This window comes from Zalophus californianus, chromosome 11 (genome assembly GCF_009762305.2).
Source record: "Zalophus californianus isolate mZalCal1 chromosome 11, mZalCal1.pri.v2, whole genome shotgun sequence".
Lineage (NCBI taxonomy): Eukaryota > Metazoa > Chordata > Mammalia > Carnivora > Otariidae > Zalophus > Zalophus californianus.
In genome coordinates, this window is record NC_045605.1 from 103,136,841 (window position 1) to 103,258,736 (window position 121,896).

The 121,896-nt window shown below is 52.1% G+C and overlaps 5 protein-coding genes and 1 long non-coding RNA gene across 15 annotated transcripts; 4 read left to right on the forward strand and 2 right to left on the reverse strand.

The window, feature by feature from the left end:
* The first annotated feature begins 6,328 nt into the window (after nucleotides 1-6,328).
* LOC113915145 (pepsin F-like) lies at nucleotides 6,329-15,950 on the forward strand. The gene is made up of 9 exons (XM_027580942.1): nucleotides 6,329-6,381; nucleotides 7,448-7,610; nucleotides 10,667-10,784; nucleotides 10,877-10,995; nucleotides 12,146-12,345; nucleotides 13,985-14,101; nucleotides 15,018-15,162; nucleotides 15,253-15,351; nucleotides 15,798-15,950. The coding sequence occupies exons 1-9, from the start codon at nucleotides 6,329-6,331 to the stop codon at nucleotides 15,948-15,950; spliced, it is 1,167 nt and encodes a 388-aa protein (XP_027436743.1).
* Nucleotides 15,951-34,283: 18,333 nt separating this feature from the next.
* Nucleotides 34,284-43,040, forward strand: LOC113914470 (pepsin A). Its single transcript, XM_027579712.2, has 9 exons — nucleotides 34,284-34,479; nucleotides 34,922-35,078; nucleotides 36,963-37,080; nucleotides 37,618-37,736; nucleotides 38,445-38,644; nucleotides 40,125-40,241; nucleotides 41,281-41,425; nucleotides 41,516-41,614; nucleotides 42,726-43,040. The coding sequence occupies exons 1-9, from the start codon at nucleotides 34,424-34,426 to the stop codon at nucleotides 42,873-42,875; spliced, it is 1,161 nt and encodes a 386-aa protein (XP_027435513.1). The 5' UTR covers nucleotides 34,284-34,423; the 3' UTR covers nucleotides 42,876-43,040.
* A 3,618-nt stretch (nucleotides 43,041-46,658) lies between these two features.
* VWCE (von Willebrand factor C and EGF domains) lies at nucleotides 46,659-74,611 on the reverse strand. Of its 3 annotated transcripts, none has more exons than XM_027581470.1 (21): nucleotides 74,267-74,609; nucleotides 71,677-71,771; nucleotides 71,481-71,570; nucleotides 71,030-71,158; nucleotides 68,718-68,834; nucleotides 66,258-66,374; nucleotides 65,021-65,149; nucleotides 63,790-64,223; nucleotides 63,614-63,707; nucleotides 62,109-62,191; nucleotides 60,593-60,680; nucleotides 58,807-58,892; nucleotides 57,353-57,470; nucleotides 56,806-56,871; nucleotides 55,364-55,456; nucleotides 54,251-54,333; nucleotides 53,071-53,161; nucleotides 52,905-52,987; nucleotides 52,528-52,618; nucleotides 49,825-50,425; nucleotides 46,659-47,478 (listed from the first exon to the last, which is right to left on the reverse strand). In XM_027581470.1, the coding sequence occupies exons 1-21, from the start codon at nucleotides 74,374-74,376 to the stop codon at nucleotides 47,256-47,258; spliced, it is 3,021 nt and encodes a 1,006-aa protein (XP_027437271.1). In that variant the 5' UTR covers nucleotides 74,377-74,609; the 3' UTR covers nucleotides 46,659-47,255. The 3 variants fall into 3 exon arrangements, with proteins under 3 accessions (XP_027437271.1, XP_027437270.1, XP_027437272.1); XM_027581469.1 differs by having other exon boundaries at nucleotides 55,364-55,460; nucleotides 56,786-56,871; XM_027581471.2 differs by lacking the exons at nucleotides 60,593-60,680; nucleotides 62,109-62,191 and having other exon boundaries at nucleotides 55,364-55,460; nucleotides 56,786-56,871; nucleotides 74,267-74,611.
* A 156-nt stretch (nucleotides 74,612-74,767) lies between these two features.
* On the forward strand, nucleotides 74,768-81,245 carry LOC113913498. The gene is made up of 3 exons (XR_003517236.1): nucleotides 74,768-74,883; nucleotides 77,146-77,256; nucleotides 80,931-81,245. It is a non-coding gene; the product is annotated as an uncharacterized LOC113913498 (long non-coding RNA).
* Nucleotides 78,628-108,751, reverse strand: DDB1 (damage specific DNA binding protein 1). Of its 2 annotated transcripts, none has more exons than XM_027577741.2 (27): nucleotides 108,544-108,751; nucleotides 107,197-107,345; nucleotides 105,837-105,953; nucleotides 105,268-105,489; nucleotides 103,110-103,224; nucleotides 102,085-102,182; nucleotides 101,155-101,313; nucleotides 100,464-100,547; nucleotides 99,762-99,878; nucleotides 99,053-99,155; nucleotides 95,645-95,720; nucleotides 95,440-95,548; nucleotides 93,509-93,687; nucleotides 93,248-93,411; nucleotides 93,057-93,164; nucleotides 92,697-92,904; nucleotides 91,831-91,926; nucleotides 91,610-91,721; nucleotides 90,312-90,435; nucleotides 89,800-89,964; nucleotides 88,990-89,084; nucleotides 82,782-82,952; nucleotides 82,297-82,406; nucleotides 81,859-82,028; nucleotides 81,526-81,628; nucleotides 80,009-80,132; nucleotides 78,628-79,436 (listed from the first exon to the last, which is right to left on the reverse strand). In XM_027577741.2, the coding sequence occupies exons 1-27, from the start codon at nucleotides 108,602-108,604 to the stop codon at nucleotides 79,353-79,355; spliced, it is 3,423 nt and encodes a 1,140-aa protein (XP_027433542.1). In that variant the 5' UTR covers nucleotides 108,605-108,751; the 3' UTR covers nucleotides 78,628-79,352. The 2 variants fall into 2 exon arrangements, with proteins under 2 accessions (XP_027433542.1, XP_027433543.1); XM_027577742.2 differs by lacking the exon at nucleotides 108,544-108,751 and adding an exon at nucleotides 108,265-108,412.
* Nucleotides 108,752-108,817: 66 nt separating this feature from the next.
* TKFC (triokinase and FMN cyclase) lies at nucleotides 108,818-121,551 on the forward strand. Of its 7 annotated transcripts, none has more exons than XM_027577751.1 (19): nucleotides 108,818-108,937; nucleotides 110,290-110,406; nucleotides 110,977-111,104; nucleotides 113,053-113,242; nucleotides 114,179-114,289; nucleotides 114,364-114,545; nucleotides 115,844-115,922; nucleotides 116,230-116,319; nucleotides 117,084-117,118; nucleotides 117,197-117,281; nucleotides 117,373-117,462; nucleotides 118,018-118,134; nucleotides 118,452-118,571; nucleotides 118,732-118,869; nucleotides 119,992-120,098; nucleotides 120,203-120,306; nucleotides 120,448-120,481; nucleotides 120,586-120,675; nucleotides 120,982-121,551. In XM_027577751.1, exons 5-19 carry the CDS (start codon nucleotides 114,196-114,198, stop codon nucleotides 121,141-121,143), a joined length of 1,527 nt encoding a protein of 508 aa, XP_027433552.1. In that variant the 5' UTR covers nucleotides 108,818-108,937; nucleotides 110,290-110,406; nucleotides 110,977-111,104; nucleotides 113,053-113,242; nucleotides 114,179-114,195; the 3' UTR covers nucleotides 121,144-121,551. The 7 variants fall into 7 exon arrangements, with proteins under 7 accessions (XP_027433552.1, XP_027433544.1, XP_027433545.1 ...); XM_027577744.1 differs by lacking the exon at nucleotides 110,977-111,104 and adding an exon at nucleotides 109,304-109,560 and having other exon boundaries at nucleotides 108,874-108,937; XM_027577749.1 differs by lacking the exons at nucleotides 108,818-108,937; nucleotides 110,977-111,104 and adding exons at nucleotides 109,134-109,154; nucleotides 109,304-109,560.
* Nucleotides 121,552-121,896: the final 345 nt, after the last annotated feature.

Below are 121,896 nucleotides of genomic sequence, written 5' to 3' on the forward strand. Positions count from 1 at the left end.
CTGTCCCTCTTCCCCATGATCCACTAGCAGTGAGGATGGCTCTTACCACCTCTGTTCCAGCAGGGCACGATGCCACCTCCAGCATTCCTGGGAGACCCAGGGGGGCTGGACCCTTGGTTGGTACCATTCCTTCTTCCGCGGCCCAGTCCCTCCTGCGTCCTGCACCAGCCGACCTCTTCTCCTTCCTTTCCAAGTCTCCCCCACCCCCCGCCTCACCCCTTGGCTCCCTCCCTACCCAGGCCTTTCCCTCACCCTGCAGATGGCACCAAAGAAGAGGGGTCCAAGGAGGGGGGGTGCCCAGCTGGGTTTTTCCTAAAAATGTCTACATCCCTTCCACGTCCAGGGCCTGGCATGGCTCCTCAAAGTCTCAGACTGGATGGTCAAGCAGCCCTGGGTGGGAGGGAAGGGGGCAGTTCTCAGGTGAAGAGCAGGAGGGATGAGCAGCGGAGGCTCCCAGTGACTCAGTCACCAAGGTCCCATCCACATCGGCTCTTCTTGGGCCCCTTGGGGTAACCCTACAGGCAGAAACTTCAAAATGCAAGTTTTTCAAACTTCTGATTACACAAAATCTTACAAACCTAACAAAAGTAAAAAAGGATAGTGTCATGAACCCCGCAATACCATCACTCAGCGTCAAGAATTACAACACTACTCCTTAGCCCAAGCCGCCATAATGAAAGACCATATAAACTGGAGGCTGGAAGTCCCAGATCAAGGTGCCGGCCAGTTCCGTTCCTGGTGAGAGCCCCCTTCTCACTGTGCCCTCACATGGTGGGGGTTATTGAGGAAAGCTCTCTGGGGTCTCTTCTTTAAAGGCCGTCAGGAGGGCCCGCTTTCATGGCCTCAGCTAAACCCAACTCCCTCCCAACCAGCCCACTTCCAAATACCATCGTATTGGGAGTTAAGCTTCAACATATGAATGTGGGGGGCAGGGAGGGAGACACAACTCAGTCCGTAGAAATTACACAAATCTTTGTTTTATCTAGACCCTCATGTTTAAAAATGTTGTTATTCATTCATTTTTGCCGGTGCACTTTAAGGCATAGATTACCATTTCACTTTAAGACTTTATTGTACATCTCCAAGAGGTAAGGATTTTTAAAATGTATGTAATCACAATGCTATTGTACCCCAAACAGAATTACCAATAGCTTTAATATCATCTAATATCCAGTCCATGTTCAAATTTCCCTCATTCCCTCAAAATGCCTTTAATGGTTTATTGATTTGAATTAGGGATCCGGATCTAAAGAATATATACATGGGTTGCATTTGGTTGTGGTCTAAGACTTTGAATAAATAATAGTCTTTCCCCTTTTTATGCTCTTTTCTTCAAAAAGTGAGGGAGCGAGGGGCGCCTGGGTGGCTCAGTACATTGAGCATCTGACTCTTGATTTTGGCTCAGGTCATGATCCCAGGGTTGTGAGATCAAGCCCCATGCTGGGCTCCGCACTCAACGGGGAGTCGGCTTCTCACCCTCTGCCCCTCCCCCTGCTCTCTCTCCTTCTCTCTCTAAAATAAATAAATAAATCTTTAAAAAGTGGGAGTGGGTGGGGGTCACTTATCTTCTAGAATGTCCCAAGTATTGGGTTTAGATGATTGCTTCCTTGTTCCTTTATCTACATCCTTCCTGAAGACTGCTAGTTAGATTCGGACTTAAGTTAAAAAATAATTATTGGAATACTTCATAGACAGTTCCGTAGATCTCTTACTACATCATTTCAATAGGTACGTAATTGATAGACGCTAGGGTTGATCAGTGGGTCCTGATGTGATCAACATCTGTTGGACTTCCCCCTTCGACCTCTCATCCTATGGGTCCGATATCCACTGATGCTCTTCCCCTAGATCCATTGTTTTATTAGGAATTGCAAAACAGTGATTTCTTCATTCTACCATTCCTTCTGAGTTTAATTTCTAGAATTCTTCAATAAAGATTTTTCCTTCAGCATTATGTGTAGTTACCTGAAATACACCTGAAATATTCGCTCAGACAAAAACAGCATGCATATTGATGATTATTTCCCTTTCTCTATCAATGATCAGAACAATGAGTCGGTGCCCTAGCAATGCCCTCATGGTGATGAAGTAGCTGCTGTATAATATCATATGGAACTCATGGCTTTTTGTATGTTCAGTTTGTTTCGATTGAGTTGATGTGATGCTCAAATTGTCCCACTTTAGGCCACTGGAAGCCTCTTCCTACTGATTCCCGAGCCCTTGGACAGGACTCCAGTGATCTTTGGAGGCTCCCAACTTTCTGGACTTTCGAGATGTCCTCAGCTCCTTCTGTGCGTTTCTTGGCCCGGCCCTGGAATCAGCCATCTCTTCAAGAATCCCTGATCCTCTAGTGGTAAATGATATCGGTATCTAGAGGCCACAAGCTGGGCCTCAGGGTACTCCATGCTATCACATTATCATGGCTTCTAGGTTTTTCGGCTGCCAGAGCCAAGAGATAGTCAACTCGAGAACAACACGGGTCTGAGCTGCGCGGGTCCGTTTACACACAGAATCTTTGCAGTACATGGGGTGCAGTGCTATAAACATATTTTTCCCTTCCTCATGAACTTCTTAATAACATTTTCTTTTCTCTAGCTCACTTTGTTGTAAGAATATAGGTCATAATACACATAACATACAAAATATCGTATAACGTAACATACAAAAGTGTTAATCGATTTTTTATGTCATTGGTTAGTCTCCTGGCCAATGGCAGGCTGTTAGTAATGAAGTTTTAGGGGAGTTAAAAGTTGTATGTGGATTTTCGGCAGCCTGGGGAGAGGGGGTCAGTGCCCCTAAACCCCACATTATTCTCAGGTCAACTCCACATATTTTGTTAGAAAGAGAAAAATATTTAATTAGTACAAACTTAGACTTCCAATTCAAGTTTTAAGATGGCAGGGTTTTACTCTTTTAACTTTTTTGTTGTGGACTTACATCTCTTTTCTTCCACTGGAGGTCTTGGTTCAGGACAACATTTGCATAATTAATTACTGACTGGCTTTAACCTCTAACTTCAGGGTGTCAAAATAACAGTGGCAACATCACCAATAATAAGGTTACTAGAGGAAGTTCCAGATTTCGTTGTTTTTTTCCTTGTTGTCATTGTTGTTTATCCTTGGAAAGGACCCCCCCCTCCCCCCCCCCCCCCCCCCCCCCCCCCCCCCCCCCCCCGCCCTGTGAATGTAGAGTCAAAATTCTGCATTTTAAAGACACTTGAAGGGCACCTGGGTGGCTCAGTGGGTTAAGCCCTTGCCTTGGGCTCAGATCATGATCTCAGAGTCCTGGGATCCAGCCCCACATCGGGCTCTCTGCTCAGTGGGGAGCCTGCTTCTCCCTCTCCCTCTGCCTGCTTGTGCCTCTCTCTCTGTGTGTCAAACAAATAAACAAAATCTTAAAAATAAATAAATAAAGCCACTCGAAGTAATGTTTTGCTCTCCGGCTTGATAACCGCTGGGTTCATTTGTTTTATTTTATTATTATTATTTTTTTTTTAATGAGCAGAGAGCCCAATGACGGGCTCGATCCCAGGACCCTGGGATCATGACCCAAGCTGAAGGCAGACGCTTAAACAACTGAGCCATCCAGGCGCCCCAGGCTTCATTTGTTTTAGTTCTCAATTTTGAGGGATGCCTTTCTGATCAATGGATTCCGTAAAACATTTACCTGGTGGCAGAGTCAAACTAGAAAACAAGAAAAATCTCACCTCTATCCCTGCCTTTCCCCATTAATACCTAGTCTTATTAGTTTTGGGTTTCTCCTTGCGCTGAATCTTATTAAAAACATGCGTGTCTGTGTATGCAAAAGCAGCAAGCTATAAATGCTGTTCTGTTCTGCCCCCCCCTTTTTTTAAACAAAAAATATACCCTGGAGATCTCGACCACCCCCTTCTTTTTTCCATCTGCGTTGTACCCAGTTGTGCGGCCCGCACTGTAGCTTATCTGACTGATGTTCCCAGTTGATGGTCACTTCAGGCACCCTGTTAATGTTTTGCTTTTGCAAATAACATTGCAGTGCAGAGCTGGTGCGTTCGTCTTTAAAAAAAAAAAAAAAAAACCACCACAGGCCCAAAATGGTGTCACTTAGGCCAAGTCCCCAGTGGAAGCTTAATACAGAATCTAACTGCAGTTTCAACCTCCCCCAGAAAGGTAATCTTAACTGATCAGTCAGGAATTTTTCCGATGCGCGCCAATGAGTCGGCCAGATGGGCCCTCTCCACCCCCTAAAGGAAGATGAGATGATCTGTCTGATAAGACGGCTTGGTTTTCCCCCAAGGGAAAGCAGCCTCACCTGGAAAATCTTTTTCTTTTGCTGGTAACTTTCTTGCTCCACCCTCCCTCCATGAATACTTTCCATGTTGTACAAACGCCTCAGGAGTTCCCCTCTATTTGCTAGAAAGGATGCTGCCCGGTCCGTGAATTGTCTACTAAAGCCAATTAGACCTTTAAAATGACTTGGTTGGCTTAGATTAGCAGTAGTTTTCTATTTTGGTCAAAATGTGTCTTTGGATTCGAATCCTAGAGGTAAAATCGCTACATTTAAAAAGGGCATGCGTGTGTGTCATTTGCTAGATGCTGTCAAATCCCTTCCATGAGGTTGGACCACCAAAACGAAATTTTAACAATGTGAAGGACTGAGGGGTAAGAAGCAGCACCCCCCACTCCATCGGCCACCCAGGCCTGGGGACCAGGCCAGCCTCCTACTCAACGTTCAGGCCTGGACAGGTCTTACAGAGGAACACTAGGGTCCCCAGGAGTCCTGGAAGGAGCCATAAAATTCCATTCTCCTTACTTTGGCTGGAATGATACCAGTTTAATAGGTAGCCCTGTTCATCTCAGGCTGAGCAGAAGCTCTGGATACTCCTTTTTTTTTTTTACCTTCTTTGATTGACAAACTTAAAAATTATTCCTCTGTGCATTTGGTTTGGCAGACAAAATGGTTCGAGGTATGGATCCCATGGGGGAGCTATGCCAGGTGCTCAGCAAATGGAGATTACTGGTAAGTTTGTTGGTTGATCGGACCTTGGTGGTCTTTACAAATGCAAGGAAAACTCGCATGGCTAGGATGCATTCAGTCTCTTCTTTATCCAATTGAACACCCCCTCAGTCTGCGCTCTACTCCCGCCTCTAGGCTAGAAATAAAACCCTATACAGCCTACATGTTGAATCCAGCCCATAGTTGCTTGAGGTTTGGCTTACCCTATGTTTGTGGGTTTGTTTCTTGTTTTTGTGTTTGTTTTAAGAAAGTAGTTGCTTACATCTGAAGATGAGGATTTCACATAAATATCCAGACTTCTGGTATCTCTTGAAAACATGGCCAGTCTGGCATCGCCAGCCAGACATGGCAACTGCTGGTGGGAACAGGACAGAAGCTGCCTCCCTGTCATGGGGTATGTGCTGCCCCGTGCCCACGATGCCCGTCCAGGCCTTCCGTTCATCTCCCTCACCTCCTGCATCGTGAGTTTGTGAGCCCCGCCCTTGACTGCAAGCTTCCTGAAGGCAAGGACCACTAGTGTCTTTTTTTTTTTTTTTGGTAATCTCTACACCCAAAGTGGGGATTGAACTTACAACCCCCCAAGATCAAGCGTTGCATGCTCTTCCAACTGAGCCAGCCAGGCACACCAAGGACCACTTGTGTCTTATTTGACTTCCCAGCATCTAGCCCAGGCTCCAGCACACAGTGGGGCCCCAGTAAGTGTCTGTTGTATGAGTAACAGGTCCCTTGGATGCCTGCATCACATTTCTTCTTACATTAAAATTATGCAATTGTAATGTGCAGAGCGGCATCATGAGTGCCCCTGGTCTGTGCCATCCCACCACCTAAAGTCACTTACATGCCCGTGTGCTGTACTTGGTGTCCTCATGGTGACATTTGACCACCCCCCCTTCCTCCTAGCAATCTCCTCTCCAAATGAGGATAGCAATGCACACCTCACTGGCCCTGGGGAGACTGCACGAGATCAGAAAAGGCAAGCATAGCACCTGCCACTTATTTTTAGCACATTATTAGCAGCACCTTTATCTCCAAGATAGGAAGAGTCTCCCCATTCTTTGTTAGGATTTACGGTTTAGGATTGTTTGTTTGTTTGTTTGTTTGTTTGTTTCAGCCAAGCCCCAAGGAAGAGATCACAATAGAAATCTCTGTATTCTGTGAATTTTCTAAATCCCCTCCTCATAAACACTGATGGGGATAGAGATCTTATCAGAGAGGGTCATATGTCTTATCAGGTCCATTTAGCAGCCCTCAGGGGCACGACTAAGGCAGGTCAGAGCACATATAACAAGCAACTCAGGCTGGCCATTGCTTGCTCAGAACCCAAGAAAAAAGCATGAAGTGGTTTGGGGTCCTCGGGCTGGTGGCCCTCTCAGAGTGCTTAGTCACGTAAGTACAGGGCGTGCAGGTGGCATCAGCTCTCTTTCTGGGCTCTTTCTTGCCCTCTTATTCTCCTGCCCCTCCATGGATAGAGAAGAGAATATAATCACTCCCAGACTGTCTTAAAGTTCAAGGCTCCATTTATTGGTCAGTAGCTTACCACGTGCACTGTGGGGTCCAGGTGACTTGAGACGGGCCTGCAGGGTTGTACAACTCCAGGAGTGCCAGTCATATCATGAGCTGTATGAAACGGCATCCCTTGGAATTGTTCAGTGCACAACCTGTGCAACGGTAGGCGAGGTCCTGTCTAGGAACAGCATTTTTCCTGCCTTTGTTTCTAGGTCTTCTCTCTGCTCTCACTCCATTTTCATATGTATATGTCTCTGTCTCTTTGGATGTCTCTCTCCCTGCAAAACTGTGTTTTTCCTAGTTTGAGTCCTTCTTGTTTCTCTATCCTCTTAATTTCTCTAATTTATTCCCCAGCGCCTCACTTCCTTCATAACCCCTCTCTTTAGGCTGAGTCCTGGAAAAAGATCAAGAGGGCTACTGGTAGGCCCAGTTTTGCCTCTAACAAGCAGTGTGACAATAGCCAAGTCACCAGCTCCCTATAAAAAGAGGATGATAATTTCCATTCTACCTCCTTCCCAGGGTTTCTTTGAGAAAGACACAGAAAGATGACAGTAGCAATGGTGACGACTGCCACTGTCAAGAGTTCCTATCCGTCAGGTGCATCATAGCCATCATTTTGCTTAACACCCCAAACATTCTATGTGAGGGGGTTATTATCATTTCCACCTTTCTGCAGGTAGGAAAACTGAGGCACAGAAAGTCCACATGGCTTACCCAAGATTACACAACAGAACCTAAGTAATCTTGTATTCTTGTATTCAAACCTAAGTTTACTGCCATAGTCTTTCCATGGTCTTGGGTGGCCTGTCCCGATGATAAGATGACATCATAAAAATATTTGGAAAATATGGCAGGATCACAGCACGAGATGTAATAGTTATATTAACACGGGGCAGGCGAGATCGCTGTCTCTCATTTGTTTCTCTTTCCCAATGCTGGCTTAAAGAATCCCTCTGACAAGGATCAAGTCCATGCGAGAAAACCTCAGGGAGAAAGACAGGCTGAGAGATTACCTGGAGAAGCATCCTTACAACCTGGCCTACAAGTTTGTTGAATCTGTAGATCCGGACCTGGGGGTATATTATGAACCCATGAGGAACTATCTGGATGTAAGTGCGGTGGGAGGGGGGAGGAACGGGGGGGGGGGGGGAAGGGGGTGGGGATGACTCTCCAGAGCACACCCTAGGGCTCCGGCCAAGTGCTGGGGTTCATCTGGAAGCGTGAGCAGAGATGCTGGGGCTGGGGCTCCTGCAGGCAGAAACGCCAGGGAACAGGGACACCCATCCCCAGAGGAGAAGGCACCCCCCACCCTCAACTCCTGGTCTGTGGTGACCAGGTCCAGCAATGAGCAGGTGACAGGGAAACATCCATTTCAGTGCCGACAATACATCCTTGGGCACGTGTGCACCACAGCACTTGGCTTGAGGGATTTTGTTCTTTCTGAACTAAGCAAATCACTGAGTTAGAGTGGAAGGGTGAGCCATGTCTGCTCCAATGACAAAGCCCACTGCAAACCAAGTTTGACACCCCAGGCAGAAGCAGTTCAGGCTCCCCAGCCCCAAGAATGACACCAGTCAAAAAGTTATTGAGCGCCTACAATGTGTGAGCCCATAAAAAAACTAACATAGACTGCTGCCTGTGTTCTCCTTTGGGATTGCGATGGACCCCTGTCTCACATTTAGGTCTTTCAACCATTTTGAGTCTATTTTTGTGTGTGGTGTAAGAAAATGGTCCAGTTTCACTCTTCTGCATGTGGCTGTCCAATGTTCCCAACACCATTTTTTGAAGAGACTGTCTTTTTTCCATTGGACATTCTTTCCTGCTTTGTCGAAGATGAGTTGACCAGAGAGTTGAGGGTCCATTTCTGGGCTCTCTGTTCTGTTCCATTGATCTATGTGTCTGTTTTTGTGCCAGTGCCATACTGTCTTGATGATGACAGCTTTGTTATAGAGCTTGAAGTCCGGAATTGTGATGCCGCCAGCTTTGCTTTTCTTTTTCAACATTCCTCTGGCTATTCGGGGTCTTTTCTGGCTCTATACAAATTTTAGGATTATCTGTTCCATTTCTTTGAAAAAAGTGGATGGTATTTTGATAGGAATTGCATTGAATGTGTAGATTGCTCTAGGTAGCATTGACATCTTCACAATATTTGTTCTTCCAGTGCACGAGCATGGAACGTTTTTCCATTTCTTTGTGTCTTCCTCAATTTCTTTCATGAGTATTTTATAGTTTTCTGAGTACAGATCCTTTGCCTCTTTGGTTAGATTTATTCCTAGGTATTTTATGGTTTTGAGTGCAATTGTAAATGGGATTTGACCTCAGCCACAGCAACTTCTTCCCAGAAACATCGCCAAAGGGAAGGGAAGCAAGGGCAAAAATGAACTATTGGGACTTCATCAAGATAAAAATCTTTTGCACAGCAAAGGCAACAGTCAACAAAACTAAAAGACAACCGACAGAATGGGAGAAGATATTTGCAAATGACATATCAGATAAAGGGCTAGTATCCAACATCTATAAAGAACTTATCAAACTCAACACCCAAAGAACAAATGATCCAACCCAGAAATGGCCAGAAGACATGAACAGACATTTCTCCAAAGAAGACATCCAAATGGCCAACAGGCACATGAAAAAGTGCTCAACATCGCTCGGCATCAGGGAAATCCAAATCAAAACCTCAATGAGATACCACCTCACACCAGTCAGAATGGCTAAAATTAACAAGTCGGGAAACGACAGATGTTGGCGGGGATGTGGAGAAAGGGGACCCCTCCCACACTGTTGGTGGGAATGCAAGCTGGTGCAGCCACTCTGGAAAACAGTATGGAGGTTCCTCAAACCGTTGAAAATAGAGCTACCTTACGACCCAGAAATTGCACTAGTGGGTATTTACCCCAAAGATACAAATGTAGGGATCCAAGGGGGTACGTGCACCCCGATGTTTATAGCAGCAATGTCCACAATAGCCAAACTATGGAAAGAGCCAAGATGTCCATCGACAGATGAATGGATAAAGAAGAAGTGATATACACACACACACACACACACACACACACACACACACACACACACACACACACAATGGAATATTATGCAGCCATCAAAAGGAATGAAATCTTGCCATTTGCAACGACGTGGATGGAACTGGAGGGTATTATGCTCAGCGAAATAAGTCAATCAGAGAAAGACATTGTATCATATGATCTCACTGATATGAGGAATTCTTAATCTCAGGAAACAAACTGAGGGTTGCTGGAGTGGTGGGGGGTGGGAGGGATGGGGTGGCTGGGTGATAGACATTGGGGAGGGTATGTGCTATGGTGAGCGCTGTGAATTGTGCAAGACTGTTGAATCACAGATCTGTACCTCTGAAACAGATAATACATTATATATTTAAAAAAAAGAAGAAGAAGAAGAAGATAGCAGGAAGGGAAAAATGAAGGGGGGGAAATCGGAGAAGGAGACGAACCATGAGAGACTATGGACTCTGAGAAACAAACTGAGGGTTCTAAAGGGGAGAGGGGGTGGGGGGATGGGTTAGCCCGGTGATGGGTATTGAAGAGGGCACGTTCTGCATGGAGCACTGGTGTTACATGCAAATAATGAATCATGGAACACTACATCAAAAACTAATGATGTAATGTATGGTGATTAACATAACATAATAAAATAAAATTAAAAAAAGGAAAAAACTAACATAGGGTTATCATTATTGTTAACATAGGGTTATCATCATTGTTAACATAGGGTTATCGTTATTGTTAACATAGGGTTATTGTTATTGTTAACAAAAGGTCTCATCTCTTCTCCAAGAATGCATAGCCCAGCCTGAGAGACAAGCAGAAAGTAAATGAATGTCAAGGAAAAGGGCCAACTGCATGGTATTGATGTTCTATTTTGAATTCAGAGGAAGTGGTCTGGGGTGACCTAGGAGGGCTACCTGGAGGAGGAAGCACTCAAGCTGGGCCAAGAAGGGGGGAAAGGATTTAGTGAGTTGCAGGGGACACTGAAGAGCTTTTCAAATGGAGGCACTGGCCTGAGTAGAGGCTATAAGGTAGAGTGGTTGAAAGCTGATTTCAGGACACCCGACAGAGGCAGGCACCCTGGGGGTCAGGGAGGACTAGGGCAATCTGCCTTAACCATCCCTTCCCGGCCCCTGCAGCTGGCCTACGTCGGCACCATCAGCATTGGAACACCCCCGCAGGAGTTCAAGGTCATCTTTGACACGGGCTCGTCTGACTTGTGGGTGCCCTCCATCTACTGCTCCAGCCCTGCGTGCGGTGAGTGCCTGCACCCGTCTCGTGCCCCGCCCCCACCCACCCCGTCCTCTGTCCTTGGCAGGCTGACAGATGCTCATCTCCTGTGTCTGCAGCTAATCACAATATCTTCAACCCTCTGCTGTCTTCCACCTTCCGGATCTCGGGCCAGCCCATCCACCTCCAGTACGGCTCCGGGAGGATGTCAGGATTTCTGGCCTATGACACCGTTCAGGTAACTTGGAAACCAGAGGCTGAGGAAGGCTGACCCAGGGAGCAATGACGGCTTATAGGATCAAATGTAGGGTCAGCTGGGAGCACCTGTCTTTCCCCAAGTCCCCCAGCAGCTGGCTGCCTGCCCTGTGGGGCTGGCTCCCTAGGGAGACAGTAACCCTCGCTGACACACGGAATCCTAGAATAGCTAACCTAGAGGGTGGATCACTGTGCTGGCGGGGCTTGGGGGCATGGATTTGCAGCTCCTTTCCCCTTGGTTAGCTCAAGGCTGATTTGGGGGGGAACAGGGAGAGGTGTGGATAAACCACCCACTTTTATTTTTTCAAGCATGGTGCTGGGTGCTTTCATTGTAAGAACTTGTTTGATCCTGCAGCAGCCCCATGTGCCAGGCACTGTTACTGCCATCACGCAGATGGGTGAATCAAGGGAGAGCGAGTGCCTTTCCCAGGGTTATGCACCTGCTAAGTGGCAGAGCTGGGATGCGAAGCAGGACTCACACAGATGGGGGATGTTTTGGAGAAGAGGGCAGAACTGTTATGGAGCCTCTGGGTGCAGCTGAGGATCCAGGGACCTAGGCAAAAAAAGCAAGGGCCACAGAAGTGGGGGGGGGGGCTAAAAAATGGGTCCTTACCCTTGGGGGCCTCTGAGACTCCAATAAAAACTATGAGCTGCCTCCCCTAACGTGCCTGAACACTCACACGCACACAACAGCATATTTCCCAGGCAGAATTTTCCTAAGAGCTCTGATGGCTCGTGGTATAACAGGCATCTCTCTTTGGGCAGACACAGAATCCACAATTGCAATGAATTCACTCCATTTCTGTCATCAGAACTAGTCATGCCCAAAAGAAGACTATCTTACTCTCTATTCTTTCTGTCCTCGAGTGGAAACAATTCAGTCCCACTCTGAGTCTGTTTCCCCACCTGTAAAAAAAGAAGGGGGGGGGATGACGTCAGCAGGAGGAGCAGGTGTTGGTCAAAATCCACAGGGTCCACGCACACGGAACCTGTATCTCTGTTCTGGTTTGTCATAGCCAGCCAAGGTCCCCAAGACCACAGCCACACCTTGGTTCTTCTCTGCCGTTAGTGGCATCTTCCAGCCCAGCCCCACTTTCCAAGCCTTTCCCTGGTGACACCCTCTTCTCCCACAGTTCGGGGGCCTTATCGATGAGTCCCAGGCATTTGGCCTGAGCTTGAGGGAACCCGGCAAGTTCATGGAATATGCAGTCTTCGATGGCATCCTGGGCCTGGGCTACCCCAGCCTCAGCCTCGGAGGCACCCTCCCTGTCTTCGACAACCTGTGGAAACAAGGTCTCATTTCTGAGGAGCTCTTCGCCTTCTACTTGAGCAAGTAAGTCTGGGCTGGACGAGCCGTTTGTCCAAATCAGCTGTAAGATGCTTCCAGTTACATGAAAAAATTGTAGACTACTTGATCCTGAAGTTTCTTTTTTTTTTTTTAAAGATTTTATTTATTTATTTGACAGAGAGAGACACAGCAAGAGAGGGAACACAAGCAGGGGGAGTGGGAGAGGGAAAAGCAGGCCTCCCGCAGAGCGGGGAGCCCGATGTGGGGCTCGATCCCGGGACCCTGGGACCATGACCTGAGCTGAAGGCAGACGCTTAACGACTGAGCCACCCAGGCGCCCGATCCTGAAGTTTCTTGAGAGAGAGCCTCGTCCAGGGGTCAGCACACTATGGCCTGGGGGCCCTATCTGGCCCAGCCCCTGTTTTTGTAAATAAAGTTTTAGCTGCCATTGCTCTACAATCGCGGAATGGAGCAGACACGAGGGCTATCTTGCAGGCGGCAAAGCCTAAAATCATGATGATCCGGCCCTTTACAGGAAAACTTTGCTGACCCCTGTAGTCCAAGTCCCTCATTTGACCGACGGGGGAACCGAGGCTCAGAGGGGAGCTTTGCACAAGATTGCCCAGGCAGGTGGCTATAGACGGGCTGTAGCAGAGGCCCCTGTGAGCTGAGGCCTCTGTGATGGGAGAGAGCCGGGCTGCAGAGGCGAAGTCCCAGGCAGAGGGAAAACCCCGTGCAATGGTCTGAAGGAGCACCCAAGGCCCAGCGAGGGGGCCAGTGTGGCTGGAGCACTGGGGGAGGAGTGGGGAGGGAACGGAGCCTGGCAGGGAGGCAGGGGCAAGGTTCGCCTGGGGTGCTGCACCACGTGGGAGTGGAGGCCTCTGGCAGGGGTGAGGCAGGGAAGAGACATGATCCAATTTCCACTTTTGAAGGCTCACCCTGGTTGTGTGCTGGAGAATGATGCAGTGGAGTGGAGGCAGGGAGGCCAGGGAAGAGGCTACAGCAGACTCTTTAGGAGAGAGAGGGTGGCAGCTTGGCCCAGGGAGGTGGAGGGAAGAGGGAGAACAATGGAAGGAGTTGAGATATATGTTGGAAGAACGGGCAACAAGATTTGCCCATAGATTTGCTCTGGAAGGAAGGAGAGGGGTCAGCAGAGACATGTCCCCCCTCACTAACAGCGTGCTCCCAGGACCTGCTACATACAGTTCCTGCACTGCAGGAACAGTGCAAAATGAAAATAGGAGTCCCCTTGTTCTACAAGTATTAGGAATTTCAAGACAGGGACAGCAGAGAGGTGGGACCTTGCTGAGCATGGGGCCCCACAGCCCGCACCCCATGTGAGCCCGGACACTCGGCTTTTCTGAAAGAGGACAGGCCAGACCTCTCTGGCTGGCACGTCCCCCAACTACATGGCCAAGTGCTCTGATCGCCAAAAGGGACTGGCAGAGGGGGTGGTCAGAGCCAGCCCTGCAGCCAGACTGTCCAGGTTTGAACTCAGCTTCACCATCCATTAGCCAGGCCTCAATCCCTCCGGGCCCCAACCTTCCTGTCTGTAGAATGGAGAGCAGAGGAGTGCCTACTCCATGGGGCTTTGTGACGTGTGGACAAGTGAGCCATGAGAAGCGTGTCTTTAGACAATGCTTTAGACAAAGCAAATCCCCCCTCCCGGTTATTTTCCCCTCAGAAAGGAGGAGGAGGGCAGTGTGGTGATGTTCGGCGGGGTGGACCACTCCTACTATAGCGGAGAGCTCAACTGGGTGCCCGTGTCCAAGCCCCTCTACTGGCAGTTGTCCGTGGACAGGTAAGCCCGCCCCTCTGAAGGCGGCCCCAGGTGATGCCCGCACACGCACACACATGCGCACACACAGACACATGGACACACACAACCGCCCACAGGTTCTAATAGCCCCCCGCCTCCTGACAAGGTCCTGGTATCAGCAGACAAAAGCTTAAAATGTCCTTTGGAAGCTTCCATAGTCCGTGTCCTGCCCCCTGGGCTAGCTCAGGCATTGGCTAGCCCATGGCCAGGGGCCCTGGCATCTGAGCTGGGAGCTGGTTGAGAGCAGCCTGTGACTCCCTTCCTGTCATTCTGAGCACCTGCTGCCCAGGAGAACCTCCATCTTCACTGTGTGGGCCCCATAATGAGCCAGACACCAGATACAGGTCTCTCGTCCCTCCCTCACTTACTGGTTCATTCATTCATTCAACAAACATATGTTCAGCATCTGCTGTGTGCTGGACACTTGAAGGAGGAACTGAGGATAGAAATTGCTCTTACAGAGCTCACCATCTAACAGGGCAGATGTACATGAAACAAGTCACACAAATAGTGAATTACCACTTTGATACATGCCAGAAATGAGTAAAAGTATGCCGAGGTGACCAAGAGAGGAGCCTGATTGAGTCTGGTGGTAAGACTTCCCTAAAAAAGTGACAGTGAAGCTGGAACCTGGAAGGTGAGGAGAAATCAGCCAGACAAAGGGAGTGGGGATGGTTCTAGAAGGGGCTACTGGCATATGCAAAGGCCCTGAGGCACAAGAGAGCTTGGGACATTCAGGAACTGAAGGAAGTCAAGGAAGGTCAGTATGATCAGAACAAGGGGAAACAGCTGTCAGGCATGAGCTGAAGGGGTGCCCTGGGGTCAGCCAGGGAGGGGGTGGTAGTGAAGGGAGCCCCCAGTGTGATCCTGGTACCTGCTTTATCCCCCTGTCTCTCAGCATCTCCATGAACGAGATGGTCATTGCTTGTGATGGTGGCTGCGAGGCCATTATTGATACCGGAACCTCGTTGCTGATTGGCCCATCTGACGTTGTCTTCAACATACAGAAGATCATCAATGCCAAGCAGTCCTACAGTGGCGAGGTGACGGGTCATGCCGCAGGGACACTCTGGGCTCCCCAGGCATAGAAGGATCGGCTGGGCCAAACTTCTCTCCCACTCTTTCTCTGACAGTACATAATTGACTGTGACGCCGTCAGCACCCTGCCTGACATCGTCTTCACCATCAACGGCATCAACTACTCAGTGCCAGCCAGTGCCTACAGCCGGGAGGTGAGGAGCCAACCCTGGGGACCTGGTCCTCAAATCTGGGACTTGCAGGAATGCGGGGCAGAGGCCGGGAGGAGGAGGCCCCCTGGAGGCCAAGCCACACCATTGCAGATGCTGCCGGGCGGCCGCGGAGGGCCCGCCTGGGGTCGGGAAGGCTGCCAAGAGACCGGCTGAGCTCAGTCTTAGGGAGCTAGTGGGGGTGAGGAGAGAAGGAAAGGCATTTTCCGCCAGAGGGAACAGCCGGGGCCTGAGTCACAGGAAAGACACAGCAGAGTGTGAGGAGAGCGGCAGACAGTTCTGGTGCCTGGATGGGCACCCCAGTTCTGCAGCTGCTCAGAGAGCCACGTGGCTCCCGGGAAAGGAGGGAGATCCAGCAGAGAAGGGCTGGCTGTTGAAGGCGGGCTGCAAGTGAGGGCTCGGGCTGACTGGTGAGTTTCTGTCTCCTCCAGGATCATCAGGGCACCTGCTACAGCAACTTCGACGAAGGCAAAGGTGGCCTGTTCCTCTCGGACTCCTGGATTCTGGGTGATGTCTTCCTGAGGTTGTATTTTACCGTCTTCAATCGAGCGAACAACACGATTGGCCTGGCTCCGGCAGTGTAAATGCTGGAGCTGCTTCAGGAAGCAACCATTCCACCCCGCCACACACACACACACACACACACACACACACACACACACACACACACACGTCACTCGGGGCATTCCCGCCCGGGGTCCATCCTGAACTCTGTCTGGGGCTCTGTAAAGTCTGCTCTCGGTAGAGAATAAAAGACCTCATTTTCATTCCACCCCGCCACACACACACACACACACACACACACACATACACACACACACACACACACACACACACACACACACACAGTCACTCGGGGCATTCCCGCCCGGGGTCCATCCTGAACTCTGTCTGGGGCTCTGTAAAGTCTGCTCTCGGTAGAGAATAAAAGACCTCATTTTCCATGGTGCTGAAATGAACCAGCGCCTCTCTTTGGATGGGGTTGCATCAGAATCAGGCAGGACTCCCGAATCGAGTCTGGACCACCCATGAGAGGAGCCCAAGGCCAGCTGGCTTCAGTGAAGGGGGAAACTACTGGAAGGCTACTGGGGACCCAGGATGCAGGAACCAGAGCAGGTCCAGAGGGCTCGGTGACCCAAGAAATCAAAAGCCGTCAGCTCATTCTTTCTCTCCCTCCCTCTTTCCCTTCTCTCATCTTTGATCCTCTTCGCCTGGCAAGTTTCTTTCCTCAGTCTTCTACGAGGGCCGAAGGACCTGGCTGCTGCCCGCCTCGGGGCTTTCTAGCCTTAAGGGATGCAAACAGAAAGGAAGAAACCCTAGAGTGGAGCTTAGTACCAGGCAGGGCTCTGATTGGCCCAGCTCGGGTCATGTGTCCAGCCCTGGACCAACCATTGCGGCCCGGACCTGGGGTACTCTGATTGGCGCTACTTGATCACGTGGCCTCGCTGGGCGGTGGGTGTGATTGACAGTTTCCTACACAACCACTTGGCCGCGTGAGCTGAGGAGAACAGTCCCCCAAAGAAGTGGCAGAGGTGTGTTCTGGACAGATGAGCAGGTTCGTGACTGCCTCCCCAGTCACCACCACCTCCACATTCAGAGGGACGGGAAAGGATCGTAAAAATAGATTCTGTTCTTCTGACCGCAAAAGACCGGTTGGCAGTGGCCTTCTGCTGCAGAGAGTCTCTGAGTGAGGCCCTTCAAACTCGGATGGTTCCACCCTGGCCCCCTAGAGCAAAGCAGGCAAAGGACCCCGGCCACCAGCTCGCTGCCACCCACACCTACAGTGTCCTTTCCAGTCCTGCTGCCCGAGTGACAGGCCCACGTGAATGCCTGAGCTCTCCCCACCCCTCTGAGGGCCCAGCAGGACCCTACCCTTGGCCTCTGAGACTGTCCTGGGGAGACTGACCTCCTGTAAAAGGGGACCCACAGTGCACAAAGCCTTCAGCCCCCTCTGGGGCACACAGCCATGACACCCTTTGGTGTGAGCTGCCATGGTTTGGGAAGTTTGGGATGAAGGCATCACTTCCTCCCACCCGGAGACCCCAGGCGGTGGCCCACGTTGGGGCTGCAGGAGTCAGAAGGCAGAGGGTGGGAGGCGCGGACGGAAGAAGCAGTACAAAGGTGGAAAACAACGTCCTATCCGAGTGCATCATGCTGCCATTACTCCGGTAGGACAAACCGCAGTGACAGTGACACTTCTTCATCCTGCATCCTTTCATCTGCCACACATTCACTGAGCACCTACTATGTGCCAGGCACTGTGGTGGACCCCTGGGATAGAAGTCAAGGAGAAAGATAGAGACAAACGAGAACACCCACCCATGAGGGCCGGGTGGGAAAACAACAGAGGTGTTAGCAGGAGGCCAGAGGACTGATGGGCTTTCTCTTGGGGAGCCAGGGAAAGGTTGGGAGGGGGTGGGCATTGACCTCAATCTTGCCACCCCAGCCGGAAACATAGCCACAAGCCCTGCAGTTACCATCCGTGTGAGATCCGCTGTATGTCCACAGTTCCGTCCCAGTCCCTTCGATGACAGAGGATTATGATCACGTGAGGGGAAGCAAAAGAGGACTAGATGCAGGGCTGATGTAGGGTGAGGCCAGAATTGGTAATGTTTTCGAACAAATAATAAAAATCAAAAACGTCATGAAGACTCAGCTGTGTACAGTTTGTAAACTCATTTTCCAAGGGGGTCTTCATGGAACCATAGGCCCCTTCTCTCTTGGTCGGAAGCCGCCCATAAGAGCAAGAACAATAGGTCCAGGGAATTGCCCATGCTGTCTCCCCGTGACCCCCTGCGAGGCAGGAAATGTTGCCCTGGTTGTACAGATGAGGGAGGTGTCCGAGCTCCTGGCTCCGGCTCCCAGTGACAGACACATAGTAGGCCCTCAAGAAAGACACGTTAAATAAATGAATAGTTGAATTTGTTAGTGCTCCCACTGGTGCATACTGCTGCATCCATGGCGGGAGACACGTGTGGTATTAGCGTGGCTTACCGCCATCACTTCAACCATAAAAGGTCGGGCTTTGCTCCCCCTAAACGAGCCCAAGCTCAAGGCTGGAGCTGACGCCCTTTAATGAACCAAACTTTCCTCGAGGCTCTGTATGTGTAGCCTGTGCCCCCAACACGGGCATTAATTCTGATCTTCAAAGCAAAGATCCCCTCACCCCCCCCAGCCCTCCACTTTGATCCTTTACCAATCACATCCTGAAGGGATGTTTATAGCCTTTGGTGAGAGAGAATGTAGGGAAAAAGGAAAAAGATAGCTTTTGAACACTTCTTGTAAGAATGTACATTGGTACCAAGTTTTTAGAGTTGATTTGTCGTCAGAATAAGGTAGGGGGTGGGAAGCTAAGCATTATTCAATGAAAGAAAAAGGCTTCCAACAGAGAGGAGACGCTGGGGTTGCGCTGGAACAAATAAATCCATTCCCATAGACCAGCCATCCGGGAACAGACTGTGACGTGCTGACACCTGGTGGCCAAAGTTGATATTGCACACGCGCTCTTCCCGGTCACGGCGGGACCTGCCTCTGGGTTCCATCTGCTTGAATGGCTATTTGGCAACATAAAACCATTGTCACATCCACTCTTCCACCTTTAGACCTGCTGATCCCTGTTCAGACTTAGACAAATATATTCCAGATATTTATACTTAGCTGAAACTTATTTACTAGCTATACATATTTTCTCAGGGAAGCTATACTAATAAAAGTTGGAAAGTGGTACGTAAAGAAATGTGCAGCTGGAATTGTGGGTCACTCCCTCCCTCACCGCCTTCAGGTGTGTCCTGCAAAGGCCCCTCCTGGGGAGGGGGTGGCTTCACTGGCACCTGTCTCTACAAGGTCAACCCTCGCCGACACTCCCCCTCCCCTTCCCTTGTCTTTACTTCCCTCCACCGTCACCATGTCACACACAGTATAATGTATTTATTTCTCTTGTGGTTATCTGTCACCTTCCCTGGAGTGGAATTTCGTGAGGGAGCGATTTCGGTCTATCTTGTTCTTGATAGATCCCCAGTGCCTAAGTTAGGGCCTGGGCCATGAGAGATGCTCCATAAATATTCTGGGGATGAATGTTATGTGAAACCACTGTTAAGAAAACCACACCATCGGTTCACGCTGAGCACAACTCTGCAAAAGCAAGAAGTGTGGACATTGCCAACTGTTACCAGTTTGCTGCGGCTGGCGTAACAAACACCATGGACTAGGGGGGTCGGGGGGCTTACACAATGGAAATTCATTTTCTCACAGTCCTGGAGGCTGGAAGTCTGAGGTCAAGGTGTTGGTAGGGTTGTTTCTTCCGAGGCCTCTCTGCTTGGCTGGTAGGTGGCCACCGTCTTCTGATGTCTTCACGTGGTCTTTCCTCTGGGTGTGTCTGTGTCTTAATCTCCTTTTTTTTTAAGATTTATTTATTTGAGCGAGAGAGAGAGAGCATGAGCAGGGCGAGGGGCAGAGGGAGAGAGAGAGAGAGGATCCCAAGCAGACTCCCCTCTGAGCACAGAACCTCACGTGGGGCTCGATCTCACAACCCATGAGATCATGATCTGAGCCAAAACCAAGAGTCGGACGCTACACCCATTGAGCCTACCAGGCGCTCCTCATCTCCTCTTCTTATAAGGACGCTGGTCAGATCGGATGAGGGCCACCGATATGACCTGATTTCATCTTAATCATTTCTTTAAGGACCTTGTCTCCAAATACAGTCATATTCAGAGATTCTGGGGGTTAGGACTTCAACATATGTAAACGCTGGGGGAGGGAGAAATCATTCAGCCCATTACACAGATAAACACAAAAACTGCGGGGATGTGTCAAAAGAATACAGGAGTCAGCTGAAAGGGGCTCCAGGGGCCAAGCCCAGGACAATCTAGGCATGAAAAGGAAGAATAATAATACCGGATTATAACTCACTAAATAAAACAAGAATCTATGAGTACAAACAGATAAATAAACACATAGAGTGAAAGGACAGCCAGTCCTCACCATAGACTGCCAATCGGAAAATGTCAACAAAAATTGCCATCAGTTTAATGATCGATTCAGGCACAAATCCTCAAGGGATGCTTCAACTTGCGTGAAGGTCTCATGGGGAGCAGCCTGTTTGCACAGTCTCAAAGCACCTCCCCACAGAACACCTTAGTCATCCCAGCGCGAGAACTGCAATGGACAATCTGGGAAGCAGGTGCCACCTTAACCAAGTCACCAAAGTCAGCAGCACCCAGAATGGCACAGACCAGCACCTGGTGCCTCCCATGACACTCCTGCAAAAAAAAAAATAAAATAAAATAACCTGAATCAAAAAGTAAGAATACCTCAAACAAACCCAAATCCAGGTACACTCTGCAAAACCAGCCCGTATTCTTCAAAACTGTCCATGTCAAGAACAGCCAAAGGTAGGCTAAGGAGCTGTTCCAGACTGAAGGGGAGTGAAGAGACCAGGCAACCAAAAATAAGGCACGGTCCTGGATTGAATCCTGGGTCAGAAAAAAAAAAAAATCACTGAGAAGGACAATCTGAGGATAGCTGGTGAATTTGAATACATGCTGTGTATCAGATTGTGTATAGTATCGTGTCAATGTTAAATTTCCTCAATATGACCATTGTGTCGTGGTTATGTAAGCCGATGTCTTTGTTCTTTGGAGATACACACTAAAGATTTAGGAGTAAAGGGTCATGATGTCTGCAACCGACTCAAATTATTCAACCAAAATAATACTCCGTGTGTGTGTGTGTGTGTGTGTGTGTGTGTGTGTGTGTGTACATAGAGCAAAATGGCGAAATGTCAATAATGGGTGAACCTGAGGGAAGTATACATGGGAGCTTGTGGCAAATTTTTCTGGAAATTTGAAAGATTTTCAAAATAAAAAGTTTCAAAATTTAGAAATGGTTTCATGCTTGGTGCCAGGGGTGAGACAGACGGCAGGGGAAGGGATGGTGCCTTACCTGAGCCAGCCCCGGAACAGAGAGAACAGGTGGGGGTTCCACTGCCCGCCCACGCAGGCCCGCCCCTGACTGAGAAGGGCGACCCATGCTGCAGGCACACCAACAGTGTGATTTCCAAGCCTCCAGCCAGACCCCCAAAGCCTCCTCTACGGGTCCTTAGTGATCATGAGCTCCTTCCCAAGGGTCTGTTGGGGTGCTTAACCACTCGCCCAACATGGACTCTGTGCCAGTTTCAAATGCCTGTAAAAAGTTGATTCCCCCTGGGAATCTTAGGCTACTCTCATTAAGACAGTTCAAATGCCTCCTCCTCCATGATGACCTCCCAGATGGTCCCTGGAAGTGAGCTCTTTTTTCTAAATGGCCCGTAGCACCTTGACTCTTTGGTATCCTGCTCTAGTGAACTATTATGATCATTTTCTGCCCATTATTACAATGATTTAAGTCTGGGTCTTATTCCCCCCACTCAGATGTGAACCCAAGGAAGGCAAAATTCATGGCTAATTTGTCTATAGCAGGCCTATTGTCCAGGACATGGAATGAATGAATGAATGAATGAATGAGGAGATGGACCAGGCAAAGGACTCATGGGGAATCTGGGTGCTCAGGGACCAGTCCAAGATGGGTGATGCAAAGCAGTAAGAGGGTCTAGAAAGACGCCAGAGGCTTCTGCATGCATTCGTGGCCTCACCACCCACCCCTAGGCCAAGGCCAGAAGCCCTGTGCACTCCTGCAGCAGGTCCTCTGGCTGGATGCTCCAGCTCTTTCAAGAACAGCTTTTTTCATCTGGAGCCCGAGGCCCAGGTCAAGGGTTTTAAATACCCTCCGGCCACTTTCCCAGCTCCCTCCACTGTAACCAAACATGATAAAGCCACAGGTCAGAAGCCAGGACCCAGGTCACCGCCAGAAAGAACAGGGCCTCGATCAGATCAGATTGGACCAGAACAGACACAGAGGATCAGATAGGTCCAGAGGCGCACTCACCAGGGAGTGAGGTGGCATTCGGAGGATGAAAGAGCTGGTGCCCTGTGGGGTCGGACTCCTTATCAGCGACTTTGACCTCTGTCCCCAACAGGAGTTCACCCCAGGCCACCAGGCAGATCCAGCTCCAGGGAGGCACCCTGAGGAGGAGCGGGGGCTGTGAGGGGCAGAGGGGCTCTCTGAGAATCCCTTTGTCCCTGCTGTGGGACTTCAGGCCAACTCCTTGGTTATGCTCCAGTTCCCGAGAATTTTCCATACCCTGGTTAATATCTCCATCCTCTGCCAGCCCACTCCCAGGCTCCAAACATTTCCTTGTCTGCTTCCAGTTAACCCTTGTTCTGCCCACTTCCGAATGCCTGTCTCCCCCAAGTCCTTCTTGTGCGTTTTACCCAAAGCTGGGCTGGAGGCTCTGCTTACATACCTCCCGCAGGGCAGAGCTCACTACCTCTCTGTTGCCTTATCCATGGTCAACAACTCCATTTGCTCGAGCAGAACTTCTCCCCCTAGTTGGGCCCCAGGGACGACCTGTGGGAGTTCAGAAATTGGGTGTGTGTCTCGGTGTGTGTCTTGCCCAGGAAAGTGGCAGTAAATGCTTACAAGCTTGGGCTCAGGCTCCAGACAGCCTGGGTTTGAACCTCAGCTCTGCCCCAGCTGTGAACTTCGGTAACCTTGAACCAGTCACGGAGCCTCTCAGCAGCCTACCAGTAAAACCCGAGGAGGGGGCAGCCCTTACTCACAGGGCTGCCCTTACTCAACAGGGTTGCTGAGATGAGCCTTAATTCCCAGCACACACTTGCCTTTACACCTGTCAGTCATTACCATGCTCACTGGCATCTATGCCTTATTGTCACTGCCACTGACCTGCCTCCTTGTCCCAGGGGCTAGCCTGGGTGGGAGGGGCTTTATTCGACCCCCCCCCCCCCCCCCCCCCCGCCGCCAGGGAGATGGACTGGGCTGGGATGAGTGTCCTATCTCCCCTGTGCCATTTGCCAGCCCTTGGAGGTCTGGAAACCAAACCAAACCAATTAGAAATTCACTTTCCTTTTTTTTTTTTTTGAGATTTTATTTATTTATTTGTCAGAGAAAGAGAGAGAGAGCACAAGCAGGGGGAGCAAAGGCAGAGGGAGAGGGCGCCTGGGTGGCTCAGTTGGTTAAGCGACTGCCTTCGGCTCAGGTCATGATCCTGGAGTCCCGGGATCGAGTCCCGCATCGGGCTCCCTGCTCGGCGGGGAGTCTGCTTCTCCCTCTGACCCTCCCCCCCCCATGTGCTCTCTCTCTCTCACTCTCTCTCTCAAATAAATAAATAAAAAATCTTAAAAAAAAAAAAGGCAGAGGGAGAAGTGGGTTCCCCGCCAAGCGGGGAGCCTGATGCGGGACTCGATCCCAGGGCCCCGGGATCATGACCTGAGGCAGACGCTTAACCGACTGAGCCACCCAGGCATCCCGAAATTCACTTTCCTTAGTGGATAAGGAGGATCCAGAGCCAGAGTGAAGAGACTGCCTGCTTTTTCTTTTTTTTTTCAATTGTGAAGCATAACCGACATGTAAAATAGGCTTCAAGCATAAATACATGATTTAACACATTATCATGAAACGCTTAAGTGACCCCATGCAGGCCAAGAAATGGAACACACCAGCCCCCAGAAGGCTCTCACGTGTCTCCATCCAAGAGAATTTTCACCCCTACTATCCAAGAATCTCAGGCCCAGTAGGGCAGGCAAAGTCAGCAACAGACCCTCTGAGCAGAGGAATCAAGGATGCCAGCTCAGTCTTCCACTGCTCTGCACTCTAGGCAAGCTGCTAAACCTCTCTGAGCCTCAGTTGTCCAGCTATAAATCTGTGAAATGGTGCCATATAGTCCTGGACCTATCTCCCAGGGAGATCTCATGCAGGCATGTGGGCACCTGGCCCCACACAGGTGAGTGCTCGACACCTGCAGGCAATTACTTTTACTAATCTGGGTGGGGACAGCTGTCGGGGTGGGGGGAGATTTCTAGGAGGGCTCTCACCTCTGCTCCCCCAAACTCCGAATCTGCAAATGAGATAGATACCCAAGAGGTAAGGGTGAGAAGAGCCTCTATTGCATGGGTTTTTCAAACTGTGTACCTTCGATTCCCAGGGGTGCCATAGAAATATCTTGTGGGGTTGGTGGGTCTTCATCCCCTCTGTTGCCCAGGCAACTCAGCTGTTCCCCTTTTCCTATAATGGCATTGCATGCATGTAAGATTTTATAAAGATATTTTGTCCCTAGACAATTAAGTGACTGATGCAAAACTATAGGTTGCGATGAAAGACAAGCAACTTAATTGTTTTTTAAATGAGCAAAAGAGCAGGCACAAATGGCCAATAAGCACAGGAAAAGGTGCTTAGCCATTACTATTCAGGAAATGCAGATTAAAACCACAATGGGGAAAAGCTGAGAGCCTTTCCCTTAAGATCAGGAGCACATCAAGGATGCCCACTCTCGCCACTATTGTTCAGCATAGTACTAGAAGTCCTAGCAACAGCAATCAGACAACTAAAAGAATAAAAGGTACTCAAATTGGCAAAGAAGAAGTCAAACTCTCTCTCTTCGCAGACGACATGATACTTTATGTGGAAAACCCAAAAGACTCCATCCCCAACTTACTAGAACTCATACAGCAATTCAGTAATGTGGCAGGATACAAAATCAATGTACAGAAATCAGTTGCTTTCTTATACACTAACAGTGCAACTGTAGAAAGAGAAATTAGAGAAACGATTCCATTTACAATAGCACCAAAAACCATAAGATACCTCGGAATACACCTAACCAAAGAGGTAAAGGATCTATATTCTAGGAACTACAGAACACTCATGAAAGAAATTGAAGAAGGCACAAAAAGATGGAAAAACATCCCATGCTCATGGGTTGGAAGAATAAACATTGTTAAAATGTCTACGCTGCCCAGAGCAATCTATACCTTCAATGCCATCCCGATCAAAATTCCAATGACAATTTTTCAAAGTGCAGGAACAAACAATCCTAAAATTTGTATGGAATCAGAAAAGACCCCCAATCGCCAAGGAAACGTTGAAAGAGAAAAACAAAGCTCGGGGCATCACATTGCCTGATTTCAAGCTATATTACAAAGCAATGATCACCAAGACAGCATGGTACTAGCACAAAAACAGACATATAGACCAATGGAACAGAATAGACAGCCCAGACATGGACACTGAACTCTATGGTCAAATAATCTTCGACAAAGCAGGAAAAAACATGCAATGGAAAAAAGTCTCTTCAATACATGGTGCTGGGAAAATTGGACAGCTATATACAGAAGAATGAAACTCGACCATTCTCTAATACCATACAGAAAGTTAAACTCAAAATGGCTGAAAGACCTCAATGTGAGACAGGAATCCATCAAAATCCTAGAGGAGAACATAGACAGTAACCTCTTTGACATCGGCCACAGCAACTTCTTTCAAGATATGTCTCCAAAAGCTAGTGAAACAAAAGCAAAAATGAACTTTTGGGGCTTCATCAAGATAAAAAGCTTCTGCACAGCAAAGGAAACAGTCAACAAAACAAAGAGGCAACCCACCGAATGGGAGAAGATATTTACAAATGACACTACAGATAAAGGGCTGGTATCTAAGATCTATAAAGAACTTCTCAAACTCAACACCCAAAAAACAAATAATCAAGTCAAAAAATGGGCAGAAGACATGAACAGACACTTCTCCAAAGAAGACATCCAAATGGCTAACAGACACATGAAAAATTTTCATCATCATTAGCCATCAGGGAAATTCAAATCAAAACCACATTGAGATACCACCTTACACCAGTTAGAATGGCAAAAATTGACAAGGCAAGAAACAACAAGTGTTGGCGAGGTTGTGGAGAAAGGGGAACCCTCTTACACTGTTGGTGGGAATGCAAGTTGGTACAACCACTTTGGAAAACAGTGTGGAAGTTCCTCAAAAATTTAAAAATAGAGCTATCCTATGACCCAGCAATTGCACTACTGGGTATTTACCCCAAAGACACAGATGTAGTGAAAAGAAGGGCCACATGCACCCCAATGTTCATAGCAGCAATGTCCGCAATAGCCAAACTGTGGAAAGAGCCGAGATGCCCTTCAACAGACGAATGGATAAGGAAGATGTGGTCCATATATAAACTGGAATATTACTCAGCCATCAGAAAGGAGGAATACCCAACTTTTGCATCAACATGGATGGGACTGGAGGAGATTATGTTAAGTGAAATAAGTCAATATATGTGGAACATGAGGAATAGCATGGAGGACATTAGGAGAAGGAAGGGAAAAATGAAGGGGGGGAAATCGGAGGGAGAGATGAACCATGAGAGCCTATGGACTCTGAGAAACAAACTGAGGGTTTTAGAGGGGAGGGGGTGGGGGGATGGGTTAGCCTGGTGATGGGTATTAAGGAGGGCATGTACTGCATGGAGCACTGGGTGTTATACAAAAACAATGAATCGTGGATCACCACATCAAAAACTAATGACGTATTGTATGGTGACTAACATAACATAATAAAATAGAATTTAAAAATAAATAAATAAAACCACAAGAAGTCACCTCCTTACACCCACTAGAGTTGCTAAAATTAAACGGTGGACATACCAAGTGTTGACCAGAACATGGAGTAAGTGGAACTCCCATCCACGGTTGGTGGGAGCACAAAGTGGTACAACCACTTGGAAAACTGTTTAGCAGCTTCTACTAGAGCTGAGCCTACTCTATGATCCAGCAAGTCCACCCCTGGGTCTACACCCAACGGAAATGCATCCATAGGTTCACCAAAAGGCATGTACTAGAATGTTAATTGCACCACAGCTCCTAAGAATCCCCAATCTGGAAGGCACCCAAATGCCCATCGACCAGAGAAGAGGTCCAGAAAATGTATATTTACACAACGGAATGACATACAGCAATGAAAATCACCGACTTGCAGCTGCCCAATACTGAGGTGAATCTCACGAACATAATTTGGAGCCAAGAAGCTAGACCCAGAGCATGGGTGTTAGATGGTGCTGTTTCCCTAAAATACAGAAACAGGACAAATTAGTCTTTGCTGTTTGAGGTTAGAGTGGTGATTTGGTTTGCCGGGGGGCGGGGGGGAGGGCGGGTTTGGATCTGGAAGGGGGACCAAGGGGGCTCTGTGGGTCCTTGTAATGTTCTGTTCCTTGATCTGGGTAGTGGTTTATGTGGATTTGTTCCATTTGTGGAATTGCATCAAGCCATTCCCTATGGCACGCACCTTTTCGTGTGCACCTTATACATCAAGAAAAGCTTTTAAAATGACAGTAATAAACTGACAAGAAATCACCTGGAAAAATACACAAGCATTTCATTTTTCTTTTCTTTTTTTTTTTTTTTTGAAGATCTTATTTATTTATTTGCCAGAGAGAGAAAACAAGCACGGGAGCAGCAGGGCAGAGGGAAAAGCAGGGTCCCCACTGAACAAGGAGCCCGATGCAGAACTCGAACCCAGGACCCTGGAATCATGACCTGAGCCAAAGGCAGATGCTTAACCACCTGTGCCACCTAGGCGCCCCTCATTTTTCTTTTAAAAACAGGCTGCAAATTTGCAACGACGTGGATGGAACTGGAGGGTGTTATGCTGAGTGAAATAAGTCAATCAGAGAAAGACATGTATCATATGACCTCACTGATATGAGGAATTCTTAATCTCAGGAACAAACTGAGGGTTGCTGGAGTGGTCGGGGGTGGGAGGGATGGGGTGGCTGGGTGATGGACATTGGGGAAGATATGTGCTACGGTGAGCGCTGTGAATTGTGTAAGACTGTTGAATCACAGATCTGTACTTCTGAAACAAATAATGCAACATATGTTAAGAAAAAAGAAAAAGAAGAAGATAGCAGGAGAGGAAGAATGAAGGGGAGTAAGTCGGAGGGGGAGTCGAACCAGGAGAGATGATGGACTCTGAAAAGCAAACTGGGGTTTCTGGAGGGGAGGCGGGTGGGGGGATGGGTTAGCCTGGTGATGGGTATTGAGGAGGGCACGTTCTGCATGGAGCACTGGGTGTTGTGAACAAACAATGAATCATGGAACAGTACACCAGAACAAATTATGTAATATATGGTGATTAACATAACAATGAAAAATTTTTAAAAAATGAAAAAAAAAAACAGGCTGCAAAACAGTGTGTATTGGACTATCTGGCCCCATTTTTGTAAGAAATAAATATATTCCTTTGCAACATTAATGCTGGATCGTCCTGGGGTGGGGGGGCGGGTTGAGTTGCATTAAAAGTTTTATTTGCCGAGCGCCTGGGTGGCTCAGTTGGTTACGCGACTGCCTTCTGCTCAGGTCATGGTCCCGGGGTCCTGGGATTGAGTCCCATATCGGGCTCCCCCTGCTCTGCGTGACCAGAGGCTCAGGTCAGGTCAGGAGGAGCCTGCTTCTCCCTGCTTGTTGTGCGTGCGTGCTCTCTCTCTCTCTCTGTCAAATAAATAAATAAAATCTTTAGAAAAAAAGTTTTATTTGCCTATAAGTAATCTATAAGGGACATGTATTATTTGTAGATTTGGGCCCAAAAAATGTTATTATAAATTTAATGTTAAACCCTGTGCCCATCCCTAGAGCAACTCCACAGGTCAGGGACTGGGGAATGGAAGTGTGTGCTGGGGCGAGGCCTTGACTGAAAGCCCCTAGGGGACCAGCCGGCCCACTGCCTATCACACCAGTTCGATAACACTTATCGTGCTTAAATGCTCCACTTCAGTCTTGCCAGGATTGGGTTCTTTAGATCTCATTCCATTGCTTGATTTGATATGTTCACGGAACATTTCTGAACACCTGTGCCCTTGGCAGGGGGTACCCTGCCTCGGGGATGCTGTTCCCGGGGCCCCTCAGAGCTGAGTGCCAGGCAGGGCTAATGGCAAAGTACACAGTGTTGTCTAATCTTTCTGCCAGGCCAGTCTGGCACAATGAGATTACCTGGCGTCCCCCCCCCCCCACCCCTTGGCAGCCACGAAGCGGCTCTGGCTGATGATCAGACCTGCTCATGGAGGACACGTGGTCCTGGAGTCGGGGGCCCTCTTTCCCCCCCAGGAGTTCCTGTGGGCACCGGGCAGAGGGGCTTCCCTGAGTGTCCCTGGGATGGAGGCTGTGTTGGTCATGGAACGTCCACCTGATGCTCTAACCTACGGGCAGGAGCCAGGTGGGTGGGTGAGGGCACAGAGTCTGGCCCCGGGGGGAACAGTCTCCCAAGACCAGAGCCTTCTGTGACACGGGTTCTAGTCCCTAAACAGTGTCACTATCTAGTCATATGAACCTGTGTTGACCACTGAAACCTCCTGGATTGTAGGGATAATGCAGGATGACCATTTTTTAAAAGTTCATGTATCTCAGAGCACTGAGAAAAGCCTGGAGAGCCACAGAAACACAAGTCTTATTTTCTGGTTGGAGGCTTATGTGTCAACTCCCTCCTTGTCAGATCGTTCATGTTGCCTGGGCAGAAAACTGGCTTGCAGGGCTCTGGAACGGCCCCGAGTGGGGACGAGCGGAGGCGGCTATGTGGATCCTTGTGGAATTTTCAAGGGGGTTTCTACAGCAATAGAAACTGTACTAGTTTCTATTGCTGGTGACAAATTAATACAAATTTAGCAACTTGAAACAACTCACTTTTATTATCTCATGGTTTCTGTGGGTCAGGCATCCAGGCTCAGTCTAACTGGTCCTCTGTTTCAGTGTCTCTCACAAAGCTGTGGTCAGGGTGTCAGCCAGGGACATGGTCTCATCTGGGGTTCGACCGAAGAAGGGTCCACTTCCCAGCTCCCACGGTTGTTGGCAGGATTCAGCTTTGCGTGGGTTGTCAGACTGGGGGCCTCAGTTTCTTGCTGGCTATTGGCTGGAGACCACCCCCTGTTCTTCACTGTTTGGAGCTCTCCACGGGGCAGCCTGTCTCATCAGAGTGAGCGAGGGAGAACATCTATACAGAGAGACTACTGGCAAGACAGAAGTGATGATCCCACATAATGTAATCACAAAAGTGACATCCCATCTGCTCTGTCATATCCTATTGGTTAGAAGCAAGTCACAGGTCCTGCACACGTTTGGCTGGGGGGGTGGGATGGGGGTGGTACAAGGGGCATGGATACCAGAGGGCAAGAATAGTTGGGAGTCATCATAGACTGTGCCATAAGCTGAGAATTGGTGCCACCAAGCATTTCAGCCTCCCTCAGGGTGTTAAAATCTCTAATAAGGGAAGACTCAATTATCTTCACCAATTCAAGAGTTTCCCATTAGTGCAATCCAAAGAGCTAACCAGGTGGGAAGGAAAGAGCCTCCCCCACCCGCCGCAAATCATCCAACCTCTTTTTTTTTTTTTAAGATTTTATTTATTTATTTGAGAGAGAGAGAATGAGAGAGAGAGAGAGCACATGAGAGGGGGGAGGGTCAGAGGGCGAAGCAGACTCCCTGCTGACTCCCTGCTGAGCAGGGAGCCCGATGCGGGACTTGATCCAGGGACTCCAGGATCATGACCTGAGCAGAAGGCAGTCGCTCAACCAACTGAGCCACCCAGGCGCCCATCATCCACCCTCTTTTGACTTGAGCACAAACCCCTTGAAGGCTTGGCATATTTCCATTTTGCTTTTGGATGTACCCCCAGCCACTGGAACATGCCTACCAGCCAGTAGCTCCGAGGAAGGTTGTGGTCAGAGCTTCTCCTCAACGGGCCAGCTTCGTCACTGCCGCCATTCGATGTGGAGGAGAAAAGCAGACTGTGACAGACTTTACTGGGGGTTCCAAAGGACCGAAACAGAAGCAGGGATGATGAATGCGTCGTTCTTTTATTTTGCATTTCCTTTAATGGTATTGCAACATCTTATTTGAAACAAATCCTGTGTGTCCTCTCCAGGGCGCCCCCACAGGCAGAACCTAGTGCCCAATTTCCCTTCGCCCGCTCCCTCGTGTGGCTGTCACTGGCTGAACGCATCACCTGTTATAAAGTCAGGTGCATCGCTTCTGACACCCTAGAGTGAAACGTACCTTTCCAAATGTACAATCTAGAGACAGAATATTCCCATCTCCCCAAAGTCAGCATCTTCCCCTGGCCTCTCACCCGTGTTCTGTTCCCATTATTTTTGCCTTTTCCAGAATGTCACATACAATGAGATTCATCCAGCAGCTCATTTGTGTCTATTGCTGAGCACCCTTCTATCAGGTGGCCAAAGCACCATTTGCATATCCAGGGAACAGCTGAAGGACTTCCAAGTTGTTTCCAGTTTTTGACAATTATGAAAAAAAGCTGTTTGAAACATCTGTGTACAGGTCATTGTGGGGACATATGGTTTTCATTTCTTTTCAGTAAATACCCAGGAGGGGGATGGCTGGGTCAAATGGTAAGTGCGTGTTTACTTTATACAAAACTGCTAAGCCTTTTTCCAAAGGGGCTGACCTCTTGTGTGCCCACCTGCCGTGGTGGCCCGGCATCCCCACCAGCACGTGGGGTTGACGGTTGCTTCCATTTTAGCCACTGTAACTACATGGCTGATTAGGGGCGCCTGGGTGGCGCAGTCACTTAGGCGTCTGACTCTTGGTTTCGGCTCAGGTCGCGATCTCACGGTGGTAGGACGGAGTCCGAGTTGGGCTCCGCATTCAGTGTGGAATCTGCTTGAGATTCTCCCTCCCTCTCCCTCTGCTCCCCCCGCCATGCTCTCTCGCTCTCTCTCTAAAATAAATAAATTAATCTTTGAGAAGAAAAAAGTGAAAGTGTGCGGCTGGTTAGCATTCCGTATTTAATCCTCACAACGATCCCATGAAACTGGTGGGACCATTATCCCCATTCGACAGACGAGGAAACTGAGTCTCAGAGAGACTAGATCACTAGCTCCGGGTCTTTCAGACATTCAGAGGCGGGCTGGGATTCCAACCCAGACCCTGGATCCAGAGCTCTTCCTAAGATTCCTCCATGGCCTACAGGAAACTCCAGTCAGGGGACTGAGGCGGAGGAAGGCACAAGGACCCACAGAGACTGGCCTGGATTCGAGCTCCCTCAGGCACGTGGCGCAACTTCTCTGCACCTCAGTCTCCTCATCCATCAAATGGGGATCATAATATTACTTACCATAGTGAGCGAAGAGTAAGAGGTCAATAAATCTAAGCTCCTGGCTCCTCTAACTGCCAAGGGGGAGAAACACGTGGGTGATGCCGCTCCAGGTAAATTAGCAGAGTGGCTAATTAGGGAACCATGACCCCACTCAGAGCCACGCTCCCAAGCGGCTCTTAGCTAAACCCAGTTTGCCTGGGATTAATCAAAACACGGTGGTGAACACTCCCGTGCACCATATAACCCATTGAGGGAAATGAAAGATGAATAAAATACACAAAATGATCTTCATGGTTCATTCCCCACACCTCAATCCTGAGGGCTCCCTGACTCTGCCTGCTACCACCCACCCACATTTCCCTTCATTTGCAAGTTGAGAGGTAGGCACAAAAGACTCAGTCCTTCTTTCTTTCTTTTTAAAAAAAATTATGATGAATGGTTTCAGATACACATGACAGATTACATAGAGTATAAAGAATAATGATGAGCACCCAGGTACCCGCCCCCCAGCGTAAGACCCCAGTTACCTTTGAAGCCCTGATGAGCAGCCCCCCACCCCCCTGACACACACACACACCCACATTCCCTCCTGCCCCGTGGCAGCTTTGAGCCAGGGTTTTATCTGGAGCTCCCAGAACTTAGGCAAGCATCTGCAGGACCATCAGCTCTACCATATAAGGGCTGAGATCAGCCCACAGGTCAGGGTGAGAAAGGCTGGAGGGGAAAGAAAAGAGAGGAGAGGAAGCAGGTACCAAAATACGTGAAGGATCAGCATTTGGGGGTACAAAGATGTCTTAACGGGTAAGTCTGAAATGCAAATGTGCTATGTGCTAACCACACCTGGTCCCAACCTTGAACCACACTGCCCACCCCTCCACACTCACCCAGAGTGAGTGCACTGGGCAAAATTTGGAGATTTCATAGAATCTGTGTCTCCTGATGCTAGAAAAATCAGGGGTGGCCCAGGGAATCAGATTTCAAAACAAGACCCACAGATAGGGCTTGCTACTGACTGGCAACCTCCCTCCCGCCTATCTCTGTCCCCCACAATTTCTGAATCAAAGTTTTCACTCCACTTGAACGCTGAATAAAACCCACAAGGTAGAGAAAGAGGTAAGTATCCTCTTTTTTTTTTTTTAAAGAGGATCCTCATTGAAATCACTCACATGCTATTCTGAATTTGCCCAGATAGCTTTGCTCTGCGGTAGCTGATTGGGCCATGTTTTAAGCATGGAGCACCTGGGAGAGACAGACCCTGGTAGGATTGCCAAAGTGGAGGCTTCCAGCAACCTGAGAGAGTAAGACAGGAGCAATAGGGGGAGAAGGGTTGCAGAATGAGAAAGGCGCAGATTCCAATGACAAACCCAGCCTGGTTCAAGTTTGCTTCCTCCGGCAAAGGAAGGCAGTGTTCTCCCGCTTGCTCAGCTCCCTCCCCTTCCTCTGTGCTGCACGCACCACTTTCCCAAAAGTCAGCCCAACTGCCATGAGAAGCCTGCAGGCTAGTTTGACACCCAACAATCCCACAGGAGGACATTTCTGTGTGAAAATGTGTCCTGAGTCCCGAACCACCGACCTAGGAATGCGCTTTGGGGAAGCAGCTACAGGAACACGGTCATTGGCTGAGTCGGGGACTGTTCTCGCTGGCGCATCCCACAGGGGCGGGGGCGGGGTACAATGAGCCCCCTCGACATCTGTTCAGTGTTAAGAGCACTTTAGACCAATTTTATCAAAACATGCAGCTTGTCAAGTTTTAACGAATTCCGTTATTTAAGAAGTAAGCTACCACTCCGTAGCTTGCCCCTGCAGGTCCTTCCCCACTGCGGCCGGTAGGGTCATGGTGGAAATCTACTCAATTGGAAACTTCCCAGAACAGAGCTGAGGGGCGGGGACAGTCTTATCAGGAACTTTTCTGTTTGGGGTTACGAAAACGGGTGACATTTGGAGGCTGATAAAGCTGATCCCCCAGCCCTTGGACTGTATATAAGGAGCAGCTCCTGCCTGCTCTCCTGCACTTTCCAGCCTTCAACCCGTCTCTGGAGATCGGGACCCAAGAAGAACCATGAAGTGGCTGATGCTGGTCACCTTGGTGGCACTCTCTGAGTGCGCTATCATCAGGTGAGTCTGCAAGACACACAGCCCCCGGACCAGCCTCCCAGGGCTGTTTCCTTCTGCTGCCTGTCACGTTCCTTCCTTTCCCCTCACATTTTTCTTCCTTCTTCCCTCGTCCAACTCTTCTCTGCTCCACCACCTCCAGCCCCCCTTCTGGTTTCCCTCTGCCCTTTTGGGGAGGCAGCACTGATGACGTGCATCTTGTGTCCTACCCGGGGCTGGGTTCCCAGCTCCAGGACCGGGCGGGGTGACTTTACGCAAGCATTCAAGCTCTTTGCGTTCGGGTGCCAAAAAGAGAAGCGTCTCCCCTCTTGGCTTCCCCCTCCTTCTCCCTCTCTTGGGCCAGCTTCCTTTTCCTTCCGAGGCTTCCGCGGCGCCCCACGAGCAGACTCCTTGCCTAACTACGCTGCCTCCTCCAAGCCCCCTGTTTGCCAATGCTCCGTCGCAGGGTTCCCCTGGTCAAAAAGAAGTCCTTGAGAAAGAATCTGATGGAGCATGGGCTCCTAGATGACTTCCTGAAGAAGCACAGCCCCAACCCAGCCAGCAAGTACTTCCCCCAGGAGGCCACCATGATGGCCACGGAGCCCCTGGAGAACTACATGGATGTGAGTGCCCGGGCCGGCCCCGGAGGAGAGAGAGGGGCTCCCGGGGGTCTAGGATGATGGGCCGGGGCTCCCAGGCAGGAACCCAGGGGTCTGAGCCCAGGATCGCAGACGCACAGGGGGTGCAGGAAAACTCACAGTCAGAGCCGTGGTTCTCATTGGCTCTTTTGTTCAGCCATCCCGTGTTTATGCACAAAGAGCACCTCCTTCTGCGCCAGGCACTGTGCCGGGCCCAGGGGCAGCTGCTGTGGACAAAACCAAGCGCGGCCCCTGCCCTCATGCAGCTCACAATCGAGGAGGGAGAGATAGACAGCAAGCGGGGAGCCTCACAAACCATGAAAAGCACAATGGGGCCAAGGGCTGCACAGTAAAAGTCTCAGGCTCAGAGAGTGCGGCCGGGGCAAGCAGCGAAGGAAGAGCTGGGGTTTCCAGGGGACAGAAGAGTGTCCCAGGGGGTGAAAGCTCGTGCCAGATCCCATGACCGTGGGGAACAGAGTGCATTTGAGGAAAGGAGACTGGTATTCATGGAGAGCGGAGAGGGAGGGAGAGAGGCACAGTGAGGCCTGCGGGGTCAGTGAGTGGAGCCAAGTCAGAGTCTCAGGAAGGTCTGCAGCCTAATTGGCACTGAGTTGCCTTCACTGGGAGGGCTGACATGACCAGATGGGAGCTTCAGGAAGATCACTCCGACTCTCCGATTTGGGACCCCATGCAACACCCAGCCCTTCGGTAGATACTATGCGTCCCTACTGTGAATGGCCCTGGGCCAAGGGTATGAGACCAGGTTGCCTGTCCTTACAAGCTTAGCCTATTTAAAACCTCCAGCCCTGGTGCCTTGGCTCTCTTGCTTGGGAGCCACGTGACTTTGGGCAATCATTTACATTCTGACTGAGCCTCAGCTTCCTCGTCTGTAAGACAGAACCACTAATATCTACCATCAGGGTGTTGTCACAAGTAATGGATGCAGGAATGTTTTTTGGAGTGCTTAGCATGGGGCCTGGTCCTTGGTAAGAGCTTGGTAAAGTCAGCCCACCTGTTCACTTAACAAATATTTAGGAAGCGCCTACTATGTGCAAGCAGCTAAGAAAACAGTGGTGGAGAAGTAAAGTTCCTGGAGCTTATATTCTAGAGGGAAAGACGAATAGAGACAAATAAATATGTAAGATAATATCAGGAATGACAAGGGTCACAAAATAAAAATCGAGCAAGGGGGGAAGTGGGGAAGGGGCAAATGTAGGTAAAGGGGTCAGGGAGGGCCGCTTGGCAGAGGGGACGTTTGACTAGGGCTCTGAATGAGTGATGAGTAGGAGCCAGCCCAGGAAAGATATAGAATAAACATCTTTCTAGCACAAGAAATAGCAAGTGCAAAGGCCCTGGGAGGGGAAGGAGCTTATCATCATCAAAGAATCACGAGACCAGCGGGGCTGGAACAGAGCTGGCAAGGGAGAAAGTGCTGCCCATCGTTAGGTGGCTCGTTGATCTCCCCATCAACAATTTACTGAAAAAAGCATTTCAGCATATATTCTGATGAGTGCTGTCAGGTTGCACCCCTTTCCGAGAACGTGCATTCTCTAGGACAACAAGACTGAGATATACAAGACAAGAGCTGAAGAGGGGACAGCAGATTGGGTGTTCATGGTGCTTAGAAGAGAACAGTCAGAGGGTAACAGGGGAGCAATCAGGGAAGACTTCCAGGAGGAGGGGAGACCAGGCTGGGCCTTGAAGGATGGATGCATTGGACAGGGCAAGAAGGACCAGGAACACAGTGAAGGGAAAGGTGGGAGATAGGCTGAGGAGCCGACCCAGACACAGCCCCCGGGGAGGCCAGGCCGGGGAGTCCCAGGGAACGGTGCGCTTGGTGAACTGTGCCCCCCACCCGCCCCCGGACAGATGGAGTACTTCGGCACCATCGGCATCGGCACACCCCCTCAGGAGTTCACCGTCATCTTCGACACAGGCTCCTCCAACCTGTGGGTGCCCTCCGTCTACTGCTCCAGTCCTGCCTGCAGTGAGTGCTCGGCCCCGCCTGGCCCAGGCTCCCTGGCGCCAGCCCTTCGGGGAGCCCACAGCACCCAGGGCTTCAAGCCTGGGGCAGGCGCTCAGGGATTCACTCCACAGGCATTCACTGAGTACCTACCTTGTGCCAAGCATGGGGCTTAGGTGCCCAGGGATAACAGGGTGAACCACACATGGTCCCTGCCCTCAGGGACTTCAGTCCACTGGCAGAGAGAAGCGTGAAGGTGCTTAGCACCGTGGATGACCGTGAGCCTGCTCTGCTCAGAGAGCAATCAGGGAAGACTTCCAGGAGGAGGGGAGACCAGGGGGTCCTTGGGGACCTCCCATCGGGTACATGGTCCCAACTGGCCCAACTAGACAGAAGTGGAAACTGGGGATGCTTAGGCTCTAAAGTTTGGGGGAAAGGTTACTTTTCTCCTCCAAACCCGCCCCCCCCAGAACCAAGGCACCCATCTTAGGAAGACACTCTCAGCCCATGACTCTCGCTCGGCTTTTTGAGTTTGACGTCATTACTTCTTGCCCCTGGCAGGCAACCACAACCGCTTCAACCCTCAGCAGTCCTCCACCTACAAGGGCACCAGCCAGTCAGTCTCCATCGCCTATGGCACCGGCAGCATGACAGGTATCCTGGGCTACGACACCATCCAGGTGAGTACCTGCTGGCCGGCCACCTCCTCCGCCCAGCCCTGAAGCCATCTTCCCAGGACCCTGGGGACCACAGTGCACCCCCAGAGTGAGCTTATTCAAGCAATGTAGGTCTCGGTGACCACAAAAGTAAGCTGAAAGGGAACGCAGGAGGGGAAAGTGGCAAAGATGTCGCAGCCATTTCTAGGTGGAGCAGTAGTGGGTAAGGGGGTGGGGCGCCAGGAGCCTTAAGCCAACTTCAGCACCAAGTTGAATGCCAGGTAGAGGACAGGAGCAGAAGGCAAAAAGGCTCAGTTCTCTTTCAGCACCTCCTCCCCTTTTCATACCCCCACCTGCAGCCCCCCTGAGTCAGTGAACTCGACAAGCCCCACCCCCGACCCCGCAGGGTACAGCAGGGGTCAAGGGCTCTGACTTGCCTGGGGTCTGCTTTGCACCCAGTCGTCAGAAACACACACACACACACACACACACACACACACTGTGACCATCTGCTCTGCAGCAAATTCTCACTCTGCATCTCAGACCGTGGCCATCTGGAGATCAGTAACAAGCATTCCCAGGGCCAGTCCCTCCCCCTTCCTTCCAGCCTGCTGCCCTGGAAGCCAAGTCCTACTCGAAATGAAGCAGGGATGCTCTGGGCCCATGGCGGGCACCCCACAGTCCTCAGTCAACACAGGCTGACGGTGAACATCTTGGTTTCCCCCAATTCAGGTTGGAGGCATCTCAGACACCAACCAGATCTTCGGCCTGAGCAAGACTGAGCCCGGCTCCTTCCTGTACTACGCTCCCTTCGACGGCATCCTGGGTCTGGCCTACCCCCAGATTTCATCTTCCGGGGCTACCCCTGTCTTTGACAACATGTGGAACCAGGGGCTGGTTTCCCAAGACCTCTTCTCTGTCTACCTAAGCCGGTAAGTTGGGCAGGGTGGGGGGGGGGGGCAGCAGGGGGCCGTCCAGGGCTGGGTGGGGTGGACGGGGTCTCAGCAAGCAAGGGATTTGAAAGGTCAAGGTCTAAGTCTCAAGAGGTAAATCTCAGAGACAATGGTGCCAAATCCCTCCCTGACGAACCACCTTCCTTCGTCTTGTTTTACCAGTGTGACTTTTGTCACCTTGACTTACACAATCAAATGTCATTAACCATTTGCTCCCCAGCACCAGTCCCCTCATTGTTGGCCCCCGGGAGTGGATTAAGTGAATCCACTTAAAATGGAGGCCAAAATTCCATAGCAAAAAATGAAAATAGGATTTAATGTCTTGAACAAGGGAACTTTTAACTGATGAAAGCAAGTTTCTTCCATTAGTTAACAAAATCTAGATTCCGGTTGTGACTATGAGTTAGTTAATTGGAACAACGAATAAAGAATAAGCCAAGGGCTGGTTTGGTTGAGTAAAGGTTTATGCAAGAGTATCAGAGGGTGTCATCAATTTTCTTGAGACACTCAGCTTTCCTCTGACACAACCTTCTCTCTCTCAAAGTGGTTTGTTGTGCTCGATGTTTCTCTCGAGTTGCTAACTGTTCTGCTGTAATCTCATTGGGTCACATTGTACTGTCGGATGTTTTCAGGGAGGTGGGGTGGGGTTAGGGGAGCGGGGATGGTTTTTTCTGTGGCCAGTTCTTTCATGGTTAATTTCCTATCATTGCCCGCCTTTGCTTCCCTATCTGACCCGAAACTGCAAGGATGTAGAAAGTGAATGTCCCAGTAACAAGGACTCCTACAATTTACAACAGGGGGAACCATTCATCCATTTCTCCTCTTGGCCACTTAATATTCCAGTCGGCTGGTGCCCATAACCTGTCTTTATGGCTACTTCGGTATTTCTCTTATTTCTCCAACCAATCAGGGCTTTCTCCTTCACAGCACTCTGGACATTTTAGACCAGAGAATTCTTTGCTGTTGGGGGGTGGGCTGTCCTGTGCATTGCGGGATGGTTAGCACCTCCCCGGCCCTATTAGCTTTCAGTAACACCCCTTTACTCTTTCTGAATCACGACAATCAAAACTCATCCCAGATGTTGGCAAATTGGAAACCACCCCTGGCTGAGAGCCAGTGAACTACACCATCAGGTCCTTACGAGCGGCCACTGCCATGCATTTGCTTCTCTCGAGCTCCCCGCAGCAATGGGAGTGAACCTGGGGTAGAAACCACACACCTTGGAGCCAGAAGGACATGAGCCACTCCCTGGCTGCGTGACCTCGGGCGAGTTGCCTCATGTCTTTGAGCCTCACTGCAAAGTGCAAATAAAAATAGTGACCCTGTCTGTCACTCACCACAGCTCCTGGCACTGGCAAGAGCGTAATCAAGGGTAGCTCTTAGGACGGGCATAGTAGATGTTCCGGTGAATGAGTGACTGCGTGAATGAATTCCTGTCTCTCACCCCCACTTTCCATAGCAATGACCAGAGTGGCAGCGTGGTGATGTTTGGTGGCATCGATTCTTCTTACTTCACTGGAAACCTGAACTGGGTGCCTGTTTCTGTTGAGGGTTATTGGCAGATCACCGTGGACAGGTGAGAGCACTATGAAGGGCCAACACCCTGCTGTGGGCCCCCGGTCTCCTTTCCATATAGACTTGGAGGTAACTAAGCTTTCTAGAATCCCCCTGGAAGAGCCAGCGCCGGGAAATGTACCCCAGGAGGAGAAGGCAGAAGCTGGCCAAGCCAGAGAGATCCCAAGAAAGGTACCTCCCTGGAGAAGGAAAGTCACTTTCCTTCTCGTCAAACGGGCAGGACAATCTCCCAGCAGACATGTCCACACATCCCAGCACTTAGCGGACCTTGACCTAGCTCATGTCCCTCCCTCCCACCCTACGGTGAGGGCACTGACTTGTTTCAGGGCGTTCCTTTCTACTCTCCCCTTCGGGGCCTGCCCCTCCCCCAGGCAGCCTCAGTCCCCAGCTGTTCGTTGCCCAGCTGGCCTGCCAGGGTGACCAGCGGCCCAGGTTTGCCCGGGAATGCCCCATTTCCTGGAACGCCAGACTCACAGTACTGAAACCGGGATGGTGCTGACCAAACTGGCACATGCTGGTCACCTGGCATCTGCCCCAGCCCAGCTGAAACTTCATCATGTCTTCCACTTCCTGCCCCTGCTCCGTATCTCCCTCACTCTCTGCCTGTGATGCCCTCCTCCAGCTCTGCACCTCCTTAGCAACCTCGGGGGTCTGCTTGCCGGAGAAGCCTTCCGCGGCACCACCACCCTCCCCCTGGATTATGCTTCCGTTCCGCGGCCATGTGTCCTGCTTCTCCGGCTCTTGTTCCACCAAAACCCATCTTTCCAGCCAGACCGTGTGTGCACTGCAGCACCGTGTGCTCATTGCAGCCTGAAGCCATGCGGCTGTCTGGTTCTGCATCTCCCATGCCTAGCGCAGAGCCTGCACTCAGTCGATATTTGTTGAGTAACTGAATGCGTGAATGAATGAGAATGGCTGGAATTTTATGTATTGGCCAATGGATGGAAGGGGGGACCCTCTGGGGCCACCTGGTTCCTCCTTGGGGAGATATATATGTCCCCTGGGGACTCAGGGGACCCTTACTTGCATCTCGTCCTTAGTGTCACCATGAACGGACAGGCCATCGCTTGTAGTCAGGGCTGCCAGGCCATTGTTGACACAGGCACCTCTCTGCTGAGCGGCCCAAGTGATGCTATTGCCAACATCCAGAGCTACATTGGCGCCAGGCAGGACTCAAATGGCCAGGTGAGTCCAGCCCTGAGTGCCCTGATCTAGACCCAAGTGGTGGGTCTGCCATGCAGAAGAAACAAGTCTCCTAACCCTCACTCTTTCCAGATGGCGATCAGCTGCTCAGCCATCAGAAACCTGCCCGACATCGTCTTCACCATCAACGGCATCCAGTACCCTCTGCCTCCCAGCGCCTACATCCTGCAGGTAAGGGGGCTCTGGGCCAGTCACCTGCAGGTGCCTGCAGTGAATGTGGCCACGCACCACGGCACTTTGCACAAGGGAAAGTGCTCTTCCAAGGGCTGAAGCTGACATCTGTTCTGCATAGCCTCCAGAGAAAAAGGAGACATTTAAAATAAATGCAAGAATGACAATGTGGATGCAGCGCCCCCCAAGGGGAAAAGTGAGGCAGAGATTGGTGGCAGGAAAAGAGGATTTCTGGTTGGATGCCTGAGTCCAAGTCCTGGGTCTCAGTGACTAGCGCATTGATTCCGAGCCAGTTGCAAACTCTCCCAGCTCTCAGGGTCCTTGTCTAGAAACTAGAGATGTCAGCGTTCCCCACCCCCAGAGCGTGGGTAGGGTAATCGAGTGGGATCGACCACATCAAAGCTACAAGGGGTTGAGCAAATGGAAACCATACCTCCCGTAGGGTCAGGGCTTGTGATGCTCCTACTGTCTCTGCAAGTAACAAATCTTTACTTGGTAGGGTATGAGCCACAGGACAACACTTCACCGACTACTATAATGCCAGGTGGAAAACCAGTTCTGCCCTGCGGGTCGATGTTATTCAGCAAGAAGTATTGATGGCCAGGAGGTTCCCTCGCAGGGATACCAATTAATTAAGAGGGGGCGTGGCCTAGGCAATGAGGAGAGGGGTGGGTTTCAAAGCTCCCCAGGTGGTTCTAATGTGCAGCCAAGGTGGTGGCCCGGTGCCCTAGTAAGTGAAAAGGACTAACAGCTGATCTGCTTTGCCACCGGACGGGGTCAGAATGAGAAAAGGCTGTGTCACCGGGGCTTCCAAAATCCTTCACGGCAGCTGACTTCTCCCTAAACCTCTTAGCTCCGATGCTGATGTCAGGGTTTGTACATCTGCCAGAAACACTGGTTCATGTCTAGTAATCCCTGGAAACCAATAGCAGAGCTAACAGCTTATCCAGGCGACCCCCGGCCAAGAAGAGCCAAGTCCCCGGACACGAGCCAGGAAATTCTTCCCTTGCACGTGCCATGCGGTGGCCCGGGGACCTTGATGCTTCGTCCCCGGCGCCCTGTCACCGCAGAGTCTGTGCCCCGTCTCCAGCTTTCTTCTCCTTTCCTCCAGAGCCAGGAGGGCTGTGTCAGCGGATTCCAGGGCATGAACATCCCCACCGCCTCCGGAGAGCTTTGGATCCTGGGTGACGTCTTCATCCACCAATACTTCACTGTCTTCGACAGGGCCAACAACCAGGTCGGCCTGGCCCCCGTGGCCTGAGCTGGCGTCTCTCCCGCCACGTCCCAAGAAGATCTAGCCTTAGTCGCCCGCTCTAGATGTATATAATTCTCCCGAATGTTCTTCCTATGGGACTGTGGGGGTGGAATCTTGGGCCCCTCCCCTGTCATACCAATAACGTAGAATAAAAACCTACCCTCCTGGAAAGTGTGCCTTGTATTTCTCCCCACACCACCAGGGTCAGAACACCAGGGCAGGGGGACAAGATGACCATGTCCACTTGGACAACACCAAACAGTGACAGGGCTACACACCCCGTAATAGAGCCGGGAAGATGATAGGCCTTCAGCAGGTCCAGCTGGGAGAAAGACGGGCACCAGAAATACCAGGCCTTTTGCCTCCTCGTGGAATAGGGCACCTAGGTTCTTGGTGAGGGAGTCAGCTTCTTCTTCTTTTTTTTTTTTTTAAAGATTTATTTATTTATTTAAGAGAGAGCATGAGAGAGAGAGAGCATGAGAGCGGGGAGGGTCAGAGGGAGAAGCAGACTCCCCGCTGAGCAGGGAGCCCGATGTGGGACTCGATCCCGGGACTCCAGGATCATGACCTGAGCCGAAGGCAGTCGCTTAACCAACTGAGCCACCCAGGCGCCCGGGAGTCAGCTTCTTCTATCTCCCAAAGACAGTAAGAGATAGTGAGAAAAGGGAAGAGATTAGGGGGAGGTAGCATTCCACTGATGGAAATATTCCAGGCAGGGGATTGAGGGGTGACCAAAGCTGACACCCCCACATCTACTGGGCTGCTCTCTGGGATTAGCTGGTTGGTCCATACTAACACTTGAAGACCCCTTGACGCTCTGGGTGCAGGACACTGAACTGATCCGATGGTTTTCCATTGGGGAGGGGGCGTGCAGAGGTTGTGAGAAGGCAGTGGGCATGCCCTTTAGCAAATACACCCTCGCCTGCAAATGGAAAAAAACCTAGAGCAGCATTTCTCCCAGTGGGTTTGGTAGCAAAACCTCCAGTGAAAAACAAAGTTACAGAATAAGCATGCAACATGTAGCATTCTAGGCCCTGCTTGGAGGTACAGGAGGCCCGTTTCCCCAAGGCTCTGAGAAGTGCTCCCACAAAGTCATCTGTTTGACCTTGACCCAGCTCAGTCTGATGCCCAGTGCCTCTCTTGCTAGCAAACCTTTTGCAGTCCTACGCTCCTCGGCTGGACTGTTGGAAAACTCCCACGGCTGGCGAGCTGGATTCCAGGCGGAGGGCTGGCGCTGGGCCTCCCTGCGGGGAGGGAGTGACTTTGGGGTGTCCAGGATGGGATGGCTTGGGAAACTCTCTTGTCACATCCTCCTCCAGTTTGTCGTTTGTCACTCACACAAATATAAGATGTTGGGCTCTAGGATGCCCTGGGTCTCCCCAGTGTCACGGATCCTCTCCCTAGCCCATTTTCCAGAGCCGAACAGTCTTTTTGAAATAGAAATCTTGATCACATCTCGCCCTTGCTTAAAACCTTCAACTAACGCCTTGCACTTGCACTTGGAATAAGACAATACATCTTCCAGGCCCTGCATGCTCTCTGGCCCCCGAGTACCTTCCCTGCCTCACGTTGACCCCCTCCCCTCACCGTGAGCCCCCCACCCACCCACCTGGCCTTCTGCCACCTCCACAAATACCCAAACTTCTTCCCTACCTCTGGACCTCTGTACACCTTGTGCCCTTTGCCTGGGTTGCTGCTCCTTTTCTCTTGACCTGCGACCACCGAGCATCCTGCAGATCTCAGCTTACACAGCACCTCCCTGTGAAGACTTCCCTGACCACCCTCTCGTGGAGCCCGGCCCTCCTATCTGTTAGGGCACTCGGCACACCCTGCAATCATGCATTTCTACAAGTGCTCGTTTTAGATCCACGAAGGCAGGCACTGCTGAAGCCCCGGCATCAAGAGCAGGGCCTGGCACATCGCAGGTGCTCAATAAATATTTGCGGACTGAGTGATGAACTCAGGATGACTTTTTGAAAGGAAACAACAAGGAAGTGGATCTGCTTTCACTGAGGGCATGCTTAAGACAGCAGATGGGTCCGCTCCCACCCCCACCAACGTTCTGTCCCAATCTTATTTGGTCCTGAGACAAACAGGTGGACTTCTCGGGTTTCTGGGGAGGAATTTCACACTGTCCTGGCTCCTTTGCTCTGTTTATGTTTCTGGCATTTCCCGAGCACCTCCCATGAGCCAGGCAGTGTGCTAGGCTCTGGGGATGCGGGCCCGTCCTCCTGGACCCTTCCTGCTCTGCTCCTGGCCCCTGCAGCTGCAGCTCAGCCCCTCCTTCCCGCCCCTCTTCCGTTTCCTCGCCCTGGGATGCCTGGATCCAGACAGAATCTAAAAAGACTCCCCTTTAAACAGACCATTTGGACTAGGAAACCTGGAGCTGACATGTCTGATCTGACTCTTTCCGCTTTGCCTCCACGAGATAAGATAGATTCACATTCCTGTTCTACGGTCTCAGGCTTCCCTCCGTTCATCTTTCTCCATTCCCTGCAGGCCTCGAGGGTCTAAGCACAGCTCCATCCATCCTTCCGCTTCACATCTGTCCAGGAGTATATTTTCATCTCCCAGGTCTCTGCTCCACTCATCTGTGGAACCCACACCCTCCCTGGACGCGGGGTCTCGTGCAGTGCCAGTAGGAACATAAACTGGTAGGCTCTCTAAGGAGCACCATTTGGCAATATCTATCAAAATGAGAAATGTGTATACGTTCTGGCCCAGTAACTTCCCTTCTGGGAATTTATCTTTAAAACATACACTTGCACAATGATGTAAGTACGAGGTTATTCTCTGTAACATCTTTTGTAAGAGCAAGATTTGAAACAACCCAAATGTCCACCGATGGGGTCCACCCTGGTTAAGCAGGCTATGGTGTGTGCACATAAGGAGCTACTCGGCAGCTGTAAAAAGGTTAAAAATGAGTATGCTCACATGCTTGCTTCGGCAGTACATATACTAAAAATGAGTATGCTCACTAGGTGCTGGGAAAAATCTTGAAAAGAGATTGTTAGGTGAAGCACACACATGCACAAAAACAGGTGACAACCAGGCTTATACTAAGAATCTTTGGATTACAAAAAAAGAAAATAAGATTTGCTTGCACTTACACAATGGAACTGAGAAAGGACACCCAGAATCAGAAACCGTAAAAGGAAGAAGAGGGGGAGCTGGGGAGACGTCTCACTGAATACAATTTTACATATTTTTATTTCTAATGATGTGAACACATTACATGTTAGAAATAAGGGAGGGCACCTGGGTGGCTCACTTGGTTACGGCTCCGACTTGGTTTTGGCTGAGGTCACGATCTCAGGGTCGTGAGATCAAGCCCCACGTCAGGCTCTGAACTGAGCGTGGAGCCTGCTTAAGGTTCTCTCTCTCTCCCTCTGCCCCTTCCCCCACTCTCTCTCACCTCTCTAAAACACACACACACACACACACACACACAAAAAAAAAAAAAACCAGGGCACCAGGGTGGCTCAGTCGTTAAGCGTCTGCCTTTGGCTCAGGTCATGATCCCAGGTCCTGGGATCGAGCCCCGTGTTGGGCTCCCCGCTCGGCGGGAAGCCTGCTTCTCCCTCTCCCATTCCCCCTGCTTGTGTTCCCTCTCTCGCTGTGTCTCTCTGTCAAATAGATTAAATCTTAAAAAAAAAAAAAAGAAACCTTTTGAGCCACCTGGGTGGCTCAGTTGGTTTCGCATCTGCCGTCGGCTCAGGTCATGATCCCGGGGTCCTGGGATCAGGCCCCAAATCAGGCTCCCTGCTCAGTGGGGAGCCTGCTTCTCCCTCTGTCTGACGCTCCGCCTACTTGTGCTCTCTATCAAATAAAGAAATAAAGTCTTTTTAAAAAATTATTTTTAAAAAAAGTTAAGGGAAGTTACTCTTAAACCTCTGAGTTATCCTAATTTTTTTCAAAGATTTTATTTATTTGTGGTTTGTCCTACTCGGCTTGGTTTGTCCTTGAGCCTATTGATCTAAAAACCTCCAACATTAGGTCTCTTGAACTGGGTCCGATCATTGGGCCCCTTGAGAACTCCCCAGGTCCGGTGAAACTGACACCATGGACCAGGCTTCAGGCATCCCCTCTTCTGCATCCTCTACTGCTTCTCAGAAGATTCCTGAAGTGTGGAATCCAGGTAAGGGACCCTGAAGTGTGTGTTCACCCAAAACCAAACTCCCCCACTGAGTGTTGGAGTCTGAGAATTCAGACCAGCTCCTGCCATTCGTTAAAAGCAGCCCTCACCCATCTGGGGTCTTGAAGGCAGTCCCCTGGCCTGCTGGAGCCAGCCAGCCCTGGACAGGGGCCCAAGCGTTCTGAGGCTTCTCTCAGGCAGAACACGTTCTCAGAAAGTTGGATCCCACAGGGGCCTTCCAACATGTCACGTCAACAGTACCTGAAGGAGGACAGCTCTGAGCCCCCCAGGGGTCCTGGGAAGGAACTATGCTGACGACAGTGAGAGAGTGAGAATCCTGGGCAGCCCAGAAGCCCTCTGGGGACAGCTCCTTCACCTCTTCCCCAGGAGCGTGCATGTGCCCGGGGGCCAGTGGAAAGGAGGCAGGCTCCATCCTCGACCCCAGCCAGCTGGACGTGCTGGAGAACCAAGAGCCTGGGAACGAGAGAGGGACGAGAGTGGCATCCTCAGGCCCTCGGGAGGACAATGCGGAGTTGTGTGCCACACGGTCTCCCAGAGGGTCTGCAGAAGGACTGGGTGCCCATCGCCGTGACCTGCTCTGTAATGCACGGTGGTCGGTTTTCTTCCTGTCTCTGTCTCACCGCCCCCTCCCTCACTGTGCTTTCTGGGATCACGCCCCCAAGGTCAGTGACTCCCCCAAATATTTCCCTTTAGGTCTGCTCCTGGGGGAGCCCAAACCAAAATAGGGTAATCACAGCGCCCTCCACAAACTGTCTCTGAAACCAGAAGAATTGCACCAGGTGTGCTGCGTAGGGACGAAGGCGAGCCTGGTAGTCAGAGAACAGGGCTCCCCTCCCAGCTCAGACGTCACAATCCGTGCAACCTCAGGACACTTCTCTGGGCCTCTGTGGTCCCCGCTGTCAATGGGGAGAGGGAGCCCAAAGAAGCATTTTTTAGACTTGGACCACCTTGGGGAAAATGTTTACAGCTATCCTAATGCCCTTCGTTTTGTTTTTTTTCTAATGTTCAAAATAAACACGATTTACTTGAGCTCTATGGAGGAGAAAGCTGGCATGAAAACTCAAACTGCACACTTTATTGAATAGGCGATGAGCAAATTTTGGCACTGACTCTCAACCACTACCACCTTGACAGCTGGACTGTTCCAGAAGTGGCAACATGGAGGCAGCCAGCATGCTGCACGTTCATCCTGAAATTAGATCTCAGGGGGCATCGTGACGTGGGCCGGCTGCCCCGGGGCGCAAGCACAAACCACTGAGAGGTATGGAGGTATTAGCGCATGCCATGGTCACAGCTACCTGGGACATTTACAGGTGAGGGAGCTGGACCTAAGGTCCCTGGGCAAGTCACAGCTGACCAGGGCATCCCAGACCTCACTGTCCATCACATGCCTCAAGTCTTACTGGACAAGAAGGTCTCTAAGTCCTTTGCATCTCTCAAGCCTTGGGTTTGCACGCTCCCAGCTAGAAATTCATTATTCCTGCCACCGCGCTGGGATTGGGACCTCACTGCCACGCTGGTGTCTGGGTGGGTGCCTCAGATGGCCTTGCATCCAGCACCTCTGCAGATGCTCCGCCCTGGGATGTGTGCTGAGCAGCCGGGCACAGAAGAGCTGGGGGGCGAGGGGGGTGCAGCGCCCCACAAATGTGGGCGGGGTCTGTGCCCTGGGGGTTGCCAAGTAAACGGATTTCAGTGATAGCAAGCTGGTGACCAGGTGACAGCATAGCTCCCTGTCTTTCGGCTCCATCCCGCCCCCATTAACGATAGCACTGTCCTCTTTCCACCTGTCTTGTGAACTGGGCTCCACCACCCAGATCCCACCTCAGGACTGACAATGTAGTCCCACAGCTGCTGGGAAGGCTGTCCGCCCTCTTAGGGAACCGCCTGGGCTGAAAGGAGCCGCCAAGGTCACGCCCCTTTCCTGGGGCAGCCCAGTTAGAACTACTGGTCAACACGGGGCACAGAGCCCTGGCTCCTGGCACCAACTCGGGACAACCCTGAGGGGCCATCCTAGCCGCACAGGGGGTTGGCTGAGGCGTGGGACTTCTCCCTCGCTGCTGCCCTCCCCGCCTCCCGCCCATCCGCGGGTGCCACTGCTGAGAGGGTGCCCTCGGGAACTGCCCACTCCTGTTCTAGCTCTGAGGCTCCCACCAAGGGCACCCAACCCGCGGAACCGCCTCTGTCCATCTTTTCCCTTTCCACTGGAAGAGCCCCCCCACCAGCCAAAGGCAGCAGGTGCTTCCACAAGATGTCACCGCACGCCACCCCCGTTTGGGCCGGTTTTTCTCCCTTGCTGCAGGGTTGAGGTGGGGTGCTGGTTTACCACCCATGGGCTTGGAGTGACATTTCCCCACCTTTCCAAAGGCGAGAAGTGAACAAGCAGGGCAGTCTGGGGGAGACTGAGACAGCCTTTAATCAGGAAACCTCAGGGAGGGAGGCAGGACGGCTGGTGGCACAGTCCCGGGGAATCCCAGGCCCTCTCCGACTCTTCTCCTCCAGAGCAGGGAGCTCAGCAGCCCCGACCTTCCTCAAAAGACAGGCCGGCTGTGGTGTCCAAGGAGGGTACTGACCATGGAGAGTGCCGATTACCTGTTCTCACAGCACGTTCCAAATGCCTCTTGGAGACAAGGCTGCGTGGGGCCCTGGGGACTTCCCATCCCTCCAGGAGCCTTGCAGAAGTGAGCATTGGGTCTCCCCGGCCTCATTGGCCCCAGAGCCTCCCGCCAGCACCTAGGGCTGCTGGCCGTTTTCTCTGTCCGGCGCGTCCCAGGCACAGCCCTGACCTGGAGGCCTGCTTACCCGGTGGCCTCATCCTCCCGTGAGGTCCCCGTGGCGGGCCGCTGGGGGCTGGAGCTGGCCGTGGCTGCGAGGGCTGCAGAGAGTCTGGACGTGGCGGGAGAGAGTCTGCGAGGCCTGAGGAGGGTGGCAGGGGTCTCTGAGGGGCTGGAGGCCGTCATGGAATGGGCTGAAGCTTCAGTCAGGACAATGGCAGACAAAGAAGGCCTTCTGGTCACTGTCTGGGCCCCGGAGGCGGAGGCCGAAGGCTCTGGAGTAACAGGAGGAGGCCCAGGAGCCCCGGGAGGGGTTGGAGGTAGAGTGGAGGCTCCTGGAGGGATCGAACGCCCAGGTGAGGGCTGGGAGGCCCCAGGCTCCCCTGGGAACGTGCCCCCAGGCCCCAAAGGGGGTGAGGGTGAGGCCTGGGCTCCTGAGGGGCTCGTGGGTAAAGTCTGCCCATTAGAGAGGTTCGTTCTGAGATGGAGCTGGAGGACATGGAGCACCGACTTCTGAGGCAGCACTGCCGGGGGGCCTGGGCAGGAGCTACAGTTCACCGGGGCCACAGCATCTCCACGGGCACTCCGAGCTGCTTTGCCGACCTCCACCGCCTTCCTCTCTGGGCCATCTAGAGAGAGGTGGAGGAAACAAGATGCACTGGGGTTCTCCCGACAGCCGAGGCGGCCCCGGGACGAGCTGCACGGGGGAGGGACAGGGGCTGCTCACACCTGGTAAGGACCAGGGAGGCAGAGGGAGGCAGTCCGCCAAAGTCACTCTGCCAGGCCTTGGCTGCGTGACCTTGTATGAGGTGCATAACTCCGCTGGGCTTCTGCGTCCTCATCTGTAAAATGGGCATCCTAACGACTCACAGCGCCACTCTGAGCACTGACTGAATGGTGCGTGCGGGAAATCCCAGCCCAAACCCGGATGTTAACCACGGACTTGGGCTGATAATCCTGCGCCAGTGCGGGAGGCTCACAGATTGTAACAAATGTCCCATCTGGCGCAGGCTGTTGTTAGTCGGGGAGCCTCTGCCTTCGCTCACTTTCGCTGGGAACCGAAAACTGCTAAAAAAAAAATAAAGTCTATTGAAAAAAAAATTTCTTTAAAAAAAAAAAAGAAAGAAAGGAAAAAAAAATTTCTTTTAAGTCTCAGCCTGGAGCCTGGCACATCATAAGGGCTTGATACATGGGAGGACAGCAAGCAGAAGAGGCTAGGCAGAGAGAACATGGGGTGGGAAGAAGCACAGGAAGGAAGAGTGTTGGAGAAAGGTATATGATCAGGAAGAGACAGATGCTGTCAAGCCCAGAAAACCCGGAATGGACTGTATTTTAAAAATCACCCATAGGACGGTCACACAACTCTGAACCTGCCTGAAGGCACCGGATTGTATACTTTGAGCGTGTGAATTGTACGGGATGTGATCTATACCTCAGGAAAACTGTGACTTTTATGAATTATCAAAAGGAAACAACTCATATTCTACTCCAACAAAAAGTCCTTTCTCCTTCTATGGAGCTCTTGTTAGGAAGAGGCGCCTGCGAACGTAGCCGAAGCAGTGCATTCCAGGAGAAGGGGCCCGGCTCTGCACCTCACCTCCCTGGGCCTCTGTTTCCCCATCTGGAAGCAGCAGAGCACGGGGGAAGGAATCAGAGAGACCTCGGCTTGAGCCCAGCGCCACCAGCTAGAGCCCAGCCATAACACAGAAACCTAACTTCTCTGGGCCTCCGTTTGCCCATCTGCAAAAGGGAGGTATAATCACAGCTAAGGTGACATGGGTCACACGCTCCACACGTGGCCTGGCATCTTAGCTAACGATTAGTCTCTGGACTAATCAGGGGGAATAATCGCCATTGGCTTGCTGAGGAGTTTTGTGACGGGTTAAGCGAAGCAAGATCTACAAAATGCTCGACGGTTCTCAACAACAGGGCTATAGGGGCTCAGGATGCTTCCAGCCCCACCAGTCCTGACGGCAGCTCTTCGTCAGCCACGGACCTGAAGAGTGACCCTAAATATGGAGGATCCTCTTCAAAAGGCCAAAGGAGTTAAACAGGTATTTTATCCAAGAGGAAATCCAGGCCACATATCAGTAGGAAAATTCAGTGTCTTCCTGGAAGTTTAAAAAACATAAAGCAGGGGCACCTGGGTGGCTCAGTCGTTAAGCGTCTGCCTTCGGCTCAGGTCATGATCCCAGGGTCCTGGGATCGAGCCCCGCATCTCGCTCCCTGCTCAGCGGGAAGCCCGCTTCTCCCTCTCCCTCTGCCGCTCCCCCTGCTTGTGCTCACTCTCTCTCAAATAAATAAAATATTTTTTAAAAAGGCATAAAATAGCCACATTTAAGGTACTTAATGGACATGTTAAATCAGAAAAATTCAATTCAAGACACACAGCGTAGAGTTGGTGGGAGTATGGGGAGCCAGCTACATCATGGTGAGTTTCCTGTTTCTAGAGGACCCTGGTCGGGTGAGGACCCGTCTGGTGACGCGCTGTCCTGCCCGAGGAGGTCCCACACTGCTCCCAAAGCTCCACCACCCAGTACTCCACCTGCTAGCCACAGGGCCCCAACCAGGTGTCCTCGCCACATGCTGGCTATGTGACCTCGGGCAGAACACATTCCCTCTCTGAGCCCGGGCTTCGCACATCCAGCCCTTTACAAGTTCTAGGTTACTGGGAAGAAGAGTAAAGTGCAGGAAGACACGGAGAAGCTTCAGGACCCAGAGGCCCACTTACCTGGGCAGGAGGGACAGCAGTCCCCGGGGGGCCCAGGGGGGTCGGAGCAGGCCCGAGGGCAGGGGACCTTCTCACAGCTCACCTCTCCCAGCTGGGGAAGCACAAGCACACACATGAGGAAGCCCAGATTATCTCCCTTCCTGTAACAGTGCCCCCATGCTCCTCTTCCACCCACAGAAAGATCCTGGGATGGAGGCTGACACAGTAGGGCCGCTTTAAGGAACCCGCAAAGAGGGAGGATACCATCAAATCCAAAGGCATTCTAGCTGCTACTTAAAGTTGGGAAGGCAGGAGGAAGATGGGCTTCCGTGGGCTAAGGGGACTCGGAGTTTCGCAAAGGGACAAAAGGCAAGCAGCAGTCCCCAGGCCCAGCTTACCTGGCACGTGCACTGGGTACAGGGCTCATCGTCCAAGGTGAACACCTGGCCGTTCACCACCTTCCTTCCCTCATAGTTGCAATCTGCAGGGGTGGAGGAGATCAGGCCGTGAGAGCCAAGGCCTCCCTGGGAGCCTGGGACGCGGGGCAGTGGCTCCCCCACTCACCTCTGCACACCGGGCAGCACTCCCCGTCAGGGTGGAAAGGGTAGGTGCAGGTGATGGGGCAGTCCATGGGGGAGCAGGCCACGGAGCCTAGCTGCACGACACAGAAAACACACGAGGCCCTTTGTTCTGGGCCGCCGACGAGACACTCAGGAAGGACGGCCACAGAGCCACTGAGTGCCCATCGGAGCCCCTGCGGTGTGGGAACAGGTTCATTCACTCAGTCAGAGTCTGTCTTCCTGCCAGAACGCAAGTCCCACAGGGCCAGGGGCCTGGCCTTGTTCACGCAGCTCATCCGTCAAAAGGCCCCAGAGGAACAAACCCACGAATTACCCGGCAAAGGTGAGCACCAAATACCAAGGAGAGAGAAGGACCCAGAGCCTGAAGCTCCCCGAAGCACGTGAGTGAACAGGACCACTCAGAGGCCGAGACATTCGGTGCTGAGTTCCCCTGATCCTGCAGACCTGTCCCTTGCCACACTGCGTCCTGACCCACTGCAAGAAGCTCCACCAGCATCAAATGTTTCCAGCAACACAAGCAGGAAGGCCTTTCCCCCCCATTTTCCCAATCCTAAATGATACGGACGATCCCACATGCTTTTTCAGACTGAGAGGCAGTCTGGCTTCAGGGCAAAGTGCACCTCCTAGAGCACAGCGTCAGAACACCAGGATTCGATTCTTGGCACTTCAGCGGACTAGCAGCAGGATCTTGAGGGAAGAGTGACTTCTCACTGTACCTCATTTTTATGACCCACAGATGGAGAGGAGAGTGGCTCCCACCTCATAGGATTCTTGCAAAGATTAATTGAGCTCATGCAAGGAAAGGGCCGAGAGCCAGACTGGCACACGGTAAGAGCTCCATCCTGTGAGTCTATGAGACTGCAGCTCAGAGTCCTGGGCTGGAGTCCCTCACCTGTGTCCTCAGGGAGCACTCCCACGTTAAGCCCCCCAGATGCCCTCTGGTCACCCAGGAGCAGAGGACTTTTGCCAGGCAGGCTTAAAAACGATTTCTCTGGCCCTGGGTAAAGATTCACCCTGGGCAGGGCCGGAGGGAGCCAACCTTCACCGTGACCCAGAGTGACCTTTCTCATGGAGGGCTCTGGATTGTGCCTCCAAGGTCCAGGAGCTGGTGTCAGCCCCTGGGGAGTTTCCACAGACAGGGGTCAGGGTTGGGTGGGCCGTACCAGGCAGATGCAGCTCAGACACGGGTCCAGCACGGACGGGAAGGTCTGGTTGTTGTAGAAGATTCTGCCTGTGTAGGTACAGCCTGCCAGAGAGAGCACGGGGTGAGCGCCCGCTGGGCAGGTGGCCGGTGACCAGGCTCCTGCCAAGGGCGAAGGTCCGAGAGCTTTCTGGGTAGCAAAGGTCAGGCCAATTGCCTCCCCAGGCAGTCACCCCGGGGTTTGGGGAAGGGACAAAACACAGGTCTGGACTGGGTGCCACCTCTTTTTTTTGCCCTAGATTTAGCAGAGGGATCAGAATGTTTCCACCTCCGGGGAAGGGAGTGTTTCCTCCTCTGCCCCTCCCTGGGCAGGATCAGGCCAGAAGGGCTGGCCCAGGCATCACTGCCATCTTCTCTGCTCTTTCCCCCCCAACCCACTCAGCCAGTCCCCACCTTCCAGAACATTCCCCCACACCCTTCCCCTGGGCTTCCCCAAGCCCGCTGAGGTCTGATCTGAGTGTTGCCACCTTGATGACATTTATCACATCCTAGGAAGTAGAGAGCAGGTAATAGGACAACAGGGAAATGTTTTAGAACATCTATATGTTATTTGTTAGATATAGACCTGGGACATAGCGACAGAGATACTTCATGAAAAGAGATTAGAAAAACAAAACCATGAGGCTAAAAGTGATAAGGGGCCCTTTTTAATTGTTTTTATTTTTGCTTTCTGTATGTACTTCAATAAAATGTTACTTTGGAAATCATGGAAAAGCGGAACATTAATATAAAAAAAGAAAACAGCATTGTTGTGTTCTCTCACTCTTCCCTGATTGTTTCACAGGTATGGTTCCTTGGTTCCCCCCACCCAGGCTGGAAGCTCAGCGTATCTCCACATCGGCTTCTAGCACCGAGACAGGGCCGGGCCTTGGGCAGACTGCTTTCTATCTCTGAAGCCTGCGTTCCTCATCTGTACCACGGGCTGGCCCCGTGGGGCTGTGGGGATGAAGCCCGTGTGGTGCACCCTTTGCATGGAGGAGCCTGGTGCAGGGCGAGCCCAGAAGCAGGGGGAGGGGGGCAGGATCCCACCAAGGGGAGCAGGGGGTGCTGTGCAGCCCCCCAAGCAGGAAATTACCTGCAGAACAGTCTGGGCAGCACTGTCCAGGTATCCGAATTGGGTGAGGGCAGGAGTCTACGCAGTCTGTCCTCTTGCAGCTCACGGAGCCATCTGCCTGAAGGAAGGAAGAACTTCACCAAGACCCCACCTGTAACACCAGGCCCCGCCTCTGTGCCCCACTCCGCCCTCCCAGCACCCCCCACCCCCAAGGAAGGGCAGTGCTGCAAACTGGCCGAGGCTTGCCATGATGGCAGGTGGCAGGTCCCCCACAAAGAGGACCGGCTCCTGGGGAAAGGGGGTGTGAGCCTTTCATGAAAGCCTCCCTATCTAAGGAGAAGGAAGGTCAGAGGGGTTTTTGGTCTCCGTGGCTTCCTGTCCCTCTCCAGCAGCAGCCAAAGCTCACCACCACCCCATCCAAATTCTTTCACTCAGCTTTTGCCTGGAACCTTCGCTCACCCCAAACCTATGGAGTACAATAAAATCCTATTTTTATAGAAAACTATTCCACCGGAAATGTCTATTTCAGAAGACAAAAGCACCACATATGGTTTCTTTCTTTCTTTCTTTCTTTTTTTTTTTGGTCTAAGACTCTGAATGTTGATGAAGCTTTTGTGTCGCTTTCTCATACTATGAGTGCCCTGGATCAGTCGTAAAGGGGAAAGGCAGCGGATATGCCCTCCTCCCGACTGTAATTCCAATGAAACACTTCCAAGGTTTGCAAGGGTCTAAGGCTTTTTCACAAACAGTGCATCCGAGACACTCGAAGGCCATGCCTCTTACACACCAGTGTGCACATGAGTCACCCAGGGGATTAAAATGCAGATTCTGAGTGTGGAGGTCTGAGCAGCCACACCTCTGGATCTGGAGATTCTGCACGTCCGGCAAGCACCACTGGGGCACGGACCTCATTTTGAGAAAGAAAGCTCTAAGCTCCAACGGACTAAAAGCTCTTCTAAAGCAAAAAGGAAAGCCAGCGTGTACTCAAAACAATGAGCTGTAACCAGAGTGTTTCCTGGTAAGCGGCTGTACTTGCATCTGGGCCCATCTGACTCTAAGACCCGCGCACCGCACCGTCTCCTTATCCGTTTCAGATGAGCCGAGGTCACAGATTCAGGGGACCTCAGGAAAAACCCGGCAGTGTCGCAGGAAAGGCCCAAACCACGGAGCCTCAGGTCACCCCGCTCCTTCAGTTATCCGTGCCCAGGGAAATTCTGCTCTTGGGGCCACTGACTCCTCCCAAGCAGCAGGTCACACCCCCTTCTGTACAAATGGAAGCTGCCGGCATAGGAGGGGGACAGAGGGTGGGCTGAGGCGGCCCAGCTTCGGGCACAGCAGGGAGGCCCGGCCAGGAGGGCCCAGTCAGGGCCGAGGGGTCTGCTCGGGGCAAGGCAGGGACAGCCGGGGCGGGGAGCAGCTGAAGGCGTGCAGGTTGCCATTCACCTGGCAGATGCATAACTCACAGGGGTCACCGGGAGACCAGATCTGTCCAATTGGAAACTCAACCCCGTTGTCGTCCAGAGAGCAGCCTGGCCAGGGGACAGTGAGGGAGAAAGCACGGGTGGGCACAAGGGCCAAGGAGGGCCCTGAACGCCTGCCCGACCTACAGCGTGCCTGCCACCCAAGGACAGCCGCCTCCACTCACTCCCGCCACGGAGAGGGTCCCCCAGAGCGTCCATCGCCCCACCTGCTGGGCCCAGGGGCTGCCTGCAGCTGCCGGTCCAGCTCCCTCATTTAGGGAGTTTTCCTTCCAAACACGTGCCCGGTCCACATAGGCAGCCTCATGCAAACAGATGCTTACCTCGGAACCCGTAAATGCACACTTACACACAAGCGCACAAACACACACGCTCCCAGAGACATACACGAGCAGATGCTGCTCCCACACACACAGACACGCTTCCAGAAACACACACTGGGTCTCAGCAGGTGAAGCGCCGCCACCCTCCTGGAGGGCATCCAGGCCCCGGGTGGGGCAGAAGGCCAGCATGCAGGGCTGGGGGCCCTCACCTGTCATGGGTGTGGGCTCCCGGCAGGTGAAACAGCACTGTCCAGGGCCCAGCCACCAGTCCTCTCGGGGGCAGTCCAGTTCCGGACACGGTGTGAAGGAACATTCTACCTCCCCATTCTGGAAGAGAACCAAGGGCACAGGCCGGTGAGGGCAGCTCCCCAGCCTTGGGCCGCCTGAAAGCTAAAGAGGAGGCCGGCAAGCGGGTCACCCTCCTAAAAGTGACAAAGAATCTGCGGGGGACGGGGCGGGGGAGGAGTAGGAGGAGTGAGGGAGGGGTGATGTGGGGGAGGGGGGCAGGAAGTAGGGGGGAAACACTGGGAGCATGTTCTGGGATGTCCCGCCTGCTGGGCTGAGGGTCCCTGCCTGCCCAGGCTGCAGCCCCAGCCCCATTTCCCCTCACTTCAGCAACAGCCTCCTGCTCTCCCTCCAGTCCGCCCTCACTCTGCGGCCTGAGAAAGTTCTCGTGCACCAAAGTGGGATCGCATGGCTCCAAACCTAAAACCCATCAGCAGCTCTGCCAAGCCCAGAGCCCTCAGCCTGGCCGGCGAAGCCCTTCATGACTGAGTCTGAGGTAGAGGCTATGGGGCCCTCTCCTCCCCAAGACCCCTTCCCCTAAGTACTGCCCTTGGCTGACAGGGGAGGGGCCCTCCAGGTACCTGGATGGTTCCTTCACCCCCCACTCCGCTCCCCAGGAGCAGAGAGAACATATACAACTGACTGATGCCCAGCTCCCTGGCCTCTGGGCACACCCATCTCCACCATGCAACTCACTCCAGAGCTCCCTGTGGGATCAGCCTGAGACCCCGTTGTCCCCTGCCTGTCCGGCTTCTCTGGCTGGCTCCTCCTGAGAATCTTCAGAAAATCACTTACATGCCCCAGGCCCTGCTTCTCGGACCCCGACCCAAGCACCATCCCTGTCTGCAGCCTCTTCTCCTGCCTGACTCGTCTCCCACATTCCGCGCCCCAACCAGAAGGGACACCTTCAGGCCCTGACAACAGGCCACACGCTTTCACCTCCTGCCATCTGCTCATGCCAGGCATCTGCTCTGCCAGGCACACCTGCCTCGGATCCTCTTCTAATAAGTCCCTCACCCCTCAGATCTCGACTTAGCCCCTCTCCCTCCAAAAAGCATTCCGCTCCAGTCAGGAGCCCTAGTCACCTGCCCATGGCCCACCTAGGCTGTGGGCCCCCTGAAAGAGGGGACTGGGGCAGTCCTGTGCTTAGCTGTGTCCCCAGCACTCAGCATTGCTCCAGGCATACAGTAGGTGCTCTATAAATAGCTCTGCTGAAGGGTGAACTTCATGGAGACTATGGGTAGCCCTTGGTGAACGCAGGTCCCCATAATGCCTTTGCTGCCTCAGTGTCCCTTCTGCTGCATGGCAGCTCCCATTCTCCTGGTCAAGGCATGTTAGCGAAGGCCTGTGCCCGGCCCTCTCTCCTGCACCCACCTACCTGGCAGACACAGGTGGTACACTCGTCACCAACCCCACTGAACACAGCCCCGTCTGCGTACCACCGGCCGTGGAAATAGCATCTCACTGCAGAGGAGAAAGGGAGAGGCAGCTCAAGGTCTTTGGGCTGGGGCCGCTAAAGAGAAAGGGGAACAGTGGGTCGGGGGGCCCTGGGGAAGCTAACACACTCCCACCACGCTCCACAGCATGCACCACGCTCAGGGAGCCAACCACTCCCCACCAAACCCTCGACAAAAACTAAGTTGCTGCTTAAAAACTGATGGGAGAATGAAACACATGAAAACTAAGATCCTTAACCAAAAAGGGAGGGGACTCCCTGAATCACTAAAAAGTAACAGAAAAGCAGAAATGAAAAGAGACTGCCCCAGGGGTTCCTGGGTGGCTCAGTTGGTTAAGCATCTGCCTTCAGCTCAGGTCATGATCCCAGGGTCCTGGGATCAAGCCCCACCTTGGGCTCCCCACTCAGCAGGGAGACTGACTTCTTCCTCTGCCCCTCCCCCTGCTTGTGCTCTCTCTCTCTCTCTCTCTCTCAAATAAATAAATAAAATCTTAAAGAAAGAAAGAGAAAGAAAGAAAAAGAAAGAAAGAAAGAGAAAGGAAGAAAGAGAAAGGAAGAAAGAAAAAGGAAGAAAGAAAAAAGAAAAGAAACTGCCCCAGATGCCTAAGACAAGGTCTGGCACCAAAGCCATCCCCTGGAGATCAGGAGGAGTCAGTGAGAGCCTCTCATCCAAGGATTCTCAGCCCACAAGCTGGCCCAGGCCCACCCGGCTTAGTCAGACTGCCCTGGGTTCAAATCCCAGCTACGCAACTCAGTAGGGAGGCATTTGAGGCAACATCCTTAATTTCTCTAAACCTCAGTCTTCCCATCTGTAGACTGGGGTTGATAAGAGCTGATAATGGTTACTACTGCATAGGCAGTATATTACCTATTCAAAAATGTCTTAGCTAAAAATAACATTTAAAAGTTAAGAAAACATTCATTTATTTTTTTTTATTTTTTAAAGATTTTTATTTATTTATTGAGAGAGAGAGTGATAGAGAGAGAGCATGAGAGGGGGAGAGTCAGAGGGAGAAGCAGACTCCCTGCCGAGCAGGGAGCCCGATGCGGGACTCGATCCCGGGACTCCAGGATCGTGACCTGAGCCGAAGGCAGTCGCTTAAACAACAGAGCCACCCAGGCGCCCAGAAAAACATTTTTTTAAACAACACCAGCTTTGCGATCAGGTAGGCTTGATTTCAAGTTCTGTTCTCGTATTAACTGGTTGTTATGTCTCTGGGCAGTGACAACCTCGGTAAGCCTCAGTTTTGTCATCTATAAAATGGGGCTGTGAATAGTACTGCCTCAAGGCTGAGCCACACGGATTCAATGAGTTCGAGGGCTGGCAAGCAACAGCACAGAGCCGTCAGGGAACATTCGTGATGATGATGAGGTCATCCCGGGAAAAGAGAACCACATTTTTAACAAAGGACCAACTCATTAGTGGGGAAGGGGAGACGCCCTCCCAGCCTCAAGACAGAGCCATGCCAAGGGTGGACTCACACTCCTTCCTGGCTGTGTTGAAGGCGCCTCCTGGGGCGGAGAGCCCGATCTAGCATCCAAGCCACTGTGCACATTGTAGGTGCTCAATTAAACTGGCACTTTGGAATGTTCCACTTGATCTGAGTTTCTAAAGCAAAAATCAATGCCTGTCCTCTGCTCCACTCACCCTGCTCCCAAAAACACACAAAAGAGCTAAATCCCCCCCGACCCCCAAAGAGTCACTGACCTGGAACACAAGTACAGCAATCTGACTTCAGGGAGGTCTGACAGGGGCCGGGAGGACACTCGGGGGAGATGCAGGACACATTTCCGGCCTGGCAGGGGAGAGATGGTGCTGGGTGGGGGCAGAGGGAAGGAGGAGAACCAGGCCCTCCTGCCCCTCAGCTCATTCCCTATTTCAAGCCACTCCTCGGGTCTCCTGCCCAACACCAAAGCCTCCTAAAGGAAGCCATCCAAGATCTCTGAATGCCATCACGGTGACAAAGACAGTGTGCAGGGACCCAGGTCCTGGCATTTACTATGGTGTGCCGAGAACATCCTCCCACAGCATACAGAAGCTCTGGAAGGATGCCGGGGAGAAGCAAACAGAGGTCACTCCACCAGAGACACCTTCCTGTGCATCTGAGTTTTGAACCAGGTGACTCTCTTGGCTAGTCAAAGAATTAACTTTAAAACTAAATTTCAAAATTTGGAAATTAAGGCAAAAAACAAAAAACAAAAAAAAAAAAACCCACAACAAACCAAAAAACCAAAAACACTCCTCTGGAGCCAGCCAGAGCTGAGAAGCAGTGTTTGCTCCTCCACTAACGAGTCATGTGACTTTAGCCAACGTACGTCAGCCCGCTGAGCCTGTCTCCCTATCTGCGAGAGGAGCTGGAAACAGTGCCTCCATCGGGGCTTGCGGAGGAGTCGTGCCACGCACGACATGATCCATGAAAGTGCTTGGCCACTGCATGTGCGTGGCACCCGGGGGGAGCTCGGTAAAGGGTGGTGCTAGTCGTCTCCGGGCCCCCCAACCCCCGCCTTCCACGGCAGCCGCCGCCCTTCACCGCCAGGCGAGTGATGGTCAGAGGGAGGCAGTGAGGGGTGGTAGGCGGGGCCCAGGCCGTGGATGCAGACAGACCTCGCCTCAAAGCCCAGCTCATGCCTCCGTCTTTTCATCTGTAGAACAGGGACAGGAAAGCTGACCCAGACGAGCTGCCAGGAGCCACGGGTGAAGTGACAGAAGAAATGCCCCAAGCCCTGAGCCTGGTACGCATGGAGTGCTCCTAATCCAATCTGTGGGACAGCACCTGGCCGTGTCCGGAACACAGTAGGTGCTTAATAACTATTCTTAAAGAAGCGAATTGGCGTACAGCAAAATAATACTCTTAACGAGCTGAGCCTGGTAATAAGCCTCCTCCAACCCAAATGTGGATACCTTTATTGTGCTGGCAAATATTTTGCCTGGAGGGAAAAACAGCCTCCCTGGTGGGAAGTTTCCGAGGGAGTTCCATCCCCTCCCCTTCCTAGACAGATGGACCCTGTTTGCCTGCTGGCTCTTCGCTGCTCAGCACAAAGCTCCTCGACTCCACAGACCCCCACACCTTTAAATTAGACAGGTTCCGCCCAAAATCCACAACCTGGGAACTCTCTCTCCATTTGACAAGCTCACCTTTAACATCTGATCTTTCCCTCTTCCTCTAAAACCCCCAAAGGTTAGGAAAACACCCGCGAGGCTTTGGGGCTCTTGTGATGCTCACCAGGCAGACACAGACAGTGCAGTTCTCGTTGGGAGGGGAAAACACATCCCCTTCCGCTCGGATGATGCCACTGTCAAAACAGCCTTTGAAAGACAAACAGGAGTGGAGGCATCAGACCTCTTCAAAGTAGAGGAAGCTTGAGGTCTCATTACTTTTCCAGGCGTAATGTACCTGGAACCTTCTCTCACCGGTCAGGACGCCCCAGGCGTGACAGATCCAGGTACCCAGGACTGTGCGGTCCTAGGACCCCTGGAGAAGTAAGCAGGAGACACCCACGGAAGATGGCCCAGGAGGGTTCCATTCATGTCTGTAAACCCCGGACTCTATTGAGAACATGGCATTTTATTCCCATATGGCAAGAAAGGCAGCCAGGCAGCCCTGGGTTCAAAAACCTGGTCCGTCTGTTCATTTAACCTGAGTGACCTTGGACATGTCACTTAACCTCTATGGACTCAGTTGTCTTTACTGTAAAATGGGAACACTACCATGTGCCCTGCAGGGGCCTTGGAAGGATCCACAGCCTCACGTGTCAGGTGCCCAGCCATTCACATTCAGGACTCAGTATATAGTAGGAACATGGCAAAAGATCACGATTATCATTAAGAAACTACTACATCTATTCTCATTCTAACCCTTCGGAAGATGTCTTCACTGCAGCGTCTTATCCCCAGAGCTTCAGAGAACACAGAAGTTCAGGCCCCTCCCCAGATCTACGGAATGAGAAGCTGTGTTTTAACAAGGGATCCCCCTGTGGAGTGAGTTTGAGAAGCTCTGTCGAAGGACTCGTGAGGATTTAGGGTCTGTATCCTAACAGCAAGGGGAAGCAAGTGAAAAACTCTAAGCAGGTTATGGGAGTAAATTGGAAAGGGGACAGAGGGGCGCCTCGGTGGTTCATTTGTTAAGCGTCTGCCTTCAGCTCAGGTCATGATCCCGGGGTCCTGGGATCAAGCCCCGAGTCGGGCTCCCTGCTCGGCAGGAAGCCTGCTTCTCCCTCTCCCACTCCCCCTGCTTGTGTTCCCTCTCTCGCTGTCTCTCTCTCTGTCAAATAAATAAGTAAAATCTTAAAAAAAAAAAAAAAAAGGAAAGGGGACAGAATTTACAAAGGATTACTCTTCTGGCTATAGGAGGGGAGTTGGGGCAGGGTAGGGGGACTGCTGGGTAGATCTGGAGAAACTCACTGAATGAATGAATGAATGAATGAATGAAGCTTAAAAGGATCCCCAGAAGATGAAAAGTTCCCCCTGAGGGATACCACAGCATACACCACCAGTGGTTCTCAAAGTGTGGTTCCTGGACCAACAAGAGCAGCATCACCCAGGATCTTGTTAGAAATGCAAACTCCCAGGCCCTGCCCACACCGGATAAATGAGACCCAGGAGTTGCCCTTCAAGTGATTCTAATGCCCCCAAAAGTTGGAGAACAGCCTTGCAGCTGCAGAAGGGCCAGGGAAGGGAAGAAGCAGGACCACGTGGGGAACTCACAGCCTCCCCCAGACCAGCTCCCACCTGTACACGATGGGCAGCACCCCCCATCTTTGGAGGGAATCGGGTGAGAACAAGCAGCTTCACACGTCACCTTCTCACAGGTCACCTCCCCGTTCTGGAAGCAGAAGCAGGAGTTCCAGCTGTCACAAGGCCCCAGACACCAGAGCCGGGCAGCCCCCAGGATCCCTCCCACCTACCTGGCACCAGCACTGGGAACACCCAGACTCTGTCCAGCGGCTCCCTGATTCATACGTGGCTCCCAGGTGCCAGCAGGCAGAGGACCCCGGTGCCATCTGTGTGGCTGCTGGGCCCTTGGGCAAGGGCGGGGTCACCTCCTGTAGTCGTGAGGGAGGTCCGAGGGTCCCCAGGAGGGAGGCACCAGGCACGGGGGTGGCCACCAAGGTGGCCAGCAGCCGAGTTGGGGTGGAGGGCAAGGACGTGGGTGGCACAGGGGTGGGAGACGGTAGGCTGGTGGTCCTGACCCCAGGTGGGGGCCCCGGGGCCCCAGAAGGAGGGCTGTGTCCAGGGGAGAGGGCAGGCCGGCCCGCCTCTGGGGGCAGCAGTAACATCTTGGGCGGGTGCTGCAGGGGCTGCAGGATGGCCGATGGGGCCAGCACGGCTTTCGGGAAAGCTGAAACGGAAGCACAGGGGACTTAAATGCAGCTCCTCCACCACCAGTCACTGGATGTCTCTGGACCAGTTTCTTCATCAGCAAAACGGGTCTAATACCACCAGTTCGACCCAAGACCACGGGGGGCTGCAGTGACGATCGCACAAGGGGGATGGAAAAGCACCACAGGAGCAGGCCCAAGTGACAGGTTGGGAGTGGGTCCCCTGCTCCCGCCGCCCCCCCCAGATGTGGCTTCCCAGGAGGGCATGCCGAGGTCGGGATGAACAAACGGTCTGGGGAAAGCTTGCCGTGGACTAGAAAGAGCATGCTCAGTATTTAGATGACCTTGTACGCATGTTTATGGGCGCACTGCTGACGTACGGCAGAGTGAGCTGACCCCACATTGTCCAAAGTGTCCCTGGGAGCCCAGGCTCCCGGACTCCTGTCACATGCTCCTCTATCATCTCCTCTATCATATGTTTTCCCCTTTTACCATTTGCAAGAAAACAAAAGGGTTAGGGAAACAGTAAAATGACAAGGGAGGATGAGGATAAAGAAGTGGAAGGCGGAAGTGAGGAAGTGAAGAGGTGGAAATAACAAGATGAATTGAAAAAGAATGGATGCAAAAGAAAGAAGGCCCAAGGCCGGCAGGGGGCGGGGCCTGGGAGGGCCAGGGGCGGGGCCCGTGGGGGAGGGGCCCGGGCGGGGAGGGGTGGAGTCTGGGGGGCAGGGGGCGGAGGGGGTGCCCTGGGTGGACCAGGGCGGGGCCTAGCGTTGGGTCGGCGCCTGGGTCGGCGAAGGCAGGGCTGGTCGCTCACCTTCACAGGACACGCGGTCAGCTCGGAGCCTGAAGCCAGGTCGGCAGGTGCACAGGAAGCTGCCCACAGTGTTATGGCAGGAGTGGTGACAGACTCGCCTCTCCAGCGGCCTCCGACACTCGTTTACATCTGTAGGAGAGCTTCGCTGCCAACAGCTGCCTTGTTGGGGCGATCGACCCCTTCTTCCAACACCCCTAAGCCCAGAAAGCTGGGGCAGTCTCCTTGCCATGTTCTTATAAGGTCCATCCCTGCCTCAGGGTGTGGGACGTGACTCAGATGTCTAGGAGTGGGGCTGAAATCCCTTTGGAAGGTTCATACATCCAGATGGCATTTAATGGATGCACCAGTGACTCATCCCCCAGCACTACCCAGCAATGGTTACGCCCTGGCTGGTGGGGATGAGCCCCGCGGGGAATCTCATCTCCAAACCTTCCACCTTCCCATGTGGGGGTAGGGGATGGTGTGGCCCCTTCTGAAAAAGAGTCTCAAGAATCGTTGCACTGCTCGGGGCGCCTGGGTGGCTCAGTTGGTTGAGCGACTGCCTTCGGCTCAGGTCATGATCCTGGAGTCCCGGGATCGAGTCCCACATCAGGCTCTCTGCTCAGCAGGGAGTCTGCTTCTCCCTCTGACCCTCTTCCCTCTCGTGCTCTCTATCTCTCATTCTCTCTCTCTCAAATAAATAAAATCTTTAAAAAAAAAAAAAAAGAACCGTTGCACTGACTGCTCAAGGTAGGCTTCGGGACAAATACCAAACTCCGCCAGAACAAGGTCTGTTTTCAGGCCCATGGGACCCCACCTTCAACCCATGAGCCAAGCTTAAGCCAAACATGCCAATCCCTTTCTGGAAATTTCCGCTAATGGGCTGAGAAAACAGGGTTCTCCTTCTAAACCAGGGGAACCAAGACATAACATGCTTTATTTACCAAGGGGAGGAAAGGCAGCCAAGAAAATGGGTGAGCAGAGAGGAATCCTTGGGGCGTTATCTGGGAGAGGGGTGGAAGAGAAACCTAACAGGATAAAAGTGGCACGTGGCCAGGAAAAGTCCAAGACAGGGTCTTCCACGAGGAGCCACGTCAACCCCCGGGAAAGGCAGGCTCTGAGCAAAGACTCAAGTGCTTACAGTCACCAGGCGGCCAGGAGGTCCGGACCGCTGGCCCTTCCCTGTCCCTGGGCTCGCCCTGCCCATCTTCCCGATGGGCATCCTAAGTATGAAGACGACAGGGTCCCCCCACCTTACCTACACAGGAGTGCCGGTTGCCATGGAGATGGAAGCCGGGTCTACAGGAACACCGGTAGCTGCCTATGCTGTTTTTGCATCTCTGCTGACAGGGGGTCCCGAGGCATTCATCAGTGTCTGCAAGGGACCAGGGCAAGGCTGCAGCTCATTTCCCCATGGAGTGTCAGAACCGTGTGCTCCCCTCTTCTCTCCCGTTGCCATCCCCTCCCCCACCCAGGGCCGTGGGAGACCCTCCTGACCCCTCTCTTTCTCACCACCCACATTCAGCCTATCAACGAAGTCCTCTCTGGGTCAGCCCTCTTTCTCTCCATCCTCACTGCCCTACCCCAGCCTGGGCCACCTTTGCTCTGGTCTGGAGAAGAGCGACGGCCTGATACATCTCCCCGTGCTCCTCCCAAGCCTTGCGCTACAGTGTCCCGGATATTCTGACCAAACATCCGGGCCACTCTCTCCTCCCACAGGCACCGATGCCGCACCACAGCTCATAAGCCCTGGAGGGCCTTTCCCACCTCCTTCCCTGTCCCTCACCTTTGTTCTGCCATCTTCCAAATGCACCTTCCTTGTGGGCCTCCCTCTTTGCCCATGGTCTTTCGTCTGCCTGGGATCCCTGTCCATCTTGTCTGGGGGGAAACTCCTACTCATACCTCAAAACTCAGCTTCTATAGTACCTCCTGTGTCAAAGCTTCCCCATGCCATTGTTTGAAATTGTGAAAAACTGGAAATAATGTCTATGTCCACCAATAAGAGAAGAGTTAGTCCACTGTGGGATAGGTGCCCCGCAGAGCCCCAGGGAGCAGTTAAAAAAAGCAAGGCCGGTCCATTTACCCTGATGTGGAGAGATCTTCAAGACAGATTGCTGAGAGGAACAAGCGAGCAGAGGCTCAAATCCCAGCTCTAACATGATCTTGGGCAAATTACTTAATTTCTTTAAGCCTCAGTGTTCCTATCAGGAAAATGGAAATAAACAGTACCAGCCTCACAGGGTCATTACGAGAAAGAAATGAGAAAATGCATGTAAAGCGCTTAGCATGATGCTGGAACCCAGCTCTGCACCTGTTAGCTGCTCATCCTATCACTGTGAGTGTGTGTATGTGTGTGTACACGTCGTGGGGAAAGGCAGGGAGGACATGCATCAGAGCAATGACCAGGTACGAGGGTGAGCTGTGTTCCCCCAGATGCACATGTTCAAATCCTAACCCCTCATGTGATGGGATTTGGAGGTGAGGCCTTCGGGCAGTGATTGGGCTTCGATGAGGTCTTGAAGGGGGCTCCCTCATGATGGGAGTAGTGCCCTTATAAGAACAGCCCTCAGAGCTTGCTCTCTCTCCCTGTGGGCACACAGCATGGAGACTGTCTGCAAGCCAGGAAGGGCCGTCACCCGAAAGTGAACGGGCTGGCACCATGACCTCGGGCTTCCCAGCCTCCAGAACCGTGAGAATAAATTCTGTTGTGTAAATGGTCCAGTCCGTGGGATTTTGTTATAGCACCCCAAGCAGACTAAGACATCAGGGTTATTCCCGTGGGAGTGCAGAGCGCAGGAGTAGCAGAGAAGGTCTGGAGGTAGCCATTTTTAAAACTTATTTTACAATTTATGACGATTTCAAACAATAGAAAATAATACCACACTTTCACGGGGGATCTTTTGCCTTATCTGCGTTGCTTCCTTCTGGAAGTAAAAGGCTCCATCTTGGGCGCCTGGGTGGCTCAGTTGGTTAAGCGACTGCCTTCGGCTCAGGTCATGATCCTGGAGTCCCGGGATCGAGTCCCGCATCGGGCTCCCTGCTCAGCGGGGAGCCTGCTTCTCCCTCTGACCCTCCCCGCTCTCATGTGCTCTCTCTCTCTCCCTCTCATTCTCACTCTCTCAAAATAAATAAATAAATCTTAAAAAAAAAAAAAAAAGGCTCCATCTTCAAGGAAGGGGTAATTACGTTACAAGAGCTCCCTCATCCTGCTCACTCAGGAGCAGAATCGTCTCCCTGGGGCTCCCTCAGCACTTACCCCTCACCCCAAGCTCCTCCTGCCCCTCCCCACCAGATGGGGCAGCCAGGCCGCCGGCGGGGCAGGTGGAGCTAATGAAGGCAGTGGGTGAAGGAGCTCTCCCACGGCCCGCCCTCATCTCAGCGGCCCCCTCCGTCCTGCCCCTGGCCCTCCTGCAGGCCTCTCCAGCCTTACCCCTCCGCCCTGCAGAGCCAGCTCAGAGCAGGGGCCCTAGAGTTGGACATGCCAGGAGTCAAGCTGACCCCAGCGCTTCCTGCCGGAATGGCCTTGGGTGACCCTCAGTTTCCCCATCAGTAAAGCACGGAATGATAACAGGATCTGCCTCAGGGGACTGGGAAATGCAGTAATGCATGGAGCGCACACACGTTGGGCTGGGCGGGGCCGCATGCCTTTGACTCCGAGCCCAACCGCCCAACCGCCGGGGCTAGGGCATCATTCCTTACCTGTCCCCGGGCCACTCACCTTGGCAGCTGTGGCGGTCGGCAGCCAGCTGCATGCCCGGCCCACACTCACACACAAACCCGCCTTCCGTGTTCACGCACTGGCCCTCGCAGGAGGTGCTTAGGCATTCATCGATGTCTGCGAAGAGAGAAAATATCCTTGCACAGACCACTCTGCACGTTGTTTGGGTACAGGGGAAGAAAAGCGACCCCACGAGGACGCCGTCCCCAAGCAAAGCCTGCCTTCAGCAGGGGGGAAACCACCACCATCCCCCGACACACCCGAGGAAGAAAGACCGGGCACCACCAGGAAAGTCATCAGCCAGGAGGGAACCACCAGAGAGCAGAGGCCAAGGGGCCAGGCTCCTTCTCTGTGACCCACGCAGACCAGACGACAGAGAGGACAGCTGAGACAGAACCATTTCCAATGGCCCCACCACAGGGCAACCCTAGGAGGGCAGAGGACACCGAGCAGGAAGGCTGATTCAATTCCATTAAGTGCTTATTGAGCACCACCTGTATGCAGCAGATCTGGAGGACTGCTGAAGACACCAGTGTGACCAAGACATGGCATAGACCCTCTAGCTGGTTACGGTCTGATGACATTAAGAGCCGCGCCACATGCCCATGAGGCCCGGGAACGCCTGGAGGACAGATGGGCAGAGGACCAGGAGGCACTGGGAGGAGAGACAGCCTGAGGAGCTTCCTCCCACCGCCAGGCTGGCCAAAGCTGAGGTTCCTGCTGGGCCAGCGGGAGGCTGAAGCAATGGGTTGAGGCCCGGCTGTGGAGTGCCGAGGAGGCCCTGAGCCTTCTGCCCAGGGTGGGGTGACTAGATCCAAGTAGTCCTTTGGGGAAGTTCAGGCGTGTGGGGTCAGGGGCGCCACCGAACAGAACTCCCCACCCTGGTTTCATGGCCTCCCTTCTCTAAGAACCACGGAGGCTCTCGAGGACCTACAAGATCTGTGTCTCCCACCCCCTGACCCCATGCCTGCTGGGGACCTCCATTCTCCCCACTTGCTCTCCCCACAGCTGGCCCCTCAGGACCACACCCACCGCCTCTAGGAAGCCCACCCTGACTAACCCATCCCACTGCGATGCCTAATGGTGGTGCCCCCCCCCCGCCCCCGCCTGGGGCTAGCTTTGACATTGTTCTCTGGCTTTCCCAAGTTCTGGTTTGCCTCAGCAACAAGAAGTGTGTGCAGAAAGTGCACCCCAGGAAACATTCAGGGGAGGATGAATTGCTTCAGCCTTCCTGAAGAGGATGTTGCAATGAGCCCCGAGCACCAAAACTCCTCAGTGAGACCCTTGACCCAATGGGTCTCCTTCTGGGAATAACGAGAGAGGCTGATGAGAAGCCTCTTTACTGCAGCATTTACTAGGAGTAGTGAAACCCTGCAGACAACCTATAGACACGGCCGCAAAAAAATTATGCCGTAAGCACTAGTCCCCACCCACAATATAAAGTGAGAAAAAGAATAAAAACTTTGCATAAGGTATGAGCCCAATTTATAAAACACACAGATATGCACACCTAAAACACACACACTCACAAACACGCACCCAGGGAAGAGTGCAGAAGAAACAATTTCATGTTAGTAACAAATATCTCTGGGTAGGGACTTTGGGGACATGTTAGTTTTCATCTTCTACCCTTCTTTTACTTCCCAAAAGTTCCATAATAAGTTATTTTTTACTTTCATATGCGCAGAAGAAACATTATTTTTACCAAGTCAAAACTCAAACAAAAGAAAACAAAACAAGGGTGGGGGCTTCCTTTCAGCTCTCTGGAAAGATACGCAAGAAACTGGTCCCAGTGGCTGCCTGTGAGGAAGGTAACAGACTTTGCCTGTAAGAATGTTTTAGAATCCCAAACAAATAGCACTTTTACAAAATAAGTACTGAGGTTGGCTTTCCTCGTCTTTCAAACATCACGATCCCAAGGGAGCCTTCCGCGGTCAACCAGCCTGCAGTGCTGGTTATCTGCCTCTCTGTGGGCCTGGCTCCCGGGACCTGGCCAGTTACGGCCCCATTACATGGGACCGTGGTTACCCTGACCTGTCTCCCCTCCTCCTGTTCAGAAGCAGGGACCAAGCCACCACACGTCACCCACTACAGCCCCTAGCTCAGGGCCTGGCCCATAAGAGGTGCTCATTATCAGAAGGGGCCCGTTTCTTGGGTTTGCCTGCCTCCCTGCCCACACTCCCAGCAGAGCTCGGCCTCGCTCGGCCTGGCCTGCATCTCTCCGGAGACTGTCCTGGCAGGACAGCCAGATGGACGGAGGAGGAGACAGAATTCCCGCCCGCCGCGCCCCCCACGGCGCCCAGGTCTCTCACCGGTACACCTGATGCCGACAGCCGTCTCTGTCATGGAGAAGCCCACAGGGCACACTCGGGCCACCTCCTGACAGCCGCCATGGTTACAGGTAAGGTCACAGCCGTACTCTCCACAGGGTCCGTGGGATTCTAAAACAGGCACCACACCCGTGAGCACACCGCATGCCGCAGTGCCCGCCGCCCCCACCTCACCAGGGCTCCTCCTAAATTCTGCTGGGAAGGTGGCCCTGGAGGCTTAAATCCAGCTCTGCCACTTACTAGCCAGGTAACCCTGGGCAAGCCACTAACTTCTGTGCCTCAGTTTCCTCATCTGTAAAATGGGGATGAGAAGGCCTACCTAAGTGGGTTGCTGGAAGATGATATTCTAAGCAAGACAAAAGCCCAGAGCCTGGCACATAGTGGCAGTGCCAAAAGAATTCTTCCCATCAGCCATGGCCCAGCCCCGGTTTACCTGGGCAGGTGGCTCCTTGCTCTCCATCCTGGCAGGAGCAGATGTTGGGAGCAATGCAGATGCCACTCCCACAGCCAAAGGAGCAGAGGGCTGAGAGGAGAAATGCAGGTAAGGGAGTGGGGGCCCTACTCAGGCCAGCCCAGGGAGCCAGGGCCCTGCTGGGGAGGGTGTCTGGGGCACGGGGACAGGCACTTACGCAGGGTGCAGTGCCCGCTGCCCATGGAGGGGGCCCAGCCAGGGCAGCAGCCACTCCCGAAGCCCGAGAGGCAGACGTGGGGGCCCAGCCGGCGTCTAGGAGAGAGGAGAGAGCACTTGCCACGTTGCTGTTCTGGGTGAGGGATTGGTCTGCCGTGCAGTGAAACCTCCCAGCCAGTCAGTCAGTCAGTCAACAAACAGTTCTTGAAACCCACCAGAGAGGCAGTGTGAAGTTCCCAAAGAAAAATGACCCAGTCTCTCCTGGAGGCAGGACAAAGACGAAGGTGTGAGAGAACAGACAGCAGCCTCCTACAGAGACCTGCCGTGTGAACACGGAGCAGAGTAGCCGGGGGGTGGGGGGGGCCAGCCTCCTACAGAGACCTGCCGCATGAACACGGAGCAGAGTGGCTGGGGGCAGGGGTGCTCAGAGGGGCCTCGGCACTGAGGGGGAAAGATAGCAATGGATGAAGAGCCCCAGGCATGGCTGCCACGGGGACTTTGCACTTGCAGTTCCCTCTATCAGGAAGGTTCTTCCTCAGAAATGTACCCAGCTCACTCCCTCCTTTACCGAGGTCTCATCTCTGCTTATGTGCCTTCGCAGAGATCCCTCTTACCCACCCTTATCTTGCTTTATTCTTCTTCTTAACACTTACTTCCTGGGACCTTAAATTACTTATCAATTTGTTGTTTCGTTCATTGTCTGTCTCCCCTCTCATTCTCTGAGGAGCAGAGCTTCGTCTTTTTTGTTCCCCTCAGTGTCCAGAGCAATGCCTGGCCCATAGTAGGTGCTCACTAAATGGCTATTGAGGGAAAGGTTGAGAAAGGAAGCCAGCAGAAGAGACAAAGGAGGAGGGCAGCCCCAGGGGAGCCAGAGATGTCATTCCCCAGATGACATCTCTGCGGTCGGGGTGCGGGTGCCAGTAAAGGGGAGCCAGAGTGCCCGACACTGCGTGAGGCATGGCAGAACAGCCATGAACAGGCCACTTTCCCCACCCTCAAAGGGACGCTGGGCAAAGATCCAGGTGATAACAAAACAGTGTGACCAGTGCCCCACAATGGGACAGGCTTTGGAGTCCCAAGGAGGGTCAGGGGAGGTTTCCTGGAAGGCCAGGATCTGGGCTCAGACAGGCAAGAGAAGGGGCAAGCTGTGGGACTGGAGAAGGGGAGGGAGCAGCAGGTGCACGGCCCGGACGGAGTCGGAGGCGGTGACTGGAACTGGTCCTTTGATGGGCTGGGCAGAGTGATGGAGCCCAGCCCGCTCTTAACTGGGAATCCTGGCACCACAGGAGAGGGACAAGAAAACCCGCCCCAACTGTGCGCTCCCCCTGCTGGGAATGTTCTGCCCGTCGGGCAGTGTACGGAGCACCCCCCAGGTGCCAGGGGCGGCAGCAGGCACTGGGGGACAAGGATGGCGAAGGCAGACTCACTCCACTCGGAGAAGAGCTGTCAAATGTGACAAGTACTCTGGGAAGGAGAACTGCGGGCACGCGGCAGCACAGAAACATCTGTAGCAAACTGTGCCTGGAGCCTCAAAGAGACGTTTCCTTCTCTGAAGTCATCACAGAAGAAGCAAGGAAGCGGGGCCCTGGGGGGTGGGAGGTGCCGGCAGCCGCGCTGTGTCCCCGCCGCCCCGGCTAGAGCCATTATGGCGGCAGCCTGGGAAAGCGGAGCCCGCAGCTCCTTCTCAGACGGGGTTCCGGAAGGGACTGGCGTGCCCCCAGAGCGGCGGACGGAAGGATGCCCCGGAGGCTGGTGGAGCCGGACAGGGCCGAGCGCGTGTGGGCGGGGGCCGAGCGCCCCAAGGAGCCTCCTCGGGCGGGCGCTGACGGGGAGACAGGTGGCTGGAAGGCTCCGAAGCGCCGCGGAGCCGGGCCCATCTGGGCAGGAACTGGCGGTGGCTGCAGAACACACGTGCGAGCTGCGAGCCCGGCGGGGCCGCCCCCCTGCGCGCCCCCCGAGGCGGTGGCCGCGGGCCAGGCCGCGCGCTGACACCGTGTTCCCTCGCTCGGAGCATCACGCACACACGCGCTCGCGGCCCGCGGCGGCCCGGCCTCCGCCGGGAGGAGACTCGAGGGGAGGGTGGCATCCATCGGGAGAGAGCAAAGGGGCAAACACCCCACCCCCGCCCGCGCGCACACACAGGCGGAAAGCGAAACGTAACCCAGGGAGAGCCCGGCCGTTCCAAGGTCCACGGCGTGCGTGCAGCCTGGACGCAGGGGAAGCCCCCAGCCCCGGAGCTGCCGCGCCGCCCGGGGAGGCCCGTTCGCCAGCGACGGCCAGCCGCTCCGGAGACCTGGCACGTCCCGGGCTGCCCTCGCCAGGGGTCCACGCCCCAGGGCAGACTCAGAGGGGCTCACGCAGCGCCTGGATCTCCAGCCCCCGCCCCCCCGGCCCCGGTCCTTGCCAGGACAGCTCCCGCCCAGAGCACAGGCTGCTGTCTCTTTGTCCGGACCCCCTGGGCTGCGCCCGCGCGCGGACAGCGCCCCGGAGGGGAGCCCCGACCGGCGGCTGCCGGCGGCTCCCGGGAGCCCCTCTGCCCCACGCCGAGTGCGCCCCCGCGACGGGACAGGGGAGGGGCGCGAGGCGCTTACCTCTCGGCCGCGAAATGCCCGGGCTGCTTCCTCCCGGTGTAGCCGCGGGCCGGGGCCCCCGGCAGGAGGAGCGCGACGCAGGCGGCCCGGAGGAGCAGTCCGGCCCACATGACCGGCGGCGGCGGGTCCCCCCGGCTCGGCTGGGCTCCGGCGCGGCGCGCGGGGGAGGGGGCTGCCGGCCCTCGCCCCTCCTCCTGGCGCCGCGGGGAGCGAACCAGCGAGCCCCGAGCTGGCACGCGGAGCCGAGCAGGGGGGCTGGGGACTCCGAGAGGAGGGGCCGGGGGCCGCGAGGAGACGCGACGGACGGCTTGAGGGGGTCTCTGGCACCTCGGAGCGAAACACACAAAAGGTAGCGCCGCCCGCCGGCCGGTGGCCTCTTGGGGAGGTGCGGAGCCCGGGGCGGGGGCAAAGATCAGGGACCCCTGGGGGCGGGGTTTCAGCTTCGGCCCACGCCCCCTGCCCGGGTTTGGGAGTCGGCTTCCTGCGAACGGCTATGGGCGTCAGACTGAGGCCGGGGGAGGAAGGAGACTCCCGGAGCAAGGCTGGTGCTGGAGGCTGTGAGCCCGGGGAACTGCTGGTCTCGGTGGAGCCGGAGTTGCCAGTGTTGTCCCAAGAAGGTACGCTGGGTCACTTCGTTGCCGGGCAGTTCTAGGCTGGCTCCCCGCCTGCCAGCAGCAGGTCTGCACACTAGTCCTGGGTGTGCGGGTCAGTGGATCCACCCCTGGCCAGAGGGCACTAGCGGGTCTAGAACCTAGAGGCTCCTCTTTGCTCCCTTCTGTGGCTTCCCCAGGTCACAATCAGAGACTGGGAGGCGGGGAGGTGGTGAGCAGGTGGAGGAAAATCGGGATCATCCAGTGGGGAGGAAGCGGGAAGGATGACCCTATGCCTTGTGTAGGAATCCTCCCTAGGCACCCAGATCCTTGCTTAAACACTTCCAAGGATAAGGAACTCACTACCTGTCAAAAGGCAGCCCAAGCCAGTTTTGAATAACTACATTTGTCAGGAAGTGCTTTGATTTCTCAGCTAAATAACCCCAGTTCCTTTGGTTCTGCCTCTGCAGCTGCCCTCCCACTGGCTACCTTAAGCTGTCACTGAGCTCCTTAACACTGGTGACCACAAATGACCATGGGGTGCCAACAATGGTCTGGACTCTAGTTTCCTTCCTTCCAGATACCATACTTTTATTAACACAGCCTAACAGGACTTGGTTTTTCTGGCAAACGCATGATGCTGGTGGTTCATAACAGTCTCCACTGGAGGTGTTTCTGGCTGTTACCCTCTTATGTTGCTACTGTTGTTTCCTAAACACAGTAAGGCAATCAGGTGGGGGTTCAGGTGGGGAGCCACCTGAACCTGTGTGCTTGAGCTTTCCCAGATGTTCGGATTTAGGCCCATTATCTCACCTTGTTAGTCTTGGTCCACCTTCTAATTTAAGCAATACATCCTCAGCAAGCAGATCACCAAAATATTCTGTATCATGAGTGCAACTTTCATACATATGTCCATCCTGAGTCCTAAGGACGCTCAGGCTCCTACAGAATCTTTCTTTTATGCCTTAAACATCCAAAGGCTCACTTTCTCCCTGCGCTGCTCATGCTGAATTCCTGTTACTTAAAAAGTGTTTCAAGGGGCACCTGGGTGGCTCAGTCGGTTGGGCGTCTGCCTTCAGCTCGGGTCATGATCCCGGGGTCCTGGGATGGAGCACCGCATCGGGATCCCTGCTCAGTGGAGCGTCTGCTTCTCTCTCTCCCTCTGCCTGCCACTCTGCCTTCTTGGGCTCTATCTGTCAAATAAATATTAAAAAAAAAAAAAGAAGTGTTTCGGTGTTTGGGCACCTGGGTGGCTCAGTGGGTTAAGCCTTTGCCTTCGGCTCAGGTCATGATCCCAGGATCCTGGGATTGAGGCCCCGCATCGGGCTCCCAGCTCAGTGGGGAACCTGTTTCTCCCTCTCCTCCCCTGCTTGTGTGCTCTGTCAAATGAATAAATAAAATCTTTATCCAAAAAAAAAGTGTTTCGATGTCCACATTGTTGAGAATCTAGCCCTGGTTTATTCAAGAATAGGGATAAACACAAAGCCCTTCCTTCACTTGAGCCCACAAAACCTACCATACCACTGCCCTTTCTCTTTGCTACCTAGGCCACCACTCAATGTCAAACAGGTGCTCCTTCCTGATACTAGAAGCCACCCACAAATGCTCAACACAATTACGCTGGACAAAAATTCCCTTTTACACACCTGTCCCTCCTCATGGCAGTCCTCTTCCACACTCCAGCACACCCCGGCTACCTCCTCCCTGAACTCTACTACTCTTTTTGCCCCCCCACAACCTCATCCCCGCCTCAGGCTCACTGGGAACTTCGGAGGGCATAGTTGAGATGCAACTTTGTCCTTGAAGAAAATCCTCATTCTTCCCTCAAGACAAGCTCAGGATATTTAAGACTTAGCAAATCCCCACTAGTGAATTTCAAAAGAAACACCTCTCTAAATAGCCCCTGGCATTTCCTTCCTGCCCCTGATGGTTCCTTTTGACTTTATGGCATTCACCTTGCTCCTCTTAAAATGTTTGCTTCTTTCGCTTGGTGTTTGCTCCTTTTTGTCTTTTGGTTTGTTAGACCTTGAGGCTTCTCAAAGTCTGAGCTCTGAGAGACTCTAGCTTAGTATTGTTCATCTTCAAGGACTGGTTTAGGCATATCCCCTCGTTACAGCTCCTCTGTGTTTCCTCCCCACTTCTGTGGCCTGTGGCTTCTCTGTAACAAAAGGGACCCTCCACTGAGGGTGGAGGATCCAAGTTGTTGTTGGCTGCAGGAAGGCAGCCTCTGGCTTGTGACCCTTCCAAATGGTCATGTGATGAGTCAGTGTTTCTATTATTCTCCCAAAGGTCCATTCGTGCAGAGGCCTGGAGTGAGTGGCTCATCAGCGCCTACATGGAAAGGAGCCATTCCAGCTGGCTGCAGCAAAGCTCCAAGGGCAACCTTTCACCCCTGGAGAGGTGATTAATGGTTTTTAAAAGGGGATGTGGGAGTGTGGCAGGAGAATGTCAGTTTCCAAAGAATTGCTGGAATTCAATCCTGAGTGAATATACTCAAGAGTATAGAAAACAAACAAACAAAAAAACTCCAAGAACTCCACGGCCCCCAAAGTCAAGACTGAAGCCACTGGTAGGTAAGAACCTTCTACTCCATGTAGCAGGTCTCCATGGTGCAGGTCAGACCCTGAAAAAGCACCAGAATATTCATTCCACCACCTTCTCTTTCTGATCGTAGCACCTTACAGGCAATCCTCCATCCAGGATTAACATTTTAAAATGATCACCATCTGGAGACCGTTGCTTGCCTGCCCCATTAAAGCTGGCCTCTGGCATGGGGGCAGGCCTTTTCAATTCAAACCATGACTTGAAGAATTCAAATCACAGTGTTGAGTTTCAAGTTCAAACTGTGGTTTTTGAGAGATGCTGATGATTTTTTTCCCTTTAAGACCCTTATCCCCCACCCTCAGAAATCCCAGCAGAAGAAGGGGAAAAGAACAGTAATGAAACACAAGGAATGCCTCCAAAGAAGGAAACTGACTCCAGAAGACCCCCAAAGTAGAGATGCTTCCTTGCTCTTGCTCTTTTAAGCTAGAATCTCTCAAAACCACAGTTTGAACTTGAAACCACAATTTTCCTGACACTGTATCAAAGGCTGGTCTTAAAGGAGCCTGCCAATATGCCTAGGATCAACCCTACTCCCCACTGTTGGGACAGAGCAGCCTTTATTCCCACTGGATCACTGGTGGAAATGTGGGCCCAGGCATTCTGACCCACTGAGCTGAAAGAAGACAGGCTCGGTTTGCTGGACAGAAGGGTGAACCCCAAATGTGTCCCTACTCCTGAATTTTCAAACCAAAGGCGCCAAAGGTTTACTTGATTAAACCAGAGGAAATAAAATCAGCCTCCAAAGGGCACGTGGCAACAGGAAGCTGGAGGTGCATGAGGAGCCACTCACCCCGGCCAAGGAGCAGCGCCCCGGGGGCTAGCTGGCCGGGCGCTGTGCACACATCTAAAATGACATCAGGAAAGGCAACCCGAGCAACGCCCAGGCTCGGCAGGTTACTAACAGAGACAGCTGGGAATCACATGGTGGCTACAGAGTCAAGAGCACCTAAAGACCACTGAACTTTGAAAACCTGACATCCGTTATCCTTGGGACCCCACCAAAAATGACCGCGTGGCAAAGGAGAGACACAGAGCTCGTTTCACTGCTTGAAAGGAGCTGCGGCAGCAGCCGCTGCCCTAAGGAGGGAGACAACTGTGCCTGGATTGGGCGTCGTGTGACTGGGATGCTGGGAAGCTGGGGAGCAGGAAGGAAAGCGGAGGCAAATGGATCTTTCTTCTTAGATTCTACTTTATTTGGTAAAACTCAGAAACTAACAACCAATTCACGGCCCCCAACCTCCTTCCCTCTGAAGGAGGCAGCTCCCCAGAGACAAAAAGGCTATGGCGGCTTGGGTATCACCCACCATCTCCAGGTTTCAGACTCGGGCAGCTCATGGCCTGGTGGTCAGGCCTCCAGACCCAAAGCTCTCAGGCAACAGAGAATGCAAAAGGAAGCTCTCACTTCAGAGACAATGAACCCATCCCGCCCCTCTTCCCCCCTACCCACAGCATCCCCGCACCCCCAACCTAAATAAAAAGATAGCAGAGGACAACGCATGAGTGTGAGAGACGCACGCACGCACGCACACACACACACACACAGCACACACACAGAGCTTCCTTTCAGCCCAAGAGCTGCAAAATCCCTCCCTGGAAGGAGGACAACTGGCAACACCAATCAAGGCTTGGTGTCCAAAGTGATGGTTGGAATCCTCTGGGACTGGTAAAAATCCAGGGAGAAAATATTCCACCTTCACCCCATTCCCAGGTCTCCAGTGAACTGGTTTTAGTTCAAAGAAATCCCCATTTCCACACAGATAGACTGTGGCTTCTGGGACAGCTAGCTTAGGGAAAGGCTTCCCACAGCCGAGAAGACAATGGTGGGGGAGGGGAGCAGGGCAGGAGAGCAAAGCCTTCGGGGAGGGCCTGGGAAAGGGGCTACCAGCCCTGGGCTAATGGATCCGCGTCAGCTCCTCCACAACCTTGATCAGGTCATCTGCTGTGGCCTCTCGCTTCATCCCGCTGCCATCATCATACTGCAAGGAAGAAAGGGGAGGGCTGTGAGGGCCACAAGGGCACTCTCCCAGGGAAAGGGGGACAGTCACAGCAAGAGGGCACCTGGCCCCACTACTGCCATGGCAAGGAGGAAGGTCTCATCAGAAACCCACACCCCTTTCCTGAAAGCTACAAGTCAGCAAGGTCTACTGATGGCAAAACTGGTTCGGAGGCCACCATCTGGCATATATTTCTGCCCCTTCCAGGATGTTCCCCAGAGGCACCATCTCCAGGGAGCAACACCCCAAAACTCCACACTGTGGAAACTTCTCTGCCCTGGAGGATCCTGACCTGATCCCTGTGCCTCCCGTCTATGGGTTGCCAGAGATCCCGCACGTGCCCGAACACGCCCTCGCTGCTGCAGCAAAGTCACACGGGGGGGGGGGGGGGGGGGGGAGTTCCTAGTACTGTGCCATGCCCCTCAGCTACATCCCACGGGGGAAGGGCCATCTGCACTTGGGGATCGAGGCGGTGGCACCCGGCACTCTCCAGCACGCCCGGCCCTGCCATGGACTTGGGTCACAGGCCCAGGGCCAAACATCGCACAGCTCACCTGTAGGTTTGCCACAACCTCCTGCATCTTGGGCCGGCTGATGTCCAGGAAACTCTCGATCAAGTCTCCATCGATGAAGCCCGTGGCTGGTTCTGTCTTTCGCTCAGTATGAAAAGATCTCCAGGTGGACAAGTGAGTTAAGGAATGTGCGGCATCTGCAAACAGCCTTACTCTCGGTCACCCCCACCTCTGCACAGACTACAGTCTAAAGCAATCATCAGGGGCGCCTGGGTGGCTCAGTCGGTTAAGCATCTGCCTTTGGCTCAGGTCATGATCCCAGGGTCCTTGGGAACGAGCCCCACATCGGGCTCCCTGCTCCGCGGGAAGCCTGCTTCTCCCTCTCCCACTCCCCCTGCCTGTGTTCCCTTGCTGTGTCTCTGTCAAATACATCAAATCTTTAAAAAAAATAAATAAAACAGTCATCAGGATGAGAACAGGAAACAACATTTTCAACTAAAAATCACACTGCTTTTTGGACAGCTTTGGAACTGAAAGACATTAGGTAGAATTATTACCCAATCTAGTGATTTTCAACTGGGGTGATCTTCAAGACAATGTTTTTAAAACTACAGATCAAACCCTCCTTAATGTACGGCCTAGATGTATATTGACATTTTCTACAAGTGCTCCAGGTAGTCAGATGTGCACGCCTAGGAAGAACCATGCCCCTGAGTCTAGCCTTGACCTTCACATGTGAATAAACTGAGACTTTGTGGGACCAGAGCCAACACATCAGCCCATCGCCTCTCTCCCAGGCGAGAGCAGGAGCCCTCCCATCTCCTGCTTGGGGAGGACGCTTTCCCACTCCTGGAACAAGCAAATGTCCAGCAATACTGGGATCCTGGGTGTCCCGGACCAGGGGGCTGATCCCTGGGCTTCTGGAGTTTCCGGCTTCTTCACTTTTCCCCTCTTCTTCCACTAGCCTTTCTCACAAGGGTTCTCAGACACTGCTGTACCCAACAAGATCTCCGAAAGTACGTTCCTAACGTGGTCATCTATACTTCCCGTTTGACATGTAAGGCCAGAAAGACCAGAGGCAGACATATTTCAAGAACATTTCCAAGATGAACCAGGTAAGCTGGGTGACGGTACATGGGGATTCACTATATGATTCTACCAGCGTGTGTTTGAATTTTTCCATGAGAAAAAGTATATTTAAAAAACAGGACAGGGCACCTTGGTGGCTCAGTGGTTAAGCGTCTGTCTTGGGCTCAGGTCATGATCCCGGGGTCCTGGGATCGAGTCCCGCAACAGGCTCCCTGCTCGGCGGGAAGCCTGCTTCTCCCTCTCCCACTCCCCCTGCTTGTGTTCCCTCTCTTGCTGTGTCTCTGTCAAATAAAATCTTTAAAAAAATTTTAAAAAACTTAAAAAAATTAAAAAAAATTAAAAACAGGACAAAAGCCTATTCCCCACAGGAAACCAGTCAAGACCTTTCCTAAACGGACCGTAGTTTCCAGAGGCAGCTTACGGTAACGCGGCGGTCTACCTGTGCTGGGACACGCCTCGGGGAAGGATATAAGGAGTGCTCGATCTTGCCCACACTCTTGATGACTTTATTGAGCCGATTCTGCATGTCCAGCAGGAGGTTGTACCAGCTCTCTGACAGCGAGGTCACCAGCCCTGAAGCAGCAAAGGGAGCCGGGAGCTGCAGACAGCTGCAGAGCGCGGAGCCCACAGCGAGCCGCCTCTACCAAGGGCAGCCCGGGAAGGCGGCGCGAGGTGGGACGGGCTTGGGCCACCTCTGCCAGTCAACTCCGAGGCGGCGTCCAGCTGCTCTCCGCTGTCCCTCAGAATGCTGCTCTGAGGAAAGGGGCCTGTGTGGGAGGGCACCGTGCAGGGGCTAGCCTTACCGATCATGCCGTTGACTGTGCCAAAGAGCACCGAGCCCTGCGTGGGGGTGGACGTCTCGCCCAGATTCTGCATGACCAGGGAGCCGTGGCAAAAGACGTTGACGAACTCGCCCAGGTGGAAGAGACCGACCTCCTGGAGGTGTTGCCGCTCCTCGTCAGTGGTGGCAGCGCTGAAAGACGGTGTGCGAAACTCACTCCCCGCACCTCCTGTCCCCACCACGGGGGCCCTGGCAAGGACCCCATGTGGCGGACACCCCATGCTCAGCCTCCCTGGTGAGCCCACAGGGGCAGAGGCGGTCTGAGAAGCTGACTGTTGCGGCCTCTTTCCCTCGTGAAAGAACTCTACCTCCGTGAGGAAGAGCACCTATGCCTGAGAGGGCACCCGACGTCCTCATCACCAGACCTGGGGGCCCCACCCCGCCCAAGCCGGCCACTCACCTATCCTTCTGACACACAAACAAGTTAAAGGCATTTTCAGCCCCCAGGAAATTGTCATCATCCAAGATTTCCACAGCACTCATCCAGTTAGGATTAAAGTCTCGAGCAATCTTAAAATAGATAAGGTACAACAATATAATCAGCAGTTACCCAGAAGCCAGGTCTGGGACTGGTCTCTGGCCGGAAGCCGAGAGCCTGCCCCGCAGAAGATGCAGCCCCGTGTTTCACAACCGCCACTCTACAGGGATCCTACCCCCAATTTCCAGCCAACACATCCCATTTGGTTGCAGCTGCCCAGAAATGGAGCCTACTCAGATTCAAGTTGGGGGGGGGGAGGAGGTCTCTGAAAATACCTCATCAATACAGAATGTATGCTCCAGGGAAAACCTTCGGGCCCCCCCGGGCTTGATTACCCCTCACCACCAAAGAAACGCTTGCAGGGGCCACATCCTAAGTGAGAAGTCTGCCCCTGTCCCCCCAACTACCTCTTCAAAGTTCCCCTCCATGGGCTTGTAGGCAAGCAGCAGCACTGAGCGCATCAGGTCGCCCACCAGGATGAAGTCGCCCTTGGTCTTCAGGTAGAGGGCCATGATGTTGTTGTAGTGATTGCACTCGGTACGAAGCTCCTTTTCTGTTGTCCACTCATAAAGCCGCACCTGGGAAGGACATCTCATCTCTCTCAATCCCAGGGGCCAAATCCTCTCCGACTGACCACTGTGAGCCTCCTCCCTCCTCCATCTGCAGCTCCATTTCCCCAAGTGCAGCACGGGATGTGACACGGTTTGCCGGGGTACTTGCGTGAATATTTTTTTACTTTGGTATTACGTATTTACGAAGTATGAAAACAGAGCAAGCGCATCAAACCGGTAACACAGTTTCCCTTTACATAAAAAATGAGTCAGTGTAAAAAATACTAAATAAACAGTGACGCGATACTAAGGACACGACAAAAGATGGTCTTCTCGTGACTGAAGGACAACTGACCTACAGAAATATTTCCGAAAAAAGAAGATCCATCTCCAGTTTCCTGGTCAGAAAGGAACAAGATCACCTCCAAATGAACCGTCTTTTCTGAACCCTTCACAAAATATACAGTCCCAGAACATTCTGACGTGAACCCAATGAGTAGAGCAAATGGGATGGAAATTCCAACAGAAACATTGTCAAATAGCTGAAGGACTCTTCAAGCACGAGGGTCTGTGGCCACCCCTCCACCAAAGGGTTTTTTTCCCCCTTTCTGTCTTCTCCTCTGCAATGTTTCTTCAGTTGCGACCACACCTCCAAACCAATGAAGATGCTTTACAATCAGCAGACAGACAGACAGACACCGGTCAGAGGAGGACAGACTCAACCCCCTGGAGAAGCCCGCCCTGGCAGGCCCTTCAGGACCCCAGTGGTCCCACCCGTGGCCTCTGCACACACAGGAACTCCGGGCAGAATATATCAAGCCATGATTTCTCAGGATTGTGTAAAGAACCCAAACTCCAAAGGGGCGCCCTCCAAGAACTATGCATGACAATTACATTGGCTAACACACCTCCCATCAGCAGGGTCAAGGGTGCCCAGAGCCCCCCATCTTTGTTAAGCCCAGCCTAACAGTGGAGTGAAAATGGGGCCAAATGTTCCATGTGCTACTGGCTACACCCACTACCCCTCCACTCCACACTCTCCGCCTCCCTGTCTGCTGTGGAAACAGCCAAGGCCAAGGTAAGACACTACCAAAAACCCAAGATGCCCACTCTTAACCCAATAGGCTCTACACCTCTGCTGCCTAATATGGCAGCCACTAGCCACATGTAGCTACAAAGCACCTGAAAGGTGGGGTGCCTGGGAGGCTCAGTTGGTTGAGCATCCATCCAACTCTTGACTTCCACTCAGGTCTTCATCTCAGGTGGTGGGATGGAGTCCTGTGTGGGGCTCTGTGCTCAGCAAGGAGTCTGCTTGAGATTCTCTCTCCCCCAGCTCACATGCACACTCTCTCTCAAATATATAAATCTTAAAAAATAAATAAATAAAAGGGGGCGGCTTGCTGGCAGAGTCAGTCGAGCATCCAACACTTGGTTTTGGCTCAGGTCCTGATCTCAGGGTCATGGGATTGAGCCCTGTTATCGGGCCCCGCACTTGCCGCAGACAGTGCTTGGGATTCTCTCTCCCTCTGCCCTTTCCTGCTCGTGTTTTCTCTCTCTCTCGAAAATAAATAAATCTTTAAAAAAAAAACAAGAAAGCAGGGGCGCCTGGGTGGCTCAGTCGTTAGGCGTCTGCCTTCGGCTCAGGTCGTGATCCCAGGGTCCTGGGATCGAGCCCTACATCGGGCTCCCTGCTCAGTGGGAAGCCTGCTTCTCCCTCTCCCACTCCCCCTGCTTGTGTTCCCTCTCTCGCTGTGTCTCTCTCTGTCAAATAAATAAATAAAATCTTTAAAAAATAAAAAGAAAAAAAGAAAAAAAGAAAGCAAGAAACACACCTGAAATGTGGCTAGCCCAAATTGAGACATGCTTTGAGTGTAAAACATAAATCAGATTCTGAAGTCTTTGTGTGAAATCTATCCACAAAACACCTCCTAATAATTTTTGTATTGATTACTTGTTGAAATTATAGTTTAGCTCTATTGGGTTAAATAAAACACATTCCTAAAATCAATCTCATCTGCTTTTTACTTTTATTCACGTGGCGACCAGAAAGTCTAAAATCCCACCTGTGAGCTCCTATGATGTTCCCATTAGACAGCAATGGCCTAGACACCTACCCAACCTCACACCCGACCCACCCAACTTCTGTGCACTGCTCTGCCCCCGCTGGAGCACGGTCCCCGGGCCATCCCCTTTCTCTAACTCAAGCACGGCTCTTTCACAAGGAGCCCAGGCCCTCTCGGCTTCTCCCTGCCACTGTCCCCGGACAGCTGGGACTAGAGGAAAGACAGCCCTCCATGCACTTCCTGCCGGCCCTTTCTCACTCCGGTCTTTCGTCCTCCCTAAGGTGCCAGTCCCGAAGCCCAGCCCACCAGACTCCGCCCGCACCGCCAGCCCCGGAGCAGCCGTGCACACCTTCGCCCCACCATTCTCCCCCACACAACCTTCCCGTCATTCCTGGTGACTTCTGCGTTCTCAGAGAAGCCCCAACACCGACCTCTTTCCTTTCTTGACCCCCTTTTCTCTGCATTATCTTGTCCATCCGGCAGTCACCCCTCAGGGCCTGTCACTAAAAATAACTCCAGAATCGGGGCGCCTGGGTGGCTTGGTCATTAAGCGTCTGCCTTCGGCTCGGGTCGTGATCCCAGGGTCCTGGGATCAGGCCCCGCATCGGGCTCCCTGCTCCGCAGGAAGCCTGCTTCTCCCTCTCCCACTCCCCCTGCTTGTGTTCCCTCTCTCCGTGTGTCTCTCTCTGCCAAATAAATAAATAAAATCTTAAAAAAAAAAAAAAAAAAACCCTCCAGAATCTTGTGTCCTCAGTTTCACCATTTCTCAGATGCCCCAAGTCCCTCACCATAAACCTGCAGATTCTCAACCCCACTGCCCTCTCTGTCGTGATCCTGCTCACCAGACAAAACCAGACTCTGGCATGAGTCTAGTCTTCAACAACAGCTGAGGAGAAGCAATGGATCGCCTGAACTTCGAGACCACTCGTGCCAGTTAGCTCCTCAGGCTCGCCAGTAACTGGATACTTTCCTGGTCCCTTACGCTCCAGGTCCTGAAACAAGGAGCCATACCTCCTCAAACCTCTGCTGCTACCTCCACCTCCACCCTTGCCCTCGGCTCCTTCACAGAGGATGGACGCAACCAAGAGAGGACCTCCCGTGCTTCTACCATCTGAGGCCAGCATGGAGGACTGGGTCCCACCTCCCATCAGTCTATTCAAAACCACAGCTCCTCTCCCATGGCCCATTCTGATCAGCACAGAAACATGCAGCCGCATGCCCATGCTTGAACAGCTAACAACTCTCTTGTCTGCCACCGCCCCCCCGGCAGTCACCCCATGACTCTCTTCGCCTTCACTGCAAAACCCCCCAAAAATGTTTTCTAATGCCAGTGGCCCTCTCGTCCCAGTCCTGATCAAACCCTCTTCTATCAACTTTCCACCCCACCACGCAAGCAAAGGAGCTCTGGTCAAGGGCAGCACCACCTTCCCCATTGGTAAAACCAGCAGCCAACTCCCGATCCTTACGTTACCTGACTTCAGGCAGCACTTGCCATTTACCAATGCCCTCCTACCTGAAGTGCTTTCTTTCCATAGCTTCCAGAAGTCCTCTCTCCTGGTTCCTCTCCTACTTTACTTGTCACCCCTTCTCCGTTTGGAGCGATCTTCCTCATCACTCCACCTTTTAAAAGCTGGAGGGCCCCAGGGCTCAGCCTTCCCATCTCTCCTCTACCTGCTCTCAGCGCCCGGGGGAGCTCAGGCCGCCCCACCCAGACTGCTGGCATGTTACACGCCGTGCCACTACCGCTGCCCCACCAATCCCCAGCGACCACCCTGACATCTTCAGCCACGCTGATGACTGAAATGACTGACACATGTCCAAAATCAGGCCTCTGGTTTCCCCACCGGGACCTACTAAGAACGCTGTATTTGGTCTCCGCCCCCAGTTCCTAACCCAGAGCTCCGAAAATACTTGTAACTTTCTAAGTGTGAGCAGCGTTTTCCACTGAGCCCCTCAATTCCCTGGAATTCCCTGGGTGATAGAGGAGTCCTTTGTTCTGATGAGGTAGCTCTTGGTGGTTCCTGGATAGCTCAGGATGTGGGCTGGTCACCACAATTAGAAGCCTGGACCTGTCGGCCCTCCTCCCCCATCCTCCCAGGAAGGGAGAGGCCAGAGATTCAGCTAATGATCGATCAGGCCTGTGTGATGGAGCCTCCATAAAAATCCCTCAAGGGTGGGTTTAGAGAGCTCTCAGATTGGTGAAGACACCCACACGCCGGGAGGATGGCATACCTCCACTCCACAGGGACGGAAGCTCCTGCACTCAGGACCCTGTGGACCTCACTCGATGTTCATCTGGCTATTCATCTGTACCCTTTATGATAAGCCAGTAAATGTAAGTTAACATTTCCTTGAGTTCTGTGAGTTGTTCCAGCAAGTTATCAAACCTGAGAGGGAGCTGTGGGAACCCAACTTTGTAGCCATGTTGGACAGAAGTTTGGGTACCCCGGAGCACCAGTGCTTGGGATGATGTCTGAGGTGAGGGCAGTTCTTTTGGGACTAAGCGCTTAACCTGTGACATCTGACACCAACTCCACGTAGCCAGGGTCAGAAGTGAATTAAATTACAGCACACTCAGTTGGTGTCAAGAGTCGGAAAACTGGTTGGTGTGGGGATAAAAACACCACACATATGGCGTCACAAGTGTTTTGAGTAAAGAAGCGTTTCCCTTTACCTTCCAAACGTGCTCTACTCAGTCTTACCCCATCAGTAAATGGCCATGCCACCCGTCATGTTGTTCAGGCCAAAACTCTCGGCCCTTTATTCCACCCCCCCGCCCCCCACCCCAGTCTCCTGTGTAGCACCCGAAGTCTCTTGGGGCTCATGTGCGCAGGAGAGGACCACACCTTGCCTCCTCCAGCAGCGCCCAGAGGCTGCTGTCTGCGTTACCACTAGAGCCTCACTTATGTCACCACTTCTGCCCTTGGGCCCCTCCAGCCTTTTCCAAGGTGTAAAGTGATCTTTCCAAGACCGAAGTCCAATCACATCCAAACATCTGCTCAAACCCTCCACAAGTTTCCATCATCTTCAGAGTAAAACCCCAAGTCCTTAAACAGCCGGTGCCTTCAGTCCCCTGGCCGCCGAGTGACCTCTCCCCGCACCCTCCAGCTCGCTCCCACCTCCGACTGCTTGCCCCTGGCTTCTCCCATACACAGGTATGGCTTCTCCCTCCCTTCTCTCAGGAACCCGCCCAGAAGTCACTGCATCAGCAAGACCCCGACCCTGTGCCGACACAGCCACCCCCACCCTGTTCTCCTTCTGACACTCCTCTAGTCCCTGCCCCACTTTTATATCTCACCATCTTGAGAACACAAATGTACTATTTGCTCCTAAGCCCAGAGCAAATAGTCCATTTTTTTGTCCATTTTGTCCACTGCTATGTCTCAATACCCGAACAGCACCTGGCACATAAGTGTTCAATGACTAGGTTATGAATAAACACGACTACTAGAAAGTCTCAATTTAAAGTACTTAATTGATGCTTTTTCACTCCCCGATTTCTCAGCACCTTGAATATCCCACAATACACTGGGGAGCTCCAAGAGGGAATTCAGGACACGGATTTTCCCAAACATATTTGACTATGAAACTTTCTAAAACCTTTTTGCAAGGGAGAAGGAATCATGGCAGAAGAGAAGCAGACTTTCAGGGGACCAGTGTTTCAGGGACATACTTAAGATAACATGGTCTAGCTCACCTCGTTCCACACGGATCAAACAGTCCTCCACAACGACACACTCGGAAGTACAGGGGCCATGGCTCTTACCCTTTCCTCAACACCCACAGCACTTAGGGTCTGATTCCCCACGGGGGTCTCCCGTAACCAAGGCTAACATCTGGCCCAACCTGAGCTCCCTGACTCCCAGCTCCACCCTCCATTCCCACCACTCTATCACTCCTAAAATCTAATGCATACGTGGCCCCAGGGAACATAAAGGAGACATGCTCTGTAGACAGTGGTGTGCAACCTAGGGTGTGATACCAAGTGGTGTGGGCCTCACCGTGCTGTTGATGCTGGCTAACAGCTTGCCGTTGAATTCCACCATGGAGTACACGGCTCCTTTCACTTCCTTCTCGGCCACGGTCTGTAGTTTTCCTGAGGGGAGAAAGATAGACTCTGAGTCTCCTTTATGAGCCCACACTTCAACTCATCAAAAGAATCCTGATTTCCCCTCTGGTTCTAATTCCTGCTCCCAAACCACGCATCTGAATGCAGGAAATAGAGTCAGTGTCCACTGCGGTTAACCATCACCACAACTATGAACCCCGACAGAATGTGCAGGGACTGCAGACTGTGTCCAAGGGCTGCCTCCCCCCGCAAAACTGCAGACCCAACTCTCAAGATGGAGACCAAATTCCATCTCGCCCATCTGAGCTGAGATTTGGGGGTTGACAGAGTCTTTAGAACCATCTTGCATTGGGGAAATGAGAAGAGACAGATACGAACACGAAGTGCTAAAGCTGGAAAGAAGACCTACATGGCCGAGCAACCAAGTGGAAAGCAAATCTAGGACTCCTCTGATCCTGGCCAATAGATTCTCTTACCAATAGTTCACCTCTCCCTTCGTCTTCCTTTCAAAAAGTAGAAAAGGAAAAAATTCAAGCCAGATTTTACTCCTGTGTCTGCTCGCTCCCCTCCCCCAGAACTCATTCAGACCGTCAGCAGCTTGAGTGGAAGGAACAGAAAGTCTCCTGTCACGGCAATTAACCCAAGCTCTTCCACTGCTTAACTAAAAGCTCTGAAACCAAAACGGTCTGTTACTTTCCCAGAATTTCAAATCTCTCAAAAGCTGGGGACTGTGCCCACTTACCGTCAGAATACTGAAAGACCACGATTCGACCCTGCTTGGGCTCCGCCTCTTCAGGATACACCATGGCCGTGCCCACGATGAAGTACGTGTTGGGGTCTTTGCCCAGCTTGCAGGACACCAGGCTGAGGGCATACTCATTCTGCAGGAACTGGTGGGCATGAAGCACTGGAAGGAGAGCCGGAGGAATGACTGGCTGACCCCCACGCACGCATAACCCTGTACTCCAGGGGGGGCCCCCAGCCCGGGTCCAAGCAAGGTGTGGGTGGTGGCGGGGCACCAGCTCCGACTGCTCCGGTCTCCTCAGCCTGTCCTGCCCTCACCAGCCTGCGCTGAAAGGAGGCGGCCCAGCACCCTGGACTCCTGGCCAACCCAGAGGTCTCCACCCCTCCTTTCAACTCCTCCTAGGATGGTCTGTCACAAGGTCTACCAAACCATGGAATCTGTCAGAGCCCAGAATAGGCTAGTTCAGGGAGGCCGTAGGCACAAAAATGATAGGAAGAGCTCATGTGCACCTTCGAAGGTGTGCTGGTCGATGATGAGGAGATTGTGCACCTCCACCTCTTCTCCAAAGGAGGTCTCGTGCGGTGCCGTGCTGCTGGAGAACAGCTTGCTGGAGCTGACGCTGCTGGACAGGGCCTGAGCACAGAGAACACACACACCCCCTCTCAAAAGCAGGCCTGGTGCTGGGAGCATCTGGGTGAAGGGGTCAGCCAGGATCAGGGAACAGAAGCTGAGTCTGAACAAGGAAAACTCAAGGTTGGCAGCTCAAGTAGAGCATGAAGAACAGAGAGCTCTGGAGGACAAGCCTCGGGGACTGAGAATAAGGAGGCAAATTCTGTATAAAATTGACACAGTCAAAACAGAAGAGTCTAAGGGTTATTACTAATGACCATCAAAACAGTGATGCCAAAGGGCGCCTGGGTGGCTCAGTCGTTAAGCGTCTGCCTTCGGCTCGGGTCATGATCCCAGGGTCCTGGGATCCAGCCCCGCATCGGGCTCCCTGCTCCACGGGAAGCCTGCTTCTCCCTCTCCCACTCCCCCTGCTTGTGTTCTCTCACTGTCTCTGTCAAATAAATAAATAAAATCTTAAAAAAAAAAAACAGTGATGCCCAATCAATCAAAGCTAATGAGGAACTACAGCAACCTAATAAGGGGAGACACTCCATCTTGCTCGATGGGAAAAGCAGGGAGCACGTGAAATAAAAAGAAAAGCGTAAAGACTCTATATTCTGGATTATGGAAAGATGTCCCACCACAGATGTCTGGGAGCAAGAAAAACAAAGAATATATGACGTAAGATGATCAGCTAATATCTCCGAGTCTACTCTGTGGGGCTGTAGACTGCCCTACTATCCTCCCTATTGCACACATGAGGAATCTGAAGTTTAGACTTGCCCAAGGTCACACAACTAGCGATAAACCTTGAGGCCAGTTCTGTCAGACTCCAAATCCCACCCTTACCTATAACGCTATGCTCTCCCCAGTTACACATACCCTCCAAAGTGTCCAAATTGATGACAAAAGAGAATTATTCATCCTGCAAGACTATGGAGTAGCAGAATCATTGACTGCCACACTTACCCCAAATTCTTCCCAACCTTCCAAAGAGGGGGCCACATCCGGCTCGCTGCCTATGTTTACAAATAAAGTGTGACCAGAACCCAACTATCCTACCTGTTGACTATGGCGGCTTTTGTAATGGCCAACCGGAGTAGTTCCCGCACGGCTGACAAAGCCATACCTGTTACGTGACCCTTTCCAGAACAGTTTGCCAGCCCTGCTCCAGCACCATCTTTGTCTGCGCCCTCACCTGGGTGCTGGCACTGGGCCTCAGGGCCGTTGTGCCGCCACTTGTGTCCTGGACTTCGATCCGGCTGGAGAGGACCCCGAAGCACTGGGACACTTCCTGATAGCAGATCTTCCTGGGGAGCAAGTGTGGACACTGCCTCTCAGAACAGCTCTGAGAGGGGAAGCACCTCACACCAACACCCACACCACGGCGCTCTGCAGCCCTCCTCCCCTGGCCCTCACCTGGGAGACTCGTAGAGGGGAACTGTGCGGATGTGCAGCTTCTGGATCTCATCGATGGTGCCAATGGTGAGGGTGCTGTTGTTGGCCAGTGCCAGGCTGGAAAGAAAGGTCTGGGTTTAGACTGAGTAGACCCAAGGAAGGAAAGGATTCTATGAGGCAAATCCGTAAGGGGAAGAAAAACAAGGCAGAATTACTCTAGCTTCCTCCAGGCAGTGGCTCTCAACTTTGACTCCAGGCTAAGAATCACCTGGGGAGACGTGACTGTTCTGAGGCCTGGTCCCACCGCTACCCCCCATCTTATTGAACAGGTCTGGGTGAGCCTCACTGGGTGAGCCTCAACTGAGGTTTTCTAACTGCTTTCTATTTAATGCTAATTGTAGCATTAGAATCTAGAACAGTGATTCTCAAATCATCATTTGCATCAGAATCAGCAGGCATGCTTGCGCTTGTTAACAAGCCAATTGCTGGGCCCCACCCCCAGAGTTCGGTGGCTGCTGGTGGGGGACCCTACTTTGAGAACCCCTGCTCAGGAGGAATACAGAATGACCTCTAAATCAGGGGTTCTGAAACCTGACTAACCATTTGAATCACTTGGGAGGTTTTCCTGAAAATACAGATTCTATGGCCGAAACCCCAGATCTACTGAATCAGAATCAGAGAAGGATTCGAAAAAATCTGTACTTTTTCAAAAGTGTCCCAGAGATTTCCGATGGGTAGCCAGATGGGAGAACCTCTGCTCTACACCTCCCGCCTCAGCTATTTATACTGATTAGACTCTGGGAGAAGGCGAGAGGGGAAGGGTTTGAGGAAAACGTCACGCTGCCCTCAATGAATGGCTCTTGTTGAAGAAAGAAAAAGAGGCTCACCTGTCAGGATAGCCATCAGAGTTGAGGGGACACATGTAGTTGACTTCCTTGAGGTTGACATTGGAGAAGACCAATTTGTGGTTGCTGCTGTAGATGACAGTGGGGCGGTCAGAGCAAGCAAAGACGTTGGTGGTAGAAAGAGAACGGAAAGTCCTCAATACCGTGGGCTGGGTGCCCAGAGTCACCTTCTTACGGTCGCTCAACAGGCCTACAGAGAGAATGGCATCAGAAGGAAGTAGGAAGGAAAGGAAACAGGACAAACAGCTGGGTCGTGAAGGTTCAAAAGCAGTACCCCGAGGCTAAGGCAACTCCACACTCCTTGTTTCTCCGAGGGCCCTCCATTCAAAGTGTTCTTCTCACCTGTCTCAATGTTGAGCCCGAAGTAGAAAAGCGCCCCATCTCCCAAGGCACAAAGGAGGTAGTGGCTACTCTCAAAAGTGGTCATCAGGATGGAACGAGGAATGATCTCTGTGGGAGAGGGGCACATTAAAATCTTGTTCCACATTCTGACTCTGATCCCAACCCTTCAAAGGTCCTTACAAGCCACCTACCTCCACCCAGCATCTCTTTGTGCAGTAGCTCAAAAGAGGGCAGCTTCAAGATACGCGCCGAGATGTCTGTCCAGAGGCCAATGGCACAAAGAGGGGACAGCCCATTGCCGTCCCCCAGTGGGGTGATGTCCAAGCAGGCCACTTCATGTTCCATCTCTGTGTGGCTGAACAAAGAGGAGTATGGCCGAGGAAGGACTCCGAGGATGAAAGAAGCCCCGGAGAACAGGGGAGGGGACAAGGAGCAGACAGATAAGCACACACCTGATCTGCCGGAGCTCCTGAGGGCGGATCTGCAGGTAATAGAGGGCCCTTCCCACCGCTACCACCACCTGGCTGCAGTTGCAGGAGGCCACACTGATGTTCTTGCCCTGAGGCTCCTTCCACTCACCGACCAGAGCTTTGGGTTCCTGAGAGACCAACCTCACAGATGCTGAAGTGATCTACAAAAGGAAGAGAAAGGTCTCCGAGCACCTGCTGGGATCCACACACCAGTGGGAAGGTGGTAAACGCTGCCCTAGTGGAACCCTAAAAATAAACTACAGCAGCCCTCTTTGCCCTGTGGGTTTTCCCCCAAACCCCTGCAACAGTTAGTTCTGACAGATGCCATTTTGAGCTGAAGCCCCGAAGAAGACTGGCTTAAGGCTACTTCCACCTTACCTATCGGCAACCTGTTTCATTCTGATGAAGTCCTGGGAGAGGGATCAGTGGAGGAAGACCCGGTGAGTACAGTCTAGCAGTTTTTCTCATCCCAAAAATCAGTCCTCTAAAATAGCCACGTTCTTTACTGTGCATGAACCATTAAAATTATTTAAACTTCGGGGGTGTCTGGCTGGCTTGGTCAGTGGACTGAGCGTGCGACTCTTGACCTCAGGGTCGTGAGTTCGAGCCCCACGTTGGGTGTGGTGATTGTTTAAAAATAAAACCTTGAAAAAAAATAAAATTCTTTTTTTTTTTCAAGATTTTATTTATTTATCTGACAGAGAAAGAGACTGAGCACAAGCACGGGGAGCAGCAGAGGGAGAGGGAGAAGCAGGCTCCCCGCTGAGCAGAGCCCGACGACGTGGGGCTCGATCCCAGGACAGGACCCGAGCCCAAGGCAAACACTCAACCAACTGAGCCACCCAGACATCCCAAAATATAAAATTCTTTAGTATAGGCTACGAAATTACCTTGAAATATGGTTAATCAATATATTTCATCACTGAAATAAAACAAAAAGCAGGTTGCTGACACTGTAACGGACGTTATGAATTCATCTTTGGATGAATTAGGATTGTCCCTATCAAAGCTGAGCTCCTATTTAAACAGGAAAACCCTTTAATAACAGATACATGAGCTGGTGCCAGTCTTCAGGCCATTAGTTAGGAAAAACTCAAAGCAATGAATCATTAGAAACTGGGCACCTCCCACACTTGGTCCACAAACCAAAAGAACCTTCCCTCTGGCTTTTGTCAAATCCACAACTGCCTGTTGGCCAAAACGAAGACCCAAGTGGATAAAAAGATGGACAGGATTCATTAATCCTCAGCACACAAGTGCCATACCCGACACTGGCAAACACTGACTCTGGCCACAGTTAAAGAAAAGTTCCAAAGACTAAAGAGATGTGCAGAAAGTGAAGACCACCAGGAGTCACTCTGAACTCAAAACAACCAGGGGGTGGGCAGGTGCTCAGAAATCAGACTCTCGTGGCTAACAAGGGCCAAAAGGACAGCTGACCCCCATATCGCATACAGATTTAAAACAAAATCAGAACAGAGTAAAAGCTCTGGTTCCAATAATTAATGTGGATAGTGCTGCCAACAGTCATATATGGATGGGAGCGCTAGGACTAAATAGGTATGCATTAGTACAACAAAGGAAAACACGTGTCTCAGAAAACAGGGCATAATTAGTGCAAAAATGATACCCCAAACCATGAAAATATTATGATCCCAGTCTGCAAAAGAGAATGTGAATAAATACTACATATACTTACAGAAAAAAAATAAAGCTAAAAGGAACAACTCCAAAGTTAGGAGCTGTTAAGTTGTTTTCTCTGAGTGGCGGGTTATCAGGTAATTTTAAAATTTTTTTCTAGGATGTTACTTTTAGAGCCATAAAAACAGACTGCGGTAAAATCCCGCAGTGCTCTACACTGCACTCTAGATCAAATTTAAGTCAACAGGGCTTGCCCTTTTCTGAGTCATTACCTGGATGAGTTGCTGATGAGCCACATTGCCACAGAAGAAAGTCTGCTGATCATCTACGAAACCCATCAGTTCAGTTTCTTCCACCTCTTCTCCGTTTAACATGAGAACTCTGCAGGGGAAAGGAAGGCCTGGGTCAGCCACACCAGCTCTCCCACCCTGTAACCCTCACGGAAACGCCTGCAGCAGGCGCCAGACTCACCCTTACCTTGTTTGGCCCACAAAAGAGAGCACCAGAGTGTCATCAGTCTCCCGGTTAGGGTCAGAGCGCAGTGGCCACAGACCTGGAACAAAGATCAAGAATAAAGATGCAGAGCACAGCCCAATACTCGGCTCCCCACATCTAAGGAAAGGCAGCCTGGCCTCAGGGAGGAGCAACAACTTTGTGAAGTCCGTCCTGAAGGTGAAACAGCCACTCTGTTCTTTCCTGGCTTTAAGACCCCGAAGAAGTTATTTTTAAAACTGTTTTGAGCCTAATATTTTAAAGTGTTTCCTTTGACTTTTGATAAGATGATACATTTCTATGACTCAGAACCAAATTTATCTTTAAAATGTGTACAGAGAAGTTTCACTCCTATACCTCTCCCTGAAACCTATCCCCCAAATAAATCATCAAGTCTTTTATTCTTCAAAAAAATATTTTTTTTTTAATTTAAGGAATTCGGTAGTCACTGTTTTATAACCAAATACAAATACAGGGGCGCCTGGCTGGCTCAGTCGGTGGAGTGTGTGACTCTTGATCTCAGGGTTGTGGGTTCAAGCCCTGTGTTGGGTGTACAGGTTATTTAAAAATTAAACTTAAAAAAGAGTTACACACACTCATATATATATAAAACTGCCCACCATTCACTGTTCCGCACTAGGCTTTTCCATTTTATACTAAAGCCCTTATCAAAACGGAACAGAACCTTGTTTTCAAAAGCTACGCAGCATTTAATGACACAGATGTACCAGTTTTAAGTCTCCACTGATGGACACTTTTTCAGTATTGTGCATACAATGCCGCAACAAATGATCTTATATTTACATCACTCCGTCTGTTTGAAGGTGTAGGGAGTAGATGCTTAGAATTAGGATTGTCCCTAAATCACTAAATTAAAATGCAGGTGCAGTTTTGGCAGACGTTACCAATGAGCCTGCTCAGCTCCTCTCGGCCCTCACCAACACAGCGTTGTCAAACTTTTGGATTCTGGTCACCTGGTAAAGAATGGTATGACTATTCGGTTTTGACTTGCATCTCCCTTAGTACAAGTGAGGCCTGTTACCCGTCCATGCATGCCCTTTGCCAATTTGGGGGCAAGAATTTTGGTGACCTTCTTTGTAGAAAGGTTTCGATAAATTAGGGAAATTAGGCCTTTGTCTATAAGATGAACTACAAAGGTTTTCATCTGGATTGCCATTTCTTACGACTTAGCTTACAATGTTTTGTTTTTGCCATGCAGAAATGTTTCATGTTGTTGAATTAACCAATTTTTCCCTTTGCTTCTGCACTTGGAAGTCATAGTTTAAAAGGCTTTCCCCACTCTAAAATCATAAAGGAATTCGACAACTTTTTCTTTTAACTTTTATATGGCTTCCTTTTTACATTAAGTCTAATCCATTTGGGTTCTAGCAAGGTATACAAAGTACAGTATGGATCCAAACTTATCTTTCCCAGTTGATAACTGGGAACACCATTTGTTAAACCATTTATTTAAAAAAATCATCTTTAGGGTGCCTGGGTGGCTCAGTTGATTAAGCGACTGCCTTCAGCTCAGGTCATGATCCTGGAGTCCTGGGATCGAGTCCCACATCAGGCTCCCTGCTCAGCGGGGAGTCTGCTTCTCCCTCTGACCCTCTACCCTCTCATGCTCTCTATCTCTCATTCTCTCTCTCAAATAAATAAAATCTTTAAAAAAAAATAAAAATAAAAATAAAAAATCATCTTTATCTCACTGAACTGAGATACCACCACCATCGTACACTAAATTCCCACATGTAACTGTGTCTATTTCTGGACTTTTTTCTAATTTCTGGATTTTTGAGTCTGCTCAAGGAACTCTGCCTATCAGTGCACCAAAACCACACTTTCATTTACTAAGGTTTAATGGTACGTTTTAATATCTGGTAGGGCTAGTCCTGTCTTGCTGATCCTTTTTAGGTCTTCCTGGCTTTTCTTGCTTCTTCCTTTTTCCATTTGGACTCTGGCTTATCTAGGTCAAGAAAAAAAAAAACCTCTTGATATTTTTATTGAGATACATTAAATACAAAAATAAATAGGTCAAAGAGGGGCATCTGGTTGGCTCAGCTGGTTAAGCGTCTGCCTCTGACTCAGGTTGTGATCCCAGGGTCCTGGGACCGAGTCCCACATCAGGCTCCCTGCTCAGGAGGGAGTCTGCTTTTCCCTCTGACCCTCCCCACTCTTGTGCTCTCTCTCTCTCTCAAATAAATAAAATCTTAAAAAAAAAAGTAGATCAAAGAGAGACCGCTTTATAATTTAATTTATAGGGCCTTGGTATGTTTTTCATTTCATCAATCTATCCTTTGAATCCTTAAGAAGTATTTTAAATTTTCCCTGTATAGGTTTTACACATTTCTTGTTAAATTTATTCCTTGGTTGGGACACCTGGGTGGCTTAGTCGGTTAAGCATCTGCCTTCGGCTCAGGTCATCATGCTGGGATCAAGCCCCACATCGGGCTCCCCTGCTTCTCCCTGTGCCTGCCGCTCTGCCTGCTTTTGTGCACGCACACACACTCTGACAAATAAACAAACATCTTTTAAAACAAAATTTATTCTTTGGTATTTTGCCTTTTTATTACTATCATAAATTAGCTCCTTCCCTCCACTTTATCTTCAAACGGACTGTGTTTTCACATGAATGCTATTGATTTCAGTACATTAATTTTATATCCTGCTGCCTTAACGAACTCTCATTGTTTAGCTTTCAGTCGATTCCCATAGATTTTGTACTTTTATGATCTCTTCCTTTCTAATTCATAGACCTCTATTTCTTTATCTGTTCCCATTCTCTTGATAGTCTAAATATTCTGATGTGCCTTCTATTTATACCTATGTTTTGCTTTATGATTCAATCTGATCATCTTTTTCTTATAAGTGAGCTTAGCCCACTCACATTTACTGATACAACATGTCAGATATATCAGACACATGTGCAGATTTCGTATCCTCCTGAGTCGTGTCTACTACTCATACATCATAAAAGCCTTCCACTATGTAGTCTTTGATCTTTTTGATTATTATAGTCCTCCTGGAATTTAACTATGTATTTTTGTTCTGGAAGTTAATACCTTCACACTTACACCTTTGTATGATAATCTCAGTCTCCTCTTTTTTCGGGAATTCTTTCAGTTCCCTTATAAAAACAGTAAATTTAACTTACAAACTTTTCCTTTCCATTTCTCTACTCCATGATCCAATTTTGGTCAATCAAGTTTACTCTGGTACTTTTAAGTATGTTTAAGCTCCTACCACTTATTTGTCGTTATGACTTTTTTTTACCCTTCATCTGACCTGCTTTCCTCTAGCTGCCACCCATGTGCCTTCACAACACATAATGAGGCCAAAGACCAAGGTCACTCGAATACGATTTGCATCCCATGTCTACCAAAGGGTTACCTTTGATGCCGGGTAAGTCAATGCTGGCATGCTCATGGATTCCAATTCCGTTCCGGATGATCCTCAAGGAACCTTCCTTGAAAGCCCCAGAGCAAGTAACCAGCTGCAAGCAGAGAAAACCTTTCTAAATACCTCCCTCCAGAGCCTGAGGCCATCATATGGATGCCCAGAAAATAAACAAGCTATACCTGATCCCAAGGACCCTTTCAGTGGAGCTAGGTTTGAGGAAGCGGACTTAACAGAGGCTGCTTTCCAAGCCCCCAAGTTTACCAAGCGGACAGGATGTTCGAGTCCAAGAAGCAGAAAGCAACTACCCCTGCTCCTAGCAAACTGGCTTCCATCCATAGAACCTAGTTCACTAGAAAGAGCACAGGATCTGGAGTCAGACACACCTGCAACTTGGAGGTTATGTGCCCTTGGACAAGTTACTTGATCTTTCCCAGTCCCAAGCCTCCTCACTTCTGAAATGGTCAAGAATTCCTATCTAATTAGGGTGCTCATGTGACCACAAATGATATAGATCTGTATCACAGACCAAGCGATACACTCGATAAATGATAGTTATCTTTGCATCATTGGGATTAGTGAGTGAGGCTCTTAAAAGTTAACTTCAGTGGGCACTCCACACTCCACAAACAGGCAAGTCTAGGAGGACACAGTTTGAGTGGGCAGGCGTATCAGCTATTCATTTCTGGGATGACCCCCTTACCTGTCCCTGCCCCTGCCTCTCCAGGTCCACCACGCACATGTCCACGATGGGTCCTAAATTGGTAAATGTTTCCATGGCCACTACATAGGAGCCTTGTTCATTGCTGTCAACATTGAGCTAAGAAGGAAAAAAGAGTTAGTCCTGGAACGTTAAGAGATTCACCCTAAAGAGATGGTTATCGTCCAAAAGAAACTCTCAGTCCTATTAGATTGCCCTTCTTGTGCTCCACTGCATGCTTCTAGAAGGAGATTGCTGACTAAGAAACATGGTTGGCCTACAGGCAAGCCTACAGGAGACCCACTAATCAGTCAGGAATTTCTAATCTATGAGTCCTGTGGATGGATTTCAAAGCAGCAGTTTGGAAATTAATGCAAAATGCTCGCAAGCATTTTTCTGCAGGGAAGGCCCAAAGTTTTTTTCTAGACGGGGGCCAGCACGGTAGACTATGACCTATTTGAAGGTAGCAGCTAGGTCTTGTTCATAATTGTATCCACTGCATCCAGCACCTTGCCTGACACATCTGTTGAATGAACCTTTAAGACAAAGAGCTAGTCTTTGGGAGGATGTGAAATCAGCCAAGGAAAAAGCTGCATAGTACGGACATGGATGAACTGAAGAAATTCTGCGAGGCTCCAAACAGGAGAAACCTGAAGAAGCAGTGAAGGCGGCAAAGTACCCAAAAAGAAGAAAGTGTCTTCTCACCTTCACAAGCTGGGAGTCCCCAAGGCGAGACCCAACGAACACAACACCGTTATCGAGGTATGTCAAGCATTCAGCAATAGAGGTCTAAAAGAGAGTCAATGGCATGAGAGACATCAGAACGAATACCCCATGGGAGACTGACATGTCCTACCACCTCCTCAACATCTGTTAAGGAAATGAACAGCTGTGGCCATGAGTCCTGAAACAATTCTCCATTTCAAATCCCCACGTCACACTAAGCAAATGTTCCTAAATCTCTGAAGCTTATGACTTCATTTATCACATCCTTACAGTCAGAAAAACCTACACTTCATCTTGCAGGTGCCTGCCCCAAACGATCATTTTAATCCCAATGGCTCTAGTCTCCTCAAAATAATTAGAAACCTCTAAAATTCACTGCATAATTCTTAAATTTTGGGGGGAACCTCTTCCTGGAATTAAATATCAGCATTAAATTAATGTTTAATTCTGAATGCCATCCTTTCTCTTCCTTTTTATGCTTGAGGTAGTGCCCAGCTGTCTGTGAGATTCTCCAACATCTCACTTATTCAAAAACCAACTTCCACAGCAGGACCGACCAGTTGTGGCTAGGTGCTAAGTACTACAAATCTCACACTGCTCACACTGTGAGTCACATTCCCACATTCGCTATACCCCTAGGAGAACGTAGCAGAGCAGGGTCAAGCCCTACCTCTCCGAGGAGCTCCACACGGAGATCTTTGAGGGTGACAGTGCCATCCATCTGCTCCTCCTTCTCCAAAAGCAGCATGAAAAGCCGTCCTTCCATGTCTCCCAGCAGATAGCGGGAACCATTGGGGTCCACACGATTGTGACACACAATCGTGCTTTGCTGCCAAGAGGGAAGACATGATCATTAGAGATTAAGTGTCCCCCATAATCAAAGAGCAAACCCTTGTGAGGCACTCCCTTTACCAAACCCAGCCATTTCACAAGCAAGGAATCCACTTAGCTAAGACTACATGTGTGAATGAAGATGGGGACATTTTTATTCTGAAGACAATTTTCTGAGGAACTCAATATACCCTAAATGGTTATTCACATATTATTACGCTGGAACACAGAAATATACAGAAAGTAGGAAGCAGCTCTAAGTATTCACTGGACTATGGGTACTATCACAGATTTTGTTATTTCCTCACTATTACTAATTACCTCCCACTGCTAAAGCTATACCATGGATTTTGTTATTTAACCTTTAACTTAATTTTGTATTAATTCTTATGACTTGAAACATTAAGGTTTGAAACTTTTAGGACTAGTTAAGTCCATACAACTGATTGCTAAGTTACCTTCGCATGACCTGAGCTCTGAAAACATTCAAAAAAATCTGCAAAATTCTTCCCTTCTTAAAGTTGCCCCAGTTGATGGAAAGGGTACATTACTTTTACTTTACTACTTCTTTCTCGTAGTTAGCAACCAAGCTCTCAGTAAGCAAAACCAGGCCACTCTCTTTGTATTCCCAATGACCAACAGTGTCTTACATAGTAAACAGTATAACAGACATATGTAAATGTCCCTTTGACAAACGGGGAGAAAGAGAGGAGCAGCGTTAAGAATAAGGGCGAAAAACAGGAGGGAAAAGTAAAAGACCGCTGCTCACCTTGATGATAGGAGGGGCAATTGCCAGGTATTTGTCACCATTGTGATAGGTGATTGATTCCTGTCCAATGATGATGGCCCCTCCGAAGGGCTCTGGGACTGCAGGAGAGAGGGCAGCATTAGAATGCTCAGCACTTTGGACCTGCCAAGCGCTGCAGCAGCAAGGGCACTGATCCAGCCATCTCTGAGGCAAATCTTAAGATAATCATTCTTTTTAAAAAAGACATCAAAGTCCAGGGAACATGACAGTCTTTAACTGAGACTGCTGTCTGAGAAATTTCAGGCTGGCATTATCTAACCCTGGTTGATATTTTTATTGTCACTCTTTTGGTGTTTCTGAGTTCCTAGGGGCGAGGAGTCTTCTGTGTTCTTCTGCCTGCATTCCTCCCCTTTTCTCTCCTCAACTCTGGTCCTTTCAAAGCTTTTTTTTTTTTTCCTTGTTCCTTAGCTTAATTTCTCCCATTAACAGGGCCACCATTTAGAAAAGCCAATTCTCACTTGAGAGTTTTAAAATTTCTCTCCTAGATGAGACGCACAACATAACGTCGTGGGGAGGATACAGGAGAAGGAGCAAAGAGGCCTGGAGCCAGGCCAAGGCTCTGTCAGTGTGGCACAGGCACGGGCAAGCCCCTCCGGCCAGGCTTCCTCATCTGTGAAACAGTCAGATTAGATAAGCTCTACAGGGCCCCTGCAGTTTTTAAACGTTATGCCCAACAATAAAATGAGAATAATTTCTACATGCCACTCTGAAAATCAATCTCAGTGGTTCATAGTTAACCCCTCCACCCCAAAATAAAGGAAAGCTATACTTTTTGGAAGGAATAAAAAAAGAGATAATCCCAAAGACAGCAATGGGAAAAGCAAAGGGAAGCACATTTAGAAATAGGAGACCTCAGGGCTGCTGAGTAATGAGTGTGTGTAGCAGCACCTGAGCACTGAAATGAAGGAGCAGAGGTGAGGCAGGAACAAGAGTAAGGAACAGGCCCCGACCTGGGGTCGGGGGACATATCCAAAACCCCAACCAACCTGCAATCACCATGGAAGCTTCAGCTTCTACGTTTTCCTGTTTCCAAGGGCCCTTATTGAACTCCTTCTCCCGGAGAGACACCTCGTAGGTTTTCACGTGCCGCCCCTGAGGGTCCTAGGTGGGGAGAGGTGGCGTGGTTAGCCCTTAAGACGGGTGAAGCTTGGACTGGAAAGGAGTCCTGAAAGGGACAGGCCACTACCACCCAGCATCTGACCATCCTATCACGTTGGCCTTACTACGCTGACCCATCTGTATGTTGACAGCCACCAGCTAAGCCTGTGACTGGGTAGACTGAGACTCAGACCTACTGTTTCTAACAACTCGACCAAACAAGACAGAGTTAAGAATTAGAAAAATCAATCTGACACACTATACTAATCACCACAGGAAATACAACGTACACAGGTACTATCTGTGGGTACTTATAAGATATATGCACGTTCTATAGCCTCAAGGAACTTTTGAAATAGCTTAAAAAAAAAAAAAAAAAACCCATACATTGAGAAGCTAAATATACATCTAAGAGATTAAAAAATTTGTTTGAGGGGTGCTGGCTGGCTCCGTTGGTGGAGCAAGCAACTCTTGATCTCGGGGTCGTGAGTTTGAGCCCCATGTTGGGTCTGGAGATTACTTTAAAAAAAATTTTGTTTGGGGGCGCCTGGGTGGCTCAGTTGCTAAGCTTCTCCTATCTTCCCCCCGCCTTCTTCTGAATCATGACTCAAACCCGGCCTAAGGCTGTCAAAGTCACCTCTGAGAGTCTAAAAGAGCAGGGACAGGGAGGGTGCAATCAGCCAGCGGGAGACGGCCTCAACAACAGCCAGATGAAAGCCTAAGAAGTTATGGAAAGAATTCAACACTGTTTCGGGGCAGGGGCCATATCTTGACCACTGTTAATAGCTCCTGACACACTTATAATGACTACACAGTTTACATAGTAACTCCCTGAATATTTACACCAATATTTGAATTTTGGGCACAAAACAGGAGACAGTCATTTTTAGTCGATGAAAGATCTTTCCAACAATGACCAGGGGTAAGACTGAACTTCACAAAAAGGTCATGCTGGGGGTCTGATTTGGGCCCCTGAGAGAGAGAGAGAGAGAGAGAGAGAGAGAGAGAGAGAGACACGCGCGCACGCACAGGAATGAAGATGGGTCACAATGGGCAGCCCTGAGGCTAGGAACAGAGTCAGCCTTGAATAACCAACATCAGTGTTTTAATGACCTGGTATTTACAAAACTAAAGAAGGGAAAGAAATTCTAAGTTTTTATTTCAGCTATGATCCGTAAAGCACAGAGAACAAGATCAAACAAAATCCCCTGAAGTAGTTTCAACCTTATTCAATTGAAGTTCATCCCAACAAGCCTCTGAACTCTAGCACTTACGGTGACGCTAAGGAATATACAAAAATACATCAGTGTTCCCAATACTTAACACGGCTATCAAACGTGCCCACACACAGCACTTGGGACTCAGACTGTTTCCTTCCACCGTTTATTCAACCATATGCGAGTGAAATGACCGCATGCTGTATGGCTTCTTGTTAAAAGGCTGAGGTTTTCCCAAGATACAGCAAGTTAGTCTGATGCTCTGCCACCCCGCCCCCCACTTAACAAATCTGGCTCAGAGAACAGCTGCCCTGGATCAGCTCTGCTAAAGTTTTAGGCACAGACTAAAATAGAAGTCAACAGCCAACAAGTCACCAGAAAGTGAGTGCTGGACAAAATGCAAACCCCTTCTTAGAAGACATAAGTAAACGTCACCAAGATGTTTTTTTCTTTGCGTATAAGGGCAATTTCTAGATCATTTCTCTACAGCTAAGTTTTAATAATCCCCCAGCATACCGTTAAGAGACTCAGACAAAGTATAAACTGGGTCACCCTATAAAATCTCCAAGGTCCACAAGAATGTAATCTCAGGATTAAAACCTGCTACCAGCGCCAGAGAGCTTCCTGCCTCATTAAATACTACTGCACTGGAGACGCATCCGCAATCTGACCCATATTAATTATGCCGTTCAAAGCGTTTCAGGACAAATACGTTAAACTCTCTGCCTACTCTACTACCAAATCCAGACAGTCCAATTAGTGAAAATCAACTCCCACAATGTGAAACCACATAGTTTTTCCCTCTCCACTCCTCTCTCTCTACCAGTACCTGGTAGACAAAGCAGATGGTAGGTGCTTGGCAACCATACAGGAACTTGACGTCGATGACATGCAGCTCCTCGAGGCGGATGTTAAAGGCCTTGAGCTCTTTATTGTCCCGATCTAGCGGAATAACCTTAAAAAGGCCATCATAGAGTCGCAGGCCAATCATCCGGCATTCAGGGTCGATGATGCCAATAATGCCCGTCTCCGAGGGGCGGCCAATACGGTCCTGGGAAGTAAAACTGGGGTTAGGGAAGCATCTCAACACTCAGAGTAACAGAGGACATCGGGCACCTCTTCCCCAAGATGATTTTAGGGGTGGTAATAAAGCTAGTGGCATCCAACTGACATGCCAGGGAGCCCAAATACAGTGCATATCTTCTTGTAAAACGCTGATTCTCAATGAATTAGTACCCTGTCCCTTGGACTCTTCCTTTCTTCATGAAAGCTTAAACCCTTAGTGTTTTCTCCCTGTTGCTCTGATCACAGAGAGAGCCCCCAGCGGTTCAATTTTCTTTATCGAGTCATGACAGCTCTATCCAAAATACTCTCATCAGCCTGAAGCAGCCACCTCACCTGGACATTGCCATGGGCTCGCGTTATGATATCAATGCTCTCGCCACTCTGCTTATACTCCAGGATGCAGGCATTGTATTTAGCTGTCAGGATAAACAGTAGGTCCTTGCTCTCGCCCTGGAAACCAACATAATACCATCAAAAGAAGTTCTTTTTGAAACAAGAATACCTATCCAGCCTCTAAGCATTTTTCTTTAAGGATGCTAAATTCTTTAAGAACTTTCTTTTCTCCTTGAAGAGAAAAATCCATAGTGAGTAGGTAACACACATCAGATGCATACACCCTAAGGGTGTGTGCAAAAGGCCAGAACTGAAGCTGGTAAACATCTAGTCTGCACTTTGATGATTGTACATGTCTTTGCCCTACCTACAATAATGTCTTGTCTATTTCCATCTCAAGCTAATCTCACTCATTCCATTCAAATTCTGAAACATGAATGTAATGCCTCCTCTAATCCTCTCCCAAATATTTGGAGAGAGAAAAAAACATGATTAACAATGGAAGCTAAAATGGATCTACAAGGTCTTACCTACTTATTAACAGAGTCCCCCAAAGAGTGAATATTTTGTTCAAAGGGTTACAATTAAAATTTTGAATCCACTGCATTCTTGTCAGGTTCAATTAAAATATAATGAAACAATATGGGTGAAAACATCTGAGTTACAATAATGATAATACTGTGATAACTGTTAACATAATACCAAATGTTTGCTATGTAATAGCTCCTATGTTATTAAACATTTCATCTTCATAATAACCCAGAGATTTTATACTGCGATCCCCATTTTGCAGAAAGGCAAATAAGGCTCTGAAAAGTTAGGTGATACCCAAAGTTAAAATTAAGAAGGAATAAAGCCAGGACTGCCCTAACCTAGAGCCTACTCTGAATCAGTATGGTGACCCACATTTCAAACTGCTTTAATTTCCCCTTCTAAAGAAGTCAACTTGATCAGTTTTTTCCTAGTGACTCTCTTCTACCTCTAAGAAGCTTGTTTGAGAATATAAATTGAGGGAAGCCTCAGTGGCTTAGTCGGTTAAGCATCTGCCTTCAACTCAGGTCATGATCCCAGGGTCCTGGGATGGACTCCCTGCTCAGCGGGGAGCCTGCTTCACCCTCATTGGGCTCCCTGCTCAGCGGGGAGCCTGCTTCACCCTCTGCTTGTGCGTTCCCTCTCTATCTCTGACAAATAAATAAACGAAATCTTAAAAATATATATATATATATAAATTGAAACCCGCCATTCAAAAGAAAGAGAAAATTCTCTCTCCTAAACCTCATTCCACCCACCCCAAGCAAAAGTGTACAACAATGTAAGACCATCTAAGTTCTCGTTGCTGGGCCCAACCCAGAGCACTTACCTTGGGCCTGAAAAGCTCCATGACTGCAATCTTCCCATACATGCCCACCTCTTTGACGGGCCGAAGCCCCTCAGCAGTGACCACATAGATCTCTAATCTCGTGTTTTTGGCAATCAACAGGTTCAAGTCTTCAGCTGAAGTAAAGTGTCCTGAAAGGAACAGATCCTCTAACTTTTGAAGCCAGAGCAGTACCTAAATAATCCTATCACTTCTACTTAAATGCCTCCAGAATTCTCACTTACTTCACATATTTCTCTGGCTCCCTCCATTCACTTCCTTCTCGCCAAATCCAGCACCTCAGAGAGTCTCACTTCATACATTCAAGAAAGCTACTTCCCTAATCAGACTAAGAAAAGTGGACTGGGCCTAAGAGCAGCATGTCCTTCAACTGACAATGACTGTGAAAAACCTTTCAGATGGCTCTGTGCCCTCAAATTTGACTTTTCCTACTGCAGTGGCAGACTTATCTAATTAAGGGATGCTGGAAACAGTGTACATCTCCAGTCAGTCCTTATCTAAATTTTCACAAAATCTTGACCAAACAGAGCAGAACAAATGCAAATTCTCAGAGCTTTATATGAAAACACTGCTTTGTCCACATCTCTTGCCTTCCCCGCAGTCTACCAATACCCTGGTCCACACTCCGTCAGAGCTTCCCACTCTACAAACAACAGGGTTTTGTTTTGAAATCATGATCAGTATTTACAGAAACACACAAATTTGAGGTCTTCATGTTCTGCTGAGAACGTGGATCAAGATGATTATTCCCGGGTTCTGGACATCTGCGTCCTTTGTAATCCTTGCAGTCAACAAGGCAAACCCAGCACTGGGCTGGGCCACCCAAACCCTCTTCTCCAGCAGCTCCCTCCAGTAAACAACAGCCCAGGGCAAAGAGAACTCCTCTCCTTCGGGTGAGTGCATACATTCCTCACATCCCTCCACCCCCTGCACCTCCCAGGCTCTCCCCCAAGAAAATTCTGACCCTCCAAGTCGCCATCACCACGGCCCCTTCCCCTAACCACACGAGGCCAATCTGGGGGCCCAAGCACCACGGCACAATCAACTCACACTTCGCTCTCTGTCCCAGTGGGCCGTCCCTGTCCCCGAGGCCAAGTGACCTCCCAGGACGAAAGGGGACCCTCGAGCGTAGCTTTTGCTCCCCAAAAGGCGCGTGCTGAAGACAGCCTCTTTTTAAAGTCGTGGGCTGGGGGAAGCTCCGTCGGCCGCCAGCAACTCCCATTCCCGGGACTCGGTCCCGCCCGGCAGCCCCAGGGGCCGCGGGCCTCCCTAGGCCTCGGTTCCCCCCAGCTCCCTCCCTCGCGGGGTCTCCTGCCCTGGCAGCCTCACCGGTCACGCAGCCGTTCACGGCGGTGGGCTTCTGTGCCGTTACCACGTAGTTGTACGACATGTCGAGGTCTGGGACGGCCCGTCGGCACTCGAGCGCAACGATAGGGAGGGAAATGGACACAGGCGAAGAGACAGGGGCCCCCACCCGCGCGCGGCGAACTCCACTGCCGCTGCCTCCGCCCCAGCGACACGTTGCAGGCCAGAGCGGCCGGGGCGCGAGGCATCACGGGACGGCCTCACCTGGCCTCTTGGAGGACTCACGGCGCCCTAGGCGGCCAACCAAAGGAGGCCCCGCCCCCTAGAGGCCCCGCCCCGCCTCTTACCGCCAGAGCCCGGAGTACCCGGATGAGGGCGCGCCGTCGGGGGTCGTTGTGAAGCGGCAGCGGCTACGGAGGTGGCTGGTGCGGGCGTGAGCGGGTGGGGGAGGTGCGCGGACACCCCCTCCGCTCTCGGAGCCGACCCTCCGTCCATCCACAGACCCTGTCCTCTCCCCCTTCCATTGCTCCGGGAGCTCTCGGGGCTGTTCTCCGTTTTGGAACCGGAAATACTGCGGAGGTCTAGAGGGGGAGGGGGGTGACAGCAATTTGTGCACCTCCGAGACTAGAACCGAGGTCCGAACCTCCCTCTCCTTAGCACCCCCAGTTCATCCAAACTGAGCCGGTACCCTCACCTGACCCTAGAATGATTGATCACCCCGCCTCACCTCGAAGGACACCAGGAGGCTCGCCTCTCCCGTTATAAACTATGTTTTATTTTTCAGACTTTGAAGGGCCCGCTGGGCCACTTTACCCAGCATCATTCGTGCCCCTGTTGCTGTACAAATTCTGACCATCAAACACAAGATCAGAATTTCCTGGATGAGACCCTTAAAGGCCCAGGAAAGCAGTCAGCCCTGCCATTTCCAGGCCACTCCACACCAGAGGCTTTGCCAAGGAGTAGGGGGAAACCACGTGGCTTGGAGTACCTTCAGAATGCCACAGAGAAGGCGACCCCCGCTTTACAGATGAGGAAGCTGAGGTTTGAGGGAATGTTTACCTAAGATCCCCTAAGTAAGTCAGAGGCAGAGCTAGGCGGGGACCCTGGTGTGGATTCTTTCTCTTGCAGACACATAGCATAGGACCCTGGATGGCCCCAAAAGACCTCTGAACAAGGCTGAACCTGCAGGGAGCTGAAGTGTCATTGCAGTTTACCTGTGTGGTTTCCCACACCGAGGACTCTGCCTGACTTTGGGGGCACTGAATGACCGCTAGAAAGAACACAGACTTTGTAGAAAGACTACGTGTGGGTTTGAGTTCTGGCTCTTACCAGTATGACCTTGGGCAAGGCACTAGAGCTCTCTGAGTCCGGTTCCCAGAAGTAAAATGGGGTGAGAGACTAGGCTGCCTCCTTCCTGGTGCAGTGCCAAGACCAAGTGTGTGAAGATCTCCGTAAACTAATTCACTGCACATGGTGCCCACGTAAGAGATGCAGTTACTCTGTGGGTAACTGCCCCTTGGTGATGAGGTGGGGTTCTGTTCCTGGGCATAAAGGCAGCCCAGTATGGATCGATCTGTCTTCTGGCAGCCAGGTGCAGGTGTGAACCTTGGTCAGTCCCCATGCTCTTCTCCATCCCCAGTGCACGTACTAGAGTTTGGACTTGGATCAAAGTCTGGGGCAGCTCTCTCATTACCAGGGCCCTGGAAGCGTGATTGTGCCAGTAGGCTGCCAGTGCCCCCAGCAGCCCATACTGTTCCCCTCTTTCTGCAGGTGCTGCAGCCACCTTCGCTGTGCTTAGACCCCCCGTAGCACCCACAGGATTGCCCGTCCTCCAGCGTCTCAGTGCGAAGGTGTGAACTCAGTGTGCTTCAGAGCATCCCCACCATGGTGAGTCCCATGAGGGCCAGGGCAGAGGAAGGACACTGTGGTCTTGGAGCAGTGGGGGTGCCAGCCCTAGGCGTGCCGGAGTTCCTTACACCTTGACGAAGAGACGCTGCTGCCTCCTGAGGTTCAGAGAAGTTAAGAGAGAGTGTCATCGTCCCTCTCAGGGCCGAATCCCTGCTTCCCTCCATTTCCCAGCTGGTCCCAGGGCCGGGGCTGCAGCCCCTGAGTCCCTGCAGGGCCCATCTGGCCCTGGTCTCAGTCATACATTTAGATTAGAACAATTATTAGTTATCTACTCTGTAACAGACACTGTACCAGGGGCCGTGAGGGATCTGATGCCTGTTCCTGAGCCTAGGACAAGTGTGGGCTGGTCCCAGAGGTGGGATCTGCACTGTGGGAGGCTCAGCATGCCCCTGGCGGCATCATTCCAGGCCCGCTCTAGAACTAGATCTGAACCAAAGCAGGCCTTGGACAGACCTGGGTTCAAATTTCAGCCTGTCACCAACCAGAGATCTTCTTACAAGAGACTTGATCTCTCTGAGCTTTTTTTTTTTTTTGCCTTCTCATCTGCAGTGTGAGGCCGATTAAGGCCCAGCCTCCAAGTGGCTATGAGGTGTTAATCAGACCAGAATCCTGGGGGCCTCACTCGGTGCCTGATCAACTTCCTTTCCTTTTCATCCTCTTAGGCCACTGGGAACCAGGTTTGGCATTGGTCCCCGAGCCCTCCTGTGACTCTGGTTCAGAAGTGGTTGTGAATCCCAGGCAGGACTGTCAGGGGTGGTGGCGGGGGGCGGGGGGGGGGGGGGGGGCGGATACAGTCTTGGAGGGTGGTGGCGCTGGAGGCTGGGCTTCAAGTTGAGACCAACTCACAATTTCTTTGCATATTCCAGTCCCCGGAGGGCTCTGAGAGCCACAAGCCCATGCCCTTACTAGGGCAAGACCTCTAGCAGTCTCAGCCTCCCTTCAGCCCCTGGGGAAAGCAGCATGATAAGGCTAAAATGGAACCATCTTTGGAGCCAGGCCAACCTGGTACTTGCTGGCTGTGTGACCTTGGGCAAAGTCATTAAACTATGCCTCAGTTTCCTCTCCAGGCTAATCTTTCCTCCGTAGGGTTATTGGGAATATTGAGTGAAACATGCTCAAAAAGCGCTTAGACCCTGGGCCTGGCTCTCAGTCACTACTTGGGAACAGAGCCAGTCATAACAGAGTTTTCATGCTGCTTCCTTCCTGCTGACCTGGCCTGCTCTCCTTAGCCCAGAGCAGGTGGCTTGGCTTTGGCTCCTGCCAGGCCCAGGAAAGGCCAGAATTTGCTCAAGGGAACCAGGTGCCTGCAGGTTTGGGGTAGAAGCCTCCGGGAAAGGCCCCTTGACCAGGACCTGGCTCAGCTGCAGCTGCCCAGGGCCACCAGGTGGCGCTAGGAGCCTGCCCTCTGGGTCCTCACTAGGCTCCTCTCTATGACAGAGGCAGAAGTTCCAGCCTAGTCTGCACACCTCGTTCAGCTAGCACCAGCTTTTCAGAAACTGCTGGAAAAAGGGAGTAACTGCCTTTTATTCAGTTCTTAATCTACAACAGGTATATTATACTGTAGTTTATTAAGTCCCCGATTTGCTGAGTAGGACAAAAGTCAGAACAACAAGGTGTCCTCCCTGAGTTCTCACAGCTGGTGAGAGGCAGACAGCGGATTTGAGCCCAAGAGCTCGTGACCATGACTGCAGAACCCGAAACCTTTGCCACTCTACCCCCCACGCTGTCTACTTCTGCCTGCACCCCATGTCAGCTCAGCTCTACCCTCAGGCCAGCTGCCTGAGACCTTCCCACCAGAGGTTCCCCATGGCCAGGTTCCACTTTCAGCTTGTGAGGACCTGCCCACCTCTTCCTGGTGGTCACTGGTTGCTCAGGTCATCCTAATTTGCTTCTTGGCCCAGCCACCGAGTGATTTCACACCCCCAGACCCTGATGTATACTCTCCCTCTGCCTGGAATATACTTGTCCTTGTTCCCTTCCCCCATGCCCCTCACGCCCTTTACTTCCCTAACTCCTACTTCTCCTTCCCGAAGACTCCCAGGATCCACAGAGGAGGCGGTACAAGCGCATTCCTCTTGTGTAGCACTTCGCACGGCATGTGGAGATGATCCCTCTGTTTCCATCAAGGGCAGGACCAGCATTCTGCCTGGACCAGCACTGGGCACACTGAGAGGCTCAGGAAATGTTTGGCCGGCACCAGAGGCCCAGTTGGAATAGCCAAGGAGTGTGGGGCCTGTCTGGTACCTTCTCTTGGCACAGGAGCCTCACCTGGGGCTTCTCCTCCTTTGACAGAAGAAGGCTGTTGGGCCCTAATTTTATTAAATTCGTCTAGACTCAGGACTCTGGTTCCCTTTTCTGGTCTATATTGAAGCCCTTTTTGCAGATTAATTTAAACCGTAGTCCAAAGCACTTCATAAATTTTGCCCTCAATTAATCCCGAATTAAGAGAACTCACAGAAACCTCCGCCTGAGAAAGTCATGCCCAGTTCAAGGTACTGCCGTGTCTCTGGAGTGTCCCTGGAGTCCTTATGGCTAAGGGGTCTCAACCATAGCAGTGTGGCTGGGCAGAATGGGAGTGTCCCTGCCAGCCACGCCTGGAACTTCCTCCCGGCTCCTGTCTTGCAGACCTCCAAAAAGCTGGTGAACACGGTGGCAGGCTGTGCCGATGAAGCCTTGGCTGGTCTGGTGGCCTGCAACCCCAGCCTGCAGCTCCTGCACGGCCACCGCGTGGCCCTCCGTTCCGACCTGGACAGCCTCAAGGGCCGGGTGGCACTGCTGTCGGGTGGGGGCTCTGGCCATGAGCCTGCCCATGCCGGTGAGTAGGCTGGGACAGAGGTAGGGGGCGGGTGCTGGGCACAGTGGATGGGGGCTCCTGGGAGATCCTCGGTGCTGCTAGGAGGTTTAGGACAGAGGCCAGGTCAGGCCCTGGTTCCCGCTGTCTCAATCCCTCAGGCTGTCATCTGGGGCCAATCATGGTCTTTCTCTGGGCCTCAGTCTCTCCATCTTTAAAAACACAAGGTTGGGCCAAATGATCTCTCGGGCCCTTCCAGCTCTGAGAGTCAGTGATTTTGTGAATCCTGGCTTTCCAGGCCCCCGAGCCCTTCCCCTCCTCCATGAAGCCTTCCTGACTTTTCTAACCTAGAGTAGGATCTCTCTTCTGAATTCCTGCCCCGCATTTTCACATACATCACAGATAGCCCTGGATTGTTTCCTGCTCAGTGCCAGGCATGTGAGCTCTCCTCGAGAACTCCTGGGGGGTGGGGGACCAGGCTCTGTATCCTCTGTTCCTTTCCTGTCTCCCTCGGCAAATCCATCCATCCACTAAGCGCCCTTCGTGAGCACCTGTCGTCATCTGGCACCGTTTGGGGCACAAGGGATATAACGGTGAACCGGAAAGACAAGGTGGCTGCCCTCACAGAGCTCCTGTTCTGCTTTGGGGAGACCGTAACCAGGCAAACGCATAAGTGAAAGAGAGTGTTCCAGAGCGCGTTAAGTGAAGTAGGAAAGACAAGAGAGTGGGGAAAAGGAACAGGGAGTCGCTGGGGATGGGGTGATGACTGCCTCCGTTGGGAGGTCAGGGAAGGCCTCTCCACGGAGACCGCTCCTGAGGAAAGGTCTGTGGAGGGCGACCCAGGTGCTCTTTCAGCACCAAGCCTACCATGGGGCTCACCAAACCATGAAGGCCATCAGCGTGGGAAGGCCCCGGGGACTTCAGACACGGGTCCCCAGCCAGTATCTGCCCCGTCTCCAGGTTTCATAGGGAAGGGGATGCTGACGGGGGTCATCGCAGGAGCCGTGTTCACCTCCCCGGCGGTGGGCAGCATCCTGGCAGCCATCAGGGCAGTGGCCCAGGCGGGCACAGGTAATCCTGGCAGGCGGGAGGGGCTGCTGTGGGGAGGGCACGCGCTGACGGGGCCCTGCTGGCTGTTCCTGCAGTGGGGACCCTCCTCATCGTGAAGAACTACACTGGGGATCGCCTCAACTTTGGCCTGGCCCGGGAGCAGGCCCGGGCTGAGGGCATCCCTGTGGAGATGGTGGTCATTGGGGACGACAGTGCTTTCACCGTCCTGAAGAAGGCGGGCAGGAGGGGACTCTGTGGCACAGTGCTCATACACAAGGTGAGATTTCCCATGCGGGACACTGGCTGGCGGGCACCCCCCGCCCCCAGCCTTCTCTTTCTTTCCAGGCAGCACCAGGGACCTGGACCTTTCTCGCCAGCCCATGCCCCCCGCCCCAGGAGGCTGCTCCTTCCCCAGGGCTCCCTGATCCAGGAAGGCCCACCATCCCCTCAACTCCCTAAGCCCAGAATCTCAGCGTTTTTCCCAGACCCTTCCCTCTACTTCCCCCACACCCAGCCAGTTGCCCTGCCCTCGTGATCTGACTCCTGAATTGCCCCTACAATACAGGTGCCTCTCAGAGCCCTGCCCTTCCTGCCCCAGCCTCGGTTCCGTGCCCATGTGCTCATGCCCACCCAGCGGCCCCTGCTCCTCACGGGGGCTCCCTGCCTACTTCCTGCCTCCCCCTCCAGTATGTTCCCCACGCTACCCCAGGGGTACCTTTCAAAAATGCATATCTGACCAGGTTGTTCACCTGCTGAAAGCTTTCCAGGGCTGCAGGAGTCAGTCTAGGCTCCTTGGTCAGGCGCCCACCACACGCTTGCCCCTCCTCCCCGACTCCCTAAGTTCATTTCCCGTCGTGTCTCTTAGGCTCCATTAACGCCGGTTCGCTGCATGCCTAGGCTGCAGCTTCCTTCTGGGGCTTTGCTGATGCTTCATCTAAGGCTCTGAAAATCCTTTTCTTGTCCAGCCCCGCTTGGGCCTGGCTATCTCCTACGATTCTGTAAGGGCCCGCCGCCGATGTCCCTCCTGTGCGGAGGCTTCCCTCCTCGGCGCTCCCATGGCATGCTGTTGTGATGGACCACCTCACATTTAGTGTTCAGTTTGTGTGTGTCTGTTTCCCCAGCGCCACCCCAGATTCAGAGTTCCTCCAAGGTAGGGACTGTCACTCAGTCACCTTTTTTCTTTTTCGCACACACTGAATGCTTGGCAAACAGTGGGTGGGTGGGTGTGTGAGCAGGGAAGGACAGCCTCAGTGTATACGCCATGGAGAACCAGCTCTAGGCTAGTAATCAGGAAACTGGCCCCCAACCAGCTATGTGACATTGGAGCAGTCACCTCCCTTCTTTGGGCCCATTTCTCCATTGGTAAAGTCCCTTCTGGCTCCCACAGATTGGGGTTCTTGAAGATTCCAGGCAAGTGCCTTTGAACACAGAGGGTGCGCTGTTCTGCCCTAAGTATGGTGGGCCAGGCTAATGTGGCAGTACCGAGATGCCTTCTTCCCAACTAGAAACTCAGGCCCAGCCTGTACCCTCCCCGCAAGCCGTACGCTGACTCCTTCCCCTTATCTGTGGGTGCAGGTGGCAGGTGCCCTGGCTGAGGCAGGTGTGGGGCTGGAGGAAATCACAAATCGGGTGAGCGCGGTTGCCAAGGCCATGGGTGAGTGCTGGCCCAGGGATTTGGAAGGGGAAGGTGGGAGGTTGAGGCTGACCTTGGGACTGACTAGGCGCAGGTTCCCTGTGGCTGCATAGGACTTTCCAGGTGATTCCCCAGGGGTTGAGGGAAGGTCTCCGTGGGGGAGTTCCTAGGGACTGGTAGCCTCGGGTCCCCAGGCTGGGTTTCTCCTTCACCACTGAGGTGATGAATGTGGCATCCTGGCTCAGCGAAGAGGCTGCGGTGGCCAGGGCCCCCAAAGCCTGACACCAAGAACAAAACAGTCACCCTTTCCACACCTCACTTCCCGTAGGGACCCTGGGAGTGAGCTTGTCCTCCTGCAGCATCCCTGGCTCCAGACCCACCTTTGAGCTCTCGCCGGATGAGGTAGAGCTGGGCCTGGGTAAGTTTGGGGCCACCCCCTGTCCCGGCCCCGCCTGCGCCCTGGGTTTTGCCCGCATCTTACGCCCTGGGAGCTGGTGCCAAAGTGGTCTTAGTATTTTTTCTAGGCTTTCTGTTTTGTTTTGTTTTTTTCTTGGAGCTTATGTATTTAAGTAATCCGCATACCCAATATGGGGCTCAAACTCACACCCTTTGAGATTAAGAGTCACACGTTCTTCTGACTGAGCCAGCCAGGCGCCCCAGTGTTAGTATTTTTAAGTGGGCACTTGAGGCCCTTCTGGCCCAGCCTGTCTGATCTCTTTACCTGCTTTGCCGTCCGTACCCAGGGCTCTGGCCACAGGGGCTCTATGCCCCACCGACCTCCTTGCCTTTGCTCACACCCTTCCTGGGCCCCGGGGCCCCTGCCAAAATGCAGCCCTTCCTCCAGAGCCGGTTCAGAGGCTACCCAGCTCTCTTCTTCCTCCCCGCATGCTTCCAAAGTGATGGGCAGAGGCCTCCGGTGGCCTTGGCTGTGATTGCCTCTAGTTGAAGCTACTTAACTAGTTAAAAGTTAAGCGGTTAAGCCTCTGGTTGTCTCCACCACCCAGCCATAAGCTCCCAGAGAGTGGAGACTCTGTATTTTTCATCATTCTGTCCATCATGCCCCACACTCCTCACATCCACAGCGCCTAGCTAGTACTGAGCACTTCGTAAATCCTTGAGAAAAACATGATGAGTGAGTCCCCAGGCCCTGAGTGCGTCAGCAGTGACCAAGTCTGTCCACAGGGATCCACGGGGAAGCTGGCGTGCGCCGGATAAAGGTAAGTGAACTCCCTGGCCCCGGCTAGTCTAAGATCAAGGCCTTCCAGCACAGCTCATGGTGGCTCTCGCTCTGACAGATGGCAAGCGCCAACGAGATTGTGACGCTCATGCTGGACCACATGACGGACTCCGCCAACGTGTCCCGGGTGCCTGTGCAGTCCGGTGAGGGGCTGTCATGCTGTCTCCCAGCCTTCTGTCCTACTCTGGGCAGGGGGCCTGGAGAGTCTCACACTGGTGTTGTGTCTGTCCACAGGCTCCTCAGTGGTGCTGATGGTCAACAACCTTGGTGGCTTGTCATTCCTGGAACTGGGCATCATAGCCGATGCTGCTGTCCGCACTCTGGGTGAGCCCCACACCAGAAGGGGACTTCCCCAAGCCCTGGAGCTCCTTTCCCTGCAGCCCTTTGAAGCTGGACAGAAGAAAAGCAGCCACAATGGAGTCTTGAGATGGCCCAGAGGAGGGGATGTGGGGGCAGACGGGCCCAAGTCAAACCGTCACTGTACCAGCTGACTGCTGGGTGCCTTGAGCCTCTCTCCTTGTCTGTGAAGAGGGGGCACCAGTAGTTCCTGCCTTTTAGGGTTGTCGTGAGGATTACATGAGATTAAACATACGTGTCACACTTAGCACAGGGTCTGGCACCCAGGGAGCAGTGAGAACTCAGAAAAGGAGACTTGTAATTACCCATCTTCCCTGTAGAGGGGGCACCTCCAGGGAATGTGGTAATTTGGGGCATCCTTGAGGGATGGTGGGAGGGAATCTGGCCATCTCCCTCCTAACCTCAGGGTCCTAGCTTCCGAAGTCCTTGTTTTCCTCTTCCTGTTTCTTTCTCTGATGCTCTGAGGGTAAGTGCCCATCCTCCACTCCTTCCCTCATGGACTTCCATGCTCTGGTATTGCAGAGGGCCGCGGGGTGAAGATCGCCCGTGCCCTGGTGGGCACCTTCATGTCAGCCCTGGAGATGCCCGGCATCTCTCTCACTCTTCTGCTGGTGGATGAGCCTCTCCTGAAACTGATCGGTGAGACCTGGAAGCTGGGGTCATCCAAGCCGGGCCTCCTTGTGGCCAGAAGGAGCCACAGGGGACTTGGAGACAACACCCTATCAGGGCTGACCCTCACCTCTGTAGAGACACCCTCTGTAGAGACACTCCAGCCTTCAGCTCTCACTTGAGGAGCTGGTATTAGGATCCTCCCCAGGGACGCTCCATGCTTCCCTTGTATACAGTAGGCATTTGGTATTTGCTTGTTGATATGATGGGAGCCAGGTGGGGAGTCCAGGTCCCGCTTGATCCCTGACTGGCTGACCCATGTTTACGAGTCATCCTGCTGTCCCTAGATGCTGAAACCACCGCGTCAGCCTGGCCTAACGTGGCCAAGGTCTCTGTGACTGGGCGGAAGCGGAGCCGGGCCGCCCCTGCTGAGCCTCTGGAGGCCCCTGTTTCCCCTGTTGCAGGAGGTACCAAGCCCTGCGGTTGGGAAAGGTGGCCCAGGGCTTTGCCTTGTGCTCTGAAGGGTACGGGGTGGGCGGGAGCTCTTGTACCCACACCTTCCACACTGGTCAGGGTGGGTTGTGGAAAGGCCGGGTGGGCCTCCGCACCACTGTCCTCCGTCTCCAGGTTTGACCTCGAAGCGGGTGATGCTCGTGCTGGAACGGGTGTGCACCACCCTTCTGGGCCTGGAGGAGCATCTGAATGCTCTGGACCGTGCTTCCGGTGACGGGGACTGTGGCACCACCCACAGCCGCGCTGCCAGAGGTGGGTGCAGGGTCCCTCTGGGGTCAGGAGAGGGCTGGTGTAGAACATGCGTTCTGAGATTTTGGCATTTCGTGAACCGGAACAACTTCAAAAGCATGGCAAGTGTTCACGTGGAATGGCCAGCATTTATTTTGCCAAGAGAGATCATTCACAGAACCTGGCACCCCTTGCCCCTTTTTTTTTTCCTAAGCAAAGGCTCTCCTAACACTACAAATGTAGAAGGGTGGTTATTACAAAATAAAATGTAATCTTTTTAATATTTTTGTATTTTGAGAGAGGGAGAGTTGGGGGGAAGGGGCAGAGGGAGAGAGAGAAACCCAGGCAGACTCCACACCGAGTGTGGAGCCCGGCACGGAGCCCCATCCCACGACCCTGAGATCATGACCTGATCTGAAACCAAGTCGGACGCTCAACCAACTGCACCCGCACAGGTGCCCCAAATATAATCTTTTTTTTAAATATGTATTTGCGTAGGTATGTGTGTGTGTATGTACCCCAAAATCAAGAGTCACGTGTTCTATTGAGCCAGCCAGGTGCCTCAAAATGTAATGTTTTACAGTGAATAATAACTTGAGGTTCAAGGGAAACTCCTACAATTGTCCTTGTTTTTCTCAGCTTAACAGAGACTGATGAAAAGCTCTTAATTATCCAGCATAATCCCGTCAAGAATCAGGGCTACCCCGGGCCTGGCACTGATCTTGCTGCTCTGAATACAGCAGTGAGCAAAGCAGATCAGAGTCCCTCGCGGCTCGTGGCTTATGTTCGGGTGGGGGAGGCACACCGTCAGCAGGGACTATCGGGAAGAGATAGAGGGTGGCCGTGCGCGGGGCTGAGGAGGAGAAATGAAGCTGGGAAGCGAGGCATGGGAGGTCAGGTCGAGGGTGTCTGGGGCAGGCCCCAGCTTCTGGGTGACGGCCAAGGTTCCTGCCAGTCCCCGTTTCCCACCTCTCCCCAGACTGCATCCAGGATGTAGAAAGGGAGCTTTGGGAATCTCCTAGGTTGGTTCCCTCAGCCTCTGCCAGGGGCCATGCCTTCTGCTTGGCAGTGAGGCCTGGGTTGCTTGGTTGGGGCCCAAGAAGATAGGAGGGAGGGTCTCTTGAGTTCATTTTTCTCTGCCTGCAGCCATCCAGGGGTGGCTGAAGGAGGGCCCACCCCCTGCCAGCCCTGCCCGGCTACTCTCCAAACTGTCCCTCTTGCTCCTGGAGAAAATGGGAGGCTCATCTGGGGCGGTGAGTGCCAGCAGCCCCTGGGACCAAAGGGCTGACCCAGAGGGGTCCCGGACTGGCCAAGGCCCCGGCCAGCCCCATGTGCTCAGTGTTCTGGTCCCCCCCAGCTTTACGGCCTGTTCCTGACTGCAGCGGCCCAGCCACTCAAGGCCAAGACTGACCTGCCAGCCTGGTGTGCTGCCATGGATGCCGGCCTCGAGGCCATGCAGAAGTGAGCCATGCAGAGCCCCATGCTTTAGACCAAGGCGGGGCAGGGGGCAGTGGATGGTGTCACCTGCTCCCAGCCAGGCCCCGTCCCCACCCCCACGGTGAGTCCCTGCAGGGAGTCTTACTGATCCTTTTTCCCTGCCAGGTACGGGAAGGCTGCTCCAGGGGACAGGACCATGGTGTGTATTCAGCCCAGCCCTTCCCTCTTGGCAGTATAGAAGCCTTGAAGGCCACCCTCAGTGGCAGGGCCTGTTCTTACTCCCCTCTCCCTCACCTTGGCCAGCTGGATTCCCTGTGGGCAGCAGGACAGGAGCTCCAAGCCTGGAAAAGCCCAGGGGCCAATCTGTTCCAAGTTTTGACCAAAGCAGTCCAGGTGAGTGAGCAAGTTAGTATCTTGCCTGTACCCGTTTCCTCCCCCAAACATGGAGAGCATTACCCGTCTCAGAGGATTGCCGTGAGGCTTGAGGTGTGTGGAGCCTCAGGGCGTCGAGGACATAGCAAGCCCTCAGTAGATGGTAGCCTCTTGGCCTGCTAGAGGTAGGCGAGAGGGGATCTCTCCACCCTGGTGACAGTACTGAGGGTGCTGGTAGGGCTGAGACCGGAGGGTGTAGGGTGTCCGTGGGAGGAAGGAGGCCTGCTGGCTTGTCCTTGAACCTGCTCCCACGCTCCCACCACTCAGAGCGCAGAAGCTGCAGCCGAGGCCACCAAGAACATGGAAGCTGGCGCCGGAAGAGCCAGTTACATCAGCTCTGCGCGGCTGGACCAGCCGGACCCTGGGGCAGTGGCAGCTGCAGCCGTCCTCCGCGCCGTCCTGGAGGCCTTGCAGGGCCAGGGCGTGTGAGGGCCCAGTCCTGGGCCTCGGTGCCTCTCTCACCACTGTGCAGAGACCACCGCTGTCGCTGCGTCCTGTCTTCCAGCTGTTACCCTCCCTCACCGCTGGCCCCCAGGGCCTGTCCTGAGTTCAGCAGGGAACCTCTCCCAGCCTCCAGAACTCCTACAGGAACGGCAGGCTGAGTGGGTCGTGTCCCACTTTGGCCCTGCCTTCCCCCTCTTCAGGGAGGTGAAATTCAGGGGCCACCCCACTCTGCCCCTAGCCACCTCCGGGCCCCCACGATAGGCATTTTCCTTGGGTGGCAACATGGCCTTGAACTGGCCATGCTAATTCAGTTTTAAGGCTCTTTGTGGAAGGCCTTCTGACGTTGAGTGAGTGTAGAAAAGGAAGCGAATAAAAAACCACATTGAAGCAAGAGCTCCTGCTTCTGCTGAGGGACCTTTTTGCAGGTGTGTGAACCAGTGGGCCCACTAATGCCCCAGGCACAAAGCCTCAGCCCCGATTGAAAGTGATCATGACCCATCCCCTACCACCTAAGACCCAAGGGCAGGGTCTGTGCCGCTGGGCTGTTTTCCCATTCCTGTTCTCCAGTACACACACCACACCCGATAGGTGTATTTTTCTTCGCACTAAACTTAAAACAGAATTCACATATTCTTCGGGAATCAAATGGGACACTGGAAGAAATCACCACATTCTAAAGCTCAGTGGTTGAACAGAAACTGCACCCAAGCCAAACCCCAGGTCTCTCGAGAGCAACAC

Excerpts from the sequence above, each read along its gene's own strand:
- LOC113915145 (XM_027580942.1), top strand. The coding sequence starts at position 6,329 with ATGAAGTGGTTTGGGGTCCTCGGGCTGGTGGCCCTCTCAGAGTGCTTA. Across the intron at positions 6,382-7,447 it reads CTCTCAGAGTGCTTAGTCAC|AATCCCTCTGACAAGGATCA; the intron begins GTAAGTACAGGG and ends GCTGGCTTAAAG. Across the intron at positions 14,102-15,017 it reads TGGCAGTTGTCCGTGGACAG|CATCTCCATGAACGAGATGG; the intron begins GTAAGCCCGCCC and ends CCTGTCTCTCAG.
- LOC113914470 (XM_027579712.2), top strand. The coding sequence starts at position 34,424 with ATGAAGTGGCTGATGCTGGTCACCTTGGTGGCACTCTCTGAGTGCGCT. Across the intron at positions 34,480-34,921 it reads TCTGAGTGCGCTATCATCAG|GGTTCCCCTGGTCAAAAAGA; the intron begins GTGAGTCTGCAA and ends GCTCCGTCGCAG. Across the intron at positions 41,615-42,725 it reads CCAGCGCCTACATCCTGCAG|AGCCAGGAGGGCTGTGTCAG; the intron begins GTAAGGGGGCTC and ends CCTTTCCTCCAG.
- VWCE (XM_027581469.1), bottom strand. The coding sequence starts at position 74,376 with ATGTGGGCCGGACTGCTCCTCCGGGCCGCCTGCGTCGCGCTCCTCCTG. Across the intron at positions 66,375-68,717 it reads CGACCGCCACAGCTGCCAAG|ACACTGATGAATGCCTCGGG; the intron begins GTGAGTGGCCCG and ends GGTCCCTTGCAG. Across the intron at positions 63,708-63,789 it reads GTTCCCAGTGCTGGTGCCAG|AACGGGGAGGTGACCTGTGA; the intron begins GTAGGTGGGAGG and ends TTCTGCTTCCAG.
- DDB1 (XM_027577741.2), bottom strand. The coding sequence starts at position 108,604 with ATGTCGTACAACTACGTGGTAACGGCACAGAAGCCCACCGCCGTGAAC. Across the intron at positions 107,346-108,543 it reads CGTGAACGGCTGCGTGACCG|GACACTTTACTTCAGCTGAA; the intron begins GTGAGGCTGCCA and ends TGTTCCTTTCAG. Across the intron at positions 90,436-91,609 it reads GGCCCAGTGCCAGCACCCAG|GCCCTGTCCAGCAGCGTCAG; the intron begins GTGAGGGCGCAG and ends CTCTGTGCTCAG.
- TKFC (XM_027577743.1), top strand. Across the intron at positions 115,923-116,229 it reads CGCGGTTGCCAAGGCCATGG|GGACCCTGGGAGTGAGCTTG; the intron begins GTGAGTGCTGGC and ends CACTTCCCGTAG. Across the intron at positions 120,676-120,981 it reads TTTTGACCAAAGCAGTCCAG|AGCGCAGAAGCTGCAGCCGA; the intron begins GTGAGTGAGCAA and ends CCCACCACTCAG.